The sequence below is a fragment of the Dendrobates tinctorius genome, unplaced genomic scaffold, assembly GCF_039654945.1.
Source record: "Dendrobates tinctorius isolate UK_male_01 unplaced genomic scaffold, ASM3965494v1 ptg000257l, whole genome shotgun sequence".
In the NCBI taxonomy this organism is placed as follows: Eukaryota; Metazoa; Chordata; class Amphibia; order Anura; family Dendrobatidae; genus Dendrobates; species Dendrobates tinctorius.
In genome coordinates this window covers 11,006,329-11,120,123 of record NW_027361924.1, presented here as the reverse complement: position 1 = coordinate 11,120,123, position 113,795 = coordinate 11,006,329, and the positions used below count along the sequence as shown (strand labels likewise).

At 51.6% G+C, this 113,795-nt stretch overlaps 6 protein-coding genes and 1 long non-coding RNA gene across 16 annotated transcripts; 3 read left to right on the top strand and 4 right to left on the bottom strand.

Annotated features, from left to right (window-relative positions):
• The first annotated feature begins 15,661 nt into the window (after positions 1–15,661).
• Positions 15,662–47,614, top strand: LOC141069236 (uncharacterized). 2 transcript variants are annotated; one of them, XR_012226532.1, is made up of 2 exons: positions 15,662–15,753; positions 47,277–47,614. It is a non-coding gene; the product is annotated as an uncharacterized lncRNA (long non-coding RNA). The 2 variants fall into 2 exon arrangements; XR_012226531.1 differs by lacking the exon at positions 15,662–15,753 and adding an exon at positions 43,946–44,082.
• On the bottom strand, positions 15,830–21,788 carry LOC141069233 (uncharacterized). Its single transcript, XM_073558684.1, has 5 exons — positions 20,847–21,788; positions 20,214–20,545; positions 19,217–19,337; positions 16,622–16,695; positions 15,830–16,473 (listed from the first exon to the last, which is right to left on the bottom strand). Exons 1-5 carry the CDS (start codon positions 20,915–20,917, stop codon positions 16,037–16,039), a joined length of 1,035 nt encoding a protein of 344 aa, XP_073414785.1. The 5' UTR covers positions 20,918–21,788; the 3' UTR covers positions 15,830–16,036.
• LOC141069235 (uncharacterized) lies at positions 32,180–45,164 on the bottom strand. The gene is made up of 4 exons (XM_073558687.1): positions 43,677–45,164; positions 40,394–40,517; positions 39,169–39,230; positions 32,180–32,699 (listed from the first exon to the last, which is right to left on the bottom strand). Exons 1-4 carry the CDS (start codon positions 44,029–44,031, stop codon positions 32,377–32,379), a joined length of 864 nt encoding a protein of 287 aa, XP_073414788.1. The 5' UTR covers positions 44,032–45,164; the 3' UTR covers positions 32,180–32,376.
• RABEP2 (rabaptin, RAB GTPase binding effector protein 2) lies at positions 46,049–52,335 on the bottom strand. 2 transcript variants are annotated; one of them, XM_073558683.1, is made up of 12 exons: positions 52,115–52,335; positions 52,040–52,077; positions 50,991–51,265; positions 48,984–49,100; positions 48,809–48,907; positions 48,459–48,590; positions 48,119–48,257; positions 47,473–47,484; positions 47,347–47,402; positions 46,843–46,941; positions 46,652–46,768; positions 46,049–46,366 (listed from the first exon to the last, which is right to left on the bottom strand). In XM_073558683.1, exons 3-12 carry the CDS (start codon positions 51,246–51,248, stop codon positions 46,265–46,267), a joined length of 1,131 nt encoding a protein of 376 aa, XP_073414784.1. In that variant the 5' UTR covers positions 51,249–51,265; positions 52,040–52,077; positions 52,115–52,335; the 3' UTR covers positions 46,049–46,264. The 2 variants fall into 2 exon arrangements, with proteins under 2 accessions (XP_073414784.1, XP_073414783.1); XM_073558682.1 differs by having other exon boundaries at positions 52,153–52,335.
• Positions 52,293–82,164, top strand: CD19 (CD19 molecule). 8 transcript variants are annotated; one of them, XM_073558675.1, is made up of 16 exons: positions 52,403–52,463; positions 62,272–62,353; positions 64,567–64,875; positions 65,450–65,786; positions 65,878–66,102; positions 68,988–69,260; positions 69,405–69,512; positions 70,330–70,360; positions 71,956–72,017; positions 72,760–72,870; positions 74,985–75,038; positions 75,136–75,192; positions 79,444–79,494; positions 79,589–79,678; positions 79,944–80,114; positions 81,302–82,164. In XM_073558675.1, exons 4-16 carry the CDS (start codon positions 65,699–65,701, stop codon positions 81,340–81,342), a joined length of 1,362 nt encoding a protein of 453 aa, XP_073414776.1. In that variant the 5' UTR covers positions 52,403–52,463; positions 62,272–62,353; positions 64,567–64,875; positions 65,450–65,698; the 3' UTR covers positions 81,343–82,164. The 8 variants fall into 8 exon arrangements, with proteins under 8 accessions (XP_073414779.1, XP_073414781.1, XP_073414774.1 ...); XM_073558677.1 differs by having other exon boundaries at positions 52,415–52,430; XM_073558678.1 differs by lacking the exons at positions 62,272–62,353; positions 64,567–64,875 and having other exon boundaries at positions 52,293–52,430.
• Positions 82,165–82,208: 44 nt separating this feature from the next.
• TCTN3 (tectonic family member 3) lies at positions 82,209–88,894 on the top strand. The gene is made up of 13 exons (XM_073558672.1): positions 82,209–82,341; positions 82,729–82,852; positions 84,289–84,404; positions 84,493–84,623; positions 84,707–84,812; positions 86,042–86,196; positions 86,271–86,342; positions 86,446–86,568; positions 86,711–86,803; positions 86,942–87,030; positions 87,101–87,257; positions 87,453–87,587; positions 88,679–88,894. Exons 1-13 carry the CDS (start codon positions 82,266–82,268, stop codon positions 88,766–88,768), a joined length of 1,467 nt encoding a protein of 488 aa, XP_073414773.1. The 5' UTR covers positions 82,209–82,265; the 3' UTR covers positions 88,769–88,894.
• A 1,886-nt stretch (positions 88,895–90,780) lies between these two features.
• Positions 90,781–99,301, bottom strand: LOC141069234 (serine/threonine-protein phosphatase PP1-gamma catalytic subunit B-like). Its single transcript, XM_073558686.1, has 7 exons — positions 99,053–99,301; positions 94,640–94,771; positions 94,262–94,492; positions 94,046–94,150; positions 93,728–93,951; positions 93,517–93,651; positions 90,781–93,424 (listed from the first exon to the last, which is right to left on the bottom strand). The coding sequence occupies exons 1-7, from the start codon at positions 99,105–99,107 to the stop codon at positions 93,320–93,322; spliced, it is 987 nt and encodes a 328-aa protein (XP_073414787.1). The 5' UTR covers positions 99,108–99,301; the 3' UTR covers positions 90,781–93,319.
• Between the last annotated feature and the right edge of the window lie 14,494 nt (positions 99,302–113,795).

The window sequence follows — 113,795 nt, the reverse complement described above, 5'->3', positions numbered from 1 at the left end:
CCGTCCAGGAGGAAAGGAGCTGTAGTGCTGGAGGGATTAGTGTTCCTGCAGAACAGAGCCGCACCAGCAAAGTGGAGCCATGCAGAGCTGTGCGCGCAGAGCCCGGGCGGGAAAGCTGAGTGTTGAGTCGGGTGCTGTGTCCACTGTGAGGGCAGAGCGATCTGTTTGCGCAGGCCGACTTAACAGTACCCCTGCCTACAGGTCCATCGCTGGTGGACGACCAACCAGCAATCCCCCCGCTGACCTCCACACCTGGAGGTGACTCAGACTTGACGCCGGAGACTGCACCAGGTGTGAGGCACCGTGAGAGATAGACTGTCATGTCAGTGCCTTACTACCCAGGATTCGTGTACACCGCGGAGCGAAGTCTTGTTCCGGCGGTTCTACACGTTGGACTCAGTACCGTGCCAGACACACGTGGGCACGGGAAAGCTACTCTCTCCTCATCTACACCGCCCCCCAGAACTAGCTATTTCCAGCTTTCTCGGCCACTTCACTGGAGCGCCCGCCAGGGCCGTGGGGTACTCGGTACTGGGCAGTTCTTAAAGGGGAAGTGTCACAACAGCGGTGACCCGGTCCGTGGCCCTGGGCGTCCAATGAAAATGTTGAATAAAGTTTATACGGGATGATTTAAAAGGGAATTAGTTTGTGACGCCACCTGTGGTATTCGGCAAATAAGGTGTTAACAAACGTTGCTTCAGAGTCCGCTGGGGCTGATGGTGATGCAGCAGAGTTGTTGCAGCTCTCCACAGGTAGAGCTGAGCCCCAGGGCAACTGTATGTGTAAGTGATGAGATGATGATGGTGGTTGTAGTGCAGGGCAGATGGTATAGCAAACAAATCTGAGGACACAGTGGGGTTGTAGTTTCCTTTACCTTTACTGGATGTATAGAGGTGCAGACCGGAGCGCTGGTTACAGATGACAATGGAGGTTCAGGCAGCCTGAAACAACTCAGGATCCACTCAGCCAGGTGGGTTGGAGGCCTACTTAGTGCGCTGCTCTGTTTGTGGTCCTTGCTGCCTAAAGCTCTGTTCAGTCTTCTGTTCCTCTCACTGTCTGTCTGAAAACGTTACCCGCATGGCAGGCAGCTTGAGCCTTTCACAGGTGTCGCTCTTCGTGGCGTCTCCAGGCTCTAACCTGCTGCTGTGCCTTCAGGTGTGTGATGGGACCAGAAGACGTGCAATCTTCTGCCCTCCGGATCTAGCTGCTGACACTGTAGTGCTCTGCAGCCACAGACTCCAGTGTCCAGTTCTTGCGCTGAGCTCTGGGATGAGTGTGGTCACAGCTCTTCTTCCCAAGCTTCCCTATACTTTTCTCTTCCTCTCTGACTCAGAATGCACTCCAGTCTGTGAACAAGCTCCTCACTCATCCAGTTCCCCAGCACTGACTGACTGAAACTCTAACAACTACCTCCTCCTGACCAGAGAGAGCAGCTCCCCTGAAGTTGGGTTCAAAGCTCCCCCTGCTGGCCCGGAGCAGGAACTGTGTTGCATGTGGCTCGCCCTCCCAGGGCTGTGGGATACTCTGTACCGGGCCAGTGTCAGGGGGATGTGTCACAGCAGCGATGACCCGGTCCATGGCCCTGGGCGCCCAAGTAATGGGGAGATATAGTTATTAGTAGAAAAATTCGTGACGCCACCTGTGGTGCTCGACAAGTGTGGTGTTAGGCTGACGCTGCATACAGATCCGCTGGGACTGATGGTGTGGTGCAGCTATAGGTGGTGTAGCTCCCCACAGGCGGAGCTGTAGTCTCAGGGCAGTGTAGGTGAAGTAATGGCGGGGAAGCGTAGATGGTGTAGGTACAGGTACCCGAGTGTGGCAGTGCCGGAATAACTGGAGGACACCAGAGTGCGGTTTCAAAGCTTTACTCACTGTTTGCAGTTCACACAACTGCCTGCCTCGGCACTGTGTTCTTCAGGTCAGGGCCTCAGACAACCTCCAGGCAGGATAGGATTCTCCCTTCCACACTCCGCCAATATGTACCTTACTGAATGACTCCTCCAATGCGCCTTTAGGTGCGAAGCACTCCAGTACTTAGTTACCCTGGAATGCTTCTCTCTAGGTGTTCCTAGTCTCCACTTGTATGACAGACAGCTGTAGCCTGCTTCGGGGAACTCTAGCTCTAGAGTCCCGGCTCACTTCCCAAGTGCTGTTGTGTCCCAAGTCTATGATGGGAGTAAGGCGTTAGCGGCTCACTACTCCACTGGTGTCTGTTGCTGGACATAAAGGATACGATCAACCTCGGGGACCGGGCCCCGGCCTTTGCGCTCTGGCCTGGAAGGGTTATCTCTCTTTCTCAACCTGCTTCCCACCGTCCTTCTATTCTCCTTCGTTCCGATCTGTTCTATCTCTTCTGGAAGGTTAGGTTATCAGTCTTGTCAGTCTCCTTCTCTTCCTTCCCCGTGCCAGCAGCCCAGATCACTGGGACCTGCTGCGGCACGTCCTTCAAACATCCATCTTCCTCTCTTCTCTCTCACCGCTGACTGCCCTAAAGTCTGACTCATCCTCACTGTTCCCACTCTTTTGTATCATCTTACTCCACCCGCCTCCCAGCACATCTCGTGTTACAAAGCAGGGTTCCACGAGGGGTGCTCTGCTGACCCCCAGCCTAAAGCTGTTAGGTGGCCCCACTGAACTATCCTGTGTGTGGAATGCAGGTGTGGAGTGTGGCCAGGATTTCCCTCCTTACCTGGATGGTGGGGCACTACACCTTAGGAGAAGGTGCAGTACCTCTGTGGCGACTGAAGCCTCAGGGGCGCCACACATGCTGTGTATACCTGGCCAGGGATTCCCTCCTTGCTTCAGGCCTGACATCACCCCCTGTGAGGGAGGCAATACCATTGTGGCAACCGGACTCCTGGGGTGCCACATCACCACCTGGCTACTTTATGTCCTCTCTGCTGACATCCCCACTATCATCAAGAGTGACTTCAACATCTCCATTGATGCTTCCACTCCAGCTGCCTCTAAACGTTTATCGCTCACTGCTTCCCTTGGCCTCACTCAATGGTCCTCCGCGGGCACTCTCAAAGATGGTCACACGCTGGACCTTATCTTCACCCGCCTCTGTTCCCTTACTAATCTCACTACCTCACCCCTCCCCCTGTCTGACCACAACCTACTGACAATCTCTTCCCTCTCCTCTCCTAGTGCGCAACCCCTACTCCACAAACCCACTCACCCTCGCAGAAATCTCAAACACCACAATTTACAATCGCTCTCTGAGTCCCTTCTCCCTCTTACAGACATAGCTTCACTTCATGACATAGATGCTGCTGCTACCTTTTATAACACCACAATAACAGCAGCACTTGATTCGGCCGCCCTCCTCACACATAGCAAAACTCGTACAATCAACAGGCAGCCCTGGCTGACCAGCCTGACCAAAGAACTGAGACGGACTTCCAGGGTTGCTGAGCGGAGATGGAAGAAATCCCGCTCTGCAGAGCACTTAACTGCATACAAGTAGTCCCTCACAGCTTCAAGTCCACGCTCACAACCGCAAAAGAAACCTACTTTTCATCTCTCTTATCCTCCCTGTCTCACAACCCTACACAGCTTTCAACACTTTCAATTCTCTACTCCGTCCCCCAGCACCTCCTCCCTCTCCTTTCATAACCGCTAAAGACTTTGTCTCTTTCTTTAAGCAGAAGATTGATACGATCAGAGAAAGCTGTGGCCCACAGCCCCCAATGCCCCACTTAGCTGCTCAGCCCTGTTCCTCCATAACCAACTTCCCCACCATGACAGATCAGCTCTCCACCCTCCTATCAAGATCACACCTCACCACTTGCATGCTTGACCTGCTCCCGTCCCACCTCATCCCTAACCTCGCCACAGTCTTCGTCCCTACTCTAAGGCCTGTTTCACACATCAGCTTTTTCTGTCAGTTGTTTTCCGCCAAAATGGCGGATAAGGGATCCGCCTGTGTACGGACATGAACGTGTGCCACCGGGAGGAGAGAGAGAGATTTTTCAGCCGCCAGAACAGAGTTTAGGGTTAAATTTGCAGCTGAGGCAAGTCCTCCGGGCATGCGCAATGTTAAATGCGGATCCGGCCGAAAAAACGTTGCATTGTTCGTCCAGGCATGTCGGCGGACGCCAAAATTTTGGCGGATCCGCAAAAAAACAGATTGCAATCCGTCAAGATCTGCCGGTAATGCAACTCAATGGGAAAAAAAACGGATCCGCCAAGCAAAATAGCGGATCCGTTTTTTTTTTGCGAAACGGCTGATTTTGACTGATTGTAACAGATGGATGTGTGAAACAGGCCTAACACACCTCTTCAACCTTTCATTTACAAATGGTGTGTTCCCCTCATCCTTCAAACATGCCTCGATCACACCCATCCTCAAATAGACCTCCCTTGACCCATCCTCTGTGTCTAGTTATTGCCCGATAACTCTTGTCCCTTTTGCCTCAAAACTACTGGAACAGCATGTCCGTCTTGAACTGTCCTCCCACCTCTCCTCCTGCTCCCTTTTTGACCACCTACAATCAGGCTTCCGACTGCATTACTCAACTGAAACTGCCCTAACTAAAGTCAGCAACGACCTACTAACCGCCAAGAGCAAGTGACACTACTCTGTCCTCCTCCTGGACCTGTCTTCTGCCTTTGACACTGTGGACCATTACCTCCTGCTACAGATTCTCTCATCTCTTGGCATCACAGGTTTGGCCCTATCCTGGATCTCATCATATCTAACAGACCGAACATTCAGGTTTGGCCCTATCCTGGATCTCATCATATCTAACAGACCGAACATTCAGTGTCTCCCTCTCCCACACCACTTCCTCACCTCGCCCCCTGTCTGTGTTCCTCAAGGCTCAGTTCTAGGACCCTTACTCTTCTACATCTACACCTTCGGCCTGGGACAGCTCATATGATACTCATCTCTATGCCGATGACATTCAGATCTACCTATCTGAAACAGACCTCACCTCCTTACTGACCAAAATCCCACAATGTCTGTCTGCTATTTCAGGACACATACGGCAGCAGAGCCTCAGTATTGGGGTATCAGGTGCAGTAATAGGGTCACATACGGCAGCAGCGGCTCAGTATTGGGGTATCAGGTGCAGTAATAAGGGCACATACGGCAGCAGCGGCTCAGTATTGGGGTATCAAGTGCAGTAATAGGGACACATACGGCAGCAGAGCCTCAGTATTGGGGTATCAAGTGCAGTAATAGGGTCACATACGGCAGCAGCAGCTCAGTATTGGGGTATCAGGTGCAGTAATAGGGACACATACGGCAGCAGAGGCTCAGTATTGGGGTATCAGGTGGAGTAATAGGACACATACGGCAGCAGAGGCTCAGTATTGGGGTATGAGATGCAGTAATAGGGACACATACGACAGCATCAGCTCAGTATTGGGGTATCAAGTGCAGTAATAGGGACACATACGGCAGCAGCTCAGTATTGGGGTATCAGGTGCAGTAATGGGGACACATGGCAGCAGAGGCTCAGTATTGGGGTATCAAGTGCAGTAATAGGGACACGTACGGCAGCAGAGGCTCAGTATTGGGGTATGAGATGCAGTAATTGGAACACATACGGCAGCAGCGGCTCAGCATTGGGGTATCAGGTGCAGTAACAGGACACATACGGCAGCAGAGGCTCAGTATTGGGATATCAAGTGCAGTAATGGGGACATATATGGCAGCAGAGGCTCAGTATTGGGGTATCAGGTGCAGTAATAGGGACACATATGGCATCAGCGGCTCAGCATTTGGGTATCAGGTGCAGTAATAGGGACACATACAGCAGCGGCGGCTCAGCATTGGGGTATCAGGTGCAGTAATAGGGACACATACGGCAACGGCGGCTCAGCATTGGGGTATCAGGTGCAGTAATAGGGACACATACGGCAGCAGCGGCTCAGGATTTGGGGTATCAGGTGCAATAATAGGGACACATATGGCAGCAGCGGCTCAGTATTGGGGTATCAGGTGCAGTAGTAGGGACACATACGGCAGCAGCGGCTCAGTATTGGGGTATCAAGTGCAGTAATAGGGACACATACGGCAGCAGCAGCTCAGTATTGGGGTATCAGGTGCAGTAATAGGACACATGGCAGCAGTGGCTCAGCATTGGGGTATCAGGTGCAGTAATAGGGACACATACGGCAGCAGTGGCTCAGTATTGGGGTATCAAGTGCAGTAATAGGGACACACGGCAGCAGAGGCTCAGTATTGGGGTATGAGATGCAGTAATAGGGACACATACGGCAGCAGCGGCTCAGCATTGGTGTATCAGGTGCAGTAATAGGACACATACGGCAGCAGAGGCTCAGTATTGGGATATCAAGTGCAGTAATAGGGACACATGGCAGCAGAGGCTCAGTATTGGGGTATCAGGTGCAGTAATAGGGACACATGGCATCAGAGGCTCAGCATTGGGGTATCAGGTGCAGTAATAGAGACACACGGCAGCAGCGGCTCAGCATTGGGGTATCGGGTGCAGTAATAGGGACACATACGGCAGCAGCGGCTTAGCATTGGGGTATCAGGTGCAGTAATAGGGACACATACGGCAGCGGCGGCTCAGCATTGGGGTATCAGGTGCAGTAATAGGGACACATACGGCAGCAGCGGCTCAGTATTGGGGTATCAGCAGGATGAGGGGTTTGTGCAGGTTGGAGATAGATGGTGATGGGGTTGGAATATGAGAAGTGAAACGTGTCTTTGTTGTATTCTCTGTAGCAGAGTCGTGGCTGGAGGAGTTGTCATGTCGGTCTGGGCCAGATGGAAAAGACGTGAAAAGCGACCGATTCCATCAGAAAGAACGTCAGTGGTAAGACACCAACTATACCTGTGCAGTAATCACATATGTTTTGCAGGACTGGTATTTACCACTGACCATATTGCAGTAATATCCATGTTGGTCTTAATATAGGGATTATTTTCAGTAACAGCGCAGTCATCTCCTACATCCACTATTAGGGTGCGTCACCGAGTTGTAATCACAGTTACCTAGTTAGGGTCCCACTCAGAAGTTTCGCCCCCCCTGAACCAGACCTCCCCTCCTTACTGACCAAAATCCCACAATGTCTGTCTGCTATTTCAGCTTTCTTCTCTGCTCACTTTCTAAAACTGAACATGGACAAAACAGAATTCATAATCTTTCCCCCATCTCACTCGACCCCTCCACCAGACCTATCCATCAATGTCAGTGGCTGCTCACTTTCCCCAGTCCCACATGCTCAGTGCCTCGGGGTGATCCTCGACTCTGCCCTCTCTTCAGGGCCAGTTTTAGGCAAAGTGGGGTTCTAGGCAAAGTTTAAAATGTTTAAGGAAAGATGAATGCAGCACGTTATCAGCAAATACTGGAGGCAAATTTGCACTCATGACAATGATCCAAAACACAAGGCCAAGTCAACCTGTCATTGGCTACAGAACAAAGTGAAGGTTCTGGAGTGGCCATCTCAGTCTCCTGACCTCAGTATCATTGAGCCACTCTGGGGAGATCTCAAGCGCGCAGTTCATGCTAGACAGCCCAGGAATTTACAGGAACTGGAGGATTTTTGCCAAGAAGAGTGGGCGGTTCTACCATCTGAGAAAATAAAGAATCTCATCCACAACTACCACAAAAGACTTCAAGCTATCATTGATGTTAGAGGGGGCAATACATGGTAGCAAGTAATGGGGTATGTGAACTTTTGATCAGGGTCATTTGGATGTTTTGGGTTGTAATTATGATTTAGAAAGAGAAAACACAGTAGTTTGACAATAAATGGCTTCACCCAACCACTAACCATGAGTGGAGAAAAAGTGGTGTTATCATTCTTATTCTCTGAAAAAAGGCCAAGAAAGCTAAAATTCTGGGGTATGTAAACTTTATAGCACAACTGTACATCTCCCATCCTGATATGTATATCCCCCCATCCTGTGTATCTATTCCTTATCCTGGTATACTGTATATCCCCCATCCTGGCATATACAGTGAGAAAAAAGTATTTATTCAGCCACCCATTGTGCAAGTTCTCCCCCTTAAAAAGATGAGAGAGGCCTGTAAGTGACATCTTAGGTAGACCACAACTATGAGAGTCAAAATGAGAAAACAAATCCAGAAAATCACCTTCTCTGATTTGGCAAGATTTATTTTTCAAATTATTGTGGAAAATAAGTAATTTGTCATTAACAAAGGTTCATCTCAATATTTTGTTATATATCCTTTGTTGGCAATGACAGAGGTCAAACGTTTTCTGTAAGTCTTCACAAGGTTGGCACACACTGTTGGTGGTATGTTGGCCCATTCCTCCATGCAGATCTCCTCTAGAGCAGTGAGGTTTTGGGCCTGTCGCTGGGCAACACGGACTTTCAAATCGCTCCAAAGGTTTTCTATGGGGTTGAGAACTGGAGACTGCCTAGGCCACTCCAGGACCTTCATATGCTTCTTCTATTCCCCACTGTATATCCCTCATACTGGTGTACATGTCTCTTATCCTCTTATATCTATACCCCATTCTGGTGTATATGTCCCTTATCCTGGTATATATGTCCCTCATCCTGGTGTATATGTCCCCCATGCTGGTATATATATCCCCCATCCTGGTGTATATACCCCCCATCCTGGTGTATATACCCCCCATCCTGGTATGTATATCCCCCATCCTGGTGTATATGTCCCCCATCCTGGTATATATGTCCCTCATTCTGGTACACGTCTCCCATCCTGGTGTGTATATGTCCCTTATCCTGGTATATACCTGCACGGGCCTCTGGAGGTTCTTATTGAAGCAAATATAAAACAATTGCTCCACCCCAGAGGACTATCTAATGGATATTCCGGCCAATCAAATGAAAACACCCACCCCCTAGGAACCAGAAAGGTTTGCAATGTGTTACATAGTGCCTGTAATCTTGTAGATCTGAGGGAAACGTGTCATACCCCATCAGTGCCCCACAAACAAGCTCTGTATATGGAAATGTGGATGAGACCTTTGAAAACATTTGTCAAGAAGTTTCTAGAGCTATTCCATTCATTAATATCAATGCACTTTATGCATGTATATTTATACAATATAAAACATATTTAACGTTAATATATACAATCATGGATAAAAGTTCTAAGAAAAATTAAACTTTGTTTCATGCATTTATCAACATCTTCAAACAAATTACTTTTGTCACACCTCACAATGATTCTTAAAAACTAAGATGAATTACTGACGTGTGTATCAAGTAGCGATGCAATTATTAGCTCTCTTCAGTAGCGTAGCCACGGGGGGGGGACAGAGGGGGCGGTCGCCCCGGGCCCCGCGCTCTGAGGGGGCCCACCGGAGCTACACTACTGTAACTGTATCTGCGTGTACAGCGCACCCATACAGTTACATTCTGCGGCAGAGCAGGGAGAATCGATCTCCCTACTCTGCCACTCAGCCGCTATGGGCCCCTGAGAAGGCGGTGGGGGGCCCCGGTGCCAGCAGTGCACCCCCCACCTCACAGCCAGCAATGTCCTCCTGGGCTATTCTGTACGCACAGGACCTGTGATGAGGTCACAGGAGGGGCGGAGTCGGGGTCACATGACCAGGGGCTTCAACGGCTGCAGGGCTCTGCTGTGCTGGTTGTCATGGTGCTGGATGAGGTGAAGTAAGTTTCTGTGTGGTCTCAGGAGGGGTTTACAGGGTGGATGTAGCAAAGCTGTGTGTGTATGAGGTGTACAGAGCAGAGCCGTGTGTGTAGAAAGTGTACGGTGCAGAGATATTCATGTATGAGGTGTACGGAGGAGCGGAGCCGCGTGTGTATGGGGTGAGCAGAGCCGTTTGTGTACGGAGCGGAGCCAAGTGTGTATGGGTCAGGGTGTACAGAGCAGAGCCGTGTGTGTACAGGGTGTACGGAGCAGAGCCATGTGTGTGCAGGGTGTACGGATTGGAGACGTATGTGTACGAGGTGTACGGTGCGGAGCCGCGTGTGTACGGGGTGTGCGGAGCAGAGTCGTGTGTGTACAAGGTGTACAGAGCGGAGCCGCATGTGTACAGCGTGTACGGAGCAGAGCCGCGTGTGTACAGCGTGTAGGGAGCAGAGCCGCGTGTGTACAAGGTGTACGAAGCAGAGCCGCATGTGTACAAGTGCATGGAGCGGAGCCAGGTGTGTACAAGGTGTACGGAGCAGAGCCGCGTTTGTACAGCGTGTACGTAGCAGAGGTGCGTGTGTACAGCGTGTACATAGCAGAGGCGCGTGTGTACAGCGTGTACGTAGCAGAGGCGCGTGTGTACAGCGTGTACGTAGCAGAGGTGCGTGTGTACAGCGTGTACGTAGCAGAGGTGCATGTGTACAAGGTGTACGGAACAGAGCTGCATGTGTACAAGGTGTACGGAACAGAGCCGCGTGTGTACAAGGTGTACAGAACAGAGCCGCGTGTGTACAAGGTGTACGGAACAGAGCCGCGTGTGTACAAGGTGTAAGTAGCAGAGGTGCATGTGTACAAGGTGTACGGAACAGAGCTGCATGTGTACAAGGTGTACGGAACATAGCCGCATGTGTACAAGGTGTACGGAACAGAGCTGCGTGTGTACAAGGTGTACGGAGCAGAGACGTGTGTGTATATAGGGGGTGTGGAGCAGAGCCGTGTGTATAGGGGGTATCAGGTGCTGTAATAAGGACACATACAGCAGCAGTGGCTCAGCATTGGGGTATCAGGTGCAGTAATAGGGACACATACGGCAGCAGAGGCTCAGTATTGGGGTATCAAGTACAGTAATAGGGACACATACAGCAGCGGCTCAGTATTGGGGTATCAAGTGCAGTAATAGGGACACGGCAGCAGCGGCTCAGCAATGGGGTATCAGGTGCAGTAATAGGGACACATACGACAGCAGCGGCTCAGCATTGGGGTATCAGGTGCAGTAATAGGGACACATACGGCATCGGCGGCTCAGTATTGGGGTATCAAGTGCAGTAAGAGGGACACATACGGCAGCAGCGGCTCAGCATTGGGGTATCAGGTGCAGTAATAGGGACACATACGGCATCGGCGGCTCAGTATTGTGGTATCAAGTGCAGTAAGAGGGACACATACGGCAGCAGCGGCTCAGCATTGGGGTATCAGGTGCAGTAATAGGGACACATACGGCATCGGTTGCTCAGTATTGGGGTATCAAGTGCAGTAAGAGGGACACATACGGCAGCAGCGGCTCAGCATTGGGGTATCAGGTGCAGTAATAGGGACACATACAGCAGCGGCGGCTCAGCATTGGGGTATCAGGTGCAGTAATAGGGACACATACGGCAACGGCGGCTCAGCATTGGGGTATCAGGTGCAGTAATAGGGACACATACGGCAGCGGCGGCTCAGGATTTGGGGTATCAGGTGCAATAATAGGGACACATATGGCAGCAGCGGCTCAGTATTGGGGTATCAGGTGCAGTAGTAGGGACACATACGGCAGCAGCGGCTCAGTATTGGGGTATCAAGTGCAGTAATAGGGACACATACGGCAGCAGCAGCTCAGTATTGGGGTATCAGGTGCAGTAATAGGACACATATGGCAGCAGCGGCTCAGCATTGGGGTATCAGGTGCAGTAATAGGGACACATACGGCAGCAGCAGCTCAGTATTGGGGTATCAGGTGCAGTAATAGGACACATATGGCAGCAGCGGCTCAGCATTGGGGTATCAGGTGCAGTAATAGGGACACATACGGCAGCAGTGGCTCAGTATTGGGGTATCAAGTGCAGTAATAGGGACACACGGCAACTGCGGCTCAGTATTGGGGTATGAGATGCAGTAATAGGGACACATACGGCAGCAGCGGCTCAGCATTGGTGTATCAGGTGCAGTAATAGGACACATACGGCAGCAGAGGCTCAGTATTGGGATATCAAGTGCAGTAATGGGGACACATGGCAGCAGAGGCTCAGTATTGGGGTATCAGGTGCAGTAATAGGGACACATGGCATCAGAGGCTCAGCATTTGGGTATCAGGTGCAGTAATAGAGACACACGGCAGCAGCGGCTCAGCATTGGGGTATCAGGTGCAGTAATAGGGACACATACGGCAGCAGCGGCTCAGCATTGGGGTATCAGGTGCAGTAATAGGGACACATACGGCAGCGGTGGCTCAGCATTGGGGTATCAGGTGCAGTAATAGGGACACATACGGCAGCAGCGGCTCAGTATTGGGGTATCAGCAGGATGAAGGGTTTGTGCAGGTTGGAGATAGATGGTGATGGGGTTGGAATATGAGAAGTGAAATGTGTCTTTGTTGTATTCTCTGTAGCAGAGTCGTGGCTGGAGGAGTTGTCATGTCGGTCTGGGCCAGATGGAAAAGACGTGAAAAGCGACCGATTCCATCAGAAAGAACGTCAGCGGTAAGACACCAACTATACCTGTGCAGTAATCACATATGTTTTGCAGGACTGGTATTTACCACTGACCATATTGCAGTAATATCCATGGGTGATCCTCGACTCTGCCCTCTCTTCAGGGCCAGTTTTAGGCAAAGTGGGGTTCTAGGCAAAGTTTAAAATGTTTAAGGAAAGATGAATGCAGCACGTTATCAGCAAATACTGGAGGCAAATTTGCACTCATCATGACAATGATCCAAAACACAAGGCCAAGTCAACCTGTCATTGGCTACAGAACAAAGTGAAGGTTCTGGAGTGGCCATCTCAGTCTCCTGACCTCAGTATCATTGAGCCACTCTGGGGAGATCTCAAGCGCGCAGTTCATGCTAGACAGCCCAGGAATTTACAGGAACTGGAGGATTTTTGCCAAGAAGAGTAGGCGGCTTTACCATCTGAGAAAATAAAGAATCTCATCCACAACTACCACAAAAGACTTCAAGCTATCATTGATGTTAGAGGGGGCAATACATGGTAGCAAGTAATGGGGTATGTGAACTTTTGATCAGGGTCATTTGGATGTTTTGGGTTGTAATTATGATTTAAAAAGAGAAAACACAGTAGTTTGACAATAAATGGCTTCACCCAACCACTAACCATGAGTGGAGAAAAAGTGGTGTTATCATTCTTATTCTCTAAAAAAGGCCAAGAAAGCTAAAATTCTGGGGTATGTAAACTTTAAAGCACAACTGTACATCTCCCATCCTGGTATGTATATCCCCCCATCCTGTGTATCTATTCCTTATCCTGGTATACTGTATATCCCCCATCCTGGCATATACAGTGAGAAAAAAGTATTTATTCAGCCACCCATTGTGCAAGTTCTCCCCCTTAAAAAGATGAGAGAGGCCTGTAAGTGACATCATAGGTAGACCACAACTATGAGAGTCAAAATGAGAAAACAAATCCAGAAAATCACCTTCTCTGATTTGGTAAGATTTATTTTTCAAATTATGGTGGAAAATAAGTAATTGGTCATTAACAAAGGTTCATCTCAATATTTTGTTATATGTCCTTTGTTGGCAATGACAGAGGTCAAACGTTTTCTGTAAGTCTTCACAAGGTTGGCACACACTGTTGGTGGTATGTTGGCCCATTCCTCCATGCAGATCTCCTCTAGAGCAGTGAGGTTTTGGGCCTGTTGCTGGGCAACACGGACTTTCAAATCGCTCCAAAGGTTTTCTATGGGGTTGAGAACTGGAGACTGCCTAGGCCACTCCAGGACCTTCATATGCTTCTTCTATTCCCCACTGTATATCCCTCATACTGGTGTACATGTCTCTTATCCTCTTATATCTATACCCCATTCTGGTGTATATGTCCCTTATCCTGGTATATATGTCCCTCATCCTGGTGTATATGTCCCCCATGCTGGTATATATATCCTGGTGTATATACCCCCCATCCTGGTGTATATACCCACCATCCTGGTATGTATATCCCCCATCCTGGTGTATATGTCCCCCATCCTGGTATATATGTCCCTCATTCTGGTACACGTCTCCCATCCTGGTGTGTATATGTCCCTTATCCTGGTATATACCTGCACGGGCCTCTGGAGGTTCTTATTGAAGCAAATATAAAACAATTGCTCCACCCCAGAGGACTATCTAATGGATATTCCGGCCAATCAAATGAAAACACCCACCCCCTAGGAACCAGAAAGGTTTGCAATGTGTTACATAGTGCCTGTAATCTTGTAGATCTGAGGGAAACGTGTCATACCCCATCAGTGCCATGGGGGGGGACAGAGGGGGCAGTCGCCCCGGGCCCCGCGCTCTGAGGGGGCCCACCGGAGCTACACTACTGTAACTGTATCGGCGTGTACAGCGCGCCCATACAGTTACATTCTGCGGCAGAGCAGGGAGAATCGATCTCCCTACTCTGCCACCCAGCCGCTATGGGCCCCTGAGAAGGCGGTGGGGGGCCCCGGTGCCAGCAGTGCACCCCCCACCTCACAGCCAGCAATGTCCTCCTGGGCTATTCTGTGCGCACAGGACCTGTGATGAGGTCACGGGAGGGGCGGAGTCGGGGTCACATGACCAGGGGCTTCAACGGCTGCAGGGCTCTGCTGTGCTGGTTGTCATGGTGCTGGATGAGGTGAAGTAAGTTTCTGTGTGGTCTCAGGAGGGGTTTACAGGGTGGATGTAGCAGAGCTGTGTGTGTATGAGGTGTACAGAGCGGAGCCGTGTGTGTAGAAAGTGTACGGTGCAGAGATATGCATGTATGAGGTGTACGGAGGAGCGGAGCCGCGTGTGTATGGGGTGAGCAGAGCCGTTTGTGTACGGAGCGGAGCCAAGTGTGTATGGGTCGGGGTGTACAGAGCAGAGCCGTGTGTGTACAGGGTGTACGGAGCAGAGCCATGTGTGTGCAGGGTGTACGGATTGGAGACGTATGTGTACGAGGTGTACGGTGCGGAGCCGCGTGTGTACGGGGTGTGCGGAGCAGAGTCGTGTGTGTACAAGGTGTACAGAGCGGAGCCGCATGTGTACAGTGTGTACGGAGCAGAGCCGCGTGTGTACAGTGTGTAGGGAGCAGAGCCGCGTATGTACAAGGTGTACGGAGCAGAGACGCATGTGTACAAGTGCACGGAGCGGAGCCAGGTGTGTACAAGGTGTACGGAGCAGAGCCGCGTTTGTACAGCGTGTACGTAGCAGAGGCGCGTGTTTACAGCGTGTACATAGCAGAGGCGCGTGTGTACAGCGTGTACGTAGCAGAGGCGCGTGTGTACAGCGTGTACGTAGCAGAGGTGCGTGTGTACAAGGTGTACGGAACAGAGGTGCATGTGTACAAGGTGTACGGAACAGAGCTGCATGTGTACAAGGTGTACGAAACAGAGCCGCATGGCCGCATGTGTACAAGGTGTACGGAACAGAGCCGCGTGTGTACAAGGTGTACGGAGCAGAGCCGTGTGTGTATATAGGGGGTGTGGAGCAGAGCCGTGTGTGTATAGGGGGGTATCAGGTGCTGTAATAAGGACACATACGGCAGCAGTGGCTCAGCATTGGGGTATCAGGTGCAGTAATAGGGACACATACGACAGCAGCGGCTCAGCATTGGGGTATCAGGTGCAGTAATAGGGACACATACGGCAGCGGCGGCTCAGTATTGGGGTATCAGGTGCAGTAATAGGGACACATACGGCAGCAGCGGCTCAGTGTTGGGGTATCAGGTGCAGTAATAGGGACACATACGGCAGCAGTGGTTCAGTATTGGGGTATCAGCAGGATGAGGGGTTTGTGCAGGTTGGAGATAGATGGTGATGGGACTGGAATATGAGAAGTGAAATGTGTCTTTGTTGTATTCTCTGTAGCAGAGTTGTGGCTGGAGGAGTTGTCATATCGGTCTGGGCCAGATGGAAAAGACGTGAAAAGTGACCGATTCCATCAGAAAGAACATCAGCGGTAAGACACCAACTATACCTGTGCATTAATCGCATATGTTTTGTAGGACTGGTATTTACCACTGACCATATTGCGGTAATATCCATGTTGGTCTTTATATAGGGATTATTTTCAGTAACAGCGCAGTCATCTCCTACATCCACTATTAGGGTGCGTCACCGAGTTGTAATCACAGTTACCTAGTTAGGGGCCCACTCAGAAGTTTCGCCCCCCCCCCTAAACCGAAACCCTAGCTATGCCTCTGGCTCTCTTGTATGGTATAGTTTCTAGATGATCTGTTGGCTCACATCACACTACACCTGGATTTCCTCCTCTGTCGGACTTCCCGCAGCTCTTGTTCTTTATCCTTATACATTTTTCTTGTTTGTTTTAGTTCTTCTCCGGCTTCCTTACACTTTTCTTCCAGGTTCTGGAATTTCTCCGTAGTGTTTTCACTTTCTTTCTTTACTATGTTGTAAACTTGGTCCATAGCATGACGCATGTATTCGTTCTTGGGATCTCTACTTGCCCTCCTAACGTTTTCATCCACCTGGTGCAGACAGGTGTCCAGGAATCTCAGGATTTCCGCCTGTGTCTCGGGGTTGTGCTCATGTATTTCCACCGTGTAGTTCTCTACTTGGAAGATGTTGATGGCTCCAATCTTCTTAAAATTAGAGTAACAGTCGGCAGTCATATGTCTGTGAGTTGCGACCTTGGTGAGGACGATGATGGGATATATATCTACAAGAAATGTATTTAGATTTTAAAGCAGAAAAAGATAAATTGATTATCATTATGACTGCCTAGTTATGCAGTGATAAAACATCCTATACTGCTGTATAATGAGGGCTCCTGTGGGAGATCCATGTGTGCGTCTTGTATATTTTACCTGTGATTCTGTGAGCTTCTCGGATGAAAGATTCTATTTCCGCATATCGCTCTTTAGTGAGTAAACTTTCAGCACTGCAAAAAGGAGTGAAAATGGTTACACCCGCACTTCATAGGAAACACCAATCCTGCAGACACAGAATTCTCCAAGTCACTTCAATGTTTGTCTCCAGGTTCTCTCAACAGACTCAAAACTCATACCGGCCTCAAAAAGGCTGGAAGTGGCTACGCTGTCCCTCACAGATCCTCTGAAGCCAACATTAACCCGGTTAGGGTGGCTTTATTTCACCCTTCATCCTTTTTTATTACTCTGTGGTCCTCAGCAACCACCCAGATGGGCGGACGTACACTAGACGTTTATCTTCATCCGCCTCTGCTCCCTATCTAATTTCGTAACCTCACCTCGCCTGTTGTCTGACCACAGTCTACTCTCTTTCTCATCCCTGACCTCCTCGCCTAGCTCCCATGTCCAACAACTATCAGCCCCGCAGAAGCCTCAAACACCTAGACACTCATACTCTCACAGGTTCACCGCGACAGAGAGGAGCCAAAAGACCGCAGCGTCTGATTTCTTCTATTCCTACACTGATTAAAAGCAGTTCACCTTCATATTAATCGGTGCAGGTTTATTTTAGTAGTACAGGGGTTAATCTGCTTAGTTGAGAGCTCCTGGAAGCTTTCCTGCATTAAGGCTCAGCTGTTCACTGTTAGCCACACCCATCTCCTATTATTCTGGGCCTTGGTAAGCACTCATTGCCAGAGTTAGCTTATGCTGCATGGTTAGGAGATGGTAGTTTTGTGTTTGTTGTTTGAAGGCGTTTAGTGGATTTATCTGAGACTGTTGCCTGGTTTTGGTTGTATGCTAATTCCCCTCCTCCTGGTTTTACCCCATCCTGCACTCCCCGGTGTTTACCTATGTTGTTTGTGTGAGTATATTTGTACGGTTTGTATTTTCCTTTATCCCTGTTCGTACTACCTTGTTAGTCTGGTTGGTGTATGGTACACTACTACTCCACTCTTAACTAGTTGGGGGAACGGTACAGACTGAGGGCGGATTCAAGAGCTAAGGCAAGTTACATGGCATCGGAGTCTTCACCATTAGAAGTAATACAGGGAACAGGGCAAGCTAGGGCGCCCCTAGCATTAGGGACAGGAATGGTGCCCCTGTTCCCGGGATACCCGACAACAGAGTTGTGATACTCATGCTTTCGAACTCTAACCTACCATTGTCCTTCTTATCCTCACTCTACGACATAGACTGTTTTCTAGAATGCCACACTTGCATAAGCTTTTGACTTGGTTGCTCCTCTCATTCATGGCAGAGTGCAATGAATCAATAGACAACACTGGCACACTAACCTCACTGAAAAAGCTTTGAAAAATGTCCAGGTTTGCAGAGCAGCAATAGAGGAAAACAGACTCGCTAGACTTCAACACATTTAAACAAGCAACTTTAACATGCAAGCCGGTCCTCATTACTGCTAAAGTGGAGAACTTCACAACCCTCGTATCTTCCCAAAGTTTACTCTATCCTCTGGGAATCTGTGCCCCAACACATCCTATTATCCGCCACTTTCAGACAGAACTTAAAAACGCATCTTGCTCTGTTTCCGCGTAAGACGACTGGAGGTATAGCTGACTGGTAAGGTGCTGTGAGATGTCCATACCTCCGTACCCAAGATGAGGAGCAGACAGGACCAGTGCAGACTCAGCATCCATAGATGTGAACCTAGAACCACAGCGTCGGTATAATTCAAGACTTGGTTTATTGAAATTTTTTTACACACTGCAGTAACCCACCTCACTACCACTGGAGCTGCCGCAATCTCCCCAACCTTCTGTCTCCTTCCCCAATACAATGTAGACTAAGCCCCCAATGTCGGGCAGCTCTCTCCCATTGATGCTGGGCATCTTTCTCACAGCTCTATGAGTCTCTCGCTGCGGCTCTCACACGCGCTCCCGACTGTTTCACTTGGGTGGTCGCTCCTCATGGGTGGGCTCATATTTCTCCACATGTGCTTTATTGTACACACATGATACTATTGGACGCGCCTTGTCTCTGGGGTGGAGACCCAATGTGGAAAGTGCGCTCTGCCCCACTTTACGCTTGTGTAGGTTTTTCTTTGCTTTAGCCCTTCCAACAACCCTGCATCTAACCCCAAGTGGTGGAAAACCAGTCACTTTTTTAGGCAGGGATCACACATGCGAGGAATACGGCCAAGTCCCGCATGTTAATACCCGGAACTGCCCGGGACTCGGATCGGAGCATGCGGCTGCATAGCAATACATGGAGAGGCACGCTCCGCTCCCAAGTGCCGGTGGCAGTGCTGGGTATTAACATGTGAGACTCGGCTGTATTCCCTGCGTGTGTGATCCCGCCCTTACTCTGACCCCTTTCTATGAACATTGAAGTCTTTAATTCCTGTTTTAGGAATGGTGGTCAAATTACCAGATCCATAACAGAGGATAACAATGGCCTACATAATACTGCCTTTAGTCCCGTCTCCCCCTGGACTCTTCTCATACAACCTTAAAGTCATGAGCAATTATGCAAATTTGCATCAAGTTCCATGAAAACAGAATTGTGAGACATTACCTGTATACAAACACCGGGACGATTATCTCCCTGGAGCAATCACTGTATTTCTGATGAATCAGGTCTAATTTTTCTCTGAAGCTTCGGTCCCATTTTACTGCACTGTGATTGCGCATGTGACCTGTATAAGAGTCAGAGGAGACTTTGAAGGAGGCGCGGGGTATTTGCATGTACTCGTCAGTCACTTGTTCATTGCACAAATATCTTAGCATTAAGCTCCAGCTTATGAAAATGTTTAAATTCAGTGTTGACAGTTAATATATGATTACTACTCTTTTTTTGCATTTCCTTTAATAACAATAGCAAGCCTGCATTTTGATGGTTTCCTCATTATAGAACAAGTGCTAATTAGGCTGGGGCTACATGGTGAATAGTAATGAGTAATAAGGTGTCATCCGAGCATGCTCTTGTGATAATAAACCGTCTTCGGCATGCTCAAATTCTATGTACGAGTCCCCCTGGCTGCATGGTCAAACAGCCACGAGATATGCAGCCGCGGGGACACGAACATAATATTTGAGCACGCAGAAGACACTCTATTATCACAAGAGCATGCTCATATAACACCTTATCAGAGCACGCTCGCTCATCACTAATGGTGACACAGCCGGGGTTACATAGTCATATAATGCAGGTACATGGGGTCACATTGTGACACACAAGGTACTGCGACCGCAAAAATTTTTTGCAAAAAATCAAATTTTTGAAGGCAACTCTAATCAACGTCATTATGCTGAGACTAAAAGCGGCACAGGGTGATCTCTGCCAACACAACTGGCATGTCCATAGTTACCATAAAGGTAGAGCTTCCCTTTAAGGTACTTTCCCATATGGTAAAAATTTGGCAGATGTATTTACAGGATGCGATTGTAGTAATCGCAGGCAAATGTTGCAAATAATTTTAGCAGTATAAATTGACAAGAGCTATTGGCATCGGCGATGCTACGTGGCGATGCCCCCTAACATAGACCATAGACAAGAGGGTAAGCAGACATACCCATCTGGGCGGCCATCTCTTCCTGCTCTTCCGGGCTCATTTTGCCAAGCCCTCGGTTATCGGTGATGAGCACTTTAGATGACAGGTTATAGTCCTTTCTCTCCATTGTGATGGGTTTGTCAGACTTCCCAGATCCAGCCACATTTGTAAAGGCTCCTCCGTGGACAATATTCATGCACGTGTTAATAAAAGAGGATTTACCGTGCCCCTGCATCCCAAATAATTGCAGGCTGACCTGTTCATACATAGGTCCCGGCCTGTAATCAGAGATCCTTTGCAATGATGCGTCATTGCTTACAGAGTCCGCCATCAACAAGAAAAGACCTAAAAACCTACAAAATATTTAATGCACTTATTAGGCGTAATACCAAAGTCACCTTTAATGAAAATTACATGTTATAATATTCTGCACCCATGGAGTGAACCCACATAAAGTATTAAATACTTCAATAATACAAGTTCAGCCTCTGAGAGTTGAGTGGACGGACTGTAAGGACATGCTGTGAGTTGTAGTCCCACAACAGCTGGTGCACTAAACTGCAAAGAAACATGAGGAATAAAATCCACCGAACCCAACAAAAAAGAATCCATTTTAAGGTAGAAATAATGTAGCTGCACAAATATTGGACCTACCTGCCTTCCGAGAGAATTCCACAGCCCTCAGGAACTGTGAAGCACGGATAATATGCAAGCAGAATTTGCATGAAAGGTAATAAAAATGGCAAAGTTCTTGAGACCGTGTGTAATTACAAGATTCTTCCTGCTGTTTACAAGGAAGGGATGAAAATATTTACAGATATGTGTACAGGTGCAGATACATTGCACTTTGCCTCAATGTAGCTGTCACGACACAGCTGTCGAATGACCTGGAACCAGGGGTGCCTTTCCTGGCCCTAACATTAGGGGGCGCACTAGCTCACCCTGCTCCTCGGGATATTTCAGATGGTGAAGACGCCGGGGCCTCCGGCCTTGCCTTATCTCCTAAGATAGCCCTTCGTCTTTTCTCTCCCACCCAGGAAAGAGGGGGCGCTCCTGTGCACCTCAGTACACCAACCTGACAAACAGGGCAACAAAGACAAGGGGTAACTGAAAACTCCACACACACAAAGTATTCACTCATATATAACAGAGGAGTCCAATGGGATGTGTAGGGAGGGGGAATAAAGCAAAACAGGGAAGAATAAGGGATTATCAAGTGTACAAACCAAACAACAGTCACTGATAACTCTAGCTCTCCTCATATCAACATCTCTACCTCCTTTTGTCATGCAGCAAAAAGCTACCGTAACTCTGACGAGGATTAGTATTAGGCCGGGGTCACACTGGCGAGGAATACGGGAGAGTGAGAGGCGCTAAAAGCACGCATTAGACACGGACCAATGATTCTCTATGGGGTCCCTCGCACCAGCCGTATATTTCTCATCCGTATTCTACGCTCCGTGCCAATCGCAGCATGCTGGGACTGTCAGCGTACTACGGCCATAATACACCAATGCAAGTCTATGGGTGCGCAAAAAATACGGATTACACACGGACCAGACATGTGACTTGCGAGAAATACGCACCCGGTGTCTTTTAGCAAAGGTGGCAATTCAGTGCGCTATACAGTAAACTGACACTGACAGGTGTAATAAAGAAACGAAAGAATAGATATATACACATAGAATACATATAAATATATATATATATGCATTCTATGTGTCTATATCTATTCTTTCTTTCTCCTTCGTCTCATTGGGGGACACAGAGACTGTGGGTGTGTGCTTCTGCCGTCTGGAGGCCGACACTAAGTGTACAAAAAAAGAGTTAGCTCCTCCTCCGCCGCATACACCCTCGCCCCTAGGCCGGGCGTAACTCAGTTTTTGCTTAGTGTCTGATGGAGGCACACGCAGTCTGGAGTTCCAGACTAGGTTTTTTTTTTTTTTTTTTTTTCTTTTTCCCTTTCTTTCTATGAAGATAAGATAGGGGCGACGGATCCTATAGAGAGGATCCGATCTCCCCAAATCACCAACGGGCGACCACGTGTGAGTAACCCTCCACGTGTCCTCTCCCGCACCGAGGGACACATCTGGGACTTTTTTCCAGACATCTATTTTTTATCGAAAGAGGGGCAACGCGTCCTGATTAGAGGACTCGGTTTCCCCACAACTTCATCAGGCGCGTGTGAGCAGAACCAGTGGTCAGCCTCCACGTTGTTCCTCTCCTACTACAGCAGTATGGAGGCCCCGTCCACCCCTTGGTTGTGAGTCCAGGGGGCTGAATCGGAGGCGCAGGTGAGAGCGGGAGCGGGGGCGGCGATAGAAGTGGGGAAGAGGCCGCGAGTAAAACCGACAGAGCACCCCCCCCCACCCACCCCCCGAGGTGGTCCTGCTCACCTTTTCTTATATGGGGCGATCTGTTCCTGCAGCGCACCGCAAGTTGGCGCTGGTGACCCGGGCTCCGCACGCCGCGTGTATCGCCGGGGGCTGGTGGAGCGCGGCCGGAGGCCCGCCGGCGGCCGCGGCCCCACTGCAATCGCGCGAGGCCGCGCGCCGACTTCCGGTGGTAGCCGGAAGTCCCGCCCGCTGACTTCCGGTGGTAGCCGGAAGTCCCGCCCGCTGACGCGGCGGTGGCAGGCGGCGAATGCGGAGACGCGCGATATAGGTTCCGGAGAGTCTTCCGCCCTAACGCCTCGCATCCACGCAGGGGTACTGCGGACAGGAGCCGGTGGGTGAGTGTAACTCCGTTTTGGAGAACCACGCTGCTTGTCACGGAAGAGGTTACCCTCCTCCTCCTTCTACTCTGCCTTCAGCCTGTGCAAGTATGTCTGCCAAAGGGAAAGCTCACTCTTTCCTTTACGCGGTTTGCGTGTCCTGTGGGGTCAGGCTGCCAAAGGCACAGGCGGGTAAATATTGTGAAGCCTGTGAGTCGGAGCGCGCCCAGGAGCCCCCCACTGTTTCTGAACCCAGGGGTCAGGACCCCCCGGAATGGGCGGTGTCCTTATCGCAGTCTATGCTGTCCCTTACAAGGGCAATTGAATCCCTTCAGGGCCCGGGCAGGAGCAGGGAGGGGGGTCTGCCAGCGGAAGAGAGCTCGTCCTCGTCTCAGGACCCTCCAACCATTAGAGGTCGCTCCAGTACCAGGCAAGCTCATATCAAGAGGGTTCGTTCCCCGTCGGCCGGACCCTCCGGGGCTTCGGCGGCGGGTATTAGGGCATCCCGTTCCCCGTCTCTGAGCTCTGGGAGCGATCAGGATGAAGGAGAGGAGGAAGAGGCCTGGAATCTAGAAAGTCTGGGGTTCCAGGATTCGGTGGACAGTCTCATTGAGGCAGTCAACCAGACATTAGAGATCGAGGACGATGTGCCCACAGTCTCAGGTCACAAGGTCTCTTTTAAGAAATCCAGGCGACCACATAGAAGATTTGCCACGCATCCGGAGTTTGAGGAGCTAGTCCAGAAACATAGAGATCACCCGGATAAGCGTTTTGCAATGCAAAAAGCGCTGCAGGCAAAGTATCCGTTTCCCCCTGAGCTCCATAAGGCTTGGGTAGAGTCGCCAGTAGTGGACCCTCCGGTATCACGTTTAGCATCAAGATCGCTATTGTCGATACCCAGTGTTTCCTCTATAAAGGACCCAACTGATCGCCTCATGGACGGGCTTGCCCGCTCGGTATATGAAGCAGCAGGGTCGGCTCTGGCCCCCTCCTTTGCGGCGACTTGGGTGGCTAAGGCCATGGTTTCGTGGGGGGACGCTCTGTATAAGGCCCTCCAGGACAGGGATCTCCCCGCGGAGGTCTTAGAAGTGGCAAATCAGATGTCAGGAGCAAGTGATTATCTTGTCAGCGCCTCACTAGACGCGGCCGAGTGCTCGGCGGTGGCGGCGGCGAATGCGATCGCCATTAGGCGTGCATTATGGCTGAGACTGTGGAAAGCGGATTCTATCTCTAAAAAATCCTTAACCTCATTGCCTTTTCAGGGCAATCGACTGTTCGGTGAGAAGCTGGATAGGCTTATCTCAGAAGCCACAGGGGGTAAAAGTAGTTTCCTTCCGCAGCAGAGAAGTTGCCCGGCATTCAGGCAAACGCAGAGGCGTTTTCGCCCCTTTCGTAGCCCCTGGGGGGGGACTTCGGCCAGGGCGTACTCCTCCGCAAACGATGGCCAGAGTAGGGAAAAACAAGTCTCTTACAGGGCCAATCCGCTGGGTAGAGGCCGAGGCCATTTACCCAGAGCGAAGGGGGCCAAGCCCCAAAAGCCTCCAGCTAAATGACTGGAGGCACTCCGTACCTACGGACGACAGAGTGGGCGGACGCCTACTAAGGTTCAGCCACGTTTGGGTCGCAGTGACACGCGACACTTGGGTGGCAGAACTTGTATCGTCCGGGTACAAGATAGAGTTTGTAGGACGGCCACCTCAGCGATTCTTCCGTTCGCGACTTTCCAAAACAGATGCGCAGGCAGAGAGTTTGTTACAGGCTGTAACATCGCTACAGCACAAAGGGGTCATCGCCCCAGTGCCGCAGGGCGAAGAGTCGCAGGGGTTTTACTCCAATCTTTTTTCGGTCCCCAAAAAAGACGGGACTGTGAGGCCGGTTCTGGATCTAAAGATCCTAAACAGATTCATCAGGGTCAGGCGATTCCGGATGGAATCCCTCCGCTCGGTCATTGCAGCCATGGATCCAGGGGAATTCCTGGCCTCAATCGATGTGCAGGATGCATATCTGCATATTCCGATATTCCCCCCACACCAGAGGTTCCTGCGATTTGCGATCGGAGGACGTCACTTCCAATTCGTGGCTCTGCCCTTCGGTCTGGCCACTGCCCCCAGAGTCTTTACAAAGATAATGGCGGTGGTTATGGCCATCCTGCATGCACGGGGCATAACGGTGTTACCTTACCTGGACGACCTTTTGGTAAAGGGGCCGTCGTTTCAGGAGTGCCAGGACAATGTCAGTATTACTCTGGATACCCTGGCCCGTCTGGGCTGGCTGATCAATTGGAGCAAGTCGTCTTTAGTTCCAGCCCAAAAAATCGTGTTCCTGGGCATGATTTTCGACACCTCCCGGGGGCTGGTGATCCTCCCTCAGGACAAGGCGCAAAAAATCAAGCAAGGGATACGGAACCTTCTACAGCCGGGCTCCAGATCCATCCGGTATGGCATGAGTGTTTTGGGCAGAATGGTGGCGGCGATAGAAGCAATCCCGTTTGCCCAGTTCCATCTCCGTCCGCTTCAGCATGCGCTCTTGACAGCATGGGACCGGAGGCTGCTGTCTCTCAGTCATCGGTGCAAGTTGTCTCCGCTGATACGGGGTTCACTCCGGTGGTGGACTCGCGACTCGTCTCTGGTCCAGGGGAAACCCTTTCCCCCGGAACAATGGTTGGTGGTGACGACCGATGCAAGCCTGCAAGGTTGGGGGGCAGTTTTCCAGAGTCACATAGCCCAGGGGCGGTGGTCCGTTCAGGAGATAGTTCTCCCGATCAACATTCTGGAGATACGGGCAATACGATTGGCCCTACAACATTTCCAGTGTTTCCTGAGACACCGGCCGGTGCGCATCCAGACGGACAATGCGACAGCAGTAGCATATGTCAACCATCAAGGGGGCACGCGCAGCCAGGCAGCCATGCGCGAGGTCGGACTGGTACTACGTTGGGCGGAGAAGAACCGCGTGGTAATTTCAGCGGTGCACATTCCAGGAGTCGAAAACTGGGCGGCAGATTTTCTCAGCCGACAGGGGGTCGCGGCAGGGGAATGGTCCCTGCACCCCGAGATCTTTCAGCAGATCTGCCAACGGTGGGGGACACCAGACGTGGACCTTATGGCATCCAGAGAGAATGCCAAAGTACTAAGGTTTGTCGCTCGATCCCTCGATCCGCAGGCAATCGCAGCAGACGCGCTGGTGCTCCCGTGGAGCCAGTTTCGTCTCCCGTACTTGTTCCCCCCGCTACCGCTGCTTCACAAGAGTTATCAGGAAAATAAGGAGAGAGAAGGTTCCAGCAATTCTGCTGGCCCCAGATTGGCCCCGGCGGGCCTGGTACGCAGATCTGGTCCAACTAGTGGTGGACGTACCCTGGCGTCTTCCAGATCGGCCGGACTTACTGTCCCAAGGGCCGATCTGCCATCCGAACTTAGGGGCCCTGTGTTTGACGGCGTGGCCATTGAATCTTGGCTGTTAACACAGGCAGGATTCAGACGCGATGTGGCGGCCACGATGGTGAGTGCCCGAAAGCCTTCCTCAGCGAGGGTGTATCATCGGACTTGGGAAGTTTTCTTCCGTTGGTGTAGGGATCGTGAAGTGGCTCCTCTGGTTTTTTCGATCCCCAACGTACTGGCTTTTCTACAGGCAGGGCTGGACGCAGGGTTGGCCCCGAGTTCCCTCAGAACGCAAATCTCGGCCCTGTCGGTACTTTTCCAACGAAAAGTCGCTTCCGTCTGGCAGGTTAGGACGTTTATGCAGGGGGTCGCACATTTAGTACCCCCCTATAAGGCGCCGACGGAATCATGGGACCTGAATTTGGTGCTCAGAGTCCTTCAGGAGGCCCCTTTCGAACCATTGCAAGAGGTCTCCTTACCTTACCTGTCCAGAAAGGTCGTTTTTCTAGTAGCCATAACGTCTATTAGGCGGGTTTCGGAATTGGCGGCCTTATCTTGTAAACCACCGTTCCTAACCTTTTATAAGGATAAGGTAGTTTTAAGGCCAGCTCCCCCCTTCTTGCCGAAGGTTGTGTCTGCATTTCATATCAACGAAGACATCGTCTTACCCTCGTTTTGCCCGGCACCGGTGCACAGGGTAGAGAAGGCTTTGCACACCCTGGATCTGGTAAGAGCTCTTAGGAGGTATGTGACAAGGACGGCGCCATTCCGCCAGACAGACGCTCTATTCGTGGTTCCAGAGGGTCGGAGGAAGGGGCTCGCTGCGTCCAGAGCGACTTTGGCCAGATGGGTTCGCCTGACGGTCCAAGAAGCTTATCAAATCAGTGGCACGCCGGTTCCGGCAGGGATCAAGGCTCACTCGGCACGGGCAGTGGGTGCCTCATGGGCACTACGACACCAGGCTTCAGCGGAGCAGGTATGCAAAGCAGCTACCTGGTCCAGTTTACATACGTTTGTCAAACATTATAACGTACATACCCAGGCATCCTCGGATGCAAGCCTGGGAAGAAAGATTCTCCAGGCAGCAGTTGCGCACCTCTAATCAGGGGCGCAAATTAGCAGGGATTGGGTGAGCTAAGATCCCGCCCAGAGGACTGCTTTAGGACGTCCCACAGTCTCTGTGTCCCCCAATGAGACGAAGGAGAAACATGGATTTTTGTGAGTACTCACCGTAAAATCCTTTTCTCCGAGACGCTCATTGGGGGACACAGCACCCACCCTATCAGCCAGTTGGCATTTACTTATTTTGAGTTTTACAAATCCTTGTACAAGGTTTAGGGTGGCCCCCTTTTTCAGACATATAGTTTCTTGCCTGAGTTTAAGGCGCGTTCTCCTACTGCTTATGCACTAAACTGAGTTACGCCCGGCCTAGGGGCGAGGGTGTATGCGGCGGAGGAGGAGCTAACTCTTTTTTTGTACACTTAGTGTCGGCCTCCAGACGGCAGAAGCACACACCCACAGTCTCTGTGTCCCCCAATGAGCGTCTCGGAGAAAAGGATTTTACGGTGAGTACTCACAAAAATCCATGTTTCTTTATTAAAACTGTCATAGGGCTCCATTATATGTCCATTTTGCAAGCCTGCGAGAAAATCTCGCCATACGGATGCTTACATGCGCAAAATACGCAACCACACCTTGATTACGGATGACATACGGAGCACTGTTTAGGGGTCTATCATCCGTATTACGCATGTAAAATACTGACCGTATTTTGCGCAGGTTAGTATGACTCCAGCCTTAGAGCCCAGATTATACAGGGAAAAGAAGTGACTAACCGAGCGCAGCTGAGAACAGCGATTTCCAACATGGCCGATTAACCCCTGTTCTACTGGAAGGAATAAACATGTTTAATGTTTAATAAACCAGAGATGTGCTTTTTTCTCAGCAACAGAGTAGGAGCAACCGGACGCTGCGGTCTTCTAGCTCCGCTCCGTGGCAGTAACCTTGTGACAGTAGCCTTATGTAGAAAATTAACCATTATAATACTGCCCCCTATGTACAAGAATATAACTACTATAATACTGCCCCTATATGCAAGAATATAACTACTATAATACTGCTCCTATGTACAAGAATATAACTACTATAATACTGCTCCCTATGTACAAGAATATAACTACTATAATACTGCTCCTATGTATAAGAATATAACTACTATAATACTGCTCGTATGTACAAGAATATAACTACTATAATACTGCTCCCTATGTACAAGAATATAACTACTATAATACTGCTCCCTATGTACAAGAATGTAACTACTATAATACTGGACCTATGTATAAGAATATAACCACTATTATACTGCACCTATGTACAAGAATAGAACTACTATAATACTGCCCCTATGTACAAGAATATAACTACTATAATACTCCCCCTATGTATATGAATATAACTACTATAATACTGCCCCTATGTATATGAATATAACTACTATAATACTGCTCCTATGCACAAGAATATAACTACTATAATACTGCTCCTATGCACAAGAATATAACCACTATAATACTGCTCCTATGCACAAGAATATAACTACTATAATACTGCTCCTATGCACAAGAATATAACTACTATAATACTGCTCCTATGCACAAGAATATAACTACTATAATACTGCCCCTATGTACAAGAATATAACTACTATAATACTGCTCCCTATGTACAAGAATATAACTACTATAATACTGCCCCCTATGTACAGGAATATAACTACTATAATACTGCTCCCTATGTAAAGAATATAACTACTATAATACTGCCCCCTATGTACAAGAATATAACTACTATAATACTGCCCCTATGTATAAGAATATAACCACTATTATACTGCCCCCTATGTACAAGAATATAATTGCTATAATACTGCCCCCTATGTACAAGAATATAACTACTATAATACTGCCCCCTATGTACAAGAATATAACTACTATAATACTTCCCCTATGTACAAGAATATAACTACTATAATACTTCCCCTATGTACAAGAATATAACTACTATAATACTGCCCCCTATGTACAAGAATATTACTACTATAATACTGCCCCCTATGTACAAGAATATAACTACTATAATACTGCCCCTATGTACAAGAATATAACTACTATAATACTGCCCCTATGTACAAGAATATAACTACTATAATACTGCTCCTATGTACAAGAATATAACTACTACAATACTGCCCCCTATGTACAAGAATATAACTACTATAATACTCCCCTGTTATGAGCTCACTTTCTGCTCCACCAGTTGAGAGTTCTCCTTCCGTTCTCCCTCTGGTGGTGACAGGAGGTAGTGAGGTTGGTTTAATTGGTAGTGATCTGCCACCTGGTGAGGAAGATAACGATTGGATCTCTGGAGTATCAGACTGGATATGACAGCCGACGCCCTATCCTGGTGCTGGTGATTAAGTCTTGGACTCAGCTCTGTTCCAGTCTTCTCAAGTTAAATTTGTTTTAGCTAATGTTCACACATGCTCTTGTTGGTCAATTCAGTTTTTTGTGTGGTCAGCCAGCCCGGCTGGGCTGCGCTGAATTTCCACTCTTATTTATCTCTATTTGCCAAATTGCCTTTTTTTGTCCCTTATTAGATTGGCCTCTTTTTGCTCTGTCTCAGAATATTTCAGAGTGCTAATATAGTGGGAGAAGTCTAGTGACTTCAAGGTTAATTTTGCTATCAGTTGTGTTGGACATTTTGGTAGGGTTTTTGGCAGATTGCAGACAGTGTCTTTCCTTTCCTGTCCTTTCTAGTTAGTTTGGCCCCATCATTTGCTCAGCCTATTTTCCTGCCTTTGTTTTTGTTTTCATCTTGTTTCACCGTCAATACATGTGGGGGGCTGTCTTTCCTTTGGGATCTGCTCTGGGGCAGTTAGTTTTCCTCTTTTCCTGCTTTAGGCTTATTTAGCTCTCCGGTTGTGACGAGGCGTCTAGGACCACCGTAGAAGCGCTCCACGACTGCTGCTAGTTGCGTGTTAGGATCAGGGGACTGCAGTCTGCATAGTTACCAACCTCTTTGGTTTTCTGAGACTTAGCTTATGTTGTTTTTTATTTCCTCCTCGGCGACCCGTTCATAACACTCCCCCTTATGTACAAGAATATAACTACTAAATACTGCCCCTATGTACAAGAATATAACTACTATAATACTGCTCCTATGTACAAGAATATAACTACTATAATAATGCCCCTATGTACAAGAATATAACTACTATAATACTGCTCCTATGTACAAGAATATAACTACTATAATACTGCCCCCTATGTACAAGAATATAACTACTATAATACTGCCCCTATGTACAAGAATATAACTACTATAATACTGCCCCTATGTACAAGAATATAACTACTATAATACTGCTCCTATGTACAAGAATATAACTACTATAATACTGCCCCTGATGTTCAAGAGAATAACGACTACAAATAATGCTCCTTTGCCATAAGCAATTATTTTATTGTTGCTATGTTTGTGTCCAGTATTAAAGTATCAATATTTGTGTCCACAGGTGCCAGTATAATTACATCCTTGTGCACAACAGGCGGTATTATTTTGGCAATTGCCTTCTATGTATTTTTTCCTTCTCAATGTTATATATTTGATTCCTGCAAACCATGAGTTTCATCATCATCATCTTCCTATTTAGTGTTGACCGATGACGATCACCACAGAAGATACAGTGAGCTAACTGTCCTTCACTTAGGATCTTCTGGGAGTTGTAGTTTTGCTATTGGTTGAGACACAAATTGAGTTTGGAATATAGGACTATCTTACATTTCAGACAAGTCTTCATTAGAAAATGACATTACAACAGTGATATATATAGACTGAAGATCAGAGTGATGGGCACCGCCATGGGGTCAAGCAGTAGGGAAGACCAACGCCAAATAGTACTTCTGCGACTTCTTCACAGTACTGATTCCATTCATTTTTTATAGGATTGATAAAGAAACTAGGGATTTTTGTGTTTATTATTCTTTGTGCTGTTGGACACCCAGCTTCTACACAAACAGATATAAATGTAGAAGTCTGATAGCAACCTGCAGATATTTTTTTCTAAATCCCTTTATCTTGCCACCACACCCAGAACAAATACCACAAATGTATTTACTGGAATCTTATCCAGAGCGAAAGTGAAAATGATCCAGTACCTCTGCATTTACCCCTTCCTCTCTGGTCATCATCTGCTCTTCTAAATATCATTCCTCTTGTCACATCTATGGTACAGTTCAAAGGTTGTAAAAGTTTTGGATTTTAGTGGAAGCTTCTCTGTATTAAATATACATTAAGAGAAGAACATTTTCACCTGGACTTAAGGGGAAACTACAGGAAGGAAATTCCCATTGTATCAATGCAGACGACTCTGCCAAGCGACAAAGAACGTGCGTGATGTAACACCAGGGAAATATGCCATAGACAGTTAAAGGGTTTGCTTGCAGCATGGGAGAGCTCACCATTTGGACCAGCGGCTCAGCCATGCTGTATAGCCGACCTGTCAATCATCAGAAGCACACGGACTCCCAGCAAACAGGAAGCCAGGAGGCAGAGGAGCGGTGCGCTCCTGAAGATGGACGCTGAGAATAATGCATGGCTGGTGCATTTACTGCATGTTCTCCCAAAAAAACCATATGTCTAGATAAAACCTAGTCAAAGGTATACATTTGTTAACCACTTTTGCGCCAATGAGTATGTCTGAACACCTCTTTTTGTGACATCCAAATGTAAAAAACAAACAAACCTGGACAGGCCCTAACTGATGGTGGAGACTAATGACGTCGTGAAGAAAAGAAGAAGATATACGCTCTCGTAAAAGTAATAAAGACTACAAATTTCAGCCAGAAGTGAATGTTTTGTTTTATTTTTTGCAAAGAAAAGATGCAAAAGTTACAATTGGCGCAAAAGACGAGGAAAGTATCGCAACAGCGAGCTGCAAATAGAGCCGCACGTGCAACAAGCAAAAGCTCAATGTCCTTTTTTTCCGGTATCTGCGCTTCTGTGGGATATAACACGTTCCTTCAGAACTTCTCTATTTCCTCAGAACTTTCTGCAGTCGATCACGGGATTCCTTTAGTCTTGCTGCCTCCTCATTAACCTGCTGAGATGTCTGTTGAACTATTCTCTCAGCTGGATCTTCTTCCGACATCTTTTTAATTCTGGACTCTGCTTCTTTAATGCACGTCTGTAGGAACTCCAAGATTTTGCCGTCAGTTTCGGGGTTTGGTTTTGGGTTCTCGTTAGTGTAGTTTTCCAGTGTGATAAAGTGAGTTGACGTTAACTTTTCAAACTTTTGGATAAATTCTCCAAAGTTCCCGGAGGACGAGTGTGTGATCACAATGATTGGGTGAATTCCTGTAAGTACAAAAAAAAAATCTCATAGTGGAATGGATCTGGTTTCAAGAAGATTAAAAATGCGAAACCCATAAAGATAATTGGGACCATCCTACCCTCCATGGAGATCAGGTAAATTACTGGGATGGACAAATAATATGGAAACCAAAGAAAGAAAGAAAAGACGAAACGAAAAAGAATTATTGTTCTGGACTCACTCACTAGTAATCGTGATGGGCTAGAACCTCTAAGTTATGATATGGGGCCAATAGCTACACACTACACCCCACAATAAATGTCCCATTGTTTTACCTCCTTCCAATACAATTATTTCTGTTTAGTTTTCTTTCGTGAACCAGTAGGTCAAGAAGTTAGCTACTTCCTCCCTCCACAGACAGCTCCTCTCCTGTATTTTAGTAGTGCTTCATAGGAAGCGGGCAGTTTTATCTGACTGTCAGACAGAATTAAAGGAAGGAATGGGGAGGAACTTCTGGGCGGCCAAGTGACAGAGGAATTTGTCCTTGTACCTTATAGAGCAATCACTGGAGAAGGACATCATGGTCAGAAGAATAGAAGGAGCAAGGTTAAGAGGAAGACCCGCAACCCGATGGCTTGATACAATCAAGATAACAGAGAAGACCCTGGTGGACCTATCTAGGCTGCACAAGATCAATCTTCCTACAGAGTTTTCATCTATCAAGTTGCAATGGCTCGAGATTGAGTCGAAGGCGGTGTAACGTCCGTCTGCGGTTCTGGGCTGCAGCCAGGCAACACCCCGAGAAACACTGATACCCTTTACCCCTATACAGGGATCTGGATTTACAACAGAGCCCAGGAGGTACTGTCTGAATAGGAGCAGCGGCCAGAGCAGGACGGTCGTCAGAGTGAAGTACAAAAACGGCAGGCAATAGCAGAGTCAATTTCAGGCCAAGGTCAGAGTCAAAAACCAGGAGGGCGGCAGAGGTACAGAATCGTTAGGAAGTAGCAGAGTCAGAATATCCAGGCCAAGGTCACAAACCAGGAGAGTAGCAGAAGTACAGAATCGTCAGGCAAAAGAGGGGTCAGAAATCCAGGCTGAGGTCAGAGTCAAACAGAAATCAATCACTAAGTAACACACAGGGGAACCAAGAATATATCCGGCGGCTTGCAAGACCAGTCCCAAGGTATTTGAGGGATCAGGTCATCCCTCACAGGTTCCTGGACTGGTGATGTCATTAGGGCCGCCCCCAGGACCAGGCCAGATGGAGTTGCAGTAACCCCCTGATGACTGACAGCGGGGCGGAGCCTGCGCCCACCAGATGCCTGCGCAGGAGCCACTTCTCTGTCACCACCATAACTCACGGGCGGACCACGGCGCCTCCCAGTGGCCGAGGCAGGAACAGCCGTCCCCGAGTCTGACAGTGAAGTGGCGGTCTGGCGCCTCCTAGTGGCCGTGACCGGAACAGCAGGCCTCGAATCCAACGGTGACGTGACAGACCGGCGCCTCCTAGTGGCTAAAGCTGGGACCATAGGCCCTGAGTCTGACGGCGATGTAATAGAACCACGGCGCCTCCCAGTGGCCGAGGCAGGAACAGCCGTCCCCGAGTCTGACGGCGAAGTGGTGGCCCGGCGCCTCCTAGTGGCTGCGACCGGAACAGCAGGCCCCAAATCTGACGGAGACGTGACAGTACCCCCCCTTCCAAGAGGGGCCTCCGGACCCTCAAAACCTGGTTTGTCAGGGTGAAGGAGGTGAAACCTTCTAATTAGTGCTTTTGCATGGATGTCCTGCGCAGGGACCCAGGACCTCTCCTCCGGGCCGTATCCCCTCCAGTGTACCAGATACTGTACGGACCCTCTTACAAGGCGGGAGTCAAGGACACCCTGGACTTCATACTCCAAGGACCCTCCGACCGAAACGGGAGGAGGAGGGGACGGGACAGGGTGAATTGGGGAGCGATACAACTTGAGGAGAGACTTGTGGAAGACGTTGGGTAATTTGAAAGACTGAGGGAGTTTTAAACGGAAGGCCACCGGGTTAATCACCTCTATAATCTAGTATGGACCAATAAATCTGGGACCCAGTTTGGCAGACGGTACTTTAAGCTTGATGTTTTTGGTGGAGAGCCAAACCTTGTCTCCAACTCCCAGGTGCGGTCCTTTGGATCGCCGTTTGTTCGCTGCTGAGGTCTGTCTAACCCGGGCCCCTTTCAAGTTAGAGTTTACCTCAGACCAAATGGTTTTTAAACGATGTATATTTTTCTCTACCACAGGAAGCTCCGATATTCTGGCCGAGAATGAGCCAAAGCGCGGATGCAGCCCGTGGTTGCAGAAAAAGGGGGTAGACTTAATGGAGTCCTGATACTGATTGTTTAGGGCAAACTCGGCTAGTGGCAGATGTTCTGCCCAATCGGACTGGTGTTCTGAGATGTAGCAACGAAGGTATTGCTCCAGAGCCTGGTTGACACGTTCGGTTTGCCCATTGGTTTCAGGGTGGTAAGCCGAGGAAAAAGATAGCTCAATACCAATGCGTTTACAGAACGCCCTCCAGAACTTTGACACGAATTGGGTACCCCTGTCAGACACAATATTGACCGGGGCACCGTGTAAACGTACCACATGTACAATAAACAGTTTACTCAACGTTTCCGAGTTAGGTAACCCCGACAGGGGGACAAAATGACATTGTTTACTGAACCTGTCCACCACCACCCAGATACACGTCTTTCCATCTGAGGACGGTAGGTCCGTAATGAAGTCCATGGAGATGTGGGTCCATGGACTCTCGGGGGTGGGCAAGGACTGGAGCCAGCCGGCAGGGCGAGTATGGGAGGACTTGGCACGGGCACAGACCTCACATGCTAAGACATATTCTTTGCAGTCCTTAACCACCGTCGGCCACCAAAAATTCCTAGTTATCAATCTGGCGGTATTATTGAGACCAGGATGGCCTGCCAAGACAGAGTCATGTGATTCTCTAAGTACTTGTAGGCGAAATGCAGGCGGAACGAACAATTTGTTGGGTGGCGTAGTGTCAGGGGCTTGTTCTGGGGATTTACGGATCTCCTCCAGAAGGTCCAATGACACTGCGGACACAATGATCCCAGTGGCCAATATCGGAACTGGTTCACAGTCCTCGGCTTGTGAGGGGCAGAAACTGCGAGAGAGGGCATCGGCCCTCACATTTTTTGTACCAGGGCGGAAGGTGATTATAAAATTAAACCTAGAGAAAAACAATGCCCACCTTGCTTGTCTAGGATTTAACCTTTTTGCTGATTCTAGGTATGTCAGGTTCTTATGATCGGTAATTACCGTGATCTTGTGTTTGGCGCCCTCGAGGAAGTGACGCCATTCCTCGAAGGCCCATTTAATTGCCAATAGTTCCCGATTCCCAATATCATAGTTTTTCTCCGTGGGAGAGAATTTGCGGGAAAAAAACGCACATGGACGAAGCAGAGTGAGTTATGTAGTGCCTTGTGATAGCACTGCTCCCACTCCGACTTCAGAGGCATCCACCTCCACAATAAATGGACGGTCCAGATCCGGCTGAACCAAAACTGGGTTGGCCACAAAACTCTTTTAACGTAGAAAACGCCTGAATTGCCTCAGGATTCCAGTTGGCCACGTCCGCCCCTTTCCGGGTCAGATCCGTGAGTGGCTTGGCAATCTCTGAGAAACCTCTAATAAACTTGCGGTAATAATTAGCGAACCCCAAAAATCGCTGCAGCGTTTTCAGCGATTTTGGTTGCACCCAAGCCTTAATAGGCTGGACCTTGGCAGGATCCATGCGGAAGCCTTTACCTGAAACCATGTATCCTAAAAACTGTACCTCCTCAGCAAAAAAGACACATTTCTCCAGTTTAGCAAACAAGGAGTGTTCACGTAGTCTTTGTAGCACAGAACAGACGTGTTGAGAGTGTGTCACAGGGTCAGCAGAGTAAATCAGAATGTCATCTAAATACACCACGACATACACCCCACAAATGTCTCTAAAAATATCATTAACAAAGTGCTGAAATACGGCAGGTGCGTTGCTGAGTCCGAACGGCATAACCAGGTACTCAAAATGGCCAAGGGGTGTATTGAAGGCCGTTTTCCACTCATCTCCCTTTCTTATGCGGACCAGATTATATGCCCCCCGGAGGTCAAGTTTAGTAAACCAACGGGCTCCTGTTAGCTGATTAAAAAGATCAGGGATGAGTGGAAGCGGATACTGGTTTTTTATAGTGATTGCATTCAACTCCCGATAATCAATGCAGGGTCTGAGACCACCATCTTCCTTCTCCACAAAGAAGAACCCGGCCCCAACTGGAGAAATGGACGGTCTGATAAACCCTTTTCTTAGGCTATCTGCAATATAGTCATTCATGGCCTGACGCTCTGGGCCAGAGAGATTAAATATTCTTCCCTTAGGGAGACGGGCATCCGGAATCAGATCAATAGGGCAATCATACTCTCTGTGAGGGGGTAGCTTTTCAGATTCTACAATAGAAAAGACATCCTCAAAATCTCTGAAAGCAAACGGTATGTGGGGGGTTTTAACCTTAACTTGGTTTACTGCCAAGGATATGCAATTTTTCTGACACTGTGGGCTCCAGCGTACAACGTCACCCAAGTGCCAGTCGATGACAGGATTGTGCTGGCGTAGCCATGGCATACCCAGAATAACTGCAGAGGTTAAATTGTCCATCACAAAAAATGACACCAGCTCAGTGTGTAAGGCTCCCACAGACATAGCAACCTTGGCAGTAACAAACTTAACCCCCTCCTGAATAATGGACGTGCCATTAATAGCCGTGGTTTTAATAGGGGCATTAAGTTTTAGTAGAGTTACACCCAGATTCCTAGCAGTCAAGGAATCCATAAAATTTCCTTCAGAGCCACTATCCACATACGCGTTTAAACACAGCGATTTCTGACCACATGAAACTGAAATGGGTAATAAAACTTTAGCCGCATCTGCGGGCAATACCTGAGCCCCTGGGCAACCATAGCCAGAGTAGTTGCCCAGAGGTCGACGTGCCAGGAGCATGGATCTCTGAGGTGCAGCTCTCTCCCTGAAGACTCCAGACTGCCGCATAGTTGTCCAAGAAAATGAGAGAGATCTTCCAGGCTGTGCACTGCAACAGGTGTTCAGGCTAAAAATCAGCTCAGTCAGAAGAAGAAAAAAAAAAAGTTCAGGGAGACTGCTTTTGTATATGTTGGGTATATACACAAGAAGCAGTTAATTTTACGGCCGGATATAATGTAACGTCCGTCTGCGGTTCTGGGCTGCAGCCAGGCAACACCCCGAGAAACACTGATACCCTTTACCCCTATACAGGGATCTGGATTTACAACAGAGCCCAGGAGGTACTGTCTGAATAGGAGCAGCGGCCAGAGCAGGACGGTCGTCAGAGTGAAGTACAAAAACGGCAGGCAATAGCAGAGTCAATTTCAGGCCAAGGTCAGAGTCAAAAACCAGGAGGGCGGCAGAGGTACAGAATCGTTAGGAAGTAGCAGAGTCAGAATATCCAGGCCAAGGTCACAAACCAGGAGAGTAGCAGAAGTACAGAATCGTCAGGCAAAAGAGGGGTCAGAAATCCAGGCTGAGGTCAGAGTCAAACAGAAATCAATCACTAAGTAACACACAGGGGAACCAAGAATATATCCGGCGGCTTGCAAGACCAGTCCCAAGGTATTTGAGGGATCAGGTCATCCCTCACAGGTTCCTGGACTGGTGATGTCATTAGGGCCGCCCCCAGGACCAGGCCAGATGGAGTTGCAGTAACCCCCTGATGACTGACAGAGGGGCGGAGCCTGCGCCCACCAGATGCCTGCGCAGGAGCCACTTCTCTGTCACCACCATAACTCACGGGCGGACCACGGCGCCTCCCAGTGGCCGAGGCAGGAACAGCCGTCCCCGAGTCTGACAGTGAAGTGGCGGTCTGGCGCCTCCTAGTGGCCGTGACCGGAACAGCAGGCCTCGAATCCAACGGTGACGTGACAGACCGGCGCCTTCTAGTGGCTAAAGCTGGGACCATAGGCCCTGAGTCTGACGGCGATGTAATAGAACCACGGCGCCTCCCAGTGGCCGAGGCAGGAAGAGCCGTCCCCGAGTCTGACGGCGAAGTGGCGGCCCGGCGCCTCCTAGTGGCTGCGACCGGAACAGCAGGCCCCAAATCTGACGGAGACGTGACAGGCGGCCATTAAAATAAAAAGCTTATATGGCTGACAGTGGTAGATATCAGCCAGCTACTTCCTATCCCAGAAATTAATCAAAAACTACAAACAAATCGCCAGGGAAAAAAACTATTCCATGGTTATAGGTATTCCTATGACTATAGACCCTACTGGTTATGAAGAAGAGTAATCCTAGATATGTCAGGATATGGAAATGGGGGATGTAGTACAATGTTGCATATTGTCGGCCATGTTGAGTGGCACCATCGAGTCTCGGACACCTACCTGTGATATTGACTGTCACTCCATCTACTAAGCAGGTCTAACCAAAAAACGCAAAGTGGTCACCTACCCGTGATGCTGTAAGCGTCTGCTATTAACTTCTCTTCGTTTTCATCCAAGAACATTTTGCAGCTGAAATAAAATGTTTCCTTTCAGACACGTTCTGCTTAATCAAAGAAAAAATATGATAAAAAAATAACCGAGGAGAGAATCACTTCTCATAAATAACCATAATTCAGAGAGGCAGTGCGAGAACATTGCAGGATGAGTGTGAGAAGAAGCGCAGAAAATCGAAATGAAGGTGCGACAACCCGAGACTACAATGCCAAACCAGCTTTTGGAACAGCTCTAGTTCCTGATCGTTGATCAAGTCAGCGATCACCTGGTGAAAAGAGCAAAATGCTCATTTATCAGTGATTAGATGGTTTATATGGCATAAAAATCATGATTATTGGTATACACAGTGGATGTGCTGCTGATACAATGGTCCTGTATGAGCACAGAATGACCATATTAGGTTCCAATGTGTTCCCATAATTTCTATACCGCCAATAAGTGCTAATCAATATGTACATAGTCTTCTGGCACTCGTTATGGGTCAAAATGGTCTCGTCTAAATGGACCTTTAAGGGAATATATAATTAGGAAATGGCCTATTGTTGAAATATATATTAGATTTAACACAAAAATACATACGGTATATTTTTTTAAGTAGAAATTTTGCAAGTTTCACACCGGCCACTGGGACTTTTCTATTCTCGGTAACTTCCTGCTGTTTCAGGAAATGCACATTTACATTAGCAGCTAGGAGATACTCCGCCCCTATCTTTTGTTTTGAAGCATCTAATGAGGAAGTACAAAGTTCATTGTAAAGGTCCAGCTTTAACATTGCCTATTGTGATTGGTGAATCCTGTGTATAGAGGTGTTACCTACCATTGTAATCCTGCCTTTAATGACAATGAGACTGCTGAAAACTCAAGAAGTATCATTCTAGAAATGCCCTAGTGGCCAATGTGAAAATTGCAAGGATACAACTATTTGCATTTTAATAATAAGAAAAAAAATGGCCAGAAATGTTTAAAAAAAAAAAAGAAACACAAAACTCTGACATAAACAATCATTTTCTGATGACACATTCCAATCAGAATAGGAAAAGTTTGAACATCCTGGTCTGTGATTCTCACCCGGTTCTTACAGTGTGGGAATATCCTGGATATTCACTATATCTCCGTTCATTGAGCAAAAAAAAAAAAGTAAAAAAATGAGATTATTGCAAAAATAAAAATGCTGTTACCTCTGTACAAACACAGGGACCACGAGATCTGTGGGTTCTCTTCGTTCCTCTTCATTATATACTCTGTAAGCTTCTCTTGTGGATATTCCAGACCAGGTCACTTCCCCCAATTCCCGAAGATGCCCTAATGGGAGACTAGAAAGGTGAGGTTGGAGTAATAGACCTGTAAAGTCGGGGTCAGACTTGCGAGAAACTCGCATGAGTCTCACACCTCAACATCCGGCACTGCCACCAGCACTCGGGACCAGAGTGTGTGGCTGCATGTATTTCTATGCAGCTGAGCGCTCTGGTCCTGAGTGCCAGCAGCAGTGCCAGGTGTTGAGGTGCGAGACTCATGAGAGTTTCTCGCAAGTCTGATCCCAACCTAAACGTTCTTCTACGTTTGAGAAGTCATCGGCCACTGTCCAATACCCGTCTGATAGAAAAGCTGGTCTTCAGCTTCCCTATATATTACTGGGGGTCTCCCTGAAAACAAGACTAACTGGCAATGATGTGGACACAATAAATTCACAAGCGAATTTGACAGTTCTGCACCCTAAAATGATGTGCACACAGAGGTTTTGAAAGCCCGTTCCAAAATCACGTCTGGAAAATCGCTCAAAAATTGTTGAGTTTTTGGAGCAGATACTGAGCGCAAACTCAAAGATTGATCCATGCTGCACTCCTCCAATATGTAGAAGTGAGCGGTGCCGGTGACATGACGTCTGCACATACCTGCCAGTTATACATGTGACATGACCGTGCTGCACTCCTCCAGATGTAGAAGTGAGCGGTGCCAGTGACATGACGTCTGCACATACCTGCCAGTTATACCCCTGACATGATTGTGCTGCTCACCTCCAGATGCAGAAGTGAGCGGTGCCAGTGGCATGACGTCTGCACATACCTGCCAGTTATACATGTGACATGACCGTGCTACTCACCTCCAGATGCAGAAGTGAGCGGTGCCAGTGGCATGACATCTGCACATACCTGCCAGTTATACATGTGACATGACTGTGCTGCTCACTTCCAGATGTAGAAGTGAGCGGTGCCAGTGGCATGACGTCTGCACATACCTGCCAGTTATACCCCTGACATGATTGTGCTGCTCACCTCCAGATGCAGAAGTGAGCGGTGCCAGTGGCATGACGTCTGCACATACCTGCCAGTTGTATATGTGACATGACCGTGCTACTCACCTCCAGATGCAGAAGGGAGTGGTGCCAGTGGCATGACGTCTGCACATACCTGCCAGTTATACATGTGACATGACCGTGCTACTCACCTCCAGATGTAGAAGTGAGCGGTGTCGGTGACATGATGTCTGCACATACCTGCCAGTTATACATGTGACATGACCGTGTTGCTCACCTCCAGATGTAGAAGTGAGCGGTGTCGGTGACATGACGTCTGCACACACCTGCCAGTTATACATGTGACTTGACCGTGCTGCTCACCTCCAGATGTAGAAGTGAGCGGTGCCGGTGGCATGACGTCTGCACATGCCTGCCAGTTATACATGTGACATGATCGGTGCTGCTCACCTCCAGATGTAGAAGTGAGCGGTGCTGACGGCGTGATGTCTGCACATACCTGCCAGTTATACATGTGACATGACCGTGCTACTCACCTCCAGATGCAGAAGTGAGCGGTGCCAGTGGCATGACGTCTGCACATACCTGCCAGCTATACATGTGACATGACTGTGCTACTCACCTCCAGATGCAGAATTGAGCGGTGCCAGTGGCATGACGTCTGCACATACCTGCCAGTTATACCCCTGACATGATTGTGCTGCTCACCTCCAGATGCAGAAGTGAGCGGTGTCGGTGGCATGACGTCTGCACACACCTGCCAGTTATACATGTGACATGACCGTGTTGCTCACCTCCAGATGTAGAAGTGAGCGGTGCCGATGACGTGACGTCTTCACATACCTGCCAGCTATACATGTGACATGACCGTGTTGCTCACCTCCAGATGTAGAAGTGAGCGGTGTCGGTGGCATGACATCTGCACACACCTGCCAGTTATACATGTGATATGATCGGTGCTGCTCACCTCCAGATGTAGAAGTGAGCGGTGTCAGTGGCGTGACGTCTGCACATACCTGCCAGTTATACATGTGACATGACCGTGCTGCTCACCTCCAGATGTAGAAGTGAGCGGTGCTAATGGCATCATGTCTGCACACACCTGCCAGTTATACATGTGACATGACCGTGCTACTCACCTCCAGATGTAGAAGTGAGCGGTGTCGGTGGCATGACGTCTGCACATACCTGCCAGTTATACATGTGACATGACCGTGTTGCTCATCTCCAGATGTAGAAGTGAGCGGTGTCGGTGGCATGACGTCTGCACACACCTGCCAGTTATACATGTGACATGACCGTGCTGCTCACCTCCAGATGTAGAAGTGAGCGGTGCCGGTGGCATGACGTCTGCACATGCCTGCCAGTTATACATGTAACATGATCGGTGCTGCTCACCTCCAGATGTAGAAGTGAGCGGTGCCAGTGACATGACGCCTGCACATACCTGCCAGTTATACATGTGACATGATCGGTGCTGCTCACCTCCAGATGTAGAAGTGAGCGGTGCTTACGGCGTGATGTCTGCACATACCTGCCAGTTATACATGTGACATGACCGTGCTACTCACCTCCAGATGCAGAAGTGAGCGGTGCCAGTGGCATGACGTCTGCACATACCTGCCAGCTATACATGTGACATGACCGTGCTACTCAATTCCAGATGCAGAAGTGAGCGGTGCCAGTGGCATGACGTCTGCACATACCTGCCAGTTATACATGTGATATGACCGTGCTGCTCACCTCCAGATGTAGAAGTGAGCGGTGCCAGTGACATGACGTCTGCACATACCTGCCAGTTATATATGTGACATGATTGTGCTACTCACCTCCAGATGCAGAAGTGAGTGGTGCCGGTGATATGACGTCTGCACATACCTGCCAGTTATACATGTGACATGACCGTGCTGCTCACCTCCAGATGTAGAAGTGAGCGGTGCCAGTGACATGACGTCTGCACACACCTGCCAGTTATACATGTGACATGACCGTGGTGCTCACCTCCAGATGTAGAAGTGAGCGGTGCCAGTGACATGACGTCTGCACATACCTGCCAGTTATATATGTGACATGATCGGTGCTGCTCACCTCCAGATGTAGAAGTGAGCGGTGCCGATGACGTGACGTCTGCACACACTTGCCAGTTATACATGTCACATGTCCTGTGCTGCCACATAACCCCTTTAAGGTGCTTTTGGAATACTCACTGAACTGGGCGCGCATCTCTAGCACCTCCGTTGGCTTCAGCTTGTTGAACCCCCGGTTATCGATCATCACCAGATTGTTGGTCAGTTCATATTCCTTTCTCTCCATGGTCAATCCTCCCAAATTCGAGCCAGAAGGCGCCGTGTTGTTGTATCCTCCGCCCTTCATTACACAGAGGCAAGAATTAATGAACGACGACTTCCCGTGACCGAGCATCCCGAACACTAGCAGGAGGACTCTCTGGATTCCATGGTTGATGTTCCCCAAAGTGCAACCCGGATAGTATTCAGTAATGATCTGCCGCAGAGATGAAGAAGCATTCACCATCTTAAACCCCCCGGTCTTTACACAATACATGGTCACAGATAAAGCTGCAGCTGTTCCTATACTTCAGTTTCAAAAGCGAAAGTAAGTTTGGAAAAAAGGCGGAGAAGAGGTCAGATTATTCAGGGCCAGAACCATGCACTTAAAGGGGAAACCTCATAATTCAGACGCAGTTTTTCATGTGCTATGTCCCCGATCTTTGGTCTTCCTTTCAAAAAGAGCGCCACCCCTGTCTAAAGGCTGTGTGTGGAATTGCTGCTCAGATTCGTTCAACTTAATTTAATATCTGGTATTGCAGCACAACTCCATTGCGTTTATCAAAATATTTTTTTAGATTTTATCTCTCTATTTGCATTTGGGGAATAGCATGGTGATGGAAACTTGCAAGTTTTGGGAAATTTTTTTTTATTTTTTACATTTTCCAGTATAGTACCTGGGGGGGGGGTTCAGAGTCTCCCACTGGCAGCTGCTCACTGCAGACTGTTAAGTTTCATGTATGCAGTGTGCTCCCCCTAGTGGTGACTGCAGGCACAAAAAGTTATACTTTGAGATTCTGTAGCCAAAAATGGAAGTGAAACTGCAGCAAAGGTCGATCACTGAACAATTCAGCAGACTTTTTTGAGAAAATGCAGTGAAAAGGAGGAAAACTGCAATCATATGTCTATAATTATTTACTTCTGTCTGATAATCCAGAATGTTTGATCATCTGTCACCAGTAGGATAGCATGGATCACCAGGTCTGTGGCAGGACAAATGTATTTTCCTTAATAAATAGCCCACCCCGGGTCCACAGCACCAATCCAGTATTGAACCCAAGCACAGAGTGTATTTTAAGAAAATGCTGAAGAGATTATACTTTGCTCTATGGGGCAGTAGGGTATTCTTATTTTTTCCACAGACATAAAAGTTGCACATAATATTTATTACCTTAACTATAGACCTAACTCTATCCTACCCCCAACTCTACTCCAACCCTAGTACCACCTTTACCCTAGCTATAATCCTATCCCGACTCTAGTACCATCTCTACCCCAGCCCTAGCACCACCTCTAATCCTAACTGGATCCAAGCATCACCTCTACCTTAGCTCTGATCCTAACCCAACCCAAGTACCACCTCTACCCTATCTCTAATCCTAACCCAACCCAAGTACAATCTCTACCCCAACTCTAATCCAAACCCAACCCTAGTACCAGCTCTACCCTAATTCTAATCCTAACCCAACCCCAGTACCACCTCTACCCTAATCCTAACCCAACCCAAGTACCACCTCTACCCTATCTCTAATCCTAACCAAACCCAAGTACAATCTCTACCCCAACTCTAATCCAAACCCAACCCTAGTACCAGCTCTACCCTAATTCTAACCCAACCCCAGTACCACCTCTACCCTAATCCTAACCCAACCCTAGTACCACCTCTACCCTAGCTCTAATCCTAACCCAACCCCAGTACCACCTCTACCCTAATCCTAACCCAACCCAAGTACCACCTCTACCCTAGCTCTAATCCTAACCCAACCCCAGTACCACCTCTACCCTAATCCTAACCCAACCCAAGTACAATCTCTACCCCAACTCTAATCCAAACCCAACCCTAGTACCAGCTCTACCCTAATTCTAATCCTAACCCAACCCCAGTACCACCTCTACCCTAATCCTAACCCAACCCTAGTACCACCTCTACCCTAGCTCTAATCCTAACCCAACCCCAGTACCACCTCTACCCTAATCCTAACCCAACCCAAGTACCACCTCTACCTCAGCTCTAATCCTATCCCGACCCTAGTACCACCTCTACCTGCACCCCTGTAGAGTTTGGTGCCTGGGTTACACCACTACCAGTATACGCCAGGTGCCAAGACATCAATATTTTTCTATAGATGAAAAGTTTTGGGTGACTTCTGACCAAGTCATAGTTGGTCCATTTCCCCCGTGGAAGCATTGTGGTTGGGATTTGCAGAGAGAAAATGACATTTCAATAGTCTCAAGCAAACTGCAGGTAGTAGGGACGTTCCAGTCTTCGATTTATGGATTACAGACACGACATGTGTGATATAAAAGAGCCTTTAATAAAGTAACAGCAGTTAGTGGTCATTAGTCGCACACAATCCTTCACTCTCTACTTGTTTCCCCACAGGCGGATTAGTAGTATTAGGGAATGTGCCCCCTGCTGGCGGCAGGACACTGTTATTAGCGTATATATTACACCCTATATACACGGTATACAGCGTGTGGTCCCATCTCTGTCTCCGCTGTTCCGTGACTCAGGTGTCGCTCAGCTGACTGACGTCTGTGAAACGCGTCCCCTCCAAGATGTCGTGGACGTCCTCCATGGAAGTCGCTTGTCGGATTTTCTCCAGGATGACCTGTCGTGTGATCAGAGGTTGTTAAAAAAGTGAAAACCCTTTCAGATTAGAGCTGCATACCATTTGTTCCCTATGACAACACTTCCGGTCATAAGCACAGGCAGTGTTATCACAGGGATGTTGTATATTATGGGCTGTGTGAGTGTATACGGGTGCACATTGATGGGGCAATGTATATACAAATCCCCTTTTATTAAACAGTGAGCTGCTGCAGACCGGAAGTGTTGTCATTGGGGCATGGAACACGTTCCAGAGAACAGCAGACGACGAGTGCCATTCGATTACCTGCAGCTTTTGTGACAGGCGCACAAAGTCCCTCTGCACCTCCTCGCTGGTCCTCAGCTCCGTCTGCAGCCTGGAGACCTTGCTCCGTTCATCGGCGAGAGCGAGATCCAGAGAGGTCTGCGGACAGAGACAAGATGAGACGTCGCGGAGCAGGAGGAGCGCGGCACGGAGACTGAGCGAGGGGCCGGTACCTTCTCCTCCTTCTCCTGCTGCAGAACCTTCTCCTGGTCCCCAAGAGACTCCCAGAGCTTCTGCACCTGACCCTCCGACTCCTGCAGCTGCAGCTCCGCCTGCAGGGAAAGAAGCACAATCGGAAGGAGCTCACTGACAGATTCCCAGTTAACTCAGCCTGCAATAGATTGTGTATTACACAATCTATAGAAATTAAATGGTACAGAATTTTTAATCAATGAGGCAGTGCATCTGACCTGCAGGCACAGCTTTCCATCACTACAGAAGAGCTGCTGCATTGTCATAAAAGCTGCAGTGTAAAGCATGGGGGATGCTCAAAGCAAAAGAGCTCAAAAAAATATTTTTTTCAACTACTCAGTGTGTGACGCATCGGTCAAAAGGATCCCATAAAAATAAGTAATCTGTTAACCCTTCACTTCTTGGTGGTCCCCAGGTTCACGTCCGACTGCCGGGAAAATCAGGGACTGAGAAGGCAGAGAATGAAGGGGTCTCTCTTATCCCACCTGTTTTCGGTCCTGCTGTATCCGCTCCATCTCCGTCCTCAGGCTGGAGAGCGTGGCTGCAAGATTACAGACCAGTAGTGAGGGGCGAGAGCCGGGCCGAGCCCCCACCCAAAAAACGGCACCTACCTTCCATAATCTCTGCATCACCGCGTCACGAGGAAGAGGAGGGGGAAAAATAAAATGTCAGTAATGCCCTGGAAATACACGGCAGGTCACAGGAGGCAGACCAGACCCCCAGGATATAATAAATTATATTTTTTTAAACATTTTTATGAAACTTATCTGTTTTATTAAGTGCAGAGTACAAAGAGTTAATATATTTTATTTGTATTTATTTTAATTAATAAATGTCCGGGTGGATGGCGGCTCCAGCGTCGGAGCATGAGATTTTACTTAATTATCTGATTTTATTTCATGTATTTTTTTTTTTTTTTTAAATCAATTTTGGTTGAATCTTTACCTCCATGAGGCCATAAAGGACTTCTGGGCCGGGAAGGGGGAATGCATTTTATTATTTTGCCATTTTCTATTATAACTGGGGTAAAATTTGGGTAATTTAAGAGAAACCCCAGGATTGTTCCCAAAATGCCATAGAAAGACCCCAAAACACACATGGCCCTGGGACGGCCCTAAGAAGATTGGGTTTGTTGGCATTTATGTGGAGGACCATCCCCCATCAGTGACCGGCGGAGCGGATCTGGGCCTCATGGTGACATCCAATGTGGGCAGTGACAGGAGACGGGCGCCCACCCCCCAGACTGAGCCCATTCACCCCTCTCCTCGGTGCAGGTTTCCGTCGCCCTCCTCAGCTGCTCCTCCACCTCTTGCTTCGCCACTTGTTCACCTTTCAGCTCCTCTTGCAGAGAGACGATCTCAATACACAACCGCTCCTGTCTGTGCTGTGCCGCTCTCTGGGAATAAAAAAAAACGGTATAAAATATGACAAAAGCCTAAAATACCAAGTAACTTTCTGTCTGAGTAACGCGCCCAGTCATTAGCAGAATTTAGGGCCCCAGGTACCCCATAGAGAGTCTTTGCCTGCACCTTATATCTCTCAGGCTTTAGCAGCTGCTGACTGACGCTGTGCACACGGTAATAAAGTCTCTGTCTACCTGCGGGGATGAGAGCTGCGCGTTCTGCCCAGCAGGGGGCGCTTGTAAACTTAGTGTCCTCAGCTTCTCGCTCTCCTCGTCGAGACCGTTCACCTCCTGACACATGCGGCTGAAGGAGGCCGTCAGGGCGGCCTGGGAAGAAAACAAAGCATAACACCCGGATGTGAGGAGGGGACGTCAGTGGTGATCCCGGTTGTCCCATTGCTCCATTATCAGAATAGATCCTGATTATCTGACACCGAAACCTAGAAATGGACCGGACGGTCGGCTCAATGCCAGGCAGCTGGCGCAATGCTTCACCTCCGGGAGAGCAGCGTGAAGAAGGGATGGAGAACACGGCCTGGTCTCACCATTTTTAGTGACGTCTTCTGCTGGGTGTCAGCCATGGTTCTCTGCAGACCTCGCAGGATTTCCTCGGAGCTTCTTATCTGCTCCAGTAGCTGCTTCACCTGCAGGAGACGCAGCAGCCGGTGAGTCCACAGGGTGACACGGATCCCTGCGCCACACGTCTATACAATGACTCGCCTGGGTAGCGCAGTCCTCCGAGCTGCACCTCAGGGCGTCCTGCAGCGCCTCCTTCTCCTGGGTCACCACCTCCAGCCGCTCCGTGGCGCTCTGCAGGGCCGCCTTCTGCTGCGCCCACTGGCCCAAAACACACAAATGTTACTACCGAAAGCCCCCGCGATCACTACCACATCACACGCGCCTTGTATTACTTTATTGCCTTAAGGCATCAAGTGAAGAAACTTTATAAATATCCTAAACTATCGAGCTCCTATACGTTTCCATGGTAACAGACTACGAGCAAACCCTGTGCAGTCGGATCCTGCAGTCATACTCCTTTCAAAACAAACAAAAAAAAAAAACCGAGGGTGTTGGATCAGACTACACAGGACTTGTTTGTAGTCTGTTACCAAGGCAACGTGGGCCTTTATACTATACAGAGCTATGTGTTTCCTTGGTAACAGACTATAAACAAGTCCTGTGTGGTCCGATATGTCACGTTCCTTCCTTCTTGGTAGGATCTGACTACACAGGGTTTGCTCGTAGTCTGTTGTCAGTGAAATGTAGGTCCATATTGAAGCTGTGTACAGATCGGTGTTGCCTTAGTAACCGATAAAAAACAAAAATCATATGTCTTTCCAAAGAAAGTAGCGAAGGAGGAGCGCACAGGTGTTAGGGAACGTGACGGCGCCATCTGACTACGCAGGGCTTGTCTGCAGTCTGTTACTATGGAAACACATGGCGCCATCTGACTACGCAGGGCTTGTCTGCAGTCTGTTACTATGGAAACACATGGCGCCATCTGATTACGCAGGGCTTGTCTGCAGTCTGTTACTATGGAAACACATGGCGTCATCTGACTACGCAGGGCTTGTCTGCAGTCTGTTACTATGGAAACACATGGCGCCATCTGACTACACAGGACTTGTCTGTAGTTTTACTATGGAAACACATGGCGCCATAAGACTACGCAGGGCTTGTCTGCAGTCTGTTACTATGGAAACACGTGGCATCATCTGACTACGCAGGGCTTGTCTGCAGTCTGTTACTATGGAAACACGTGGCATCATCTGACTACGCAGGGCTTGTCTGCAGTCTGTTACTATGGAAACACATGGCGCCATCTGACTACGCAGGGCTTGTCTGTAGTCTGTTACTATGGAAACACATGGCGCCATCTGACTACGCAGGGCTCGTCTGTAGTCTGTTACTATGGAAACACATGGCACCATCTGACTACACAGGGCTCGTCTGCAGTCTGTTACTATGGAAACACGTGGCGTCATCTGACTACGCAGGACTTGTCTGTAGTGTTACTATGGAAACACATGGCGCCATCTGACTACACAGGGCTCGTCTGTAGTCTGTTACTACGGAAACACATGGCACCATCTGACTACGCAGGGCTTGTCTGTAGTCTGTTACTATGGAAACACATGGCACCATCTGACTACACAGGGCTCGTCTGCAGTCTGTTACTATGGAAACACGTGGCATCATCTGACTACGCAGGACTTGTCTGTAGTGTTACTATGGAAACACATGGCGCCATCTGACTACGTAGGGCTCGTCTGTAGTCTGTTACTATGGAAACACATGGCACCATCTGACTACACAGGGCTCGTCTGCAGTCTGTTACTATGGAAACACGTGGCGTCATCTGACTACGCAGGGCTTGTCTGTAGTGTTACTATGGAAACACATGGCGCCATCTGACTACACAGGGCTCGTCTGTAGTCTGTTACTATGGAAACACATGGCACCATCTGACTACGCAGGGCTCGTCTGTAGTCTGTTACTATGGAAACACAAGGTGCCATCTGACTACGCAGGGCTTGTCTGTAGTCTGTTACTATGGAAACACATGGCACCATCTGACTACACAGGGCTCGTCTGTAGTCTGTTACTATGGAAACACGTCTAGAGGATTTTGTAAGGATCTGTATTTTTATTTTAGATGCAGCTTTTTTTTCCTAACCAGAAACACCCAATGGACAGAGGGGCTGGCAGAGGCGCGGCCCCCGTTACCTCCTGCTCGGACAGCAGCTGGTAGCCCGCCGGAGGGATGTAGATGCACTCGGGGACCAGGGTGGCTGTAGAGATGATGGAGGCCGTGTCCTCCTGGCCCTGGATCATCCTCTCCCCCGAAAAAGACGAAATGGAGACGCAATCAAAGCCTCTCGCAAAGGCCTCAGTCGTGGCCAGGAGCTCGGGGTCATCACAGGGGCCCCCAGGAGAGGACGTGAGGGGGTCCTGGACAAAGCCGCCATCCTCTGACTGAGACATCAGCGCACGGAGGTTTCCTGGGGGACGAGATGGAAGAATTGGAGACATTAGTGGGCAGGAACCAACTATCAAATGTAACGGAGAGGCCGGCCGCGGGGTGGAGAGGCCGCCATGTGACCACTGCTGACCATGACTGAACGCCAACATCTAGGTGGTCCCGGTTATCACTCCGATTGGGGCCCGGACCATCACCATTTTACTCCTCTCCTCCTCCGCCCGCTTTCTCGCTTATTCGCCATTTTTGCCGCCGTTTGTTATTTTTACGCTTTTCTCAGATCTTTCGCACAAGCGTCTGCTTTCCCCCCAAAATCCTAAAAATACTTTTCTGAACCCCGTGAGACATTAACTGGGGCACAAACAAGAGAAAAAACAGAATCGAGGCCGGATATTAATGTGGCGCCCAGAACCGAGGATTTTACCAGCAAAATCATCAATGAATCCGCGGTCACACTCGCACGGTCTGGATCGGGTTTTCCCGCCATCTTGTCCCTGCAGCGTCTTCACTCCGTGTGATCGGAATCATTAATTATGCAAAATTAATCCGCAAACCCCTCCCCCTTGTCACATTAATTACATTAACCCCCGCACTGCTGGCGTCATTAGATCGTCAGCTCCTGGGCTCGCCGCTCTGGCCTGGATATTACTTTTATATATTATGTGAATTAATGCACACAGACTTTCCTGCATAGACGAGAGGGACTACAACTCCCAGCATGCAGCTGCATTCACTATGGCGCACACAACACACTGTACCGGCAGCTCTGCAGAACACAGGCAGACCCTGCACTTACCTTGTTCTCCTCTCCGGGGGCTTCTCCTCTCCGGGGGGCTTCTCCTCTCCGGGGGGGCTTCTCCTCTCCGGGGGGGCTTCTCCTCTCCGGGGGGGCTTCTCCTCTCCGGGGGGGCTTCTCCTCTCCGGGGGGCTCCTCCGCTTCTACTTTCCTTCCCAAACCTCCAACTTTCCTCCCGAGCAAATCCGCATCCGCATGGGACACGTTTCCGTATCCGCTCGGGAATCTCCGCCACCGCTCGGCTCTGAGGACGGCAGGGACTTCGGTGATTTCCGGCAGCGCTCGGGCTCCTCTCGCCTCTTATTGTCTTGGAGGCAGCTCGGGACTTTCCGCCGGCTCAGCTCAGAGAGTTCGGCAATTTCCGTCAGAGGTGACCGGTCCTTTATATGAGGTGCGAGCAGCAGGTGCAGAAATGCAGCTGGTGGTGAGTGTGCAGCATCGGGGGCTGCAGGGGGGACTAGGGAGATTGCAGGGTGGTCTGCAGGGGGGACTAGGGAGACTGCAGGGTGGACTACAGGGGGACTAGGGAGACTGCAGGGTGGTCTGCAGGGGGACTAGGGAGACTGCAGGGTGGGCTGCAGGGGGACTAGGGAGACTACAGGGGGACTAGGGAGACTGCAGGGTGGTCTGCAGGGGGACTAGGGAGACTGCAGGGTGGGCTGCAGGGGGACTAGGGAGACTGCAGGGTGGGCTGCAGGGGGACTAGGGAGACTACAGGGGGACTAGGGAGACTGCAGGGTGGGCTGCAGGGGGACTAGGGAGACTGCAGGGTGGGCTGCAGGGGGACTCGGGAGACTGCAGGGTGGACTACAGGGGGACTAGGGAGACTGCAGGGTGACTAGGGAGACTGCAGGGTGGTCTGCAGGGGGGACTAGGGAGACTGCAGGGTGGGCTGCAGGGGGACTCGGGAGACTGCAGGGTGGTCTGCAAGGGGGACTAGGGTGACTGCAGGGGGACTAGGGAGACTGCAGTTTGAGCTGCAGGGGGACTAGGGAGACTGTAGGGTGGGCTGCAGGGGGGACTAGGGAGACTGCAGGGTGGGCTGCAGGGGGACTCGGGAGACTGCAGGGTGGTCTGCAAGGGGGACTAGGGTGACTGCAGGGGGACTTGGGAGACTGCAGTTTGAGCTGCAGGGGGACTAGGGAGACTGTAGGGTGGGCTGCAGGGGAGACTAGGGAGACTGCAGGGGGGACTAGGGAGACTGCAGGGTGGGCTGCAGGTGGACTAGGGAGACTGTAGGGTGGGCTGCAGGGGGGACTAGGGAGACTGCAGGGTGGGCTGCAGGGGGGACTAGGGAGACTGCAGGGTGGGCTGCAGGGGTGACTAGGGAGACTGCAGGGTGGGCTGCAGGGGGACTAGGGAGACTGCAGGGTGGGCTGCAGGGGGACTAGGGAGACTGCAGGGTGGGCTGCAGGGGGACTAGGGTGACTGCAGGGGGACTAGGGAGACTGCAGGGTGGTCTGCAAGGGGGACTAGGGTGACTGCAGGGGGACTTGGGAGACTGCAGTTTGAGCTGCAGGGGGACTAGGGAGACTGCAGGGTGGGCTGCAGGGGGACTAGGGAGACTGCAGGGTGGGATGCAGGGGTGACTAGGGAGACTGCAGGGGTTACTAGGGACACTGCAGGGGGACTAGGGAGACTGTAGGGTGGGCTGCAGGGGGGACTAGGGAGACTGCAGGGTGGGCTGCAGGGGGGACTAGGGAGACTGCAGGGTGGGCTGCAGGGGGACTAGGGAGACTGTAGGGTGGGCTGCAGGGGGGACTAGGGAGACTGTAGGGTGGGCTGCAGGGGGGACTAGGGAGACTGCAGGGTGGGCTGCAGGGGTGACTAGGGAGACTGCAGGGTGGGCTGCAAGGGGACTAGGGAGACTGCAGGGTGGGCTGCAGGGGTGACTAGGGAGACTGCAGGGTGGGCTGCAGGGGGACTAGGGAGACTGCAGGGTGGGCTGCAGGGGGACTAGGGAGACTGCAGGGTGGGGTGCAGGGTTGACTAGGGAGACTGCGGGGTGGGCTGCAGGGGGACTAGGGAGACTGTAGGGTGGGCTGCAGGGGGACTAGGGAGACTGTAGGGTGGGCTGCAGGGGTGACTAGGGAGACTGCAGGGTGGGCTGCAGGCGTGACTAGGGAGACTGCAGGGTGGGCTGCAGGCGTGACTAGGGAGACTGCAGGGTGGTCTGCAGGGGGGACTAGGGAGACTGCAGGGTGGGCTGCAGGGGGACTCGGGAGACTGCAGGGTGGGCTGCAGGGGTGACTAGGGAGACTGCAGGGGGACTAGGGAGACTGCAGGGTGGGCTGCAGGGGGACTAGGGAGACTGTAGGGTGGGCTGCAGGGGTGACTAGGGAGACTGTAGGGTGGGCTGCAGGGGTGACTAGGGAGACTGCAGGGTGGGCTGCAGGGGTGACTAGGGAGACTGCAGGGTGGGCTGCAGGGGGGACTATGGAGACTGCAGGGGGGACTAGGGTGACTGCAGGGTGGACTGCAGGGGGGACTAGGGTGACTGCAGGGTGGACTACAGGGGGACTAGGGAGACTGCAGGGTGGACTACAGGGGTGACTAGGGAGACTGCATGGTGGGCTGCAGGGGGGACTATGGAGACTGCAGGGGGGACTAGGGAGACTGCAGGGTGGTCTGCAAGGGGGACTAGGGTGACTGCAGGGTGGGCTGCAGGGGGACTAGGGAGACTGCAGGGTGGGCTGCAGGGGGACTAGGGAGACTGCAGGGTGGGCTGCAGGGGTGACTAGGGAGAATGCAGGGGTTACTAGGGAGACTGCAGGGTGAGCTGCAGGGGGACTAGGGAGACTGTAGGGTGGGCTGCAGGGGGGACTAGGGAGACTGCAGGGTGGGCTGCAGGGGGGACTAGGGAGACTGCAGGGTGGGCTGCAGGGGGACTAGGGAGACTGTAGGGTGGGCTGCAGGGGGGACTAGGGAGACTGCAGGGTGGGCTGCAGGGGTGACTAGGGAGACTGCAGGGTGGGCTGCAGGGGTGACTAGGGAGACTGCAGGGGTTACTAGGGAGACTGCAGGGTGAGCTGCAGGGGGACTAGGGAGACTGTAGGGTGGGCTGCAGGGGGACTAGGGAGACTGCAGGGTGGGCTGCAGGGGGGACTAGGGAGACTGCAGGGTGGGCTGCAGGGGGACTAGGGAGACTGCAGGGTGGGCTGCAGGGGGGACTAGGGAGACTGCAGGGTGGTCTGCAGGGGGACTAGGGAGACTGCAGGGTGGGCTGCAGGGGGGACTAGGGAGACTGCAGGGTGGTCTGCAGGGGTGACTAGGGAGACTGCAGGGTGGGCTGCAGGGGGACTAGGGAGACTGCAGGGTGGGCTGCAGGGGGACTAGGGAGACTGCAGGGTGGGCTGCAGGGGGACTAGGAAGACTGCAGGGTGGGGTGCAGGGGTGACTAGGGAGACTGCAGGGTGGGGTGCAGGGGTGACTAGGGAGACTGCAGGGTGGGCTGCAGGGGTGACTAGGGAGACTGCAGGGTGAGCTGCAGGGGTGACTAGGGAGACTGCAGGGTGGTCTGCAGGGGGGACTAGGGAGACTGCAGGGTGGGCTGCAGGGGGACTAGGGAGACTGCAGGGTGGGCTGCAGGGGGACTCAGGAGACTGCAGGGTGGGCTGCAGGGGTGACTAGGGAGACTGCAGGGGTGACTAGGGAGACTGCAGGGTGGGCTGCAGGGGGACTAGGGAGACTGCAGGGTGGGCTGCAGGGGGACTAGGGAGACTGTAGGGTGGGCTGCAGGGGTGACTAGGGAGACTGTAGGGTGGGCTGCAGGGGTGACTAGGGAGACTGCAGGGTGGGCTGCAGGGGTGACTAGGGAGACTGCAGGGTGGTCTGCAGGGGGGACTATGGAGACTGCAGGGTGGTCTGCAGGGGGGACTATGGAGACTGCAGGGTGGTCTGCAGGGGGGACTAGGGTGACTGCAGGGTGGGCTGCAGGGGGACTAGGGAGACTGCAGGGTGGGCTGCAGGGGGACTAGGGAGACTGCAGGGTGGGCTGCAGGGGGACTAGGGAGACTGCAGGGTGGGCTGCAGGGGGACTCGGGAGACTGCAGGGTGGGCTGCAGGGGGACTCGGGAGACTGCAGGGTGGTCTGCAGGGGGGACTAGGGTGATTGCAGGGTGGGCTGCAGGGGGACTAGGGAGACTGCAGGGTGGGCTGCAGGGGAACTAGGGAGACTGCAGGGTGGGCTGCAGGGGGACTCGGGAGACTGCAGGGGGACTAGGGAGACTGCAGGGTGGGCTGCAGGGGTGACTAGGGAGACTGCAGGGGTTACTAGGGAGACTGCAGGGTGGGCTGCAGGGGTGACTAGGGAGACTGCAGGGTGGACTACAGGGGGACTAGGGAGACTGCAGGGTGGGCTGCAAGGGGACTAGGGAGACTGCAGGGTGGGCTGCAGGGGTGACTAGGGAGACTGCAGGGTGGACTACAGGGGGACTAGGGAGACTGCAGGGGAGACTGCAGGGTGGGCTGCAGGAGGACTAGGGAGACTGCAGGGTGGACTACAGGGGGCCTAGGGAGACTGCAGGGTGGGCTGCAGGGATTACTAGGGAGACTGCAGGGGGACTAGGGAGACTGTAGGGTGGGCTGCAGGGGGGACTAGGGAGACTGCAGGGTGGGCTGCAGGGGTGACTAGGGAGACTGCAGGGTGGGCTGCAGGGGTGACTAGGGAGACTGCAGGGTGGGCTGCAGGGGGGACTAGCGAGACTAGGGTGGGCTGCAGGGGGGACTAGGGAGACTGCAGGGTGGGCTGCAGGGGTGACTAGGGAGACTGCAGGGTGGGCTGCAGGGGTTACTAGGGAGACTGCAGGGTGGGCTGCAGGGGGACTAGGGAGACTGCAGGGGTTACTAGGGAGACTGCAGGGTGGGCTGCAGGGGGACTAGGGAGACTGTAGGGTGGGCTGCAGGGGTGACTAGGGAGACTGCAGGGTGGGCTGCAGGGGTGACTGGGGAGACTGCAGGGTGGGCTGCAGGGGGGACTAGGGAGACTGCAGGGTGGGCTGCAGGGGGACTAGGGAGACTGTAGGGTGGGCTGCAGGGGTGACTAGGGAGACTGCAGGGTGGTCTGCAGGGGTGACTAGGGAGACTGCAGGGGGGACTATGGAGACTGCAGGGTGGTCTGCAGGGGGGACTAGGGAGACTGCAGGGTGGGCTGCAGGGGGACTAGGGAGACTGCAGGGTGGGCTGCAGGGATGACTAGGGAGACTGCAGGGTGGGCTGCAGGGGGACTAGGGAGACTGCAGGGTGGGCTGCAGGGGGACTAGGGAGACTGCAGGGGAGACTGCAGGGGTGACTAGGGAGACTGCAGGGTGGGCTGCAGGGGGGACTAGGGAGACTGCAGGGTGGGCTGCAGGGGGGACTAGGGAGACTGCAGGGGAGACTGCAGGAGTGACTAGGGAGACTGCAGGGTGGTCTACAGGGGGACTAGGGAGACTGCAGGGTGGGGGCTATATATATATTTCAAGGCTGATCCTTTACTTTATTGAAGATAAGCAGCATCTGGATAAATCAGGCGCTGCTTCTCTCTGCACCGCTTGGACTGTCCTGATATATACAGTAAATATATCTGGCAAAATGAAGAGACCGCTGCACAATGTTCAGTTTGTCTGATTTTTCCCTTTATATTTTTGAGTAAAGTGTAAATTGCTCTTTTATTCTATAAACTACTGACAACATGTCTCCGAATTTCCAAGGAATAAATTTTGTATTTATTTTCAGAAAATGAGAAATGGTCAAAATAACAAAAAAAATGCAGACCTCAAATAATGCTAAGAAAACAAGTTCATAATCATTTAGACCCAACAATCCTAATGTTTTACCTCAGGAAGAGTTCAGAGATCAGTATTCTGTGGAATCCCCATGATTGTTATTCCCAGCTTTCCTGCGTCTTGGCTGCTTTCCTCCAGTCTCTTTTGGGTGACCTTATGCCGCTCCTGGTACACACATGTCAGCAGTTCTTCTTTGTGTGATGGTTTGTGATGATCCATCTTCCTCTTGGTTACATTCCAGAGGTTTTCATGGGGTTCAGGTCTGGAGATTGGGCGGCCATGACCAGAGGCGTATCTAGGCTTTCTGGCACCCAGGGCAAGAATTTGGTTCGGCGCCCCCCCCCCCCCCCCCCAAGTACATATGCGACTTGCACAGTTAGCCATGTACTCACGAGCCGCTCTCCCTAATGCTCTCAATGTTCAGTAAAAAACTGAAAGCAGGAAGAGAAGCTCGTTGTCACAAGACCATAACTATGAAAATCGCATATGAGTGAAGGGTCTATGTCAGGGGTGGGGAACCTTTATTCTGCCGAGGGCCATTTGGAATTTTATAATAGCGTTCGGGGGTCGCATAAAATTATTAATAATGATGAGCGAGTATACTCATTGCTCGTGTTTTTCCGAGCATGCTCAGGTGTCCTCTGATTATTTTGGCGCGCTCGGAGATTTAGTTTTCGTCGCCTCAGCTGCATGATTTATGGCTGCTGGACAGCCTGAATACATGTGATGATTCCTTAACAAACAGACATTCCTCACATGTATTCAGGCTGTCCAGCAGCCACAAATCATGCAGCTGAGGTGACGAAAACTAAATCTCTGAGGTCCCCAATAGGCAGGTAAATGTCACTGTTAGGCAGCACAGGTCCCCATTAGGTAGGTAACTGTCCCCAATAGGCAGGAAAATGTCCCTAATAGGCAGCACAGGTCCCCAATAGGCAGCACAGGTCCCCATTAGGCAGCATAGGTCCCCAATAGGCAGGAAAATGTCCCCATTAGGCAGCACAGGTCCCCATTAGGCAGCACAGGTCCCCATTAGGCAGCACAGGTCCCCATTAGGCAGCACATACTGACCTGGTGTTGAACACAGTGACTCCTGGATGGCCCCCAGGCCCCGCACCACACACACAGCAGCACACGGTCACCACCGCACGGGTAACCGGGGTGATGAAGAAGGCAGGCCGGGGAGGCAGGCCGCAGACCAGTCCAGCGCAGCTCACACTCTGGCGCGTGGTTACTCGTCCTCTTCATTAGTATCAGTGCGCGGGGGCCGCTGTGGTCCAGCGGGGTGTGCTCAGTCCCCATCAGTGCGTGCACGTGTCAGTGCGCGGTATCCAGCGGGCGGGGCTAGGAAGCAGAGCAAGAGTGCTCCTCTGCTCCTCTGGCTCCTGCAGCAAGGTACCCAATCGTGGCTCTGGAGCGGCTGCGGGCCTGATCAAATGATATGGCGGGCCGTATACGGCCAGCGGGCCGGATGTTCCCCACCCCTGGTCTATGTGATGACTACTGGAACCTGCAGAGCTGAATCCTGACATTGCAGCTTCTGAATTCTCACAGTGAATGCACTGCACACATTTAGGATTCTCCCTTGCCGATGTACAGTCATGTCCGTACAAGCATGTGATTTGTATACTTCTGGCCACATTCCGACTAGACATGCCCGGCCTCGCTCTGTTCATTTTCATTGAGGCCACACATGTCTAGTCAGCATGTGACCGCATGTATGTAAATTACCGGCACGAGAGAATCCTGACAGCGTGCTGTGCACACTGTGAAAATTCAGAAGTCTGCAGTCACATAGAATGTCTGCAGACTCAGCACAAACCTGGACAACCCCTTTAATGTTCCTAACAAATAAAAACATGAGAATAAGTATCACTAATAATATTTACATCCAGGTACCTTATATATGACGTCGTCTCTGCAGTCGGTCTCCTTTTCTTCTTCTTGTCCAGACCCCATGATGAGTTTTCTCATCCACAGCTGTCTCTGCAGACTTCCATCTTCTCCGGTCTTCTGCAGCAAATCTCCACACGATGCCCTTAAAGATAGAAGTGTCATTATAATGCTCCTGAATAAAAATATCTGCAATATACTGTCGCCTCACACTATTCCCCTCCATACTGTCTCCTCATATATTTACCCCCTCACTCTCTATACTGTCTGCTCACACATATCCCCGACTCCCCATACTGTGTCCACATACATTCACCCGTTTGCTCCCCATACTGTCTGCACCGTATCCCCCATACTGTTTCCTCATACATACTCTTCATTTTGTGTCCTCAAATCTCCCCACACACATTAAATCCCCCATCCCTCACACACATTAAATAACCCCACATCCCCACTCCAAATCCCCCCACACACATTAAATTCCCCATCCCCACTCCAAAACCCTCACACACATTAAATAACCTCCCATCCCCACTCCAAATCCCCCCACACATTAAATAACCCCCCATCCCACTCCAAATCCCCCCACACATTAAATAACCCCCCAACCCTACTCCAAATCCCCCCACACATTAAATAACCCCCCAACCCCACTCCAAATCCCAACACACATTAAATAACCCCCCATCCCCACTCCAAATCCCCACACACATTAAATAACCCCCCAACCCCACTCCAAATCCCCCCACACATTAAATAACCCCCCAACCCCACTCCCAAATCCCCCCACACATTAACCCCATCCCCACTCCAAATACCCCCACACATTAAGTATCCCCCATCCCCACTCTTTAACCCCCCACACATTAACCCCCATCCCCACTCATTAACCCCCCACACACATTAACCCCCCCACTCATTAACCCCCATCCCCACTCATTAACCCCCACACATTAACCCCCATCCCCACTCATTAACCCCCACACATTAACCCCCATCCCCACTCATTAACCCCCACACACATTAACCCCCATCCCCACTCATTAATCCCCCCACACACATTAACCCCCATCCCCACTCATTAACCTCCCACACACATTAACCCCCATCCCCACTCATTAACCCCCTCACACACATTAACCCTCCCACAAATTAACCCCCATCCCCTCATTAACCCCCCACACACATTAACCCCCATCCTCACTCATTAACCCCCCATCCCCACTCATTAACCCCCCAAACACATTAACCCCCTTTCCCACTCATTAACCCCCTTCCCTACATTAACACCCCCCATCTTCGGTGTCTTCAGCTCCACAGTGGAGCACACTTACCACCAGCGTTCGCTCTGGGCGCCGGGGAGTGACGTCAGCTGCGTGATCACATGACCTGATCACGCTGCTGATGTCGCTCTGGTCCGGCGGTCAGAGCTTCAGTTGTTCTGGCGTCTGTATAGACGCCAGTACAATTGTTCCCTGGGAGCTGGCACGCGCACCTTCTTTGCGCCAGCTGTCAGCTTGACAGCCGACACAGAGAACCGCCGACTCTCAGGCTGGAGGAGCGGCAGAACACAGCCGCCAGGGAGGACACTGCGGACCGCTGCATTAGGCGGCCCGACTACGCTCCCTGCCAGCTGCGCCCGGGGCAACTGCCCCGGCTGCCGCCTCCTAGATATGCCCCTGGCCATGACAGGGATTTGATGTGGTGGTCCTTCATCCACACATTGATTGACCTAGCCATGTGGCATGGCGCATTGTCCTGCTGGAAAAACCAGTCCTCAGAGTTGGGGAACATTGCCTGAGCAGAAGGAATCAGCTGTTTTTCCAGGATAACCTTGTATGCGGCTTTTTTCTTACGTCCTTCGCAAAGATTAACCTGCCCAATTCCAGCCTTGCTGAAGCATCCCCAGATCATCACCGATCCTCCACCAAATGTCACAGTGGGTGCAACACACTGTGGCTTGTACGCCTCTCCAGGTCTCCGTCTAACCATTAGATGACCAGGTGTGGGCCAAAGCTGAAAATTAGACTCATCAGAGAAGATCACCTTACTCCAGTCCTCTACGGTCCAATCCTTATGGTCTTAGACAAACTTCAGCCTGGCTCTCCTTTGCTTCTCATTGATGAAAGGCTTTTTTCTAGCTTTAGGCTGTGTGCCCACTTTGCACTTTTTAAATGTTTCTGCAGCGCTTTTAGACAAGGTTTTCTGCTGCAGAAACGCTTAAGAAAAGCATCTAATGTAACAGAATGGAAAACGCACATGTTGTGCTAATGGTGCGGAAATGCATAGCGGAAAAAAACGCAGCATGTTCATTCATTGTGCGGAATCGCAAAAACTCATAGGAAAACGCAAAATGCATGTCAAAACGCTTGACAATCGCATAAAAAATGCGTGTCAAAAAGCGCATGCGTTTTCCCTGACAAGGGCATGCATTTCTGCTCAGAAAAAAAACGCTTGAAAAACGCTACGTGGGCACATATCCTTACATGACTTGAGCCCTGCCTCTAGGAGCCTGTTATGAACTGTTCTTGCCGTGCACTTCACCCCAGCTGCAATTTGCCATTCCTTTTGTAGGTCACTTGATGTCATCCTGCGGTTGCTGAGTGACATTTGATGGTCATCCCGGTCAGTGGAGAGTCGTTTTCACCCTCTGCCGGTCTGTAGCTTTGTTGTCCCCAATATCTGCTGTTTGACCTTGTTGTAATGGATTGCAGTCTCAGAAAGTTTAAGGATGTAGGCAACATGACGCTCACTGTATCCCTCTGCTAGTAAAGCCAGAACTGAGCCCTTCTTTTCCTCACTCAAGACTTTTCTTTTCAGCTCCTTTGGCATGGTTAAGATTTATTTTTTCATTCCTATCACTTTTGGGATATTACTAGCACTTGTTTTGCCATCCAGCTTGGCCTATTGCAGGAGGATTGTGAACACCACAGCAGGTTTTTTATACTTTCCTTCGTTAAATAAGATTTGGTTCAGGTGATCACCTAATCAGAAGCACATTAAGTAGAATGAAGTGTACTCTGGTTGGAATTCAACTGACACTGGAATGAAAAGGCTGTCAGACATGGAGAGAAGCGGATTTTATACAACTGTGCAGGGGGCTCTTCATTTTTGCCAGAGCTGTATGTTGTGCTCTGGCTTCATGTGCGGTCCAGTCGGGTTTTATGGCATTTCCTACAATAACTGAGACCCGCAGCAAGAAGGCAAAAAACTACATATCCTCCCTATGTGAGACCGACAAACAGGATGCAGCCGTGTGCGACCAGCAGGCGAGAGAAACACCCTCCACGCCCCACTGCTCTCAGCCCAGCACTCACAGTCTACAGCAACCAGCTCCATACTGGCACACACAGGGTTAATGCTAAATCTTATGTATCTCTGTATACAGGGAGCTCCCCCTAGTGGTGGCTGGTGACAGGATCTTATCGTGTATCTCTGTATACAGGGAGCTCCCCCTAGTGGTGGCTGGTGACAGGATCTTATCGTGTATCTCTGTATACAGGGAGCTCCCCCTAGTGGTGGCTGCAGACAGAATCTTATCATGTATCTCTGTATACAGGGAGCTCCCCCTAGTGGTGGCTGCAGACAGGATCTTATCCTGTATCTCTGTATACAGGGAGCTCCCCCTAGTGGTGACTGCAGACAGGATTTTATCATGTATCTCTGTATACAGGGAGCTCCCCCTAGTGGTGGCTGCAGACAGGATCTTATCATGTATCTCTGTATACAGGGAGCTCCCCCTAGTGGTGGCTGCAGACAGGATCGTATCATGTATCTCTGTATACATGGAGTTCCCCCTAGTGGTGGCTGCAGACAGGATCTTATCCTGTATCTCTGTATACAGGGAGCTCCCCCTAGTGGTGGCTGCAGACAGGATCTTATCCTGTATCTCTGTATACCGGGAGCTCCCTCTAGTGGTGACTGCAGACAGGATCTTATCATGCATCTCTGTATACAGGGAGCTCCCCCTAGTGGTGGCTGTAGACAGGATCTTATCATGTATCTCTGTATACAGGGAGCTCCCCCTAGTGGTGGCTGTAGACAGGATCTTATCATGTATCTCTGTATACAGGGAGCTCCCCCTAGTGGTGAGTGCAGACAGGATCTTATCATGTATCTCTGTATATAGGGAGTTCCCCCTAGTGGTGACTGCAGACAGGATCTTATCATGTATCTCTGTATACAGGGAGCTCCCCCTAGTGGTGACTGCAGACAGAATCATATCATGTATCTCTGTATACAGGGAGCTCCCTATAGTGGTGGCTGAAGACAGGATCTTATCATGTATCTCTGTATACAGGGAGCTCCCCCTAGTGGTCACTGCAGACAGGATCTTATCATGTATCTTTGTATACAGGGAGCTCTCCCTAGTGGTGGCTGCAGACAGGATCTTACCATGTATCTCTGTATACAGGGAGCTCCCCCTAGTGGTGGCTGCAGACAGGATCTTATCATGTATCTCTGTATACAGGGAGCTCCCCCTAGTGGTGACTGCAGACAGGATCTTATCATGTATCTCTATACAGGGAGCTCCTCCTAGTGGTGGCTGCAGACAGGATATTATCATGTATCTCTGTATACAGGGAGCTCCCTCTAGTGGTGGCTGCAGACAGGATATTATCATGTATCTCTGTATACAGGGAGCTCCCCCTAGTGGTGACTGCAGACAAGAAGGATCTCATCATGTATCTCAATATATAGGGAGCCCCCCCTAGTGGTGACAATGTAGTTGATTTAGGTCTCTAAAAATTTGAGCTTTAACTGCTGTAAAGAAGTTTGGTTTTATTAATAATTAAAATAGTTTAAAAAGTCCAGAAATTCACATCTAAATGAAATTACCTCCATAAGAAGTGTATTAATCATTATCAGATTCCTCTGCGGTGGTAAAAAGAAGAATGATCCGGGATCATCTGAGGAGGTTTAGTTCATTGAAGAGAACAGCATCTCCTTACTGTTCATCTGTCGCGGCCTCTTCTTCCTTCTGCTTTATTGTTAGTGGTTTTACACACCGTCAAGTTCTAGTATTACAGGACGCCGTGGAACGGTGCAGGTGGAATCAATAGTCTGGAAATGTTCATGGACTTCAGTTGGATAACGTTGGAGCAAGATCTCTGTGAATTGTGCAAAGATCAATGTGCTGAGCGGGGAGGAGGTGAGCTGTGCAGAGAGGGGAAGGAGGTGAGCTGTGCAGAGATCATTATACATAGAGGGGAAGGAGGTGAGCTGTGCAGAGATCATTGTGCAGAGAGGGGGAAGGAGATGAGCTGTGCAGGGAGGGGAGGTGAACTGTGCAGAGATCACAGAGATGATTGTGCAGAGAGGGGAAGGAGGTGAGCTGTGCAGGGATTATTATACAGAGAGGGGAAGGAGGCGAGCTGTGCAGAGAGTGGGAGGAGGTGAGCTGTGCAGAGATTATTATACAGAGAGGGGAAAGAGGCGAGCTGTGCAGAGATCATTGTGCAGAGAGGGGAAGGAGGTGAGCTGTGCAGAGTGGGAGGAGGTGAGCTGTGCAGAGATCATTGTGCAGAGAGTGGGAGGAGGTGAGCTGTGCAGAGTGGGAGTACGTAGCTGGGACATTGCCTGTTGTGATTGCTGGATCCTGTGCTATCTATATATGTTATATTTTATTGTGACCTCAGCATTGATAACTACCCTATACGCTGACACTTTAGCACTCGGTGACCGGGGTGAGATCTGCAGCTCAGGATTATTATTATCATGTCTTGTTCCTGTTATGCGCCTTGTTCTTTAGATTTGAATAAACTTCCCAGAAGTTCTCGTTTCGTTTTTTGCTGAGAATCTGACACATGAGAGATCTTCACACTTTTACGGACGCCCTTAGTTCTTGCTGCAGCCACATGCGCCCCCGTATGCCGACCCTGCAGGTGCAGCCGCTCCTCCCAGGGGACCCAGTGGTTGAGAATTTTCTGCTCCTGTGACTCTGTGTTTCTGGCTCGCTGAGCGGTGCCATCAGTTACTCACTGTCAGTTCTGGGGCCACCATGCTGCTTCTCCTCGTCCTCTACCTGGGGATCACCTGCTCAGCCGACAATCCAGATTACAGTGGGATTATCACGGTTCCTGCAGAAGGTAAGAAATGTGTCCAAATCTACCAGTGATGATCCCTACAGAAAAGCCCAATACTCGAAGCCTCTTGTCGATCTGTTCCCGTCTCTTTCAGGTTCCACCTTTCTGCCCTGCGGACTTTACTCCTTCGCTCCCGTCCCGCTGGTGCTGAAGCTGCAGATGGAGGAGCGCAGCAACGACTCGTGGCTGGTGCTGGGGATGACTCCCATCATCCTGATGGTAGATACCAACGTCCTGACTGTACGGCTCGCTTCTGACAACACGTCCAGCAATTACTCCTGCAACGTGGACGATGCTCCCCGCGATGCTCACCTGTCAGGTAGGACTCCAGGCGGTAATAATTCCCCTGACCGCCATGGGAAGCGACCTCGGCACAACTACCACCTCTTAAACAGCACCACCACTGCCCTCAGGCTGTGTCTGGTATTGCAGCTCTGCCCCAGTATCGTGAATGGACAACCACCATAAAATCATAAGCAGATCTGTCCAACTACTCAACATAAGCAGCAATAAAGGGCTAGGAGAATTCAAGGAGAGCGTCTTCAGAAGGTGACCAAGTGATTAAATCAGGTTCTCGTGTTATATATATACTAGCTTGGCCCGTGTGAAATTTTTGCACGTTGGTCGTTAGGGGCGCAGGCAATTTCAGAAAAAGCAAGTTGGTCAAATGTAAATGTATTTCATGAGCTGATGAACACAGACAGGTATTTATATATGTAGATTGGTAATACAATAAATTGGTTTGATAAGTAGAGGCCCAAAAAATGTCTTTCGGTTGAGGTGCCACCTGCAGGTCATTGTGTCTTTCTGCAGGTTTATGAAAATTAATGTTTAAATTGTATTTAGTGATAAAATAGTGGATGTGTGGTTTGTTTGGCTCTTTTCTTGCTGAAGGGAAGAAGTTTACCTTTCAAATGGTGTATCATGTGTGTGGTGGGGTGAAGTAATCAGCGAAAAAGCAGTGCATGTTTACAAATGTGTTTGCATATGTGATTCACCTGCAGTGAAGTGTGCAATCCTCCAATTAGGCTAAAATAGGCAGGGCAAGCAGGTCGGCAAGCTGGAAAGCTCCCAGAGCAAATGTTTGGATTTGTTTGTGATGTCTGTAAGAAGCTTTGTGGTAGTGTGCTTTGGGGTAGTTTGGTGCCACCTGCAGGTCATTTTTCCTTACTGCAGGTTTATGAAAATTAATGTTTAAACTGTATTTTGTGATCAAATCGTGGATGTGTGGTTTGTTTGGCTATTTTCTTGCTGAAGGGGGCAAGTTTACCTTTCAAATGGTGTATAATTTGTGTGTGTGGGTGTAGTATGAACGGAGTAATCACTGAAAAATAGTGTTTACAAATAATAGAATAGATATTTAAAATTCGGCAACATTTCCCCTCCAGACCCCTCTGTCCCCTCCAGACTCATTTGTCTTCCTCCAGACCCCTCTGTCCCCTCCAGACTCCTTTGTCTTCCTCCAGACCCCTCTGTCCTCTCCAGACCCCTCTGTCCCCTCCAGACCCCGCTGTCCCCCTCCAGACCCCTCTGTCCCCTCCAGACTCCTCAGTCCCCTCCAGAGCCCTCTGTCTCCTCCAGACTCCTTTGTCTTCCTCCAGATCCCTCTGTACCCTCCAGACCTCTCTGTCCCCACCAGTCCCCTCTGTCCTCCTCCAGATTCCTCTGTCCTCCTCCAGACCCCTCTGTCCCCTCCAGACTCCTCTGTCCCCTCCAGACTCCTCTGTCCCCTCCAGACTCCTCTGTCCCCTCCAGACCCCTCTGTCCTCTCAAGATCCCTCCATCCCCTCCAGACCCCTCTGTCCTCCTCCAGATTCCGCTGTCCTCCTCCAGACTCCTCAGTCCTCCTCCAGACCCCTCTGTCCTCTGCAGATCCCTCTGTCCCCTCCAGACCCCTCTGTCCTCCTCCAGACCCCTCTGTCCTCCAGACTTCTCTGTCCCCTCCAGACTCCTCTGTCCTCTGCAGATCCCTCTGTCCCCTCCAGACCCCTCTGTCCTCCTCCAGACCCCTCTGCCCTCCTCCAGAGCCCTCTGTCCCCTCCAGAGCCCTCTGTCCTCCTCCAGACTCCCCTGTCCCCTCCAGACCCCTCTGTCCTCCTCCAGATTCCTCTGTCCTCCTCCAGACTCCCCTTCCCCTCCAGACCCCTCTGTCCTCCTCCAGACTCCTCTGTCCTTCTCCAGACTCCCCTGTCCCCTCCAGACCCCTCTGTCCTCCTCCAGATTCCTCTGTCCTCCTCCAGACTCCCCTGTCCCCCTCCAGACCCCTCTATCCTCTGCTAGACTCCTCTGTCCTCCTCCAGACTCCTCTGTTCCCTCCAGACACCTCTGTCCTCCTCTAGACTCCTGTCCTCCTCCAGACTCCCCTGTCCCCTCCAGACCCCTATGTCCTCCTCCAGACCCCTCTGTCCTCCTCCAGACTCCTCTGTCCTCCTCCAGACTCCCTTGTCCCCTCCAGACCCCTCTGTCCTCCTCCAGACTCCTCTGTCCTCCTCCAGACTCCTCTGTCCTCCTCCAGACCCCTCTGTAGACCCCTCTGTCCTCCTCCAGACCCCTCTGTCCTCCAGACTCCTCTGTCCCCTCCAGACCCCTCTGTCCTCTGCAGATCCCTCTGTCCCCTCCAGAACCCTCTGTCCTCCTCCAGACCCCTCTGTCCTCCTCCAGACTCCCCTGTCCCCTCCAGACCCCTCTGTCCTCCTCCAGACCCCTCTGTCCTCCTCCAGACCCCTCTGTCCTCCTCCAGATTCCTCTGTCCTCCTCCAGATTCCTTTATCCTCTGGAGACTTCTCTAACGGGGGAAGGGGGGGGACCCTCCATGACAACAGAATGATCGGATGTTGAGCTATTCGTCCTTCTTGCCCCTGACACCGCCTGTCGGGGGAGTTTCGGAGGCCCCCATACACTGCATCTGGTGGGATGCTCCTGCCGATATCTCTGTGCTTGGTGGTCCCTCAGTGTGTGGAGCCTGAAATTAGATTTATTTGATGATATTGGAGCTTCTTATTGTTCTTATTATGGTAAATAAAGTTGTCAGGGCAGTGATGGTGGGCCTAGTGGGGGGCTGTGGTCCATAAGATGTGGGGGTCTTTGGCCCAGTTGCCTGGTGATGACAGCCTCTTCGGTAATGCCGTCGCTTCCATTGTTGATGTCCCGGACTCCTGGCCCCGGCACTTTCTCCTCACCACGACTCTTCCTTCTTCCCCACAGATAACGAGCTGGATGATGTGGTGGAGCAGCGGATCGCCTGCAGCGCCCCGAGGACCTGGACCAGGGTGCAGTGGTCCAAAGGTGACGAGGTGATGGCGATGGTGCACAGAGCGGGGCCTCAGATGAACGTCGAGGTGATCAGGAAAGGGCCATCGATCGTCATCACCTCCACTATTGACCAGGATTCTGGGGGTGACTGCTGCCATAATAGCAGTATGGTAAAGGTGTTAAACGCTACATGCCGGGGATCGCCTCCGCACGGCAACGCGACAGGTGAGATCAGGGGATGGCTGTGGGGGTCTGACCGGAGCACCGTGAGGGAGGCCTGATTTGGTGACTCCCATAAACCATATATATGGGATACAACGGTAGAGACTCCAGCAGCTCGCTGACTTGTGCCTTGTTTCCTCCTGGCAGGATGGCAGCTGTTCCTGAAGGAGCGATACTGGATGATCGTGGCGGTGGCGTCGTCCTCTGCGCTGCTCTGCCTGCTGCTCGCGGGCGGCTTCGTAAGCATAAGACGCAGTGCGTGTCACATTACCCACAAACGTTCTGTCACTTTCTTGTAGAGTTTGTGCTTCAATTCTTCCCCATTTTCCAAGTCTCTGCAGGTTGTCACAATGTCTGCGCTCGCGGGCTTCAAAACCGATCTCCATCGTGCCTTGCTTGCAAAAGTGCAGGGTTCGTTGCAGTGTGTCGGAGCGTTGTCTTGTAACAAGTCTGCGTCAGATGAATGTGATCAGTGTTGTCGCGTATTCTAAGGCCATGTTCACACGGAGGTTTTTCGAGGCGCTTAAAAATGACACGTTTTTTAAGCGCTTTTTTTTTTTATGGAATTTTTGGAAGAATTTTTCATTTCCAGAAAAGTTTTGTTTTGTTATTTTTTTCTGCAGCCTTCTGATTGGACAGCGCCCATTTTGGAGCGGATTCCATCAGATCCCACTTCCCAGAAGTGACCTGAACTTTTATTTTTTTAACATCCCTTCAGGTAAAAAAAAACAACTCAAAACCTTCTCATCTGAACAGAGAAGAGGATTCCCATAGAAATGAATAAGAAGCGTTTTCCAAGAGTTTCTTTTGACGACAATTTGCTTAAAAACAAAACCGCTAAAAAAACCTCAGTGTGAACATCGCCTAAGAAATGCTGTTCAGAATTATGAATGATTTGCTTTTGTGACAACCAATATGGCTGCCAAATTACCCAGAAAAGTTGTCACTCAGCTCTCCTGGGCTCCGACATGACAAATGTGCTTAGTAATGGTGGCGATTCACAAAGAGTCAGATTTACCGCTAAGAACCCAAGGAAATCCGAGTGACCATTATACTCCATGTCTAATTACAGGAAGGAGAGTGAGGAGACGCACCAAGAGCAGGTTAGTGCCCCTGCCACATACAAGACCCCGCATCCATCAGCTGTGCCCCTGCCACATACAAGACCCCGCAGCCATCAGCTGTGCCGCTGCCACATGCAAGACCCCGCATCCATCAGCTGTGCCCCTGCCACATACAAGACCCCGCAGCCATCAGCTGTGCCCCTGCCACGTACGAGACCCCGCAGCCATCAGCTGTGCCCCTGCCACGTACAAGACCCGCAGCCATCAGCTGTGCCCCTGCCATGTACGAGACCCCGCAGCCATCAGCTGTGCCCCTGCCACGTACGAGACCCACAGCTATCAGTTGTGCCCCTGCCACGTACGAGACCCGCAGCCATCAGCTGTGCCCCTGCCACGTACGAGACCCGCAGCCATCAGCTGTGCCGCTGCCACATACAAGACCCCGCAGCCATCAGCTGTGCCCCTGCCACGTACAAGACCCCGCAGCCATCAGCTGTGCCGCTGCCATGTACGAGACCCCGCAGCCATCAGCTGTGCCCCTGCCATGTACGAGACCCTGGAACCATCAGCTGTGCCCCTGCCACATACGAGACCCGCAGCCATCAGCTGTGCCCCTGCCACGTACGAGACCCGCAGCCATCAGCTGTGCCCCTGCCACGTACGAGACCCGCAGCCATCAGCTGTGCCCCTGCCACATACGAGACCCCACAACCATCAGTTGTGCCCCTGCCATGTACGAGACCCCGCAGCCATCAGCTGTGCCCCTGCCACATACAAGACCCCGCAGCCATCAGCTGTGCCCCTGCCACGTACAAGACCCGCAGCCATCAGCTGTGCCCCTGCCACGTACAAGACCCCGCAGCCATCAGCTGTGCCCCTGCCACGTACGAGACCCGCAGCCATCAGCTGTGCCCCTGCCACGTACAAGACCCCGCAGCCATCAGCTGTGCCGCTGCCACGTACGAGACCCACAGCCATCAGCTGTGCCCCTGCCACGTACGAGACCCCGCAGCCATCAGCTGTGCCGCTGCCACGTACGAGACCCCGCAGCCATCAGCTGTGCCCCTGCCACGTACAAGACCCCGCAACCATCAGTTGTGCCCCTGCCACGTACGAGACCTCGCAGCCATCAGCTGTGCCCCTGCCACGTACGAGACCCCGCAGCCATCAGCTGTGCCCCTGCCACATACGAGACCCCGCAGCCATCAGCTGTGCCGCTCCACGTACGAGACCCTGCAGCAATCAACTGTACCCCTGCCACGTACGAGACCCCGCAGCCATCAGCTGTGCCCCTGCCATGTACGAGACCCTGCAGTCATCAGCTGTGCCCCTGCCATGGTCGAGACCCCGCAGCCATCAGCTGTGCCCCTGCCACGTACCAGACCCCGCAGCCATCAGCTGTGCCGCTGCGTCCACCATCTCCAGATCTCTCTTTATTTCCTTTCCCCTGTAATAAAAATCTTGAGCTTCTATTACTGTGTGGGGGCAGGACGGCCACTGTGAGGTGCACCGGACACAGAGGAGGGGGCAACGAATTGTGCCCCTGGTACGGCGCCACCTATGGAACACGTCCTCTCTCTGTGATGTCAGCGGGTTTGTCTATCACCCAGATAGTAACGTTCTCTCCTCATCAGTTTCTTTAAGATAAGCTCCACCGCCAGGAACCTCTACACAGACTCCATCAGCCCCCAGACAGGTACCGCCACAAGCTGGGAGACCCCACATCTGCTCCCAATCCCCCCTCGTTCTCTTCTCCCTTTTTTCCTTCTATATATTTCATGTTTTTTTTTTTTATTTTATTTCTTCTTTTCTTTGCATTTTCCTTTTTTTCTCATCTTGTTTTTCTCCCATTTTTCCTTCTTTGTTTTCTCCTTTTTTATTTCCAGACTTATTTCTTTCCCTTTTTTCCATCTTTATATATTTTCTTCTTTTTTTCTCTTCGTTTTCTTTTTGTATTTTCCTTTTTGATTTTCCTATTTGTTATTCTCCTTTTTATCCTTCTTCATATTTTCCTTTTTTTATTTTCCATCTTCCTCTTTTTCTTCTCTTTTCCTTCCTGACATTTTTTCGTTTTTATTTCTCATCTTCTTTTTCTCCATTTTTTTGCTTCCTTATGTTTTCACTTTTATATTTCCCATCTTGTTTTTATCTTTTTTCTTTCTTTGAATTTTCCTCTTTTTTATTTACCATCTTTCTTTTTCTCCATTTTTCCTTCCTTATATTTTCCCTTTTTTATTACTGATCTTCTTATTCTGCTTTTTACCTTCTTTGTATTTTCCTTTTTTTTCTTGTGTTCGTTTTCTCCTTTTTTCCTTCCTTCCTATTTTTCTTTTTTGTATTTTCCCAGTTTCTATTTCCCATCCTCTTTTTCTTTGTGACTATGAAGATGACACCAACAATACTAATAATTGCCTTCATCTTTTTATTCTTTGTGCCAGCACGATCAGACGTCGCCCACAAGGATCAGGACTTCACCTACCAGAACGTGTCTCCATCTAAAGTTGTTGGTGACGATTGTTATTCGGACAAGAGCTCCTTCCTGTCTCTGGGTGAGTGCGGCGCGGTCTCATTATGTGTCCGGGATCCTGGGTTGCGCTCTAACCCCTGAGCAGAAGGAGATGGGTTACTAAGAGCTCTACAGAGCACCTCACCTCTAGTCTCCTCCTGTCTTGTTCTTGAGGCCTCACCTCTGGTCTCCTCCTGTTCAGTTCTTCAGGCCTCACCTCTGGTCTCCACCTGTCTGGTTCTTCAGGCCTCACCTCTGGTCTTCTCCTGTTCAGTTCTTCAGGCCTCACCTCTGGTCTCCACCTGTCTGGTTCTTCAGGCCTCACCTCTGGTCTTCTCCTGTTCAGTTCTTCAGGCCTCACCTCTGGTCTCCTCCTGCTCAGTTCTTCAGGCCTCACCTCTGGTCTCCTCCTGTTCAGTTCTTCAGGCCTCACCTCTGGTCTCCTCCTGTTCAGTTCTTCAGGCCTCACCTCTGGTCTCCTCCTGCTCAGTTCTTCAGGCCTCACCTCTGGTCTCCTCCTGTTCAGTTCTTCAGGCCTCACCTCTGGTCTCCTCCTGTTCAGTTCTTCAGGCCTCACCTCTGGTCTCCTCCTGTTCAGTTCTTCAGGCCTCACCTCTGGTCTCCTCCTGTTGAGTTCTTCAGGCCTCACCTCTGGTCTCCTCCTGTTGAGTTCTTCAGGCCTCACCTCTGGTCTCCTCCTGTTCAGTTCTTCAGGCCTCACCTCTGGTCTCCTCCTGTTGAGTTTTTCAGGCCTCACTTCTGGTCTCCTCCTGTTCAGTTCTTCAGGCCTCACCTCTGGTCTCCTCCTGTTCAGTTCTTCAGGCCTTTTAGACATTGTCTGCTTCATGCTAAATTGAGCAGATTACGTTAGATAAATGGACATCACAGCTAACAGACGGTTACATAGAAAATGTCATTCTGAGAGCAGTAACATGGGGGTCCTCATTATTGGGTCATTTTCATCATACCAATATGTATAATGTGATTTCAATACATACCTTCTACATATATATATAAGCCTTAATAGTACCCATACCACATACAATCATACCTCCACATGGTGCCCAAATAATAATGCCATCAAGGCCCCTAAAAAAACTGATTTACGATCGCTATAACATTGCAATACAATGCCTAAATAGTAACTCAGGAAAGCTCTAGAGATCCAGGGCAGTGATCTGGTAATAGTAAAGCCTCCGGGGGTCCAGGGCAGTGACCTTGTAATGTTAAAGTTGCGGGGGGGTCCAGGGCAGTGATTTGGTAATGGTAAAGTCGCAGGGGGTCCAGGGCAGTGATTTGGTAATGGAATAGTCGCTGGGGGTCCAGGGCAGTGACCTTGTAATGTTAAAGTTGCGGGGGGTCCAGGGCAGTAATCTGGTAATGGTAAAGTCCCTGGGGGTCCAGGAGTTGCTCTCCATCGTCTGGTTATGAGGGGGTCAGGTAAAAGGGGCTCTCTAGTGGGGCCGAGTGCGGAGTCAGATAAGGAATGACTGATGAGAGACTTGGTGAATGGTGGACAAATGGCAGAGGTCCAGGTGGGAAGAAGGGTGTGCTGCCATGTTCTTGTATCTAATATCCTGCGGGGAAGGCTGAGGGGCTTCTCTGTGCCCCTTCTTGCCCCACCATGACAGTGAAGCACATGCCTCGTACTCCAGGCCCCAGTTGTGTCGTGCTCCCCTCAGTCTCCATCTCTGTTCCATGGGATCCATCCACTCAGTTGTCTCCATGTCTGGGGTCATTTATGAGACCATGGATCCCCTTATCGTCCATTTCTCGGTGTCTCCCCCCAGTATCAGTAACTTGCATTTCATCAGTCATTTGGGCGCCGTCCAGCCCGAACAGTCAGATCAGAAGAGGAAATGACATTTTTTTCTCTTGTTTTTGTGTCACGCTTCCCCAATTTCTTCGCCTCATAAACATTTCTCTGATCGTCTCCAGAGTTCAGTTAGAAACCATTACCAGAACCGGATGCATTAAAGGGACGGTGAGCGCTGCAAAAGTTCCGCAGCTTTCCAGCACAATTTTAATTCCAAACTATTTTCCGCACCTCTGCTTGTCGTCAGTGACCTCTGTGAGCGACATACTCAGCAGCCCCGCTCTCTGACGCGCTCGGCTCCCCAGACTTCCCCTTTAATTGCTTTATGATGTCATTTCCAGGCGGTGATTCCTATTTGGAGCCGATGGCCGAAGGAGGGGATCAGGCGTCCGATGGTGAGAACGTTTTATTGATGATTTTTGCTCCTTTCTCCACTCTTCTTCATTGCTTTCGCCCCCTCAAAAATACACATGTAATACCCTCTCTCACCAGCAAGTGGCTGCTACGAGGACCCCACCAAGGATCGGGGCGACCATGAGGATTCCATAGGTAATGTGAGCTCGGTGATGGGCAGGAAATCTGGGGTCACCTATGGGGGTCCCTTCTTTTGTCGTGTGCCTCCCCCTGGAGGTCTATATTAAATAAGTAAGGCAGCTAGGGATGGTCTGACATCCAGGTTAGGGCCTATGCAGAGTGCAGCAGTGGAGAGGAGTTTGTCTTTGGTTGCTGCTCTCTGCTTTGTCAGCAACATTCAGTATAATGAGGTGAGCTTTGCTATGCAGAGCTCTGCAACCAATTACAAACTCATCTTGACTGCTGCGCTCTGCATAGGCAGCCACTGAGATGGCAGAAGCTGCACCGTGCTCTCTCTCAGCTCCCCACCTCCACTCTCACACGTAATTTTGTGAGAGAACAGAGGGTGGGTGACCTGATGGATGAACTGTAAATAAGACAATACGAAATCCCTACTGATATAATAATCTACATATTACAGTCCTGGAGTTAGGACTGGGGTTAGGGTTCTGAGTAGGGATAGGATTAGGACTAGGTTTAGCGCTAGGACTGTGGTTAGGTTTCTGACCAAAGTTAGTGTTAAAAGTAGGGTTAGGATTAAGACTAGCGTTAGATTTAGGACTCGACTTAGTCAGGGATAGTGTTAGGACTAGGGTTAGGATTAAGACTAGTGTTAGAGTTAGGGTAGGGTTGGGACTAGGGTTAATATTAGTGATAGGATTAGAGTTAGAGATAGGGCTAAGGTTAGCGCTCTGACAACAGTTAGTGTTAGGACCAGGGTTAGGATTAAGACAAGGGCTAGAATTTGGACTAGGGTTAAGAGGACTAGGGTTAAAGTTAGGATTATATTTAGGATTAGGACTTTTGTTAGAGCTAAGAGTATTATTAAGATTGGGGTTAGGGTCTGAGTGAAGTTAGGACTAGGGCTAGTACTAGAATTAGGACAGGGGCTATGGTTGTGATTGGAGCTAGCTTTAGGATTAGGACTGGGGTCACAGTACTGACTACGGATAGTGTTAGAAGTACAGCGGCTATTTTGTTACATTACAACCTGTGTGTAAATATTTCTGTAATCCGATGTGAGTGTGTGATACATCAGCACTAAATAGTCTAAGATGATGAAGTGAGAAAAATATAGGCATAAATTAAATTTGTGGGATCAAATCACTAAAAATTGGCCTGGGCATATGTATTCACCCCTGTTCCGATGAAGCCTCTAAAAACTACTGTTAAAAGCAATTCCCTTCTTAAGTCCCATGCTTAGTGACAGGACGTCCCTCTGTGTGCAATCTGTGTCACACGTCTATCAGTATTTACACTTTACCTCTTCTGAAAGGCCACAGAGGCTGCAACACCATTACCAAGAGATACCACTAACCAAAGAGATCTCCACACATCACCATGAAGACCAAGGAGATCTCCAAACAACACCATGAAGACCAAGGAGATCTCCACACAACACCATGAAGCCAAAGGAGATCTCCTAACAACACCACGAAGACCAAGATCTCCACACAACACCACGAAGACCAAAGAGATCTCCAAACACCACCATGAAGACAAAGGGGATCTCCAAACAACGCCACGAAGACCAAAGAGATCTCCAAACAACACCATGAAAACCAAGGAGATCTCCACACAACACCATGAAGCCAAAGGAGATCTCCTAACAACACCACGAAGATCAAGGAGATCTCCACACAACACCACGAAGACCAAAGAGAGCTCCAAACACCACCATGAAGACAAAGGGGATCTCCAAACAACGCCACGAAGACCAAAGAGATCTCCAAACAACACCATGAAAACCAAGGAGATCTCCACACAACACCATGAAGCCAAAGGAGATCTCCTAACAACACCACAAAGACCAAGGAGATCTCCAAACACCACCATGAAGACCAAGGAGATCTCCAAACAACACCATGAAGACCAAGGAGATCTCCAAACCACACCATGAATACCAAGGAGATCTCCAAACAATTCCATGAAGACCAAGGAGATCTCCAAACAAGTCAGGGACAAAGTTGTTGAGAAGAAAAAGTTAGGGTTGGGTTATAAATTATAACCCAATCTCTGATGATCCCCCAGAGCACCATCAAATAAATTGTCGTCAAATGGTAAGAACATGGTACCACAACAAACCTGCCAAGAGAGGGCCGCCTACCAAACCTCTCAGCCCAGGCAAGGAGGGCATTAATCAGAGAGGCAGCACAGAGACCAAAAGAAACCCTGAAGGAGCTGCAGAGGTCCCAGAGAGTATCTGTCCGTACGACCACAATAAGCTGTACACGCCATAGAGGTGGCCTTTATGGAAGAGAGGGCAGAAAAAGCATTTACTTATACACAAAAATTGGAAGGCTCATTATGAGTTTGCCAAAAGACATGTGGGAGACTCCCCAAATGTATGGAGGAAGGTGCTGTGGTAAGATGAGACCAAAATTAAACTATTTGACCACCAAGGTAAACACTATGTCTGGTGCCAAATCAACACAACTCTTTACCCAAAGAACACCCTCCCCACAGCGAAGCATGGTGGTGGCACCATTATACTATGGGGATGTTTTTCGGCAGCAGGGACGGGGAAAATGGTCCGAGTTGATGGGAAGATTGATGGTGTGATATACAGGGATATTCTTGAGCAAAACCTATTTCAGTCTGTCAGTGATGTGACACTGGGATGGAGGTTCACCTTCCAACAAGACAATGACCCAAAGCAAAATGTTAAAGCAACACTAGAGTGGTGCAAGGGGAAACGTGTATGTGTTTTGGAGTGGTCTCATCAAGCCCAGACCTTAATCCAATGGAGAATCTGTGGTCAGACTTGAAGATTCCTGTTCACCAGAGGAAACCATCTAACTTGAAGGAGATGGAGCAGTTTTGCCTCGAGGAATGGGCAAATATCCCAGTGGCAAGATGTGGAAAGCTCATAGACACTTATCCAAAGGGACTTACAGCTGTAATAGCCGCAAAAGGAGATTATACAAAGTACTCACTTTAGGGGGGTGAATAGTTATGCACACTGAAGTTTTCAGTTATTTTGTCCTATTTGTTATTTGCTTTACAACAAAAAGAAAATCAAATGTTCACAGTTGTCGGCATGTTCTCTACATGAACCGATGCAAACCGTAAAAAAACCCCTCCAGGTTGTGAGGTAGCAAAATCCGAAAAATGCCAAGGGCGTGAATACTTTCACAAACTAATGTAAGGTTAGGATTAAAACTAGAGTTTGTTTCAGGGGTAGGATTAATGTTAGAGTTAGGACTAAGGCTAGGTTCACATTGCGTTAGGAGCATCCGTTTAACGGATCTGTTAAATGGATGCGCTAACGCTGATGTCAATTTTGACATCTTTTGTCCCCTAGCGCTAACGGTATGCGCTAACACATGGTGGCAGTTTGTTACCATGCGTTAGCCCATACAGGTCTATGCACAGCGAACATGTCCGTTTGCTGTGCACTAGACCCGACGCACCCCCGAACGCTGCAGACCGCGTTCGAGGGTGGGTGATGAAGTAACGCATCATCGCTAATGCGTGACGATTTTGGCATGTGTTACTGTCATTGCGGGCAGTGAGTGCGTTAACGCGTCCGTTACATAACGCTAGTGCCGCGATGTAACGGATCCCGTCAGCGCATTGCCCCTAATGTGAACCCGGCCTAAGGTTAGCGTTCTGACGACAGTGTTAGGACCAGGGTTAGGATTAAGACTAGGGATAGAGTTAGGACTAGATTTAGGATTAGGACTGGGGTTAGGCCTCTGATGAAGGCGAGGACTAGGGTTAAGTGTAGGATTTTCACTAGGGGGAGTACTAGTGTCGAGTTTAAAAATATAATAAAAAAATAAAAAGTAAAACCAACGTGAGTGTATCGGTTTATATTAACCTGTTCGGCCCCTTTCACACATCAGTTTTTTGCCATCAGTCGCAATCCATCAAATTTTGAAAAAAACGGATCCTGCGACTGACGCCACTGGATGTGGTTTTTTCTCATCGACTTGTATTAACGGCGGATGGCCGCACGTTTCATCTGTCGTTCGCCGGATCTGTCGAAAATTGTTTGTCCGTTGGGCCGGAGACGACAGACGGAGGAACGTTTTTTGTCTCCGTCGAAAAATCGGCCGGCGTTTCCTAGAATGGACGCCTATGGGCGCAGGATCCGTCGAGCCAACGGATTGTGACTGACGGCAAAAAATTGGTGTGTGAAATGGGTCTCAGTGACAGTGGGACGGGGTGAGGTCCAGGCTCCGTCCCGGTGACACGGCTGACGCCTCCTCTTCTGTTTTCTAGATGGCGACTGCTATGAGAACACCAATGAAGAAATTAAAGACGGCTCGGAAGGTGCGGCCCAGGACCCCGCATGACTTGGGCTTGGGTGGGCGATGCTGTGGTATAAGAATGGCGCCACTTCATCCATGTTCTTCTCGTGTCTCAGGGTCCCAGTCGTATGAAGACATGAAAGGATCCATCTGTGTCCGGACGAAGGCCGAGGGTCCTGCAGACGAGGGGACGACGCCAGACGAAGGTGAGACACCATCGCTCCAGTCACAGCGTAGCGACACCTGCTGTCAGACATGTGGTATTACAGAGCTGCTCTGCCTCAGATTGGCCTCACAGATCCCACAATGCACTGCTCTGTGGTAACCGCCGGTGGGCGAAGTCAGCAAGAAAAAGGGGAGGAGACAGCAGGAGCTGTGGGATACTGTGATCAAACCAGCCGCCCACGTAATAAATATTACCGCCCCATACCAGCTGTATCACCACTACTCCAGCTATGTCCATTCTTATAGCAGATGCAGATTCCTACGAGAACATGGAGACTCCTCTGTACTCCCGACCAGACTGTGTCCTTCGCCCCTCACACAAATTCTCTGAGGACCAGACCGAGGGCAGGACGGCAAATCTGGCGGACCCCACTACCCATCAGCCACAGAAAGTGTCCGCGGAGCTGCAGGAACAAAGTATGTGGCTTAGGAAATCTCACCATGTAGCACCTAAATAATACCGCCATACACTGCTCACTGCCCACATAAGCGCATGTCTACCCGAATAATACCGCCATACACTGCTCACTGCCCACCCAAGCCCAAGTCTGCCCGAATAATACCGCCATACACTGCTCACTGCCCACCCAAGCCCAAGTCTGCCCGAATAATACCGCCATACACTGCTCACTGCCCACCCAAGCCCATGTCTGCTCGAATACCGCCATACACTGCTCACTGCCCACCCAAGCCCATGCCTACCCGAATAATACCGCCATACACTGCTCATTGCCTGCCCAAGCCCATGCCTACCCGAATAATACCGCCATACACTGCTCATATAAGCGTATGTCTACCCGAAAAATACCACCATACACTGCCCACCCAAGCCCAAGTCTACCCGAATAATACCGCCATACAATGCTCACTGCCCACCCAAGCCCATGACTGCTCGAATACCGCCATTCACTGCTCACTGCCAACCCAAGCCCATGTCTGCTCGAATAATACCGCCATACACTGCTCACTGCCCACCCAAGCCCATGTCTGCTCGAATAATACCGCCATACACTGCTCACTGCCCACCCAAACCCATGCCTACCCGAATAATACCGCCATACACTGCTCACTGCCCACATAAGCGCATGTCTACCCAAATAATACCGCCATACACTGCCCACCCAAGCCCAAGTCTGCCCGAATAATACCGCCATACACTGCTCACTGCCTACCCAAGCCCATGTCTACCCGAATAATACCGCCATACAATGCTCTAATAATTGTGCTACTACCCAAATAATACCGCCATACGCTGCTCTAACTGTGCTACTACCCAAATAATACTGCCATACACTGCTATAACAACTGTGCCACTACATGAATAATACCGCCATATACTGTTCTAACACCTGTGTTGCTATGGTGCTAGTACTTGGAGGTATTACATGGTAGTTGTATATTGATACTGTTGTGCACTTTATGAGATTAGCATTAGTATATGGCGGTATTATATGGGCATTGGATATAGATGCTATTGCACACTGGTGCTAGTACTTGGACACAGTATGGCGGTATTATATGGGCATTGTATATGCTCACACTTTTTCTGCAGACATTGTACCACTTTTTACTTGCTTCTTCTCACTTTGTTTCTTTTTTGCAAGATGGAGATTTTTACATTTCCTATGAAACCAACAGACTGTGAGGAGCAGACGAGACCCCGCAGCAGCACGGGCGACATCAGTGCGGACTATGGGGGGCAGGACTGGACCTGAATCCACAAGTACGACGGTCCGCAGGCTGCGCCCATGGAGCAGAATGGCGCTATCGCCTGCTGACGTCCCGGGCTGCAGATGGCGATTTTACTGCCCTGAGCTGTCAGGGATGTGGACGAGGCCCCAGCATCGGGGAGAGGAGACGCCATCACAGCCATCGCAGCTCACAAATACAGTCAGGATTTAGCTTGCAGTTTTCACATTGACCACTAGATGGCAGAGATAAGTGGTAAAATGAGCAGAGCCTTGATTTACGGCTGCTGTAAAGAGCCCGATGTGATCGGCACTGATTCAGGCTGAGCCCTCGGCGCCGGCCTCGTATTCTGCTCGTTACTTTTACATCTTGGTAGAAATCTTCGATACTGACGATGTTTTATAAAGCAAAAAGAAATCAAAAGTCAATAAAAATTGTGAAAAAAAAATGTATTTGAAAAGTCGTCCTCGTTCATACCCAAAGAAAAATGACACATAGATACGGAGAATTCCTTTAATCTGGCGTCTGATAGTCCGCTTAGGCTTCCATGCACGTTATTCTGTGGCGGCGCGCCGTGTATTGTGTCCAGACACTGGGAAATGCCACAAGTCCACAATAAATCCGATATTGCTGGGGATTGTCGCCAGCTCTGCCACCCAGGAGGTGACTGATGAGGAGAATACCATTATTACACGGTTATATCCCACTTGTGACTCTCACAGCGCCCCACACTGGGGATTCCACACATTCACCACTAGAACTACATTTCCCGGCATGCACAGGGCGGACGGCGGAAGTTCCAGGGGTAAAAACTTCCGGCGCTTGTCAGTGACGTCATGTGCGGCGGTTTCTGTGGTAACCGGACGCCTGGGCCTGGTAATGGCGCCGGAGAAGGCCGTACCGGGCGCTCTGTTGCTTCTCATGGCCGCACATTGCTGCAGGGGAGCAGCAACCGGTAAGAGGCGGGACAGCGGAGAAGGTGACGTAATCTGCAAAGGAGGCGTGTCTGAGTGACGTCATGATTAAGGGAAGAGTGATGTCACCTCATAGCCAGTCAATGTGAAAGCGTCTGCATGACGTCATGCCTTAAAGGGCTAGTGTGTAGAGTTCGTCACCCTTATAGGGAGAGTGCCTCTTCATACCATCACCCCCTTTTAAGAGAAGATGGAAGGTTGGCGTTATCCCTTTAAGAGCAGGCAGTAACCCTATGTGATATATGTAATGCAGAAACTGACGTCATCTCTTAAAGGAAAAGTCCATGAAAACCTTTGCTTACATGAAATCACTTCTTAAAGGGACGTGGCAGATACCAAGCGAATAAAAGTTTCTTCTGTTCCGTCAGGTGTGACGATCTGCACCTGTGACCTGACGCCTGGGAGCTGTGACATTAACTGCTGCTGTGACCCCGACTGCGCGTCCACGGACCCCACAAACGTCTTCTCCTTCTGTTTACCTGGAAGCACCAAGTAAGGACACCCCCCCCCCGGGTACTTATTATATGGCCCCTGCCCCCAAAATCTACCAAAGCAGTCGATTCATTGTTCCTGGTGTCGGCCTCATCTCCTGACCTGGCTGATAACAGAGAGCAGTAGATTGTCCTCTCTGGTCCTAGTGTCGGCCTCATCTCCTGACCTGGCTGATAACAGAGAGCAGTAGATTGTCCTCGCCGGTCCTAGTGTCGGCCTCTTCTTCTGACCTGGCTGATACCAGAGAGCAGTAGATTGTCCTCGCCGGTCCTAGTGTCGGCCTCATCTCCTGACCTGGCTGATAACAGAGAGCAGTAGATTGTCCTCTCTGGTCCTAGTGTCGGCCTCATCTCCTGACCTGGCTGATACCAGAGAGCAGTAGATTGTCCTCGCCGGTCCTAGTGTCGGCCTCATCTCCTGACCTGGCTGATACCAGAGAGCAGTAGATTGTCCTCACCGGTCCTAGTGTCGGCCTCATCTCCTGACCTGGCTGATACCAGAGAGCAGTAGATTGTCCTCGCCGGTCCTAGTGTCGGCTTCATCTCCTGACCTGGCTGATACCAGAGAGCAGTAGATTGTCCTCGCCGGTCCTAGTGTCGGCCTCATCTCCTGACCTGGCTGATAACAGAGAGCAGCAGATTGTCCTCGCCGGTCCTAGTGTCGGCCTCATCTCCTGACCTGGCTGATAACAGAGAGCACTAGATTGTCCTCGCCGGTCCTAGTGTCGGCCTCATCTCCTGACCTGGCTGATAACAGAGAGCAGTAGATTGTCCTCGCCGGTCCTAGTGTCGGCCTCATCTCCTGACCTGGCTGATACCAGAGAGCAGTAGATTGTCCTCTCCGGTCCTAGTGTCGGCCTCTTCTTCTGACCTGGCTGATACCAGAGAGCAGTAGATTGTCCTCGCCGGTCCTAGTGTCGGCCTCATTTCCTGACCTGGCTGATACCAGAGAGCAGTAGATTGTCCTCGCCGGTCCTAGTGTCGGCCTCTTCTTCTGACCTGGCTGATACCAGAGAGCACTAGATTGTCCTCGCCGGTCCTAGTGTCGGCCTCATTTCCTGACCTGGCTGATACCAGAGAGCAGTAGATTGTCCTTGCCGGTCCTAGTGTCGGCCTCATCTCCTCACCTGGCTGATACCAGAGAGCAGTAGATTGTCCTCGCCGGTCCTAGTGTCAGCCTCATCTCACCTGGCTGATACCAGAGAGCAGTAGATTGTCCTCGCCGGTCCTAGTGTCGGCCTCATCTCCTGACCTGGCTGATAACAGAGAGCACTAGATTGTCCTCGCCGGTCCTAGTGTCGGCCTCATCTCCTGACCTGGCTGATAACAGAGAGCAGTAGATTGTCCTCGCCGGTCCTACTGTCGGCCTCATCTCCTGACCTGGCTGATAACAGAGAGCAGTAAATTGTCCTCACTGTCACCTGTGATTTCCTGCAGGGCGGAGCGCTGGACGTGTCTTTATAACTGGCTGATCTTTCGGAGTAACACCCCGTACCCCTCCACCATCCTGGGCGCGGCCCCCGCACAGCTTTTCTGTGTCTCCTCGGCTGATGGTAAGGACCCGGTCCGGCGCCCCCTATTTCCTGCCTCCCGGTATCTCCCAGTATCGGCCGCCTGGTGTGACGTTCTTTCTGATTTCAGCCTCGGTGAATTACTTTGTGGCCCCTCGGAGGGTGGACGCCCAGAACTTCGCCTCCGTCAGTGACCTGTTCAGAGGGGCGTCCTTCTCCCCGGCTTCCGCCACCACGTCCGCATTCTCCACCTTCTATCGGGTGAGAGTCTGGAGCAGTCGTAGTCCGGGCGCTCTCATCTCAGGGTGCGATCGCCACTCTCATTTCCCATATTCTTCTCTTAGGCCGGTGATCCCGTTCTTACCGTCTCCACATCCGGGATGTTGGGAGCGTTGAGGCAGCCGGCGGCCCTGGGGGCTCAGGGTCTGTGTGCAGACGGCAACCCTGCAAGTAAGTGGCTAATAAGTGACAGGAAGTTACTAGTCTGCCGGTGATGACGTGTCCCAGAAAGACGGTCCGTCCATTAGACTGCAGGGCAGATGGCCCGTCCATGAGACTGCAGGACAGGCGGCCCGTCCATGAGACTGCAGGACAGGCGGCCCGTCCATGAGACTGCAGGACAGGCGGCCCGTCCATGAGACTGCAGGACAGGCGGCCCGACCATGAGACTGCAGAGCAGATGGCCCATGCATGAGACTGTGATACTGGCGGCCCGTCCATGAGACTGCAGGGTGGATGACCCGTCCATGAGGCTGCGAGACAGACGACCCATCCATGAGGCTGTGAGACAGACGGCCCGTCCATGAGACTGCAGGGCAGACGGCTATTACATTTCTATTGCAGAAAGGCCTGATCTCTGTGCTGCGTGTACACATAGATAATGTGGCCCCAGCGTTGTACAAAACACGCAACCTCAACTCAGATCACCCTATTTTAATGTGCCCATCTGAACCCCGATCCTGGAAAGTGTAATCCCCCCCCCCCCCCCAACCTGAGACTACAAACCTCGAGACGTGATTTATAGGGAATCTGTCACATCCAGATTCACAGCACTGTGTGAACAGCTGGCTTCTTTAGCATTGACCTTTTGTTGCTTCCCCTCCTTGTGGAGGGTGTCAGTGACTGCCTTCTGGACATCTGTCAGGTCAGCAGTCTTCCCCATGATTGTTGAGCTACTGAAGCAGACTAAGGACCTTTATAAACACTTAGGAGCCTTTACAGGTGTTTATTGTTAATTATTCTAATTTCCTGAGATAATGACTTTTGGGTTCTCATTGGCTGTAAGCCATAATCATCAACATCACCAGAAATAAACCCGTGACATAGATCCCTCTGTGTGTAATGCTCTATAGAATAGAGGAGAGGCACTTTTTGATGATATTATAATTTAGTGAGAAGCGCTTGTAGATGGAATCTGCAGGTAAATAGCGGTGAGATCCTGTCCGGCTGATTCACCACAGCAGCTACAGGAAGAAAATGAAGGTAAATCCTCCCAGCAGCCGCTGCCTCCAGTGATCGCTCCCCAGCACATTGACTGCCGGCCGGCTCCGCAGTGTGCGGTGTGTGCAGAGAGCTGTGATCGGTGCAGAGGATCTGCCGTCGTGTTCTCCCTGCAGCCGCTGCTCCCGTCATCCTTGGTTTGTGTCCTGTCCTTATATAATAACGTATTTATTTCCCAGAGTTCCTGCAGAATGACGTGACTTCCTGTGTCCGTGCGCTCAGCAATGTGGCCGCAGTCTGTGAGACCGACCTCTCCTTGTCGCCATCATTTTACTACCAGGACACGGCTGTACTGAGGGTCCCGGCGGATGCGACCGATCAGAGTGCCATAAGGGTCAGAGGAGGGTCTGCTGGGAGGATGGGGGTTGTGCTGCGGAGACCCTCCTCACCGCTCTGCTCTGTCCTCAGGTCCCCATCACCAGTGATGTGACGGAGACCCCCGTCCTGCGAGGAGACGTCTGTAATAACGTGGTTACCCAGGTGACTGCACCATAGGCCGATGGTCAGCATGATCTGCCTGCAGGGAAGCTGTAATGGCGGCCATGTGCCCCCAGGGTCCTGACCTTCTCTGTTCCTGTGGCAGGTGATCTACACGGTGCAGTACAATGGCACGCAGGGCATCACAGGCGTGAGCGTAGCCTTCACCCTCCGCAACGTGTCCGCGGGGAGCGCCTTCCTGAGCCAGACTTTCTCCGTGGTGTATAAGGTGCGTCCTGCTCTCTGTATACAGCCGTTCTCTCCAGCTGCTCCCGTCATGCTGCTCCTTGGAGTTGTTCCTCAGGTTGGAGATCACGGCTGTATCACACGTTCTTCTGCTGTGCTCCGTGACGTCTCGCTCTCTTCCACAGCCGGCAGCTTCCGTGTCGCAGGGTCCTGCCCAGTCGAGGAGCGGAAACCCGGGATATCTGGTTGGGCGTCCAGTGCTGAGTGACATCGGCCACGTATCCTTCATTACCCCAGCGCCACGTTTGTACCCAAGTTCTGCCCAATCTCAGCCTCCCCTAGCGGCACTGCCATACAGGTGACGTCTCCAGCGCCCCCTTCTGTGCTCATGGCGTTATTGCTCCTGACTCCCGCAGCTCTCCATGTTGCGGTCTCTGGTGGGCGACTCTTGCAGCCGCAGCAACGTGCAGTTTGGGGTGAACTCTCTGAGCGGCTGTGCGATGCGGTGAGTGCTCCATCCTTCATGTTCTTGCCCGATGTGTAATGAAATAGTAACCAGTGTCGCTCCTCCACAGTGGCAGGGACACGGAGACCTGCGACGACCTCCATGCCCGGGCCTACCAGCTGCTGCTCGGGGGACAACCGCCGGGGAGCCTGGCCATGCTCGGGAACGTCACCGCAGGACAGGACGGGGACCGGACGCCCATCATCTACCAGAACTGCAGCCTCCAGGTGACCCCTCATACATAGCTGCTGCTAACCACAAGTCCCAGCAGGCAGGGTGTGCCGAGATGTTTGGTGCCAGAACAGCTATCATTAATAGGAATATGTTACATTTCCCTCAATGCACATCTGTGATGCCAGTCATTGCAGCTCTGGCGGCGACTGGAGTAGTGTATGATCCTGACACCGCTCCTCTGTCCTCAGGGTGACTGCGCCGCCGCCTGTCTCATACCCATCTCCCTGCACATGCAGATCCTATGGGCGAGGGTCGGCCTACAATCCAATCCTCAGTCCCAGATTGTCGGGGCTCGGTTTGTCTTCAGGTGTCAGCTTGTCCAGGTGAGTGTCTGCAGCCGATATGATCCCATAGGGTGGAGCCGTGTCTGCAGCTAGTGCGACCCCTGGAGGGTGGAGCTGAGTGCAGCCCGTGCGACCCCTGGAGGGTGGAGCTGTGTGTTTGCAACCGATGCGACCCTGGAGCTGTGAGTGGAGCCAGTGCAACCCTTGGAGGGTGGAGCCATGTGTGCAGATGGTGTGACCCCCCCCCCCAGAGGGTGGAGCCGTGTGTGCAGCCGGTGCGACCCCTGGAGGGTGGAGCCATGTGTGCAGACGGTGTGACCCCACCCAGAGGGTGGAGCCGTGTGTGCAGCCGGTGCGACCCCTGGAGGGTGGAGCTGTGAGTGCAGCCTGTGCGACCCTTGGAGGGTGGAGCCATGTGTGCAGATGGTGTGACCCCCCCCCAGAGGGTGGAGCCGTGTGTGCAGCCGGTGCGACCCCTGGAGGGTGGAGCTGTGAGTGCAGCCTGTGCGACCCTTGGAGGGTGGAGCCATGTGTGCAGATGGTGTGACCCCCCCCTAGAGGGTGGAGCCCTGTGTGCAGCCGGTGTGACCCCTGGAGTGTGGAGCTGTGAGTGCAGCCTGTGCGACCCCCTGGAGGGTGGAGCCATGTGTGCAGACGGTGTGACCCCACCCAGAGGGTGGAGCCGTGTGTGCAGCCGGTGCGACCCCACCCAGAGGGTGGAGCCGTGTGTGCAGCCGGTGCGACCCCACCCAGAGGGTGGAGCCGTGTGTGCAGCCGGTGCGACCCCACCCAGAGGGTGGAGCTGTGAGTGCAGCCTGTGCGACCCTTGGAGGGTGGAGCCATGTGTGCAGATGGTGTGACCCCTGGAGGGTGGAGCTGAGTGCAGCCTGTGCGACCCCTGGAGGGTGGAGCCGTGTGTGCAGCCGGTGCGACCCCACCCAGAGGGTGGAGCCGTGTGCAGCCGGTGCGACCCCACCCAGAGGGTGGAGCCGTGTGTGCAGCCGGTGCGACCCCTGGAGGGTGGAGCTGTGAGTGCAGCCTGTGCGACCCTTGGAGGGTGGAGCCATGTGTGCAGACGGTGTGATCCCGTAGGGTGGAGCCGTGTACTGACAACCATTTCCTTTCTGCAGTGTCGGGACAGCTCCGCTCTCCAGACACAGGTCACCTTCACTGACCTGACGAGACGCGGCCCGGACCCTCGCTGCAGGGCAACCAGCTGAGCACTGACGTCAGGGATTGTTCATCAGCGGCTCCGGAGGGTGCTGGAGTGTTAACGCTGCTTGTGTGTATGATTGGAAACTTCTTCATAAAGTATTTTTGTATATAAATGTTATTTCTCCGTTTTACACCAAGAAGTGGTTTTATGATCTGCAGAATCCTCTGAAATCCCAGCGGTCGGTGCCGCTTACTGCAACTTCTAAAGTGCTCCCTGCAGCCCCCACTAGGCGGCGCTCTCTTTGACTTGAATAATATCTATATATATATAGAGTGATTTGGAAAAAGTCTTAATACCCCCATGAACATTTCCACAGTTTATTGGGATTCTCTGTGATACCAAGTATCTGTCTCTTACTTTCTTTGTGATGTATTGATTTTCTCCAGCTCCCGGATTCTTGGTATAATTGGCGCTTTGTGCTGCCCCTAATATTGCAGGGCCCCCGCCATCGTGTGACATTATTGTGCTGCCATTGAGGAAGGTTTTAATAAGAAAACGGTTCGTGTTGTTAGAATCTGTAAAACGTTGATATTTATGAGAATATTTTCAAGTTTTACATAATGTCGCCCCAAACTTATAAAATCCTTTCATATTTAGCCAATTAGATGGATTAACGCGAGGGGAGGTCGGGGGGAGACAGTGTCCTGGGGAGGGGCGAGGCGCCATCGTTTTAGACAAGTAACTATGCTAAGTCATTGGCGCTGGCACCGGAAACTTTATTTGGCAAAATATCAAGCATCATGATTACGTGGGATGCGGTCACCTGAAACGCGTCGATGTCGCACATCATATAAGTCGTATAGCTTAAAGTTTGGTCACAAGTCCGGCTCGCAGCTGGGATCTTCTATTTACGTGACTGCCCTAGGCTCAGACGTGTAGGGTGTCTTCTTCGGTGACTTTATCTTTGTATTAACAATATCTCAAGCTCTGAACATCTCACTGAGCATTACTCAATCCATCATCCAAAAAAGGAAGGAGTTTTTCACAACAGCCAACCTACCACGACATGGCCGTCCACCGAACCGGACATCTAAAGCCAGGAGAGCACTAATTGGAGATGAAACCAAGAGGCCTATGTCACTGGAGGAGCTGCAGAGATCCATAGAACAACCATTAGTCAGATCTGGCCTTTAGGGAAGAGGGGCAAGAAAACATTTTTTTTTGAAAGACATAAAAAGTCCCATGTAGGGGACACAGCGAACATGTTTGGCAGAAAACTAACACTGCACATCACCCTGAAAACACCATCCCCATCGTCACACATGGCGGTGGCCGCATCCTGCTGTGGGGAGGCTTCTCTTCTGCAGGGAAGCTGGTAAGAGGTGAGGGGAAGATGGATGGAGCTAAATACTGGGCAAGCCTGGAGGAAAACCTGTTAGAGGACGCAGAAGACTTGAGACTGGGATGTAGGTTCACCCTCCAGCAGGACAACAACCCTAAACATCCTGCCAGAGCTACAATAGAGGGTTTAGATCAGAGCATATTCCTGTGTGTGATCGGCGCAGTCACCGTCCAGACCCAAATCCCAATGAATCTGTGACAAGACGTGAAAATTACTGATCACAGGCGTCTCCATTCAATGTCACTGAGCGAATGTGCAAAGAGGAAGGGGCAAAATGTCACCTATAGATGTACAATGCTGGGGAGACAGACCCCAAAAGACTGCAGAGAAAGGAGGGAGAGACAGCTGGAGAGACTCGAAAAGACTGCAGGGAAAGGTGGAGAGACAGACCCCAAAAGACTGCAGGGAAAGGAGGGAGAGACAGACCCCCAAAAGACTGCAGAGAAAGGAGGGAGGGAAAGACCCCAAAAGACTGCAGAGAAAGGAGGGAGAGACAGCTGGACAGACCCCAAAAGACTGCCAGGAAAGGTGGACAGACAGACCCCAATAGACTGCAGAGAAAGGTGGAGAGACAGACCCCAATAGACTGCAGAGAAAGGTGGAGAGACAGACCCCAATAGCCTGCAGAGAATGGTGGTCCTAGAACGTACCAAATCAGGGGCTGAATACACATGCACGGCACAATTCTCAGATTTATATTTGTAAAATAATTAGAAAGCCGAGTATCCTTTCCTCCACCCATCACAAATACTTAGACTCGGTATCACAGAAAATCGCAATAATACATTTAAGTTTGTGGATGTAATGTGACAATATATGGAAAGCCTCACAGGGCATGAAGACTATTTCAAGACCCTGTATATCATTAGTGTATTTTCTCTGTACGCCGCCATCTCCCCCGATCCACAGACAGACAGGAGCCGCCGTTATTTCTACATTCATTTCATTTCAGACAAGATAAAAAGTTCTCATTAAAAAGCCAAAATTCAGCTTTTCAATAGGGAAGAGACACACAGCGATGTTCCCGCACCCCCACTCGTCCGCTGGCCTGTAGGTCCCTTATAGGAACCAATATGTAAACTCTGGAGCGGCTCTACAGACCGAGGACTACACCCCCCATCATCACTGATCCCCACATTGCATCTATTGGTCCCTGAGCGGTAGGTTCACGTCAATCATTCGTATGTACTGATCCTGAGCTGCATCCCGGCTCATGCTCCGCTCACAGCTAGAGCTGCAATCACTATGCTAAGGGCGCCCGTCCTGCACCCCGCCGTTTAGTGTTTACAGACTGCCTAAAAATCTGAAGAGCAAAGCATCATGGGATCTCCGCGAGAGGCAAGGCTCAACCGTTCTGCACTATGGGAGGTCGGACTGCGACTGCAGCTCTGGTTGTGACTGGAGCAGAATGCATGGAAATCAATCTCAGCAGTGATGATGGCCGACATTGTCTACAGATCAATGAGTAACAACCCTCAGCAAATATTATTTCAGCTTCCAAGACATTTGCAAAAGTGACACCTGTGAGAGCGAGCAGCCGGACCCCACCGCATGCTGCGATCCGAGCGAGTGAGCAGCCGGGTCCCCCGTATGCCGCGATCCAACAGAGCAGCTGGATCCCCCATTCTGCTATCCAAGTGAGCAGCCGGACCCCCCCCCCCCCGGCATGCTGCGATCCGAGCGAGCAAGCAACCAGCACCCCCCCATTCTACTATCCAAGCGAGCAGCTGGGTCCCCCAAATGCCGCGATCCAACAGAGCAGCAGGACCCCCCATTCCACCATCCAAGCAAGCAGCCAGGACCCCCCCTGCATGCTGCGATCCGTGCGAGCAGCCAGGAACCTCCACCACATGTCGCGATCCATGCGAGCAGATTGTCCCCTCCTGCCAGGATCCATGCACGCAGCCGGTCCCCCTCTCTCATATGCCACGATCCAAGCGCACAGACAGCCCCCGTCTACTATGATCTGTGCATGCAGCAAGCCCCCCCACACATGCCACAATCTGAGCACGCACCCCACATACCACAACACGAGGGCACAGCCCGTTACTTGCTACGATCCAGTCTCGCGGCCGATCCCTGCCGTAAGCCACGATTTCAGCACTCGGACAGCTCTCCCTTCCTCGCTATAGGCCACGATCCGAGAGCACAGCTGGTCCCAAAAAAAAAAAAAAGTCCCCAGCAGCAGTTCAGGTAGAGAGATGGTATATCATCTCCAGCATCCACTGATGCAGTCACATACCTAGGGCCCCCCGCGGGCGTCACCCGGCCCACAGGTACGTGACCCACACCAAACATAGGATCCGTATCCGTACAGTCAGACGCAAGTGCAAGATATGACAGCAGTAAGATTCACCCTTCGCCCCCATACAGCCGGGTACAATGCCACCTTCTTCGAGCCCCAACCCGGCCCACCGGTGGTCCTGTATGTGTATCAGACATTATACATCTCACATGGGGGGGGTCACCGGAGGGGAACATGAATCCAGCAGAGTGGTTTTACTTTTACTCCAGGAGATCAGCGTCACCCGGGTCCTGGAGGACAAGTGAGGTCACGACGTAGACCAGCGGGCCGGGCCGGAGGGGTCTTACAGGTCCAGCCGTGGATATAGAAACAGACAGAGCTGCTATGAGCAATCCTCACATCGGGGTAGCCTCCAGGAACGAAGACATGATCTAAAGAGGAGGGCACCCGGCGGCCCCGACAGCGGCTGCACGCCGGGCCATTACATTGTTAAAACAGGCAGTGCCGCAGGGTGCCGGCCTCCGCCGCCGATCTCCACAGCTTCCAAAGACATTAAAAAAAAAAAAAAGGCAACGTAAAATGAATGCTGACACAAGGCTGACAAACGCTTACAGAGGAAGGGGCTGCGATGGCGTCTGGGTGCAAGAAAAGCCCTGAGATTGCGTCTGCCGTAAGTCACCACACTGTAGTAAGGCACCAAGAGGAGGCATGGACTCTGCACCTCTCGTGCGGCAGCGTCCTGCCCGCCGCGTCCATGGGGTTAAGGCAGAGACGGCTCCTATGGCAGGTGGTCTTCAGCCCTGCACCTGGAGCCCGTGGGTGTCAGTGCGAGGTAACGAAGTCTCCCAGCCCATCAGAGTCCTCCGAGGAGGAGGAATAGAGTTCTGGAGGGAGGTCAATGTCAGTGTGTCAGGGGGGAAATAATGGGGAAGGGGCTACGTGGGGAAGAAGAGAGAGGAAGGGGGTCATCATTTCTTTTGCTTGTTTTTAGCAGAGTTTCGGGGTGGGGTGACTGGGCGGCTCTGGTTGACCCCTCCGTAAGCAAATAGCTTCTTGTCAGCAGGCTTCAAGATCTGTAGGGAAAGAGCAGGAGAGAACATAAGGCAACGGCAACAGTCCGGCGAGAGGCTTGGAAATGGAGGCAGGCGCGGAGGCCAAGACTCACCTGGAAGGAGCACATCAGCGACTCGTCCACGCTCATCATGGACCCGGCGTTGTCAAACTCCCCACAGTAGTTGGGTGCGGAGAAAAGCGTCACCAGCTGCCGCTTTGCAAAGAATTCATAACCGTCCTCCACGACCTGCCGGCACAGAAGGGTTAAATGGAGGACAGGTGGGGTTGCGGTATCGCCGCAGAGCATTGCACCCGTCACGAACCTGGTGCGCTCTGCAGATCAGGTCCAGGTCGTGCTTGTGAAGAAACTTGGCTACAACATCAGCCCCGAAAGTGAAGGACACCCCGCGGTCGTTCTCGCCCCAGCCTAGGACGTCCTTGTCGGGGTCGGACCATAGGAGATCGCACAGGAGACCCTGATCGGGCACATCTGTGGGCCGCAGTATCCGTCGCACTTGCTCCATAGACTGCAGGTCGGGAGACAATCCTAGAAGAAAACATTGAGATCAGTGCCGGCCGTGCTCCTCTGGTGTGACGTGTGGACGGGCCCAGCACGGGGGGCATCATCGCTCGTGTCTCACCTCCGTGGCAGCAGAAGATCTTCTCGTCCACGATGGCAGCGACAGGTAAGCAGTTGAAGCAGTCGGTGAACGTCTTCCACAGCTTTATATTATACCGCCTTTTACCTGCACAACAAGGAGCACTATAAAGGAAGGGTGAAGCGCCGAAGACTGGCGGTGTCGGTGTGCGTGGTGCTCAGGACGCCACCAGTCGCGCCAGTTCCGTCCACCACTTACACTCGTCGTAGAAGCCGTAGATGCGGTTGATGCTGGCGCATTCGTGGTTCCCGCGCAGTAAGAAGAAGTTCTCCGGGTATTTGATTTTGTACGCCAGCAGGAGGCAGATAGTTTCCAGAGATTGCTTGCCGCGGTCCACGTAGTCACCAAGGAAGAGGTAGTTGCTTTCTGGAGGAAAGCCGCCATATTCAAACAGTCTGAGAAGGTCATAATACTGACCGTGTACATCACCTGGAGAGGAGGGAGAGCGTTAGATGGTGGCCGGCGCCGCACCTTGCGCTCACCCAACATCTACCCTGGTACGTGAACGGCAGAAGAAAGCAGCCATGTTTATCCAGCCCCTTTAAGAGAATACTTAGGAGAACCTGACAGACTCACCGCAGATCTTCAGGGGGGCCTCGAGCTCCAGGAGGATGGGCTGACTGAGGAAGATCTCCCGAGACTTCAGACACAAGCCGCGGATCTCGTTCTCCGTCAGCTGCACATTCTTCCCGGGGCGACAGCCTTTCACTGAACAAAGGGGAGAAAAGAAGGTGATGAAGTGCACAAACCACAAGGGGCGCTAGTGAGCCCCATATATCCTCCTGTACACGATTAATGGTCAGACTCCTGAATCTGCCACTATTCACTGACATGCAGTAAAGGACTCATCAGCTGCACAGACCGCACAACCGTACTTGACTAGAGGAGAAAACCTTGACCGGCTGGAAATGTCAGTCAGGCTGCAGCTACACGCAGGGTCATTATAGGACGGGGGCGTCCACAGGACCACACAAACCAGAACTGCAACCATGGCCACTGGGCCGGAGCAAACTGCAGCCAGGCATCTGTCAGACATATCACACAAGGGTATAAGAGAAGGCGGCGGCAGAGCGACCGAGGGGCAAAGGAGGCAGAGCGGCAAAGGAATTGGGCAGGCAAAGGAGGCAGAGGAATCCGGGGCAAGCAAAGGAGACAGAGCGGCAGAGGAATCAGGGGCAGGCAAAGGAGGCAGAGCGGCAGAGGAATCAGGGGCAGGCAAAGGAGGCAGAGCGGCAGAGGAATCAGGGGCAGGCAAAGGAGGCAGAGCGGCAGAGGAATCAGGGGCAGGCAAAGGAGGCAGAGCGGCAGAGGAATCAGGGGCAGGCAAAGGAGGCAGAGCGGCAGAGGAATCAGGGGCAGGCAAAGGAGGCAGAGCGGCAGAGGAATCAGGGGCAGGCAAAGGAGGCAGAGCGGCAGAGGAATCAGGGGCAGGCAAAGGAGGCAGAGCGGCAGAGGAATCAGGGGCAGGCAAAGGAGGCAGAGTGGAAGAGAAATCGGGCAGGCAAAGGAGGCAGAGTGGCAGAGGAATAAGGCGCAAAGGAGGCAGAGGAATCAGGGGCAGGCAAAGGAGGCAGAGCGGCAGAGGAATCAGGAGCAAAGGAGGCAGTGCGTCCGAAGGGCAAAGGAAGTGGCGGCAGAGGAATCAGGGGTGAAGGAGGCAGAGGAATCAGAGGCAAAGGAGGCAGAGCGACCGAAGGGTAAAGGAAGTGGCGGCAGAGGATTTAGGGGCAAAGGAGGCTGCGGCAGAGAGACGAGGAGGCAAAGGAGGAGGCACGGCCGAGGGGCTAAGTAAACACAACCTATCCCTAGTGACAGAAGACTCAGTACCTCCTCCGGGCCCTTTGCTTTTTCGATGTCAGGTTGAGGCCCGAGATTACGATCCTGGCAGCCGGGATCTGGCCTCCGCCATCTGTGCTGCTATTACACGGGGTCCAGCCTGTCTCACATGAGGCACTGCTCTGCTTGCTGTCAGTGACTAGAAGTAATTGTGGAAACCACAGACTGTCACAGATGCAGGACTCGTCGCAGTGTATCAGAGCCCGGCACAATGAGCAGGATGTAACTGTACATCTTCCATTCACCAACCAGCAGAAGAATGAAATACCATCTCCCATGTGCTCAGCCTCAGTACAGCCCCCTACAAGCTCCCGTTTCGTGTACGCAGCCTCTTCGCTCTACCGTCGGTTTTTGCTCCCTGGGTATTTGGTGTTTTCTGATATCTAGTTCTGGTCAACTAGAGCGGTGCGGAGCAGACTGATGCAACACGAGGCAATAAGTGCCTCCCGGGATCTCCTGTCATAGGGATGCACAAACCGCCCATTAATCATCCTAGGGCCGGACCACTCACATCACCGGCCCCTCGCAGCGGACATCACATTGAGGCCGGATACACACGTTGTGCGGTCTGACTACGGTGCGGCACCTGGACCAGCCGCGGCCTCTGCGACATACATGAGGCTGTTGCAGTCAGTCCGGGCATCGTAGTCTGTAGCCGAACCGTGAAATGACCAACTCCATACACCGATCCATCATGGCTGCCCGCGGGGGTGACGACACCGGGCACAGTACAGCAATACAGGAGTGTCCACAGCTCAAGAGCAGAAAAAAATAAACAGGTCAAGAGATAAAACCTGCCCACTCTGCGATTCCCAGCGGCAGCGGTGGTCTCGTCGGCCTGCTAATTGTCCTGCAGCAAAGGGGCACTGCCCACCCTCCACAGCCATGGATCACAGAGGCCGGTGATGAGCCGACTGTAGCAGCCAGTCACCACCACAGGACAGCTAAAGCTTCGCGGGACCACCGGGGAGACCACCGGGCAGTTATCAAATGGGGAAACTTTATGGGTTACTTTCGTCTGTGCAAAAAAAAAAAAAAAACCCTGGCCATCCCCTTTAATTGCTCCCGACTGCAGACTGTGGATCCCCAATGGTCCATGCACAGAACTGCAGCCAGAAAGGACGCAGCCCCCCACTATGGATGCAGGAGTGTGCACAGGGTCCGCGGTCACCATCAGGGCCCAGCGGGAATCACCGGCATCAACGAGGCTCCTAGAGGACGACCCCAAACCATAAGGCTGCGAGCACACACAGCGTTTAAGAAGCTCCACAAATCCTCAGAACCTCGAGGTTCTGCTCCGAAAACTCTGTAAAAAAGACTCAGTGTGCACAACGCCAAAACAAATATGGGGGGGCCGTCCTCCGACACCCCCATATAACACACAAGCCTCACACCTCGAGGATACACAGTGTGGGGAGAGAGGCATAAGCCCCACGTCAACCATTCAATTCCGGATTCCCCATCAGTCCCATCCTGAAGTGGAGACCCCATAACGTTACAGAGCAGGGGAGCGTGTAGAAAAGACCCCACCGCTCTGCTGACCCCATAACTGCAGAGTCCAGACCTCCCCCGGTATCAGCACAAACACTGCGCCCCCACCGGGAGCTTCTTGGCCGAGCAGCTGCATGCAGCCGTACATCACCAAGCACAATGCGGAGCGTCGGATGGAGCGGTGTAAAGCCGCCACCACTGGACTCTGGAGGAGACGTGTTCTGTGCAGTGACGGATCGCACTTCTCTATCTGACATCTGATGGAGGAGTCTGGGTCTGGTGACTCCAGGAGGACGTTACCTCCTGACTGTACAGATGGTGGAGGGGGATAATGCTGGGGGCTGTTATCGGGGGGCGGCCTCGGCTCCACTACTCTTACTGCTCCGACTACTTGTAACGGCCGGGACTCGGTGCCGCACATAGGAGGCGGATGTGCCGCACCCCGCGACGGCCGCTACAAGCAGACGGAGCAGCTCAGTGTGTGAGTGCGTCTGGCCTCCACCGGCTCCTCTGACAGCTGATTGGAGGGGAGCCGGGTGTCAGACCGCTGCCATCAGACATTGATGAACTATCCTAACAAGAAGTCATCACAGTAAAAGTAGCGGACCACCTCTAATTCCAGTGAGGGGGGAGGGGTCTCATCATCATGTTACCTCTTATTAAAAGTCCTCTTTAACCCCAAGAAAGGAGGGAGATATAATCCCAAAGATTACAGCTCGTTGCCTAGGTGACTAGCCACCTCTGCCTACAGTAGGGGAGAACACACGGTGTATGACCGAGCCGCCGGCTGATCCGGAGGAAACTGGAGGCCGAAGATGAGGAGGACGATATCCGGGGCTGTTCACACTGCGAGCTCCAGGAATATTCTGGATATACTGACCAGTTCATGACCAGGACAGTTTTGATATTATCAAATATTCGCTCTAATAAAAAAAATCTCTCATTCAGAAATTCAATCATTTCCTCTTTTTGGGACCCGGGGGTCATCTCTTATATCCCCTTTCTCCCTCGTTATGCCACAAGAGCTTCTGCAGCAGGACAGGAGGGCGGCGCAGGTATAATTTCAATAGTGTTCAAGAAGTGGTCGTCCGAGTAGTGGACAATCCCTTTAACAGATTGTTTTCTATTGCAGATTTCCCCTGTAACTGACAGGTGTATTCGCCCCGGTTACAGGTGAGACTTAGGCTGCGGCGGCACAGCCATGAGTGTGGGGTCCGGAGAAGGAAGCACTGTCAGTGATCCGTCCTCGGTGCACAAGGGCTGGGTCAGTGCTGGGTATACAGGAAGGCAGAGCCGGTAATGACCCTTCTCTGCGGACAGTCCGGCTGTGCCTGACGCACGGTCTCGGGCCGCTGCTTACTCTGTAGTGACGTTTTATAGTGTCAGCACAGAGTAAAACGTGGACCGGCCGTACGGTTAGAGTCAATGGACGATCTGGGGCTGGGTAAGAAACAGACGGACATCGGATCGGGGCTGGATGTGAGGACGGAGGATTATACGCGGGGTAAGGACGAATAACAGCCAGTTGTGGGGTCCACAGGTGCACGGCTGCCGTGGCAACCAACGCGTACCCCAAGATCAACTCACAGCCCAGCAGGGTCAGCAGTGACTGCCAGCAGCAGTGACCGCCAGCAGCCCCGCACACGAGGCGCCGCTCCTCACCCTCCAGCAGCCGCTGTATGATGGAGTCCAGGTTCAGCTTCTCTCCGTCCCCCATGGTCACAGTGAGAACCGCAACACTCCCGAGTACGAGGCGATCACGTGTGCAGCCGGTCCCGAGCTCCGCCGGCGAATAACGTCACCGCACGCACGACAAGGTCTCTCCCCGGAGACGGCGGCGATACTTCTGTGAATGGAGGCGGAGCACGCAGCGCGCATGCGTCAGCCAGAAGCGACCAATCCGATTGGCTGAGGATGACGGAAGAATTCGAACGTTTTTTTTTCTTAATCATCCGGACCACGCCTCTTTCCGTTGCGCGTGTGTGGGATAGACACGCCCCCCAGCTGCGCTCTCATTGGTTAAAGGTGAAGTCGTCGTTGATTGGTGGAATGTCACGGCGGTAAAGTAGGCGGAGACTGCTAGTCACGTTAGGTTAGGGAAGGGGGGCGGACTCGAAGCGCTACTACTACGGCTGATAGCTGAGTAATGGCGGAGAGCAGTGCTGTGGTGATCAGCGGGCCACAACTAAACCCCTGGGGACTCATAATGACCACAAACATGGAGGACTGACTACAGAGTCAAAGAAACAAAGGTGCCAGTGATAACCAATCACAGTGCAGCTTTCAAGGGCACTCCAGAAAAAAGCTGCGCTGTGATTGGTTGCTGTGGATTCACAGACTAAAAAGTTGCCCCTGGCAACCAATCACAGTGAAGCATTCAGTTTTCAAGGGAACTACAAGAAATTAAAGCTGCGTTGTGTTTGGTTACCGTGGACTTAGTCTAAAAGTCTCCATGGCAACCAATCACAGTGCAGGTTTTGTTTTTCAGTAGCATTATAGAAAATAAAAGCCGCGTTGTGATTGGCTGCTGCATGAAACAGCTTTTCATGTCATAATGCTCCATCTTGTATCATCCGACATCGTCCAAAATCCATCGCGAAAAGAGCGACTAAACCACAAGCAACTAAATCATCATCTCTATATATAAAATTGAATGTGTGTGTCTATCATCAACCAATCACGACGCATCTTTCATTTCACCAGAGCTGTTCAAAAGAAGCTGAGCTGAGATTGGTTGCTATGAGCAACAGTTTTCTCACTGCATGACAACACCTCAGCAGACGGCGACATGGTGGGAGAAATCTGGCATCCCCGGGAACATAAGCTCCAGCCATCGTCTGCCCCCTGAAAGGAGCAGAGAGCACATGACAGAAATGAATCCCTCCTCCCTGCCCATATACCCATCACACAACCTCCATCCCAGAGGCACATCTTCCCTCTTAGGGATCATTGGTATGGAAGTTAGGACCGTTCCACTCAGCCCTCGGATTCTCACCCCAGGCTGACGGGATGATGTGGGATATTAGGGGTAGTAGTCCGGTGGCTCTGGCTGACGGGATGATGTGGGATATTAGGGGTAGTAGTCCGGTGGCTCTGGCTGACGGGATGATGTGGGATATTAGGGGTAGTAGTCCGGTGGCTCTGGCTGACGGGATGATGTGGGATATTAGGGGTAGTAGTCCGGTGGCTCTGGCTGACGGGATGATGTGGGATATTAGGGGTAGTAGTCCGGTGGCTCTGGCTGACGGGATGATGTGGGATATTAGGGGTAGTAGTCCGGTGGCTCTGGCTGACGGGATGATGTGGGATATTAGGGGTAGTAGTCCGGTGGCTCTGGCTGACGGGATGATGTGGGATATTAGGGGTAGTAGTCCGGTGGCTCTGGCTGACGGGATGATGTGGGATATTAGGGGTGGTAGTCCGTGGCTCTGACTGACGGGATGATGTGGGATATTAGAGGTAGTAGTCCGGTGGCTCTGGCTGACGGGATGATGTGGGATATTAGGGGTGGTAGTCCGGTGGCTCTGGCTGACGGGATGATGTGGGATATTAGGGGTAGTAGTCCGGTGGCTCTGGCTGACGGGATGATGTGGGATATTAGGGGTAGTAGTCCGGTGGCTCTGGCTGACGGGATGATGTGGGATATTAGGGGTAGTAGTCCGGTGGCTCTGGCTGACGGGATGATGTGGGATATTAGAGGTAGTAGTCCGGTGGCTCTGGCTGACGGGATGATGTGGGATATTAGGGGTAGTAGTCCGGTAGCTCTGGCTGACGGGATGATGTGGTATATTAGGGGTGGTAGTCCGTGGCTCTGACTGACGGGATGATGTGGGATATTAGAGGTAGTAGTCCGGTGGCTCTGGCTGACGGGATGATGTGGGATATTAGGGGTAGTAGTCCGGTAGCTCTGGCTGACGGGATGATGTGGGATATTAGGGGTAGTAGTCTGGTGGCTCTGGCTGACGGGATGATGTGGGATATTAGGGGTAGTAGTCCGGTGGCTCTGGCTGACGGGACGATGTGGGATATTAGGGGTAGTAGTCTGGTGGCTCTGGCTGATGGGATGATGTGGGATATTAGGGGTAGTAGTCCGGTGGCTCTGGCTGACGGGATGATGTGAGATATTAGGGGTAGTAGTCCGGTGGCTCTGGCTGACGGGATGATGTGGGATATTAGAGGTAGTAGTCCGGTGGCTCTGGCTGACGGGATGATGTGGGATATTAGGGGTGGTAGTCCGTGGCTCTGACTGACGGGATGATGTGGGATATTAGGGGTAGTAGTCCGGTGGGTCTGGCTGACGGGATGATGTGGGATATTAGAGGTAGTAGTCCGGTGGGTCTGGCTGACGGGATGATGTGGGATATTAGGGGTAGTAGTCCGGTGGCTCTGGCTGACGGGATGATGTGGGATATTAGGGGTAGTAGTCCGGTGGCTCTGGCTGACGGGATGATGTGGGATATTAGGGGTAGTAGTCCGGTGGCTCTGGCTGACGGGATGATGTGGGATATTAGGGGTAGTAGTCCGGTGGCTCTGACTGACGGGATGATGTGGGATATTAGGGGTGGTAGTCCGTGGCTCTGACTGACGGGATGATGTGGGATATTAGGGGTAGTAGTCCGGTGGCTCTGGCTGACGGGATGATGTGGGATATTAGGGGTAGTAGTCCTGTGGCTCTGGCTGATGGGATGATGTGGGATATTAGGGGTACTAGTCCTGTGGCTCTGGCTGACGGGATGATGCGGGATATTAGGGGTAGTAGTCCGGTGGCTCTGGCTGACGGGATGATGTGGGATATTAGGGGTAGTAGTCCGGTAGCTCTGGCTGACGGGATGATGTGGGATATTAGGGGTAGTAGTCCGGTGTCTCTGGCTGACGGGATGATGTGGGATATTAGGGGTAGTAGTCCGGTGGGTCTGGCTGATGGGATGATGTGGGATATTAGGGGTAGTAGTCCGGTGGCTCTCGCTGACGGGATGATGTGGGATATTAGGGGTAGTAGTCCGGTGGCTCTGGCTGACGGGATGATGTGGGATATTAGGGGGAGTAGTCCGGTGGCTCTGGCTGACGGGATTATGTGGGATATTAGGGGGAGTAGTCCGGTGACTCTGGCTGACGGGATGATGTGGGATATTAGGGATAGTAGTCCGGTGGGTCTGGCTGACGGGACGATGTGGGATATTAGGGGTAGTAGTCCGGTGGCTCTGGCTGACGGGATGATGTGGGATATTAGGGGTAGTAGTCCGGTGGCTCTGGCTGACGGGATGATGTGGGATATTAGGGGTAGTAGTCCGGTGGCTCTGGCTGACGGGATGATGTGGGATATTAGGGGGAGTAGTCCGGTGACTCTGGCTGACGGGATGATGTGGGATATTAGGGGTAGTAGTCCGGTGACTCTGGCTGACGGGATGATGTGGGATATTAGGGGTAGTAGTCCGGTGGCTCTGGCTGACGGGATGATGTGGGATATTAGGGGTAGTAGTCCGGTGGCTCTGGCTGACGGGATGATGTGGGATATTAGGGGTAGTAGTCCGGTGGCTCTGGCTGACGGGACGATGTGGGATATTAGGGGTAGTAGTCCGGTGGCTCTGGCTGACGGGATGATGTGGGATATTAGGGGTAGTAGTCCGGTGGCTCTGGCTGACGGGATGATGTGGGATATTAGGGGTGGTAGTCCATGGCTCTGACTGACGGGATGATGTGGGATATTAGAGGTAGTAGTCCGGTGGCTCTGGCTGACGGGATGATGTGGGATATTAGGGGTGGTAGTCCGGTGGCTCTGGCTGACGGGATGATGTGGGATATTAGGGGTAGTAGTCCGGTGGCTCTGGCTGACGGGATGATGTGGGATATTAGGGGTAGTAGTCCGGTGGCTCTGGCTGACGGGATGATGTGGGATATTAGGGGTAGTAGTCCGGTGGCTCTGGCTGACGGGATGATGTGGGATATTAGAGGTAGTAGTCCGGTGGCTCTGGCTGACGGGATGATGTGGGATATTAGGGGTGGTAGTCCGTGGCTCTGACTGACGGGATGATGTGGGATATTAGAGGTAGTAGTCCGGTGGCTCTGGCTGACGGGATGATGTGGGATATTAGGGGTAGTAGTCCGGTAGCTCTGGCTGACGGGATGATGTGGGATATTAGGGGTAGTAGTCTGGTGGCTCTGGCTGACGGGATGATGTGGGATATTAGGGGTAGTAGTCCGGTGGCTCTGGCTGACGGGACGATGTGGGATATTAGGGGTAGTAGTCTGGTGGCTCTGGCTGATGGGATGATGTGGGATATTAGGGGTAGTAGTCGGGTGGCTCTGGCTGACGGGATGATGTGAGATATTAGGGGTAGTAGTCCGGTGGCTCTGGCTGACGGGATGATGTGGGATATTAGAGGTAGTAGTCCGGTGGCTCTGGCTGACGGGATGATGTGGGATATTAGGGGTGGTAGTCCGTGGCTCTGACTGACGGGATGATATGGGATATTAGGGGTAGTAGTCCGGTGGGTCTGGCTGACGGGATGATGTGGGATATTAGAGGTAGTAGTCCGGTGGGTCTGGCTGACGGGATGATGTGGGATATTAGGGGTAGTAGTCCGGTGGCTCTGGCTGACGGGATGATGTGGGATATTAGGGGTAGTAGTCCGGTGGCTCTGGCTGACGGGATGATGTGGGATATTAGGGGTAGTAGTCCGGTGGCTCTGGCAGACGGGATGATGTGGGATATTAGGGGTGGTAGTCCGTGGCTCTGACTGACGGGATGATGTGGGATATTGGGGGTAGTAGTCCGGTGGCTCTGGCTGACGGGATGATGTGGGATATTAGGGGTAGTAGTCCTGTGGCTCTGGCTGATGGGATGATGTGGGATATTAGGGGTACTAGTCCTGTGGCTCTGGCTGACGGGATGATGTGGCATATTAGGGGTAGTAGTCCGGTGGCTCTGGCTGACGGGATGATGTGGGATATTAGGGGTAGTAGTCCGGTAGCTCTGGCTGACGGGATGATGTGGGATATTAGGGGTAGTAGTCCGGTGTCTCTGGCTGACGGGATGATGTGGGATATTAGGGGTAGTAGTCCGGTAGGTCTGGCTGATGGGATGATGTGGGATATTAGGGGTAGTAGTCCGGTGGCTCTCGCTGACGGGATGATGTGGGATATTAGGGGTAGTAGTCCGGTGGCTCTGGCTGACGGGATGATGTGGGATATTAGGGGTAGTAGTCCGGTAGCTCTGGCTGACGGGATGATGAAGGATATTAGTGGTAGTAGTCCGGTGGCTCTGGCTGACGGGATGATGTGGGATATTAGGGGGAGTAGTCCGGTGACTCTGGCTGACGGGATGAAGGATATTAGGGGTAGTAGTCCGGTGGCTCTGGCTGACGGGATGATGTGGGATATTAGGGGGAGTAGTCCGGTGACTCTGGCTGACGGGATGAAGGATATTAGGGGTAGTAGTCCGGTAGCTCTGGCTGACGGGATGATGTGGGATATTAGGGGTAGTAGTCCGGTGGCTCTGGCTGAGGGGATGATGTGGGATATTAGGGGTAGTAGTCCGGTGGCTCTGGCTGACGGGATGATGTGGGATATTAGGGGGAGTAGTCCGGTGACTCTGGCTGACGGGATGATGTGGGATATTAGGGGTAGTAGTCCGGTGGCTCTGGCTGACGGGATGATGTGGGATATTAGGGGTAGTAGTCTGGTGGCTCTGGCTGACGGGATGATGTGGGATATTAGGGGGAGTAGTCCGGTGACTCGGTAGCTCTGGCTGACGGGATGATGTGGGATATTAGGGGTAGTAGTCCGGTAGCTCTGGCTGACGGGATGATGTGGGATATTAGGGGTAGTAGTCTGGTGGCTCTGGCTGACGGGATGATGTGGGATATTAGGGGTAGTAGTCCGGTGGCTCTGGCTGACGGGATGATGTGGGATATTAGTGGTAGTAGTCCGGTGGCTCTGGCTGACGGGATGATGTGGGATATTAGGGGTAGTAGTCCGGTGGCTCTGGCTGACGGGATGATGTGGGATATTAGGGGTAGTAGTCCTGTGGCTCTGGGTGATGGGATGATGTGGGATATTAGTGGTAGTAGTCCTGTGGCTCTGGCTGACGGGATGATGTGGGATATTAGGGGTAGTAGTCCGGTGACTCTGGTTGACGGGATGATGTGGGATATTAGAGGTAGTCCGGTGGCTCTGGCTGACGGGATGATGTGGGATATTAGTGGTAGTAGTCCGGTGGCTCTGGCTGACGGGATGATGTGGGATATTAGGGGCAGTAGTCCGGTGACTCTGGTTGACGGGATGATGTGGGATATTAGAGGTAGTCCGGTGGCTCTGGCTGACGGGATGATGTGGGATATTAGTGGTAGTAGTCCGGTGGCTCTGGCTGACGGGATGATGTGGGATATTAGGGGTAGTAGTCCGGTGGCTCTGGCTGACGGGATGATGTGGGATATTAGGGGTAGTAGTCCGGTAGCTCTGGCTGACGGGATGATGTGGGATATTAGGGGTAGTAGTCCGGTGTCTCTGGCTGACGGGATGATGTGGGATATTAGGGGTAGTAGTCCGGTGGGTCTGGCTGATGGGATGATGTGGGATATTAGGGGTAGTAGTCCGGTGGCTCTCGCTGACGGGATGATGTGGGATATTAGGGGTAGTAGTCCGGTGGCTCTGGCTGACGGGATGATGTGGGATATTAGGGGGAGTAGTCCGGTGGCTCTGGCTGACGGGATTATGTGGGATATTAGGGGGAGTAGTCCGGTGACTCTGGCTGACGGGATGATGTGGGATATTAGGGATAGTAGTCCGGTGGGTCTGGCTGACGGGACGATGTGGGATATTAGGGGTAGTAGTCCGGTGGCTCTGGCTGACGGGATGATGTGGGATATTAGGGGTAGTAGTCCGGTGGCTCTGGCTGACGGGATGATGTGGGATATTAGGGGTAGTAGTCCGGTGGCTCTGGCTGACAGGATGATGTGGGATATTAGGGGGAGTAGTCCGGTGACTCTGGCTGACGGGATGATGTGGGATATTAGGGGTAGTAGTCCGGTGACTCTGGCTGACGGGATGATGTGGGATATTAGGGGTAGTAGTCCGGTGGCTCTGGCTGACGGGATGATGTGGGATATTAGGGGTAGTAGTCCGGTGGCTCTGGCTGACGGGATGATGTGGGATATTAGGGGTAGTAGTCCGGTGGCTCTGGCTGACGGGACGATGTGGGATATTAGGGGTAGTAGTCCGGTGGCTCTGGCTGACGGGATGATGTGGGATATTAGGGGTAGTAGTCCGGTGGCTCTGGCTAACGGGATGATGTGGGATATTAGGGGTGGTAGTCCGGTGGCTCTGGCTGACGGGATGATGTGGGATATTAGGGGTAGTAGTCCGGTGGCTCTGGCTGACGGGATGATGTGGGATATTAGGGGTAGTAGTCCGGTGGCTCTGGCTGACGGGATGATGTGGGATATTAGTGGTAGTAGTCCGGTGGCTCTGGCTGACGGGATGATGTGGGATATTAGGGGTAGTAGTCCAGTGGCTCTGGCTGACGGGATGATGTGGGATATTAGTGGTAGTAGTCCGGTGGCTCTGGCTGATGGGATGATGTGGGATATTAGGGGTAGTAGTCCGGGGGCTCTGGCTGACGGGATGGTGGGATATTAGGGGTAGTAGTCCGGTGGCTCTGGCTGACGGGGTGATGTGGGATATTAGGGGTAGTAGTCCGGTGGCTCTGAATGACGGGATGATGTGGGATATTAGTGGTAGTAGTCTGGTGGCTCTGGCTGACGGGATGATGTGGGATATTAGGGGTAGTAGTCCAGTGGCTCTGGCTGACGGGATGATGTGGGATATTAGGGGTAGTAGTCCAGTGGCTCTGGCTGACGGGATGATGTGGGATATTAGTGGTAGTAGTCCGGTGGCTCTGGCTGACGGGATGATGTGGGATATTAGGGGTAGTAGTCCGGTGGCTCTGGCTGACGGGATGATGTGGGATATTAGGGATAGTAGTCCGGTGGCTCTGGCTGACGGGGTGATGTGGGATATTAGGGGTAGTAGTCCGGTGGCTCTGGCTGACGGGATGATGTGGGATATTAGTGGTAGTAGTCCGGTGGCTCTGGCTGACGGGATGATGTGGGATATTAGGGGTAGTAGTCCGGTGGCTCTGGCTGATGGGGTAATGTGGGATATTAGGGGTAGTAGTCCGGTGGCTCTGGCTGATGGGATGATGTGGGATATTAGTGGTAGTAGTCCGGTGGCTCTGGCTGACGGGATGATGTGGGATATTAGGGGTAGTAGTCCAGTGGCTCTGGCTGACGGGATGATGTGGGATATTAGTGGTAGTAGTCCGGTGGCTCTGGCTGATGGGATGATGTGGGATATTAGGGGTAGTAGTCCGGGGGCTCTGGCTGACGGGATGGTGGGATATTAGGGGTAGTAGTCCGGTGGCTCTGGCTGACGGGATGATGTGGGATATTAGGGGTAGTAGTCCGGTGGCTCTGGCTGACGGGACGATGTGGGATATTAGGGGTAGTAGTCCGGTGGCTCTGGCTGACGGGATGATGTGGGATATTAGGGGTAGTAGTCCGGTGGCTCTGGCTGACGGGATGATGTGGGATATTAGGGGTGGTAGTCCGTGGCTCTGACTGACGGGATGATGTGGGATATTAGAGGTAGTAGTCCGGTGGCTCTGGCTGACGGGATGATGTGGGATATTAGGGGTGGTAGTCCGGTGGTTCTGGCTGACGGGATGATGTGGGATATTAGGGGTAGTAGTCCGGTGGCTCTGGCTGACGGGATGATGTGGGATATTAGGGGTAGTAGTCCGGTGGCTCTGGCTGACGGGATGATGTGGGATATTAGGGGTAGTAGTCCGGTGGCTCTGGCTGACGGGATGATGTGGGATATTAGAGGTAGTAGTCCGGTGGCTCTGGCTGACGGGATGATGTGGGATATTAGGGGTGGTAGTCCGTGGCTCTGACTGACGGGATGATGTGGGATATTAGAGGTAGTAGTCCGGTGGCTCTGGCTGACGGGATGATGTGGGATATTAGGGGTAGTAGTCCGGTAGCTCTGGCTGACGGGATGATGTGGGATATTAGGGGTAGTAGTCTGGTGGCTCTGGCTGACGGGATGATGTGGGATATTAGGGGTAGTAGTCCGGTGGCTCTGGCTGACGGGACGATGTGGGATATTAGGGGTAGTAGTCTGGTGGCTCTGGCTGATGGGATGATGTGGGATATTAGGGGTAGTAGTCGGGTGGCTCTGGCTGACGGGATGATGTGAGATATTAGGGGTAGTAGTCCGGTGGCTCTGGCTGACGGGATGATGTGGGATATTAGAGGTAGTAGTCCGGTGGCTCTGGCTGACGGGATGATGTGGGATATTAGGGGTGGTAGTCCGTGGCTCTGACTGACGGGATGATATGGGATATTAGGGGTAGTAGTCCGGTGGGTCTGGCTGACGGGATGATGTGGGATATTAGAGGTAGTAGTCCGGTGGGTCTGGCTGACGGGATGATGTGGGATATTAGGGGTAGTAGTCCGGTGGCTCTGGCTGACGGGATGATGTGGGATATTAGGGGTAGTAGTCCGGTGGCTCTGGCTGACGGGATGATGTGGGATATTAGGGGTAGTAGTCCGGTGGCTCTGGCTGACGGGATGATGTGGGATATTAGGGGTGGTAGTCCGTGGCTCTGACTGACGGGATGATGTGGGATATTGGGGGTAGTAGTCCGGTGGCTCTGGCTGACGGGATGATGTGGGATATTAGGGGTAGTAGTCCTGTGGCTCTGGCTGATGGGATGATGTGGGATATTAGGGGTACTAGTCCTGTGGCTCTGGCTGACGGGATGATGTGGGATATTAGGGGTAGTAGTCCGGTGGCTCTGGCTGACGGGATGATGTGGGATATTAGGGGTAGTAGTCCGGTAGCTCTGGCTGACGGGATGATGTGGGATATTAGGGGTAGTAGTCCGGTGTCTCTGGCTGACGGGATGATGTGGGATATTAGGGGTAGTAGTCCGGTAGGTCTGGCTGATGGGATGATGTGGGATATTAGGGGTAGTAGTCCGGTGGCTCTCGCTGACGGGATGATGTGGGATATTAGGGGTAGTAGTCCGGTGGCTCTGGCTGACGGGATGATGTGGGATATTAGGGGTAGTAGTCCGGTAGCTCTGGCTGACGGGATGATGAAGGATATTAGTGGTAGTAGTCCGGTGGCTCTGGCTGACGGGATGATGTGGGATATTAGGGGGAGTAGTCCGGTGACTCTGGCTGACGGGATGAAGGATATTAGGGGTAGTAGTCCGGTGGCTCTGGCTGACGGGATGATGTGGGATATTAGGGGGAGTAGTCCGGTGACTCTGGCTGACGGGATGAAGGATATTAGGGGTAGTAGTCCGGTAGCTCTGGCTGACGGGATGATGTGGGATATTAGGGGTAGTAGTCCGGTGGCTCTGGCTGAGGGGATGATGTGGGATATTAGGGGTAGTAGTCCGGTGGCTCTGGCTGACGGGATGATGTGGGATATTAGGGGGAGTAGTCCGGTGACTCTGGCTGACGGGATGATGTGGGATATTAGGGGTAGTAGTCCGGTGGCTCTGGCTGACGGGATGATGTGGGATATTAGGGGTAGTAGTCTGGTGGCTCTGGCTGACGGGATGATGTGGGATATTAGGGGGAGTAGTCCGGTGACTCGGTAGCTCTGGCTGACGGGATGATGTGGGATATTAGGGGTAGTAGTCCGGTAGCTCTGGCTGACGGGATGATGTGGGATATTAGGGGTAGTAGTCTGGTGGCTCTGGCTGACGGGATGATGTGGGATATTAGGGGTAGTAGTCCGGTGGCTCTGGCTGAGGGGATGATGTGGGATATTAGGGGTAGTAGTCCGGTGGCTCTGGCTGACGGGATGATGTGGGATATTAGTGGTAGTAGTCCGGTGGCTCTGGCTGACGGGATGATGTGGGATATTAGGGGTAGTAGTCCGGTGGCTCTGGCTGACGGGATGATGTGGGATATTAGGGGTAGTAGTCCTGTGGCTCTGGGTGATGGGATGATGTGGGATATTAGTGGTAGTAGTCCTGTGGCTCTGGCTGACGGGATGATGTGGGATATTAGGGGTAGTAGTCCGGTGACTCTGGTTGACGGGATGATGTGGGATATTAGAGGTAGTCCGGTGGCTCTGGCTGACGGGATGATGTGGGATATTAGTGGTAGTAGTCCGGTGGCTCTGGCTGACGGGATGATGTGGGATATTAGGGGTAGTAGTCCGGTAGCTCTGGCTGACGGGATGATGTGGGATATTAGGGGTAGTAGTCCGGTGTCTCTGGCTGACGGGATGATGTGGGATATTAGGGGTAGTAGTCCGGTGGGTCTGGCTGACGGGATGATGTGGGATATTAGGGGTAGTAGTCCGGTGGCTCTCGCTGACGGGATGATGTGGGATATTAGGGGTAGTAGTCCGGTGGCTCTGGCTGACGGGATGATGTGGGATATTAGGGGGAGTAGTCCGGTGGCTCTGGCTGACGGGATTATGTGGGATATTAGGGGGAGTAGTCCGGTGACTCTGGCTGACGGGATGATGTGGGATATTAGGGATAGTAGTCCGGTGGGTCTGGCTGACGGGACGATGTGGGATATTAGGGGTAGTAGTCCGGTGGCTCTGGCTGACGGGATGATGTGGGATATTAGGGGTAGTAGTCCGGTGGCTCTGGCTGACGGGATGATGTGGGATATTAGGGGTAGTAGTCCGGTGGCTCTGGCTGACAGGATGATGTGGGATATTAGGGGGAGTAGTCCGGTGACTCTGGCTGACGGGATGATGTGGGATATTAGGGGTAGTAGTCCGGTGACTCTGGCTGACGGGATGATGTGGGATATTAGGGGTAGTAGTCCGGTGGCTCTGGCTGACGGGATGATGTGGGATATTAGGGGTAGTAGTCCGGTGGCTCTGGCTGACGGGATGATGTGGGATATTAGGGGTAGTAGTCCGGTGGCTCTGGCTGACGGGACGATGTGGGATATTAGGGGTAGTAGTCCGGTGGCTCTGGCTGACGGGATGATGTGGGATATTAGGGGTAGTAGTCCGGTGGCTCTGGCTAACGGGATGATGTGGGATATTTGGGGTGGTAGTCCGTGGCTCTGACTGACGGGATGATGTGGGATATTAGAGGTAGTAGTCCGGTGGCTCTGGCTGACGGGATGATGTGGGATATTAGGGGTGGTAGTCCGGTGGCTCTGGCTGACGGGATGATGTGGGATATTAGGGGTAGTAGTCCGGTGGCTCTGGCTGACGGGATGATGTGGGATATTAGGGGTAGTAGTCCGGTGGCTCTGGCTGACGGGATGATGTGGGATATTAGGGGTAGTAGTCCGGTGGCTCTGGCTGACGGGATGATGTGGGATATTAGAGGTAGTAGTCCGGTGGCTCTGGCTGACGGGATGATGTGGGATATTAGGGGTGGTAGTCCGTGGCTCTGACTGACGGGATGATGTGGGATATTAGAGGTAGTAGTCCGGTGGCTCTGGCTGACGGGATGATGTGGGATATTAGGGGTAGTAGTCCGGTAGCTCTGGCTGACGGGATGATGTGGGATATTAGGGGTAGTAGTCTGGTGGCTCTGGCTGACGGGATGATGTGGGATATTAGGGGTAGTAGTCCGGTGGCTCTGGCTGACGGGACGATGTGGGATATTAGGGGTAGTAGTCTGGTGGCTCTGGCTGATGGGATGATGTGGGATATTAGGGGTAGTAGTCGGGTGGCTCTGGCTGACGGGATGATGTGAGATATTAGGGGTAGTAGTCCGGTGGCTCTGGCTGACGGGATGATGTGGGATATTAGTGGTAGTAGTCCGGTGGCTCTGGCTGACGGGATGATGTGGGCTATTAGGGGTAGTAGTCCGGTGGCTCTGGCTGACGGGATGATGTGGGATATTAGGGGTGGTAGTCCGTGGCTCTGACTGACGGGATGATGTGGGATATTAGGGGTAGTAGTCCGGTGGCTCTGGCTGACGGGATGATGTGGGATATTAGGGGTAGTAGTCTGGTGGCTCTGGCTGACGGGATGATGTGGGATATTAGGGGTAGTAGTCCGGTGGCTCTGGCTGACGGGATGATGTGGGATATTAGGGGTAGTAGTCCGGTGGCTCTGGCTGACGGGATGATGTGGGATATTAGGGGTGGTAGTCCGTGGCTCTGACTGACGGGATGATGTGGGATATTAGGGGTAGTAGTCCGGTGGCTCTGGCTGACGGGATGATGTGGGATATTAGGGGTAGTAGTCCTGTGGCTCTGGCTGATGGGATGATGTGGGATATTAGGGGTACTAGTCCTGTGGCTCTGGCTGACGGGATGATGTGGGATATTAGGGGTAGTAGTCCGGTGGCTCTGGCTGACGGGATGATGTGGGATATTAGGGGTAGTAGTCCGGTAGCTCTGGCTGACGGGATGATGTGGGATATTAGGGGTAGTAGTCCGGTGTCTCTGGCTGACGGGATGATGTGGGATATTAGGGGTAGTAGTCCGGTGGGTCTGGCTGATGGGATGATGTGGGATATTAGGGGTAGTAGTCCGGTGGCTCTGGCTGACGGGATGATGTGGGATATTAGAGGTAGTAGTCCGGTGGCTCTGGCTGACGGGATGAAGTGGGATATTAGGGGGAGTAGTCCGGTGACTCTGGCTGATATGATGTGGGATATTAGTGGTAGTAGTCCGGTGGCTCTGGCTGACGGGACGATGTGGGATATTAGGGGTAGTAGTCCGGTGGCTGTGGCTGACGGGATGATGTGGGATATTAGGGGGAGTAGTCCGGTGGCTCTGGCTGACGGGATGATGTGGGATATTAGTGGTAGTAGTCCGGTGGCTCTGGCTGACGGGATGATGTGGGCTATTAGGGGTAGTAGTCCGGTGGCTCTGGCTGACGGGATGATGTGGGATATTAGGGGTAGTAGTCCGGTGGCTCTGGCTGACGGGATGATGTGGGATATTAGGGGTAGTAGTCCGGTGGCTCTGGCTGACGGGATGATGTGGGATATTAGGGGTAGTAGTCCGGTGGCTCTGGCTGACGGGATGATGTGGGATATTAGGGGTAGTAGTCCGGTGGCTCTGGCTGACGGGATGATGTGGGATATTAGGGGTAGTAGTCCGGTGGCTCTGGCTGACGGGATGATGTGGGATATTAGGGGTAGTAGTCCGGTGGCTCTGGCTGACGGGATGATGTGGGATATTAGGGGTAGTCCGGTGGCTCTGGCTGACGGGATGATGTGGGATATTAGGGGTAGTAGTCCGGTGGCTCTGGCTGACGGGATGATGTGGGATATTAGTGGTAGTAGTCCGGTGGCTCTGGCTGACGGGATGATGTGGGATATTAGGGGTAGTAGTCCGGTGGCTCTGGCTGACGGGATGATGTGGGATATTAGGGGTAATAGTCCGGTGGC

Bases quoted from the DNA above. Each gene is read 5' to 3' on its own strand.
- CD19 (XM_073558678.1), top strand. From the start codon at position 65,699: ATGCTGCTTCTCCTCGTCCTCTACCTGGGGATCACCTGCTCAGCCGAC. The intron at 72,018-72,759 runs GTACCGCCACAA...TCTTTGTGCCAG, and splicing joins CTCCATCAGCCCCCAGACAG to CACGATCAGACGTCGCCCAC. The intron at 72,871-74,984 runs GTGAGTGCGGCG...TGTCATTTCCAG, and splicing joins GAGCTCCTTCCTGTCTCTGG to GCGGTGATTCCTATTTGGAG.
- LOC141069234 (XM_073558686.1), bottom strand. From the start codon at position 99,107: ATGGGGGACGGAGAGAAGCTGAACCTGGACTCCATCATACAGCGGCTG. The intron at 94,772-99,052 runs GTGAGGAGCGGC...CCCTTTGTTCAG, and splicing joins CATACAGCGGCTGCTGGAGG to TGAAAGGCTGTCGCCCCGGG. The intron at 93,952-94,045 runs GTGAGACACGAG...GTTTTCTTCTAG, and splicing joins GATCTTCTGCTGCCACGGAG to GATTGTCTCCCGACCTGCAG.
- LOC141069235 (XM_073558687.1), bottom strand. From the start codon at position 44,031: ATGTATTGTGTAAAGACCGGGGGGTTTAAGATGGTGAATGCTTCTTCA. The intron at 39,231-40,393 runs GTAACAGCATTT...ATTTTATTTCAG, and splicing joins GTCCCTGTGTTTGTACAGAG to CTGCAAAATGTTCTTGGATG. The intron at 32,700-39,168 runs GTAGGTGACCAC...TTGTACTTACAG, and splicing joins AGACGCTTACAGCATCACGG to GAATTCACCCAATCATTGTG.
- LOC141069233 (XM_073558684.1), bottom strand. From the start codon at position 20,917: ATGCAAATTCTGCTTGCATATTATCCGTGCTTCACAGTTCCTGAGGGC. The intron at 20,546-20,846 runs GTAGGTCCAATA...AATATTTTGTAG, and splicing joins GGAATTCTCTCGGAAGGCAG to GTTTTTAGGTCTTTTCTTGT. The intron at 16,474-16,621 runs GTAAAATATACA...CATTTCTTGTAG, and splicing joins AGAAGCTCACAGAATCACAG to ATATATATCCCATCATCGTC.
- RABEP2 (XM_073558683.1), bottom strand. From the start codon at position 51,248: ATGTCTCAGTCAGAGGATGGCGGCTTTGTCCAGGACCCCCTCACGTCC. The intron at 48,258-48,458 runs GTAGACAGAGAC...TTTTATTCCCAG, and splicing joins CGCAGCTCTCATCCCCGCAG to AGAGCGGCACAGCACAGACA. The intron at 46,769-46,842 runs GTACCGGCCCCT...CTCTGTCCGCAG, and splicing joins AGCAGGAGAAGGAGGAGAAG to ACCTCTCTGGATCTCGCTCT.
- TCTN3 (XM_073558672.1), top strand. From the start codon at position 82,266: ATGGCGCCGGAGAAGGCCGTACCGGGCGCTCTGTTGCTTCTCATGGCC. The intron at 82,342-82,728 runs GTAAGAGGCGGG...CTGTTCCGTCAG, and splicing joins CTGCAGGGGAGCAGCAACCG to GTGTGACGATCTGCACCTGT. The intron at 82,853-84,288 runs GTAAGGACACCC...GATTTCCTGCAG, and splicing joins TGTTTACCTGGAAGCACCAA to GGCGGAGCGCTGGACGTGTC.